Below are 144179 nucleotides of genomic sequence, written 5' to 3' on the forward strand. Positions count from 1 at the left end.
GTGGGAGAAGGGGGCTGCACGGCCAGCTCGGCGTCTGTTTCCCCGTTTGGATCTAACATCAACGTCTCCGCCTCTCACCCCATCTTCAGGTGACGCTGGAAGTGCAGCTGAGAAACTTGGCTCTCGAGAGTCACCAAGTCTTTGAGTCTGGAAGCCACACCAAGTCTTTGAGTCTGGAAGCCACACCCAAGCTGCAGACGAGTTCCTTTCCACGCTTTCCTTCTTGGAGCCAGGATTTGGAAGCACTGCGCTCACCTAGAGAACTGCACGACGTGCTTTTCCCTTCAGACCTGACTGTAAGTAATTTCCTGGAAAATGAGGAGACAGGCTTTTGAGGAAGAGCCTGTCAGATGAGAACGGAGCGAGAACGGCCTTTCCACAGGAGTGAAGGACGCACACGCACTACGCACCTCGGGCGTGCAAGGAGGCCCCGCGCCCGGGACAGGCACGCTCCCCCTGCAGCCCCGTCCAGGCCCCGGGCACGGGGCGCACCGGTGCAGAGGCTCCGTCCACAGGGAGCTCCCCCAACTCAGAGAAGCCCGCTCGCCCCCCGACATCTCCAGGCGCTTTCGGTCCATCTTCTTGAGATCCCCATCACTCCAAGCAAAGGCCGGGTTGTAGGAAAACAGTGACTTACCCATGAAATATGGATTAAAATAGAAGAAAATGGTCTTTAATCACTAGGTACTTTAAAAACTCCATTAAATCAGATGAACTGATCTCTGTGAGACATCTCTTTCCTCTTAATCTGTGTTCCCCCAAACCAGCCTCTTTTCTCACCTTCTTCTTCCTTCCCTGAAACCTGGGCTCGTTCTCATCCACACCTTGGGGAGAACGGTGCTAAGATTCAGGCTACCTTTAGGGACAGGCCTCCTTCTGTCCTTAGTGAGGCAGGCTCGTGTAGACGCAGCCCAGGCCCAGCCTGTACAGCGCGGGGGGAGCGACGGTGTGTTTGTGTGTGGGGGGCGCTCTGGGTTTTTTTCCTCAAGCTTTTCCTTTAACAACGTTTTTTGGGGGGTGCTTTATTTTTTAAGTATTTTCCAAGAAAGACCATGAGTTATGAGCAGTTTGCAGCAACTTGGGAAGGGCCAAGGGTGCCTGGAGGGCGGGCACACAGCGAGGGTACATGGGCACATGCAGCTTCTCGTGACAGAAACAGGAAGTCAGCGGGCGATGGCAAGCGACCTTCCCCACTTTTGGTGTCATGATCACTGATTTCCTCTGAAAAATGGCTACAGATTAGTTCTGATGCTTCAGAACGTTTAAAAGGAGAATGTAAGTCTCCCACTTCCAACTAACAAAACACAGTGAGCCTGCCTGCTTGGTCAGTGTAGACTCATGAGGCCTGGACTGTGAGCAAGTCAGTCACCTTGACCTTCCATTGACTGGACACCTGATCAGGGCAAGAGTTGACCAGAGGGGGCGGGTCTGGGGGGCCTCAGGACAACCCCCGTCCACTGAGGGATGGTCCCAGTGCCTCTGCTCATGTGGGGAAGACGTGGGACGGACCGAACCCGAGTGGGAGAGGGAATAAAAGCTACGGACAAAAGCAGAAAGTGCAAGGCATTTATTAACACATCCTTCAAATTACAATACAGTTCAAAACACATTTCTTGGCAAGGAATCACATAGATGACACACACAGAATACATTTTTCCAACTATGTCACAACTGTTCTTCACACATATTCCTGATAAAGCTGTCACAGTGATTAGCGCAAAGTGGAAAACAGGGTAAAACAAGGCAACATCCCTGCCCGCAAACGTGAGAGTGGTGGGCTGGGTGGAGACATGGAGCAGATCACCCAGAAGAAAGCAACTCGCTCAGCTCTTGATTCCTCAATCCTAGTGTGCGCCCCACAAACACAGCTGCAGACGCTGCGCCGAGCCGCCCAGGCCAGCTCGCGGCACTTAGCAATACGCTTAGGAAGGTCACAGCCAGCCAGAGCGGCAACAGAGCCCGATGGGCCGTCGCCTCCCAGCGGAGGAAGAGGCGCGCTACCACTAACACTGACGCACGCAAGAGAGGCCCTGCAAAAGGAGAGGGAGGGACAGAGGGCTGGTTAGTGCCCTGGGCGCGGGCCGGCCTCCGTGGGCGCCGCCCCTGGGGAGACTGCGAACAACAGGACCCAGACGCGACTCTGCCAGCCGGAGACCTGGGGGAACAAGCCCGGAGTCAAACCTGTCAAAGCAAAGGGTGAGACGACGCCGCACAGGGGACTCGCGGCAGCAGAGTAGAGTCCTCAACGCCAACACGGGATAGAGCAGCCAGGACAGAGTCACCGGAGGCGGCGGCGGGAGGAGAGAACGGTCAGCCGGCAACACAAGTGAGAGAAGGGCATGCTTGTGGGGACAGTGGGGGTGGGCTTGGCAGGGAGCCCCGAGGAGAGGAAGGGGTGTGTGGGAGACCTGGCCGACGGGGCCCAGACTCTCAGCAGCAGGAGTGAGACCAGACAGGGAGCCCAGCAAAGAGAACCAGCTCAAAAATGAAAAGGAAAAAAAAAACAAATCAGATTTCAGGCTGCGTTGCTGGTGAACCTGAAAATTAAACAGCAGAATTAAAGTCTTAGAGTTAAAATCCTCACAGAGGAAAAAACAATCCTGGATCCCACACCTGTGAAAAGCAAAGCCGAGTTATCAAAACAAGTGGTTATTTGCTCTTCGGTCAATAGTTATAAATGTGTGTCGTATAAATGTTGCTTTAAAAACATAAATTATATATCCTGAGACAACACTGCAGAGAGCACAGAACTTAAACGGTCCTTTAAAAATCAGGTTCCATTACGTGCCCTTAAAATGAAAAATAGTTTAAAAGAAAATCATGCTAGAAGAATGTCAAAAGGTCTACTTTCTAGAATATATTAAATTACTAAATACAAAATATATTAAAACAGTACATCTGTTTGTCCACTCTGCGGAAAGTATTAAAATTCAAAGACTACAATCATGTTTCTTTTTAAAGGCCTGTACTTTTCTACATACCTTTCAAAATTAGTAAAATAAAGCACCAACATGAAGGTCTTTTTACATTTTAGTTGGTTAGAAATGAAAGCAAGAAGCAACTTCTCACTAAAAATGCCTCTTCTGCCTCCTCATCTTAATTAAAAGACTTGCTACCAAAATACAGCACAGAAAAGAGTTAAGATTTTCTGCACATTTCCTAAAAAGACCAGGTTTTTTACACATGTAAAACCAAAGACCCTTCCCCATCAAACACTACCAGCAGGTATACCGGGGATCCAATATGAATCAGGGAGTTGCTTGGTTCCAGGACACAGAACCATGGACCCTTTAAATGAGGAAAATTAAACAGGTTGCAAAAAAACCTTACACAAAATCCTTAGGATTTAATAGTAAGTCAAGGCTCACTGCCTTTGCAGAGTTCATATTTACTGATGTCCAAAACAACACATCATTCACATGATTTAAAAAGAGGTGAAAAGGCTAAGTTAACTGCTCATTAAGCACAGTAGAGCATCTACATTCTCCCTGTAACGGATGTGATTCCTATGGCTTCCTCCAAGGGGACAGGGGTGTCTCCTGGTTCCATTTCGTATCGTCCACCCCTTTGGTTAGTTAATTCCCTTTCAGAATACCGTCACTTAGAAAAATCTGTAAAAAAATCAATCATGCCTTTCAAGCACCCCACGCCCCCTCAGAGACAAAGGAGCTGGGCTGGGGTGGGGGGCTGGGGTGGGGGGCCGGGACGGGATGCAGGTGGGAGCGTGGTCTGTTTGACCACGGGCGGATATAAGCAGGGCTCCCGGTGGGGTGCAGCCGGGGGGCACGCTGCCACTCCAGGGACTGGGGGCAAGAAGCTAGGGGGCTCAAGGGCTCCACACCCCATGCGTGGCTCTAGGTGCTCTGCACACAGACCTCAACCAAAACCTGACTGTCCTCATCAGGGTCCCTGGCAGTCAATGGTCCATAAGCACACTGAGCTTACCTTCAATTTAACAACAGAGAAATTAAAAGATAAAAAGCAAAAAACAAACAACAAAAACTACAAAAGATTTAAAAAAAAAAAAAAAAGGAAGGAAGTGACAGGTTCTCGGAACAGCCTGGCCCTAAGTCTCATCTACCAGCCAGCCAGCCGGGCCTCCTCTCATCCGCCAGCTTGGCGGTCCACTTCGTGCAGAGTGCGCAGCCCTGGCGTGGCCGCCCCAGCTGACTCCTCCTCGGCACGGGCTCAGGACCGGGCTCCCGGCCAGCTCTGCATGCTCTAACTCCCTGCGCTCCACCCTGTCCTCTTCACCCAGCTCGCCTCCCCAGCCTCCCTCCAGCAACAGCGTCTGCTTGCATCATTAGCAAAACGCCCTTAAAAAAAAAGACCCGAGTGCAGGATCCAAAGCTCCGCCACAATTCAGAAACTCTACGGAACTGAGCACAAACAATTGTTCATCCAGGACCTTTTACAAATCATGAGAAGATCCCAGTCAGAAACAGTTACGATGAAGCCCCTCGCCCCCCCCGCCCCGCCCCACCCCCCACCCCTGGTGCAGAGAGGGCACAGGCCCCTGCTGAGGGTGCTGCCCGGCCAGAAAGGGCGGAACCCTCAACATTGCTTTCGGAAAAAAGAGCTAGTACTTCTCCCTTAGAATGATATCATGTAAGACTTAACAGATGTGGCCAGACCAAGGGAAATGCAAGATTACCTCAGTAAGTAGCTAAGTGAACTTATATTACAGCATTAAAATCAAAACAAGATAATATGAAAAGAAAGGGTACCTGAGCTCCACATAATCACTGAAGTCTTTACCTTATGAGATATAATGATATTCACTGGCTTCTTGAATTTGTGAACAAATAATACACAGATCAGGATAAATGTATTGACTTACTACCATCTTTATAAAAATCGAATATACACACAAACACATCAACATTATGGAACTGTATCCATTAAACTTCGATAAGACAACACAAAAGAACTAACAAACAGCTGCGATGTTGCTGAACTGAAAGCATCTCTCTTAAGGATTTAATTTTAAAAGGTCCATATTTACATAGTGTGTTAACTGCTTCTGCGTCTCACTTTAAATGCATGATAAATGAAGAACAAAGATAATGGTTGCAACAGATCTTCCCAGAGGGCTCAGCGTGCGGTAGGCTGGCTGCGCTGCGCTGCGCGGTGCGCGAGGCGGCAACACTGCTCCTTCCTAACTCTGCTCCTTCCTTTCCCAGTTTCCTCAAGGAAACCGAGGCTGCGTCCTCAGGCCTGGCCGGCACTGAAAGCCCGTGCCCACGGGCCCAGCGTGTCAGGAGGCGACCACGGGGAACCTCTCTAACCAGGCCTTGACGGAAGGCCTGGCCGACTTAGCCGATGGCCATTCAAGAATGTTCTATCCATAGAAAGCGTGTTCCGGGTGTGTGCAGACAGTTACAGACGCACACGCATCCCGGGGCACCATGTCGGGCTCAGACAACACAAAAGCAGCCCTTAGGGTAGCCATGAGGGCCGCCGTGAACAAGGTGCCCAAATAGGATTCGTTTATTATCACTAACTCGAAAAAAGGGTGCCTAGCTAGTTTATTATCGCTAACCAGAAAAAACGGTGCCTAGCTACGTCATGGAGACAACGGGCAGGTTTTTAGCTTCAAAGTCATAGCACACTCAGACCATTTCAAAAAGCGGTGAAATCGGCAGGCTCATTTTACTGCGCCATCAAGCCCTGAACAAGCCCCTTAACTGTGAGCCTCCCGCCGCCCGGGGGGGTAGGTGGCCTGGACGCCCCCGCATGGCGCCTGCAGTACCCCACTTGCCGCTTCAGCCCAGCTCTCTGTGGACTGAGCCACACTCGTGTGAACACACCTGCATCTACTTGTGAAGATGGGTTGGGGGGCGGGCACACCAGTGGCCGGGCGCTCCCAGCGAGAGGTGATCTAGCGTGTTCTACCAGTGCCTACAGCTTCCTGAACTGCAGCCTCCGAGCAGCGGCCATGAGCACCCACCTTCAGGTTGCAGGCTCCCTCCTAGCACGTGGCGCACTGTGGAGTCAGCGTTACAGAGGCTCGTGGGTCTCAACACTCCCCTGAAGTTCTGGTGACTTAATTTGAAAAACATAAAATTTCAACTGTGAAAACAAGAAGATACAAGATCACATGACCTGTGTCTCAGCTACCCACGAGAAAGCTGAGAAAGGGGTGCCCTACTGAGGGACCTCGCTGTGCTAATCAGCAACAGGCGTCTCTTTCCCTTAATTCTACTAATAAATGTGACAGGAAATTTTACGTATAAAATTCAGCTAAAAAGTCTGAGTATGCCCCAGTTATCATCTGCTCCAATAGTTCAGGCCCATGTTAGAATAAACCCAAACAGTGAGACTCCTGCATGAGCACAAATGCAGTAAGGCACTTCTGTCATCGTTTGCCCAGAACGGATTTTGCTGAAGATGACTTTACGGGGAGCGAGCGGCTCACCTGTGCGAAGCTACCCCAAGCCCCGGAGCTGCCCGCCCACACGCCAGTGCGAGCAGCCCCTGCTTCGGGCCCACTGAAGGACAGCACAGCCCCTGCTCAAAAGGCCTTCAAAAAAGAAAACGCTCATCACAGCAACGACAACCAGGCTTCCCAACAGTCACGTACGTATCCCAGAGCCGGTGCCATGACTATGCCTCCTGGGGCTGTGTCTAAAATGAAGAAGAAACCAAACAGGCCCTTTCAAGCTTCCAGCTGGCCTACCCTCCCCTAGCGGGGCCCCAAAACCTGCACTCAGCTCGGGGGCGCACGCCAGTGCCCACCAGCGTCTGCATGGTGTCTGGGCAGAGTGTAGAAAGGGGCTTTCCCTCTGGAACTGGGCTGGCGCTCTGGGAATATTTACAAGAAGCAGAATCTGCCGCACAACTGGCACCACTCCCAGCCACCCGCACGCCCTGCTTCCCAGGATATCGCCACCCGAATTTGCCTCTACGTTTCCACAAGAGCCCTGGAGGGCCTTCTGAGAAAGGAACGCGAGTGAAGCTGGGTGAGAAGACACTCGTCTAGCCTGCACTGAAGATAAGTGCAACCATTATCAAGTATTCTTTGCTGTGAAAAACACTGAGAATCTGTGACGGTGATGGTCTCTCCTGACTCTAAGTCACTGGAATCGGTCATACAGTAAGGTCACAAAGAACAAGGTCTACATGCACTGTGAGCACTTGGAGAACAACAGGAAACCAAACTGCAGTTCTTCGTGGCGGCGACAGAACGTGGACGCTCCAACAGCGACTCGAGTCTGCCACGCCCCGCAAGTCCAGCTCTTCTGGAATCTACTCTGGGCCGTCGGGCGTCTCAGACAACGGCCTGGCAGGGCTGTGGATGGAGAGACTCGGCTCGTGGGGCCTCTGCGCGCAGCTCCGGAGGAGTTCCACAGTGTGTGTTCGGCGTCCCAGTCAGCCCGTCCGCGGAGGTCACTCGACAATCAGGGCCACGTTTATGTGGGACAGGTCTATCATGTGCCTGCGGGAGGTCACACAGCACACACGTGAAGCCCCCTGCCCGCCGCGGGACCGCCCACGCCACGCTCCGCACCGCGTCCTGCAGCCAGCCCACCCTCGTCTGGCCCCAGGGACGCCATGCTACCTGTGGAACTTCTGCTGGAATGCCAACGCGTGCGCTGGCTCCTTGAACTTGGCTATGGCTTTCCGCTGCTGGGGGAGCATCTGCAAGCTCTGCAGGAAGAGAACAGAAGGGTGTCAGAGTGGGGCTGTGCACCACGCGACACCGCGGCACAGGGGGTGATGCACACGCTGGTCCATAGGGGTTAACACGAGGTTCCAGTCCAGGCGGACCACAGGTCCCTGACACAAACTAGCTACTTCAAGCTCCCTGTCGAGACAGCCCCGCGCGCCCTCCCTAAGCAGCACTCAGCACCCTCCAGGCCCAGTGTAAAGACCCTCCTTCATTTGCCCGCCAGCTGCCCCCCTTCCCTCCACCTGCTCACGCAGGTCTGGGGCAGGTGCCCAACCTCAGAGACTCCCTTCCCCTCAAGCGACGTTCCCCAGGCCCCACTCACACAGGAGGGATGAGGTTGGCCAGGGGCCCGAGGCGGAGGGGCGGCACTCCCCCGAAGACCGCTGGGGCAGACCCAGGTCCTCACACAGAACGGGGCTGCCGGGGGCGGGGCGCAGCTGGGACCGGGGCAGCCCTCGGTTCTGTCTGCTCACACTCTGCACTTTAAAATGTCGAGGAGCATGAAGCAGCATCTTAAATTATATCCTAGGATGTGAAACACCATTTCCGAGGCTACTCTCTGGAGTGAAGACCAGAGGCGTGTGTGGAGTGGACAGATCTGTCTAGCGAGGAGACCAGTGCCAGGACTGTGAACGGACAGCTGGTCCTCACACCTGCCCCAAGGATGAGGGGAACTCTGTGCTCCGACAGAGCACTCTAGGATTTGGGAGGGACGCGCCGAAGGAGGACTCGGATCTCTTAGCCAGCCCACTCTCCAGAGTCTGATCCTTCTCAAGCATTTTGGTGACTGGCCACGTGTCTGGGGCAGTGAGCCAAGTGCCCGGTGGGGTGGGGGGCGGCGGAGACCTTGCTCCCTGGAGGACCCAACCCAAGGAAGCAGCAAGGACTCGGCGGCTAAGAGCCGTCTGCTGTGTCTGGGCTTCTGTCCAGTGAAGTACAGCAGGCAGAAACACAGCCAGCAGTAACACACCACCCTTGACAAGGGTTTACACATGCGGCGGTTTCGTTCTAAAGCACTTGTTCAAAGACCTCCAACAGAACTATCTAGCCAAAACATCAATTCTCTGAAACACGTTGAGAAAGCCATGCTGTGTATCAGAACAGGCGCCCCCCACTCCCATAAACACAGCACCCCACAAGTAAGAGCAGCGAGCAGAGCACTAAGGAGACGCTTTCCCAAAAGCCGCTCTCCGGCGCTTACACAGAAACGAACGGTCTCCAGTGCCCAGCTGGCACGGCGCCGAGGTTCACACCGGCCACACGGAGGGGCAGTCGGGTCAACCGCCATGTCGCCAGGCGCCCCTGACCAGCAGCAGGCCCGGGGCGCCTGGCGCAGGGCGCCGCCAGCAAGCTTGTCTGCCTGCTCTCTTGACGCCAGCTCAGCAAATAGCAGATTCACCTCTTCTGTCAGATACAAAACCCAGAAGCACCAGAATTTTCTTGATAATTTCACTGATCACTAAGTTCACTGGACAAAGTAAAGTCGCTCAGTCGCATCTGACTCTCTGCGACCCCATGGACTATAGCCTGCCAGGCTCCTCTGTCCATGGGATTCTCCAGGCAAGAGTACTGGAGTGGATTGCCATTCCCTTCTCCAAGTAAAGCTGGACAAGTAAAGCTCAATATTAGTTTCTCTGGGACATGCCAGCAGCACACAGCTTTCAGCGCAGCAGGCACCCCGCCAGGCCCGCCTCCTGACCCCGGCCCCGACCTCCGCCACGTGGCTGCAGCGCTCGAGGGCGCCAGGCACGCAGACACAGCTTCATGCCAACTGCTGCCAGCACCACGGCAGTTCTCAACACAAGAACCACAGCTCACCTAGACTTATTCTGTTGGAAACTATAAAAATCACTCAATTAGGAACAGACAAGGAAAACTAATTTGTTATGATGGCACAAATAATTATCGGCACTCTACGATTCACAGATGGAATCTGGATTTTGAAAACACCATGCTCTTCTTCTGAGAAAAAGCATATTGAGACTGTATTTCCTCTAGGTGACTTCACAATGTGGAATGAAATATGATGCTTCCTGTTTACCACTTATCATATAAAATGGCATGAGGTATCTGTATCTTCCTGGTTTAAAGCTCTATTTGACTGAGAAAGGATCAATCAAAAGAGCGTAAACTTTCAATGAAATTCTTAAATCACAGGAGTGAGCTGCTTCTCAACAGTCAACAGAAGCAGTAAGAACATCATCTTAAAATGTTTTCCCTCCCCCTTATTGACATTTCTGCACCTTTTTTTTTTCAAAATACAGAGGCTATTTTCAGATAAAAGATTAATACACTGCCAAAACAGTCAATATTTAACCATTTCTGACCTACCAAAGTGACAAATATTAGCGATCATTCTACTGGGAAGATGGAAAAAGATACCGTGGACTATAAACTAAAGGGCATGTACTATAATCACCAATTTCCACTCCGAAAATACATCCTGCAAATCAGCAGCCCATCTCCAAATAAGCAAGCGCTTTAGTTCACCCGGAACAAATGGAGAGGCGGACTCTCCACCCCACACTCCGTGACCCTCCACCTGCTGGCCCATGGGGACAGGCTCACTGCCCACCTCACCCAGATATACTTGTCATTTTTCAGAGACAAGACACCTGCAGACAACTCCCGAGAGCACCCGTGCTACTGCAAGCAGCAGAACGCAGGCTGCGACGCCCCTCCCGAGGCGGCCTCCTGCATGTATGCTCAGCGACCCCACTCGGGACCCCGGGACTGAGCTGCCACCAGCACCGCAGGGACAGTGGACAGTCAGAGTCCAGAAAATCGTCCACACCGCTCCAGGTCTCTTTTCCCTGTTTTGGGAAAGTTCCTCCTCTTTCTAGGGAGAGCCTGTGTTCGTGCCTGTGCGCATGAATAAATGGCAATGCTGGGGGAACTCTGAAATGAACCTGCAGCCCTGAAAATCACTCACACTACTCTCGCTACTCTGGCCAACAGTTCCCAGCGCCTTCAGGAACTGACTGAAGCAAAACTGACACTGACGTTCGGTGTTCTAGACACACACGAACCTGCTCAAACAGAGCCCAGGGGTAAGCCGTTAGGTTCATAGTGACAGCGGTCCCTGGGCAGCCAGGCCGCAGGGGCAGCCCTGGGGCGTGCCGGGCAGCGGGCCTGCCACGACTCCAGCTCTCCTCCCCTGGGCCCACAGCTGGGCTGGAGTGCAGGGGCACCGCCCTCTTCATTCCGGACGCGGGTCACCCGACCCTCTCGTTGGCGACGGGGTGTTTGAAACAGCGACTCTGGCATCTCAGACCACTCCATCACACGCTGCTTCCTCTTCACGTTTACACTATATGTGGTCTTTTTTGACGCCAAGTCTGTCTTTTCCTCAATTCCAGCATCTGGGCTTCCTCTCACCCACAACATAAGCGCTGTTCCTTCTGCTCTGACACAGTTGAGAGTCACTCTGAGGCGCCCCCTTCCACTCTCATCTTGTACAAACTTACCCTACAGATCACAGCCCTCGGGTTACCACGCACTCTGCCTGGAATCCTCTTTTTTTGGGACAATTATTTACAACAGCGTTTTCAGAACTGTGTGTGGGAGCCTCTGGTCAACAATTTTCCCGTCACAGTTTCAGATCGTGTGGCCACGCCTGTTTTCTTGAAAGCTCAAAACATCCGTTTTGGGAACGTCTACATTTCTCTTGAATAGTCACTGGAAGGACTGATGCTGAGGCTGAAGCGCCAATGTTCTGGCCACCTGATGTGAAGAACTGACTCACTAGATAAGACCCTGATGCTGGGAAAGATTGAAGGCAGGAGGAGAAGGGGACGACAGAGGATGAGATGGCTGGATGGCATCACTGACTCAATGGACGTGAGTCTGAGCAGGCTCCAGGAGTTGGTGAGGGACAGGGAGGCCTGGTGTGCTGCAGTCCATGGGTCACAAAGAGTCGGACGCGACTGAGCGGCTTACCAGCAACATGTAACTACGTCTAGTGTTTTCTTCCCCAAAGGTCAACTCCAGAATAACTAAACTGCTTCCACTGAGATCCCGACTTCCTTCAGGTCACCCCAGACGCTCCTGGTCCGTCAAAACCAGACAAGGCAGGGAGGAGGGCTCCTCACAGGAGGTGAGACGCTCCAACACAACCCCGCCTCACACGATGGCTCCAAGGGGCTCCTCCTCAGCAGGTAACCCAAGATGGCCCCAGAACAAGGGTTTCCCCCGTGCCTGCGCCCCCGAACAGCAGCGCTGGCAGCCTGAAGCGACCCCAGAGACCTCGCACAAGGACGACAGGCGTCCTTCCGAGGACACACGCTTTCCCTCCGCGGCGCCCAGAGGCCCCGCGTTTCTTTCACCCCACCTCCGTGGTAACTCCAGGGGCAGGGGCAGAGGCAGAGACAACATGCGCATTACTGTCCGGGGCCTGGGGGACGTCCTCGGCTGGGAAGCTGCACCCCAAGAAGTGGCAAACTCAGGACGGAGCCCCCAACCACCACCCACCGTATTAAGTCAGCCACCGCAGTCTCACTCCGCTCCAGCCTGTCCGTCCCTTCCCTGAGAGCAGGACCCCTGACATGGTGGATGGGCGGACAGGCCCTTCTTTCCGGTTCTTCCCACACCCCTGCTAGTGGGCACCGGGCAGGGCCTTCTGGGTGCTGACACCACCTGCTCTCAGGGCACGCAGGCACCAGGTGGCGCCACAGCCCAATCCACCAGAGGCCTGACGTCTGCCTCTCCTGCAGCCAGGAGGCCTAGATCTCCTCACCACCCCCCTTAAAGTGTATTTAAAGTTAAACCACATCGCAGTCTTGTTATAAGCATATTCTCACAATTTAAACTTAACAATATTGGTCTTCAGCTATCTAATGCTGGCAAAGTTTGTTACGTTAGCACTCTGTCATCGCAGCGCTTACAGACCTGTAAACGGCCCTCAACACCATCCCTCAGGACTAAGACTGGCAAGGAGAGAGGGGTGCTGGCTCCTTGGGACCCTTGGGATGGCCCACAGGCCCTACTGGGCAGCTGCTGAATCCCTCACCCTCCGGGACTCCTTCCGGCAACATTCTGAGGGTACCTGATGTAACCCCTCTTATCTTCCTGTCTTCTTCTCTAATAAAAAGAAGCCTTTAAATACCCAGTATCAGTTTTGCTCCGCTTCAATAAAGTGCCCTTCACCCTCCGGGACTCCTTCCGGCAACATTCTGAGGGTACCTGATGTAACCCCTCTTATCTTCCTGTCTTCTTCTCTAATAAAAAGAAGCCTTTAAATACCCAGTATCAGTTTTGCTCCGCTTCAATAAAGTGCCCTCCATTAAACTTTAACACACTGATCTCTAATCCGTCTTTCCAGAACAGGAGAAGGAGAAAGGCAGATGGGAAAGCGGCCCCCGGAATGCAGCACTCAAACTGCAACTCCTGCAGGCCAGTCGCGCAGCGCTGTGAGCAGCAGCTGCCATCACGCGCTGACCCCAAGCACAGGTTCACGCTCAAGGACGCACGGCAGACTCATCGGGACCGCGGGGCAGGAGCGCGGCCCAGACCGACCAGAGGCCACACGTGGAGAGCAAGAGCGCCACCACCTCCCACCCTGACACGGGCCGGGAGCCAGCCAGGAGCAGGGGCCCCGGGCACAGCCTGGACTCGCCATCCACCCCGCCCCATTCCTACCCAGGGTCCCAGGCTCACTACTCAACTGTGATCTGATCCCAGGTTTTCAACTACCATTTGTTGGAGAATCTCCACTCAGGAGACCTGTATTTTTAAAAGCATCATAAGCTCTCTGACGCCAGCTGTGTTCCTGCAGATTAACCAGTTCTATGACAGACTGTCCAAGAAGAGCTCTCTGTGGACACAAGCTTAACGTGTCTGATGACGGACAAGCCGCTCCTCAATAATTCAAGGATAATTTCAGGATTTCAAAGGATAATTTGTTCAGCTGGAATAAATAGTTCATGAAGTTTCTGAGCACCTGAAAAACTACAAACACTCTAACCCTCAGGCAAAAAGTTCTGACACCAAGTGTGCACAATGGTAAAACATTCAGCTTTCTTCTCAGGGGCTTTAAGGAACTGAGTCTTGGGAGGGCAAGATGGAGGCACAGACCGAAAGCGCAGGGTGGCCCACCTGGATGGGCCCCACCGACGTCAACAGGCTCTTCAGCTGGGCGTCGGTGGTAGATGAGGAGAGGCCCTCCACAGACACGACGCAGGGCTGAGGCTTGCACTCCACCACCCGCAGGTTCTGCTTGTTGGGCATCAGGCGGCCCCGGCCCATGGCTCCCACCAGGCCCCGGCCTCTGCCATGCACGAGCACCTGGTAAAGACAGAAGAACCGTTCAGGGTCAGGCTGCGCGTCTGCTCACAGCTGCCAAGACACAGAGCGAGCGTCTGAGCGTCACTCAGAGTTCACCAAAATGTACCACGAGCTGCAGGACCCTCTGCAGCTGTTCCTGAGTGTCTAAACAGGACCGCAACACCCAGCACACCCATGAAGAGGAGGAGAGGAGGCGGTGCAGTCTCGGTCAGCCTGCGCATCAAGCACGGTGCTAGGTGGGCACTTTGTGTACCCGTCGACCTGCTCACACGGTCATGCTGTGCACGAAGCAGCAGGACCACAGGCTCCAGAAAGGCGATCGACTGACACAAAGGTGTGGGTCCAGTGGGTCCTTACAGGCCCCAGAGCCCGAACTTCCCCACTGTGGTTCAGGCTAGTGGGGGCGGCGGGGGGGTGGGGGGGAGGGCGTCAGTTAACTTGCGCAGCACTGCCCCCAGCCAGCTCCCCATCACTGCAGGCCACGGCAGTATCCCTCCTGAAAGGCAGATTCTGCAGCAGGGGCCCCCTACCCTCCGCACACAACACTCCTCGGCAGGGCTTTCAAAGCAAAACCGAAACCCCAACTACAGTGACTGAAGGCCCTCGAGTGCACTATCTGTGCATACAGCTACGGTGAGGGAGGGCGGGGGAGGCCTCCTTAAGGTCTTTCCCGTCATACATCCAGGGACAACACCCGACTTGAGGAAACTCAGACTGGAACATTCTTTAAAGCTCTGACCCGAAGGTATGACGAATGTGACTGCGCGGGTGCCTCTCACAGCACAAACGGACTGTCTGTTTCTGCATCAGAAGGTGATTATGAGACAACACACATGAAGTGATTTAAACATTTCAAAGACCTAGGTTGGTCTTCACACTAACACTCCTCCTCAGTATCAGCAGCAAGACCAGCAGAGGAGGGACTGGCAGGGTCCAGCTGCTTCCAGGAGAACTCAAGAGCAGTCTGAGTCCTCGCACGTGTGCGGCTGTGGGGCAGAGCGCGGGGCTTGGGAGGGCTATGAAGACGCCCCTCACTAGAAGCTGCGGGGAGGGGTGCCCCACGGGACATGACAGGACGTGGCGCATACTCCTCTCCTGGGAAGATGGCCGCGGCCCTCATCTCACACACGGAGCTCGGACAAGGCATCCCTCGGTGCAGAAAGAGCCGGGGCCAGGGGCACCTTCTCAGGCAGGAGACTTCACCCCAAAGGCTTCCCATCTGTGAACGAGGTATTGAGAAGAAACATCGGAGGGGCCTCTGGAGGAGCAGCTGGGAGGGCAGGGGCCATGCAGAGCCGCGCCCACCGTGCACGCCGAGCTGCAGGAGACACCCACACCCTGGGCGCCAGGTGAGCTCCCAGAATCGTACCGTGAAGCCAAGGGAGGGAAGCGCGCCTGTGAGCACATCACCTTTCAAACCCAGGGACGGGGGCGTTCCAGCTCCTCTACCCAGAGCGCTCCCGGGGATGGGGCTGGGCCGCACCTTCTTGGCCGGGTGGATCCCCTGGATGCTCTTGATGCCTGGCGGGCCGGCCGCGTGCATGTGGGCCCCCGGCGCAGGGTGCTGCGGCTGCTGGAGCGCCCCCTTGGTCAGCGTCACCTTGCGGGTGGGCTGCTGCCTCGCCTCTGGGGGCTGAGGGAGCCGCTGAGGCTGGCCCTCCGGGTGAAAAAAGCCGTCGCTCTCTCCTCCCTGCTGAAACAGACAAGGCAGCGTGCTGGTCAGTGTCTGCACAGGCAAGCCTCCCTGCCCAGCACCGGGGTCCACCTCGATTAGTGCTCAACCAAGGGGCAGCACCACCCACCTGCCATCTCATGAGGGCCACTGAGGAAAGGACACGCTCACCTGACAGGCGTTAGGGTGAAAGAGCCTTTATCAAATTTAAATCTAAGACCTTTAATTACTGTATCCACTCAAGAGGTCTGTAATTATTAAAGTGGGTTCTCTTTAGTTCAATGAAATATTGCTTAACTTTAAAAATAGTTCACACCTGGCATGCCTTTTCCATTGTCAGAAGCACCCTTATGAAAATCTGACAGTATGCATCAGCAGTTGCTTTAAACTTTTAACTCCCCTTCAAACCTCATGAAAGTGGGTCATCTTCCTGACCACCCCCAGGCACAGCCCAGCACGTCCTTCCTGCAGATACAACCCTCAACAGTGGTGCTCCCCACAGCAACCACAGGCCGACAGCACCCAGTCACCCCTCCCCTCTGAGTCACAAGTCTCCACGTGCATGCTGGCCTCCAGCCTCAGTCCTATTTGGGATGAAAACAGACCAGCTGGGAATCCACAGACAGAAATCAGTTACTGGAGGCCTAAACAAGCCCCCAGGGCAGACAGGGAACCACGGGGGACAGCAGGGAGAAGAGCTGAGCAGAGCAGGGCCGAGGCCAGGCACTGGGCAGTGCTGCCTCCTGAGCTCTGCCCGGCCGGAGGGCAGGGCGCCACGGCGGCCGGCCAGGAGACCGGGCTCGGAGGTGGAAAGGAGCACAGACACCGAGCAGAAGGCATTCTGAGTGAAAATAAGAATACAACACATCAGAATCGAGGGGCTGCACCTAAAGCAGTGGCATCAGGAAGGAAAACAGATCTAAACTCAAGAACCTGACCCGTTATCACAAGAAACTAGGGAAAAAACAAGAAACCAAATCCAAAGCTGGAGAGAAGGACATAAGATCAGAGAGAGAAGCATGGACACGGCACACAGAGACGGCAGGAAAAGTCCAGCACCGAGACTCTCCTGGGGCCAATATGGAGAGAAGGACGTAAGATCAGAGAGAAGCACGGACACGGCACACAGAGAGACGGCAGAGAAAGTCCAGCACCGCGACTCTCCTGGGGCCAATAAAGCTGATGACCGTTTAACTAACTAAGGAACAAAGCTGGAGAGGACGTAAGATCAGAGAGAAGCACGGACACGGCACACAGAGAGACGGCAGAGAAAGTCCAGCACCGCGACTCTCCTGGGGCCAATAAAGCCGATAGCCCTTTAATTAACTAAGGAAAGGAAAAGACAGACACAAATTACCAAAATCAGAAATAAAAGAGAGATTATCAAAAGTGGCACTTGCCGAAATATAAAAGAATATTTTGAACAACTTTATGCCAACAGAATCAGGGAACTCAGATGAAATGGACAAATTCCATAAGGGATGTGCTGCACGCTCCATCACTCAGCCGCACCCAACTATTTGAGACCCCGTGAACTGCAGTCCGCCAGGCTCCTCTGTCCATGGGATTCTCCAGGCAAGATGCAAGATACCAAAACTGATTCAAGAAGAAAGAGAAAATCTGGAAATCTAAGAAGACACTGAATCGATCATTAAAAACCTTTCACAAAGAAAAACCGGGGCCCAAATTGATTCTCTAGTGAATTCTATCAAATATTTAAGACAGACAGACTATCCATTCTACAGAGTCTCATTCAGAAGGCAGAAGGGGAGGAACAACTTTCCAACTCATTTTTTGAACCCTGTTTTTCTGAAATACAAAAATAAAAGACAAAAAAGAAACAAAAGCCACAGAAGAATATCCCTCATAAATAAATAAATATGTGTATATATGTATGAAAAAAATCCTCACTAAAATATCAGCAAGCTAAATTCAGTGGATCATACACCATACTCAAGTAAGATTTATCCCAGGAATGCAAGGTTGGTGTAACACTCAAAAATCAATTTACAGACCACATCAGTGGAGGAAAAGACCATATGACCATCTGCACTGATACAGGAAGGGCATCCATCATGAAAATTCTCCATGAACTAGGAACAGAAGGGTCTTTCATCAACCTGATAAAGGACATCTGCCAAAGCCGAGAGCTCACGTCACACTTGGCCTGAGACTAGCCAAGGGCCTCGACCTGCGTGTCAGTCACCTGGGCACCTTTCAGATGTTACTACTCCTGGGCTTTAGTCCAGAGCCACGCAGTCAGACTGTCCTGAGCTGGAGCCCAGACGCGAGCGTATCTTAAGGCTCTTCCAGTGACGTCCAGCCTGGGCTGAGGACAGCTGAAGCGGAGGGCATCCCTACATTGTGTCAGCAGGAACTGCCTAAAATGTGATCCTACGGTGAGTGGATCCACTCCAGCCTGATGGAGAAGCACGCGCAAAGGAAGACGGAAGCCCCACAGAAAGGCAGGCCAGGCCGTTCTGTGGGACCACAATCCACATAAAGTTACTGAGAAGTCAGAAAAAGCTGTGTGAACTCTCTCCAGTTCTTTATATGCTTGAAATCTTTCTATACTAAAAAGCTGAAAATTTTTAGGATATACACACATACTCCTAATCGTTAAGAGCCAGTAATCCATTACTTATTAATCTCCCTAAAATCCCATTGAAATTATGTTAGTATATGGTTCATAAATTCACTCTGCAAGGGTTAAGTTTTGCTGTTCTTTAAAACATCTTTTTTTTTTTTTTACACGGGGTGGACACATCACACTAGCCCCAGGTCCCACCAGAGGCTGCGTCACACACGCAGGAGGCACTGGGCCACTAAACCTCCCCACAGCTCAGCTCCCCAGTCTACTGACCGATTCTCCTCTAACGTCTACCTTTCTCACAAATGTGGGTCGATGAGCTGGCTGTGTGTGGCTGCCTCTATGGGAAAGTCCTCCATTCATGGGCTCCCTGGAAACTCCCGAGAGGAGGCTGAACGAAGTCTGTGGACAACTAAAGCATATGCCATTTTTAAGTGTCTAGAGCAACCAGTGATTTGCACTTTGGTGAGTCTGTTTTTGTTCACCAAGCCAAAATTTCTGGTGCATGCAGATGGCACTGAGCTATTTACTGAATAAAACAATAAACAGTAGACCAGGCATCTAAAAACTAAGTCGTTCTGAAAGTGCTGTGAAGAAAGCCTGCACTATCAGGATACTAGGGTAGAGCCACTGTCAGTCAGTGCAGGGATGTGGGCATCCCAAAACACTCTGTCAGGCTGCAGAAATCAGCAGTGAGCTAATACAAGTGCCCTAAGAGGAATGATGTCCCTACAGACGACGGACAATGAGGAGCGCTGTCATAAAATTCTTCTTTAGCAGCCCAAAACTGAAAACGCAGACGATCTAGACAGTAACTTTTATTTAAAACGAAGAGCTTGTACCAAAAGCAGGGTGTGCCTGTTCTGAGGTATACACTGTATATGTATCTGGGGGATAAATATACAATACTGTAGAGATCCGATGACTTTTAAACTAGGAATTGAGAACATAAACACTGAGTCAACAAACGCTGGCAAGTAATAAAAATTCTCTTTACTGCCATTTTGAGTCAGAGACTGATAATTCACGCCTGACAATATTCAGTCACATAAAAACCCTGAAAGCCCAAGTTCTACACTTTTACTGTCCTTTCAAGAAAGAGTTTAAAGCAGGCTTGTTCTCCATCTACAGCTCAGAAGCACAGGCAGCAAGTGTCACAAGCGCCTCTCTGTCTAGGGCTCTCTGAGGCTGCCTGCGATGACACAGGAGCCGGGCGCTGCTTCCTCCACGCAGGCCCCCCCACCGTGCCTGCCTCTCCCCGGCGCAGTGAGCGCCCCGACCCCGCCCTCGTGGGGAGCCACGGCGGCGCCTCCAGCCCTCAGGCTGCCTGGGCCATGGGACTGCACTCTGTCTTCAGGGTTAGTCCGCACTCACGGTCCTGCAGTGCTCACGAGAAGGGGAGCCCCACAGGGACACCGGTCACCAAGAAGCCTCAGGACCAAAGAGAGATCGAAGACAATCGGCACAGAGCAGGCAGATACGAGCAGAGGAGCAACACACAGGGATGTTTCAGGCAGGGATTATGACAAAAGCCCAACTTTTAGGAAAAACGGCTGTCATCTGCTCACACGAGTAGGGGGAAGGCCTGAGCAAGCTCTAGAGTCACTAGTTCACAACAGGACAGTGTTTTATACCCCCAATAGCTGCCTATGGAGTCACTTCCCTGGTGGCTCAGAGCGTAAAGTGTCTGCCTGCAATGCGGGAGACCAGGGTTCAATCCCTGGGTTGGGAAGATCCCCTGGAGAAGGATTCCAGCACTCTTGCCTGGAAAATCCCACGTACGGAGGAGCCTGGGAGGCTACAGTCCATGGGGTCGCAAAGAGTCGGACACGACTGAGCGAATTCACTTCACTTCACTTCATAGCTACATATGATGGAAGAAACTTCAAAACAGCAACGTCCAAGGCACTCTAGGTTCTTAATCACCAGAGTCTTGGTATCATTCACCATGCCCTACCCAGGGAGGATGGACAGAGCTGTTTTTTGAATGTCTCCCAGTTGACAAGAAGTACACTTGGGTCTGTTTCCCTCCATCTCCTTCAAAATAAACATTACTGTTCTCACTGGTCCCACACTGAGTGCTACCAGGACTTCCTATCCTGATGGATCCAAAGCATGGACTTCACACGACCTCGTAGGCAGGAGCTTACTCTTAACATCCAACATAACGCTTTTTAGCAGGGCTGGAAACAAAGGGGCTGACCATCACTCAGTCACATCATTTTAAGTAAATGAAGGGTTACTGTAACACGCTGCTTTGACTTTTTTCTGAAAATCACTGCTGAGGACTCAAGCCTTATACATAAGGATCGAGGTTTTATTTTGTAAGAAAGACAGTGCTGCTTTTCTTTCGATTGAGAGAACAATTATTTTCTTTCAAAACAGCACTATGAAAAGCCAGTTCTCAGGGGAAATTCTAAATCCCAGAGTTACTCCAGTTAACACTAGCAAACAGTCAACCTACGAATTTCTAGGCTGCGGCCAGAAACATATTTTCACACCTACTCTCACACAGAGACACAGAAGAAAAACAGTGACTGTTCAGAACCAACCCAAACGGAACCCACCCATTTACTTACAAGTCTTCTACAACCCACACATCATAGTTAACAGCACTGAAAAGACACCCCACAATTGTTAGTACTCAGTTATGTAAATTTAAAAATACTGTCAATTCAAACGAGGACTTTTAGAAACAATGCTGTCTTAATGTAAGGAAATTACTAGTCATCTGTGCATGGCAGATTCCATCCACTCAAAGAAAGGAAATCCATCTTGCAAATGAATTTCTCTAGGGCAGCACGGTTCCCTTTTAAATTCCTTACACACTAGTGTGTTTAGACATGATCTTAAACTTCTTTTACTTCCTCCAGAACAGATTAGGAGAAAAGAAGTTTGGCCCGTCTTAGACCAAACTGGAAATATTTTGTTGGCTTTTTCCCACAAATGATTTATCTTTTAATGACTACTGTAAAAAGTGCCTTTTGAGAGTAGTTTTTCTTAAATATAAGAGGCACTTCCTGCATTAAGCGTAAGGAATACTTTTTATCAGCTTCATCGTTATCCAAAAATGAGGCTTGCAGCCACCAACATTAGCAGGACAAATTTACTTATAACAAATGGCTTAAATGTATAGATAAAAATGCCGACTGATACTGTCAGGGCGTCCTGCAGTTTGACAGATCAAATCTTATTTTCATTCTTAAATCCCCATGAAGAAGTGATATCACTGACTTGCATTCACTGGTGAGCAAATTGATTAATCCCTCTCTATAGAAATCTCAACTCTTGATTACACCTATCAGACGCTAAGCAGCATTATTCTAGAGTGACAACACTTGACAAATTCCCCAACCGTTTTTCTCAGCCTTTGTGGCCCTGCTAGCTTGTATTAACCCTGATGAAAAATTAATTTTCCTTATCTTCTTCTAAACCCCAAAATCCAAATCCGCCAAACTGGCAACTCTTTCTGTAAAGGTATTATGAAAACCTCTAAAAGATTAATTGCATGTCTTCAGGTGACATTAAATTAATTTCTGTGCTCATGACAGACATGTGATACTCCGCGCTGAGAGGACAGATAACATTGTCGGGACACACAGAAGGACAGTGGTTGGGGTCCCAGGGCAGCCTCTTATGCATTCTCCTGCCGATAAGGCCTACTTCACTGTCATCGCAGCGCTGCTGATCTGCAGCCCACAGACCTCACAGAACAGGTTCCTATTAACTGCAACAATGCTGGGTCTAGCCTGCGATCTTTAGAGAGCTCACTCGGAATCTGGGCAATAAATGATCTGCATGCTACGCAAAGTTTCTCAACACCAGTGCATTTAAGGCTCTATTTTGTCTTTGAGACTACTGTTTAAAGGAGGAGAGAATGGAAATGACGTTGTTCTCCAGGCTCCGGGGTCAGTCCCCTAATTAAACTACCACAGTACGATGCAAGGTGAGAACAATCCAAATGTGCAGTGTTCACCTAGTCTCGGCAATAAATTATACTTACACATGGCAAGCATGCAAAACGTGTAACTAGCAACTTAAACCTAAAACGCTTCCTAATTCCACTAACAGTCTACATCCCTTGAACTGAAACAAAATCCATGGAGATTAGAGGCACCGCCCAAGGGCTCTCCTGGAGAAAGGAAAAGGGCCCAGAGGCAGGCACACGATCTCTCCGCAGGGCTCTACCACAGCACAGAGATGCAAGTGCTCTCGCTCTCAACATTCTCCTTTCTGAGACTAGGCAGGTTTGGGGAGATCGCTTAAAAGCAAAATTGACTGGCCTTTGGAGAAACAAAGCAAGGTGCTGGGCCAACAAGGCGTCTCCAGTTTCCCAGGACGGGCAGCGGAGAAGGAGCTCCTTCAGAGCGCAGGGTGACTTCCCTGTGCAGAGGGCCTGGCTCCCACTCTTGCCAGCTGCTCCTCGTGAGGACAGGGAAGGCACCCAGGTCACTGGAGGAAGCAGATTCCTTTTCTGCTGAAGAAGCTGGGTGAGCAAATCCTGATTCCTAATTACAGACGAACTATTTCTGATTTAACCACTCATCTCACCTGGAAACACCATATGCATAAAAACACCTATAAATCAATGCGCAGACTTTCTGATTCAGTAAGACTGACTTCTGTCCTCTAATGAACTATAGTCCACTTTGCCCAAATGAAGAGGTCACGTGTTTAAGAATGATTAAAAGGTCATGTCTCTAGAAGTTATCAGTTCTTCCCACTAAAGTATTCCAAAATTCTTAAAAATAAGTATTACCATACAGCGGCTTGTCCTCCAAGAAAAGTCTAGCATACACATTTTACCGAACAAGTGACTGTTCACGCCACATGACCCATTCTTCCTCGGGCCTGTGTTTCCGCCTTCCCACCATCTGTACTCACCAGCGCCTCTAACAGGGAAGTGGTCAGGAGACAGAAGACACCACTCCGCCTACCGGAGCGGAACGGACGGCAGGGAGGGGGAGCTGCGGTCAGCAAGCCGGGAGTCGGGCCGCGCCCCCGCCCCAGCTGCCCAGGCAGGGAGTCTCCTGGCTCTCCTCCCTGTGTCAGCGCGGGGCCTGCCAGAAGGGCTTCCCTGTCGCAAGCCCGCTGCAGTCCTGCCCTTGACTGCCTCGTTTCTGACTCACTTCCACCAGACCTGCTTTACCCTTGTCCTCTAGAATGTTCTCAGCTCCCAGGTACTGCGTGAAACCATGGCATCAAATCGGCTTCTGCCAGAAACCAGTGAGCTGGTCAGCTGAGCCCTTCTCCTGGTCGGGCAGCTGGCTGCGTGATGCAGCGACAGCTGCAAGGTCAGACTTGCCCTGCCTTGGCCTGGGGCTCCCTGAGAACGCGTCATCACCGCCGACTCGCCAAACAGCAGCCAGATGCGATGCGCGACACGATCCCACCTTGTAAACGGGAGTAGAGGAGTGTGGGAGCAGACCATAAATTTCAGCATGAAAAGGCAGCCAGAAGAACTAACAGGGATTCGTACTATTTCTGGCGTTACCTTTGCTTACTAGAGAGGGCTTCCTTGGCGGCTCCACCTGTCAAGCAGACTGCGTTTGATCCCTGGGTGGGAAGATCCCCTGGAGGAGGAAATGGCAACCTATTCTGGCATTCTTGCCTGAGAATCCCATGGACAGAGGAGCCTGCTACAATCCATGGGTCACAGAGAGCTGGGACTCCACTGAGCACATGTGCACACACAGAGCAACCTTGCTTACCAGTGCCATCAACAGATGCTTCTTAAATAACACATTTGAAACTGTCCTAAATTAAATTCAGAGACAAAAAATGAGCCAAGGAGGAAACCCAGCCTCAGTCAGGAGCACTGACTGGGACACAGCTCTGAGAGAGGGCAGAGGCTGTACCGGGAGCCCAGGAACGTGCGTGTGGGCCGGGCAGAGAGAGAGACGGCAAAGGGGGAGCAGCAGCCGGACCTTGGGACCACAGGACCACAGGGACCATGGGGCAGGGAGCGGGCGGGAGGCAGCGAGCGGGGCTGCTTCTACCTCTGCCAGCGACTCCGCCTCAGACCAGAGTCCCCAAATCGTAGACCGACACTGCTCTCTCTAGTAAATCTGGTAAATCTTGTACTATTTTTGCAGCGCCTCAAATTGAGATTGTATTTTATCCAAAAATGCCTCTATTCCACAAAAGAGGGTCAGGATTGTACACATTTTACCTCTTCTACCACCTCTAAAGAAAACCTGACAATAACTTTCGAGGAAGAAGAAATCTACAAACTCAGGGCAAGCCCCTGAAGCAAGAGCCCCACAAAAGCTGGGGGCGCCTGTGTGGAGCACTCCGAGCCTCCCGCCCGGACAGCGGGCTCTCCTGCTCAGGCGCTCGGTGCGCCTCTCCTCCTCCTGAGTGGTCGGCACAACAAAGGGCTCCTCACTTAATCTGCTGGCCAACTCTTAAATGTTTCATTACCTCAATCAGAATAAAGCAGCAGAATTCCAAATTTGCTTTCACTTTCTTAAAGAACAGCCATGTCCGACTCTTTGCAATCCCGTGGACTGTAGCCCGCCAGGCTCCTCTGTCCTTGGGATTTCCCAGGCAAGAAGATGGAGCGGGTCGCCATTTCCCCCTCCAGTAAAGAACAGTGGAAGAACACATTCTTCCTGCCCTTAACTAAAGGAAAGGTAGTAATACTGAGCAGTCATGAGTAACACAGGTGAGTACCTCAGTACCGGTTACACTGAGACCCTGGGTCACACTGGTGCTCACGCAGGCCGGGTGACCGGATACACACGCCTCACAGGTTCCGTTTCCCCTGAACTGAAAGACAGAGCTGCAGGCTCAATTAAACTCCTGAATCTCGCCCGGCACACGCTTCGTCTTTCTTTTTTCCGGTGTTTCATCACAAGTCATGGCTGGGGTGACTACATAAAGTTGCACTGACCAGTCTGCATTTCCCGTGCGCTCGGTCAGTAGCCGAGGAGCTGTACGGGACTACGTGCTGGTCGTGAGCAGTTATGGCGGGAGGAGCGGCGTGCCACGGGGCTTACAGGGTCTTAGTTCCCCGACCAGGGCCTGAAGCTGGGAGCTCAGCAGCAAGGGTGGAGTCCTCACCACTGGTCCACAAGGGGACATCTGCAGCCATGATTTAACACGATTGCTCTCTTTTGGTTTATGAGAATTAAATACTTAAAAGTAGCTTTCTGAGAAGTAAGCAAATGTAGAATATTCCTATGTTTTAAGTAATAAAAATAGAACCATTTCATCAAATGAAATCCTTTAAGTCGATTACAATATTCGGGGAGGCACACTAAATTCTAGAAGCAATAGTTGACGATATGTAATACTCTTTAAAAGCAGTGTGAATGTGTTCCTTTTTAAGTCTCACCTAACAAATCCAGACAATAAAATATAAGTGGGGGAAAATGAAAATTTAGAGAGATTCCATGTGCCTCATAACACAAGGTCTCTTTAAATTTCAAGTTCCCTTCATGATTTCAACCCAAAGTTTTAAATAAAAATTTAACCCACTGATTTATACAGAAATGTTCTAAGACACATTTATAGCACAAAGCAAGTCACAGCCACCCTCCACCGGGGTATACCGTCACCCACTTCAATTCACTATACCAGGCTAGTGGCCAGGTGGTTACCCACATGTACCAGGCCACTCCATACTCACCCTCCAGCCCTGACACCACTCACCACTCACCACTCAAGGTACTCTGTTGTACCTTCAAACACCTCCCAAAATTCTCAGGACTGGGCGCCACCAACCAGGGCTGGCAAGCGACATGAAACATGGCCACTCCCTTACTCTCGAAAGCCCCTAGAGATGTTCTGAACCAGCCCTGATTGCCATATCCTCACTGGAGACAGTAGACTATGCTCCCTTCGGACTCAGCAACACCTGGGGAGAAGGTGCAGCAAAGCAACTATTACAGATGACAGGAAGCGCACAAGACCCAGAGGCCTCACTCTGCCAGTCAGTCAGTAGCTGAGTGGCCCTGGGCAGCTAACATGACCTCCTCGACATGCAACTTACTTAACTGTAAAAGGGAAATGACAGAGCTAACCTGTAAGGCTGCTGCGAATACATGCTAAGCAGCAACTCTGCTTGATAAGCAGTAGCTACCACTTATTATACGGCATAAAATCATGGAATGTGTTTCTAGACGGGGCCTTAGGAGCATTCTGAAAAGAAAATGGGCATTTATAAAGTACCTTCTCTGTGTTAGAAAGGTCCCAAAGAAATAAAGAAGAGACCAGCACCCAGCCACGGGTCTCTCATCCACAGCCCTGTCATTTTCACCTTGCCCCGCCCTCGAGTACACACGTGTGCACTCTGCCCTGGTGACAAGGGCCTCAATCTCCACGCTCCACACACACAACCTCAGGATGGCCAACAGCACACATAATGCCGAGACCGCCCTCGAAGAAAGTGAAGGACGGCTCTGCGAGCTTTCAACCCAGACCATGACCCTGCCCACCTGACTGCGAGAGCCAACATCAAGAAAGACTCTTTGTTACATCCTTCCTGAAAACGCTTCCCATGTCCATAATACATTAACTCTAACAAAGAGGAACAATACAGAAAGACCAGAGAGTCTCCTTGGATGATCAGTATGAATTAAAATCACTTTAAAGACAATATGATTAATTAAAGGACAGACTGAAAAAGCTAGTCTTAAGACTCAGGCTCTTTCACCTTTCAAAAAACTCAATTTAATAAAATCCAAAGACAAATTACTTAATTAGAGATGATGAAATACAGAAAATGACAAAAAGAGAAGTTCTTGTTGATTCACCATTGCCTCACAGGTAAAAGCTCACCTAGAGAACCCTAATGTAAATTGTGATATACTTTCAATTTGTATATCAGAATAAGACTGCCAAGAAAATTCTGTTTTCCTAACAATTCTGTAGATGCATATTTTGACTCTGATCACATAATCACTGGCATAATTTCTAAACAGCTTTATGTACCATGATAGTTCAGTGTCCTGTACGGAGACCAATGAATGCAAAGAATAATTTAACTAATACATTAGATGCCAGTTTAGGTTAAAAAAGTGAAGGAAATGAAACTCTCTGAAGAGTAAATTTCTCTAGGAAATCTTATGAACAAAACATATATTTTAGTACTGAGAAGGTGAAGAAGGCCTGGAATCATAGCAAAATACAAGAACATGGGCTGACTGACAATGAGATGTTTTTATTAAACAAGTAATTATAAACCTGAAATGCATAAATAACATTCTCCACAGATGCAGCACACAAGTCAATCCTCCCAGAGAGGAAGCCCCCGTCAGACCCTCACGGGGGCGGCCAGTTCAGCACAGTCCTGGGCGTCAACACCTCAGCCCCTGCAAGGGGACAGAGACCAGCAGGGGAAGGAGGAAGAGGGGAAATGAGAGCACACTTACTTTAGCACTTAAACGGTCTCCTTTTTGCGCAATGGGTATGTTCTCTTATAAACAGTTCCTACCCACCAAAATATACACATACACACACAACAACAACAAAAACCCAGGACATGAGGGAAACACAGTTCCACTCCAGAGAGATACAAGCAAGCGACCACTATCCTCTGAAAAGGCGGCCTTGCCAATATGGAGGCATTACTGGAATAAAAACAGTCTTAGTTCACAGATTTACACATGTTGGGCAGTTAACTTAAAACCTAAGGATTAAGAAGAGCTGAAAAACCACTGCAACGTTTGGCAGATAAGTACTTTCATGTAAAATTCTTGTTATTTTCCTGTGTATTGTAAAATCATATAACATGATTTTAGAATATGATCTCTGTTTTCCATCAGAGCAAAAGAGCAAAAATTGAAGCAGATAAATTCTCCTGAAGACAAGGTGTTCATCGGTTGAATGCCGGTAATAGCAGAGCCACGCCCTGCCCCTCCTAGTCCCCCAGAGCCCAGAGTGCACGGGCCTGCAGGGCGCCACCTGACTGCACAGGCAAAAGGCCTACTCCCAGCCAGGCCCCAGGGCCCGTCCTCTGCGTTTACAGCTCCAGTAAAAGCATGGGACACTGACAAAGACCATGATTAAAACAAGGCCAGAAGCAGGAGCCACAGAGGCGCTGGGAACTGATGAGCACTTGGGTTTTCACCTAGAGATAGAACAATCTGATACAACACAGGCCAGTTACTTATCAACATTCTGAATCACAATGAATGGAGGAGAAAAAAAACAGATTTGGTCTATCAAGAACTTTCTTACGGCATTTGAAACACTTCACATCTTCAGCGTACAACTGAGCAACAAAAGCAACAGAAACGCATCTAACGAAAGGGCTAAGAACGAGCTGCCCTTAATTCAGCACAGCAAATGACTCCACACTCCTTCCAGTTTCTAATGGTGCTGCCTTCCCCGGAGGGACTGAGAATTTGAGGCCCTTTTTGCAAAGAGTCGGACATGACTGAGCGACTGAACTGAACTGACTTTTCCTACAGGATTCCCAGGCGGCACTAGAGGTAAAGAGCTCGCCTGCCAATGCAGGAGACATAAGAGACAGGGGTTTGATGCCTGGGTTGGAAAGATCCCCTAGAGGAGGGCATGGCAATCCACTCCAGTATTCTTGTTTGGAGAGTATCATGGACAGCGGAGCCTGGCGGGCTACAGTCCATGGGGTCACAGAGTCGGACACGACTGAAGCAACTTAGCATACACGCACTTTCCCTACTGTAAATATTTTGTGGTTAATTGATGAAAATTAAAGCAAGAGGTTGGGCGTACCTTCTATAGTAAGTAGAGACTGCACGGCAGGGTTAAGAAAGCACTAGGTGGCTCAGTGGTAAAGAACCCGCCTGCAATGAAGAAGACGCAGGTTCGATCCCTGGGTCAGGAAGATCCCCTGGAGAAGGAAATGACAACCCACTCCAGTACTCTTGCCTGGGAAATTTCATGGACAAAAGAGACTGGCCAGCTATACAGGCCATGGGGTCGCAGAGTCGGACATGACTGAGTGGCCGGGCAGCAGCGCTCTACACGGGCTGACAGGAGGGTCTCCTGCAGCAGGGCCTATCTGCAGCCAGCCTGCTCGGTTTCAGCGCTGGGCTTACCCAGACTTCAAAGGCAGGCTGCTTTGCCACAGACGCTCTAAGGCAGGCTCCGAGCTAAGGTGAGGAAAGGAGTGACGTGCATCCCACTTCTGAAGGATACCGCAGGAAGACCCCCTTTCTCCTCAAACAGGGATGGGGGAGTGGAGCAACCAGCCTGAACTGGAAGACAGGAAATGGTGTCTGGGACAAAGGTGCTTAAAAGCAACACACACTGTTCCCTCCCCACCCATAGGCACTCACTGAATCTAAAGCTACACGCAACAGATTATCTTTTTTGTGGTAAAGGAAATTTTTTAAAACAAATTTGAGGATTCTATTATAAATTATCTACAAAAAGAAGTTAAAAATTCTACAAAACTCCTAAATCAGGACTTTAGGAATTGTCACACTGGTTTTCCACTAAGACTCAAAGAGACCTGAAGCAGGGGTCCCAGCGGGCAGCAGCATGTCAAGGACCCTCCCACAGCACTTTGGGGGACAGGGGCTACCCACGGGACTGCAGAGGGTGACCTGACCCCACCTTCACAGACTCTCTGGGAGCTGGGACACACTCAGAGAAACACAGAGTCCAAGAGGCCCTGGTGACCTCGTCAACTTACCCCGCCTGACAACTTAATCACCCTGACCTTGGAGCCGACGTGCGGCCCGTCTCCACCGCCGCTGTTGGCCCGGTGCATGACAGTCCTCTTGGCGCCGGGCTTGGCCTCCGGGGGCCGGCCTTGGAGGGATGCGGCCCGAGCGGTCTGCGAGGGGGGCGGCGGCCCCTCCCCACCGGCGGGCTTCACCTGCAGGACTCTGTGCTGAGCTGGGCTCTGAGGTATGGCTCTGGCCTGTCTCAAGTGTTTCAGTGGCTTCATCTGTTGTCCTGGATACTGTGTGTGAGCACCAGACGGCACAAAGCCCGACGTTTTGGGTGGAACGTTTGCAACGGCCGCATCCTGGTTTTTGACAAGGAGTCTGTTTTTCACGTTGGGTCTGACCGGAGGAGGCCCCGGGAAGGGGAGCAGCGGGTTGCCGTTGGCAGGTGGCGGGGCAGGCGTCTGCTCGCCGGGAGCGGCGGGGGTGGGCGGGGCACAGAGCTGCGGCGGCGGCTGCGGCTGCTGCTGCGCCAGCCTCTCGAGCAGCTCCTTCTTCCGGGCGCCCGCCTGCTGCTGCCGCCGCAGCTCCTTCTGCTTCAGGATCTCTTCTCGCAGGCGCTTCTGCTCCTCTATCTTCAGACGGTACAACCTCGTTTCTTCATCTTCATCAGGAAACTGAAACCAGAAACACAAGTGCTTCACTCTGGAGTACGAGGCGAGCTACAGTTCCAGTCTGTTTCAACAAACTTAAGAAAAGGCACTTTCTAAAAACCCTTTAATTCAGGGTCTGAAACAAACCATTCAAATCTGCCTGTACACTTTAAGTGGAACTCCTTCCCCAGGGGAGGGAAAAAAAATTTACACAGCTAAAGCTAATTTGGAAAATCTTATCAGAATATTAACAATGAAATAATGTAAATTTCCACTCATTTACAACTTTAAATCAATTAAACTATTCATTTACGATATCAAAGTATGTTTGAAATGGAAACTGCAACAGCAGGGAGGCCCTGCTGTCACACAGGTTTTATCTGGCTCTTCTCTGACGAACCAACAAAAGGTGGGGTGTAAATGACCTGAAAGGGCCTGATTAGAACTATTGATTTTTCGTACAGAATTTTCAGTCTGATCTCAAACTCATTTGTCACAGAATAATTGCTTATAATGAACAGCCAAGTCAATCTCTCTGACCTTGAACTCATGTACTCTCCTCAGAATCAAAATGCTGCCAACTGCAGTATTGGAATATTAATGGTATACAAGGGATGCCTTTAATACGCCAGCCTCAAACCACTCCAAGTCTATCAAAAGAATCTTTATAAACTCCAGTAATTTTCAAAAAAAAGCATTCAGAGAGGAAACTTTATTAGAAGTTAAGCATGCTTAAAATCATAATAATTTTCTTTCAAAAAAATCATAGATATCATCACTCACAGAACCTTTACAAGAGAATGTAATAGGGTTTAATCTACCCAGAATTCACTGTTAACAAACAACCCTTACAAGCTTGGAATTAAAAGACCAAAGCCTCCCTCACAGCTCACTCGGTGAAGGATGTGCCTGCAGTGCAGGAGACCCGGGTTCGATCCCTGGGTCGGGAAGATCCCCTGAAAAAGGGAATAGAACCCACTCCAGTATTCTTGCTTGGAGAATCTCATGGACAGAGGAGCCTGGCGAGCTACAGTTCCATGGGGCTGCAAGAATCGGACACGACTGAGCGACTAAACCACCACCGTAAGACTAAAACACCGCTGAGGTTGCTGGTGCCCCCAGGGCCCATGCACCGGACCCACAAGACACAGAGCCGAGGCCTCGCTACCTGCATCTCAGAAGCAATTCTGACCAACTTGGTCATCTAACTTCAAACAGCAAATCTGAAGCTGGAAGGGACATTAGGGGAAGACAGGAAAACAGACGTTCAAAAAGCCCAAGAGCCAGGTCATCCTGGGGCAACAGTAACAGGTCCAGAGGGCCCACTGTTTCAAAGGCAGGACAGTTAACACCCACTCGGATTTTTCCCCAAGGAGTCAAAAACAGTTACAGTATGTCCAAGAATATAGGTAGAAATATTTTGAAATAGACTTGTCCTTTATTTTATCAACTGGGTGAATATAAGAGAAATCACATTTCACATTTACCTAAGCAAAACAAATAGAAGACTTTAAAAAGCAAAAAAAAAAATAAAAAAAGCCCACACCAAAAACTGTACTCCTGGTTACACTCCATGTACACTGTGGCCACCTGCAAGTTCCACTTCATGTACAAAGTGCCCATTTTCCTCTAGAGAAGACGTCTTCAGAAGCCTGCTTAAACCGACTACTATGGAAGGGACGGGCAGATGTGCCCAACAGTGTGCCTAAAAAGCCACTTTCCTCATTTTATTTAGCCACTGTCATCATACAAGTGTATGTGACCTCACTTTCCTGAGCCAAATCCATTTATACGTGAGTTAGGAACTACCTACATAAACTAAAAGCAAGATAAAACTGCTAGCAAAGATTTCTAAATTATCCCAGTCCACTTTGTAAATCTATATTATTTTTTCATATATTGATTTTAAAACCGTAATGTCACCCTTCTTCTAATAATATGTTTTTACATGTTAGCTCAATATTTTTACTTTATATTTATACTTCTGATTTGGAAGCATTACCGTAACAACTGCTACAATAATTTATTAGAAGACAATCTAACAGAAAACACAACTTGCTTATATTCTTACCTGAGGAAAGTCTTTGTGCCATTACTCTTTTATATGTTAAGTCGATTAGCATTAAGTTAATCCACAATACTTCTTACGTTCTACACAGCACTATAAAATTAGCGTAACTTTCACATACAGGTCTTCCACCACGTCTGACACACACACCCAGTAGCATGGGATACGTGGAGTCACAGGCCCAGAGCCGCTCTGCTAGCGATGGCAGTGGGCTGTGCAGGGGTGTGCCCTGGCCTGCACTACACTGGACACCCAGGCTTTGTGAAAGCTGCATCACATGAGCCACTGCCCAGCCTCCGTGTCTGTAATTCTAGGGGGAGCCCAGAGGGAACTCCAGGGGTCCCAGAGGGAAGCTGCAGGGAAGCACTCGATAAGCGCACTCACTACTTGGACAGGAGGCCAATGGACGGAAGAGGCTTGTCCCAGGAGTAAGCTAATAAATTTTACTAATGGAAAGAAATATTCTAAAAATTTTAAGCTGCATGACTAAGCAATCAAAACTATATCAAATAACATCTCAATTGGAAATCACGTAGAACGCTGATGTGCATTTTTATTTATTCTTACCTATTTATACCTAGTTAGAAATCAGCAATAATATACACAATTCAAAACAAAACACGCCCACCCCCCATTTTATTTAAAGGTCCATAGTAAAACTGGTCCTACCTCCTGGTAGTCCACAGGATAAAAGCAGAGCAAGTCGCAGGAACGTGACAGTATATGTCAGGGGTCGGCTAACTAAGGCCCATGGGCCAAATTCAGCCCAGCACCGACTCTTCACGCAAAGTGCTCACAGCACACAGCCGTGCCCACCCATGCAGGAGCCGTCTATAACTGCTTCTGTGCTAACCCTAAAGAGCCAAGTCATTCTGAGAGACCATCCGGACTATAAAGCCTGAGGTATTTATCATCTGGGCCTTTTAGAGAAGCCGTCTGTTAAGATTCCTGATACACACAGACTGTGCAACATGTAACTGCAACTGTATAAATACATAAAACAATCTAATACAGGGCCAGGGAGAATGAAACTACCTTCTATGAATATGGGGGTTAGGCTACAAGGAGGAACCGGTGAAAAGAAAGTGGGAAGATTCTGGGAAGAACACACTGGATGCTAAGTGTGTTCTAAGCAGGTAACAAGTACTTACCTCTTACCTAAGAGGCACAGGTTGATTATAAGATCTCCCTGTTTGAGTCCAAGTATTATTTTTTAATTAAAAAGAAAAAAAGAGCCCCACCTCTGGTTCGGTCTTTGCTTCCTCTTTCGGCTGACCCACAGGGCTAAGCGGCTTGACTCTCCCTTCGGCCTTCCCCTGCGCGTTCCTGGGCCCCAGCCCGGGCCTCGAGGGGGGAGACGTGCTCATGATGGGCTTCACTTGGGCCGCAGGCGTGGAGGAGCAGCGGCTGGTGCTCATCTCGATGACATGAGGCGGCGCGATCGGCAACTCGCGCAGATTGCTATTCCTCGGAGCCGTGGGCTGCATCTGCTGCATTGGCCGCTTGGTGACGTTCTGGGAAGCCGTGCTCTGTCGCAGGAAGCAAGAGATCCTCATCACACCTGGAGACTCAGGGGAAGAAGCTGGGCACACGGGCTCAATCTGACTGGGTGACTGCTCTTCTGGGAGGCGGACACTGTCCCGCTGGGAAGCCTTTTCTTGCTATATAAATGCCTCTTGCTCTCTGTAGCAGCATACCCTAGAGCTAAGCCCTGGGGCTGGGAAAGGCACCAAACCGGCCTGCGGACAGCCTCCTCTGTAAGGATATTACACCAGTTGACTGCAGTAGGTGCCTTACAGGACGGGGACATTTTTAACAGAATCAACAGAGCAATCAACTCCTGCATGAGCAGTCAGCTGGGTTACTGGCGCCCCCACGGTCAACGGGCCCCTAAATTCCAGGTAGAACAAAGAATGAAGCATTAAGTTAGTGCTCTAAAAAAACTACACTCTGGAGGAGAAAGATGCCCGAAGGGTTTCATCGGAGAGGACACTTGTCAGTCATGTTCGTTCTCAGGATTCTCAACAGACCTCACAGCTGGAGGAGCATGCAGATCTGTGAGAGGCCAGCTAGGGAGTACCCAAGGCGGCTCAGCTCAAGGCTGGGGGCATCGTCTGCCGCTCTGCTTATAAGATGAAGTCCAGGTTACAAAGCACCCTCTTTCCAGATCTAGAAATTCTTTCCAATTTTTTATATCATTTTAGTCTCTATGTCACTTAAAGAAAAACACAGGTTTGCTTCCTGGTGGTTCAGATAAGAAAGAATTCACCTGCAATGGAAATGACTTGGGTTCAATCCCTGGGCGGAGAAGGAAATGGCAACCCACTCCAGTACTCTCGCCCGGAAAATCTCAGGAACAGAGGAGCCTGGTGGGCTATAGTCCATGGGGTCACAAAGAGTCAGACACCACTGAGCTGACTTAGCATGCGTGCATCTAATGGGGGACAAGACAGTAATGATGACTAATCTTTAACTTTCAAAGCAACAGGCTAGTCTCTTTCGATGCCTGACAAGCCACACATCTGCTGACAGGGTTTGAATTGATGCGGCTCTCCCCCATGATTAAGCTCTAGGAAGGCAGGAAATGCGTCTCTCTTGTGCAATGAATGCTCTATTGCCAGGAACTAGAGTAGCACCTGACAACAATGGATGTTCAATGAATTCTTCCTGAATTCACTGACATGCATTAGTTGCCAAGGAGTTAGGGATAACCTCAGGACCGAGTGATAAACCGCTGGAGTCAGGGAGGGCCTCAGGACCGAGTGATAAACCGCTGGAGTCAGGGAGGCCCTCGGGACCGAGTGATAAACCGCTGGAGTCAGGGAGGGCCTCGGGAACGAGTGATAAACCGCTGGAGTCAGGGAGGCCCTCGGGACCGAGTGATAAACCGCTGGCAAAGGTAGGATGACTATCACCCAAAAATCTTTCCTAAAGTTATGCGTCAATCAATAACCTCATCTATCACTACAGAAATAGGCAGATACACCAAAGTCCTGTGCCAGAACAGGCGTCCCCGGAGCCGGCTGAGGACACGGGACACTCACGTGCCGCAGCCCCGGGCGCTGGGGGCACTGCATCCGGCTGCTGCTGGGCTGAGGCTGGGTCGCCGGCATGTGAGGCCTGAACTGGGGCTGAGCCACGGGCATCAGCGGCGGGGGTGGCACGGAGAGGTGGTGGTGGTGCTGCTGCGGCTGGTGCGGAGGCTGGTGCGGTGGGGGCGGCTGCAGCGGGGGCTGCAGCGGGGGCTGGAGCGGGGGCTGCTGCTGCGGCTGCGGTTGCGGCTGGTGTGGCGGGGGCAGCGGGGGATGCAGCGGCCCCTTTCAGGCCAAAAGAGAGACAGAAGACAGTTTACCACGTGTGAACTAGTCACACTCCAGTGCAGCCACTTCCCTAAAGACCCCAACACCAGAAGGAACTTCAAGCGGCACTAAATTTCATTTCAGATTGGTTGGTGAAGGTGAGTAATACCTTAAAGGCAGTAATAAGCCAAAAGCTACTATCTGGCATTTTCCATCTGCTCTAAACCCTCAATTCTGAACTTCCAGGAACGTATCCTGAGGAAATAACTAAGGAGGAAGGAAGCACAGCCTCAGGGACGCTCTCTGCAGCACTGTGTCTAATACCCAAGCACTGAAAGAACCAACACGTGCCTGCGCTGGGGACAGCCAGATAATGCCAACTGCTGCAGCAGCGAAAGATACTCACCACCATGAAAAGATGGCAGTAAGAAGCTAACTGGGCAAAGAGAGCATCGTGAGGATGCCAGCACTGAGGAGAATGAGAGGTGTGTCACCCCGGCATCTGGGGTGACTGTTTCCAGATGGTGGAACCAGAGTGAACCCATGCCTATGGCAGCGAAATAGAGGAGTCCTAATCACTCGTCCACCAGGGAATTCCCAAATTATATTTTTTTAATAAAATAATTTAGGAAGACAATTTTTATCTTACTTTAACATCTTAAGAAAGAACCGTTTATCTGTTTTTATTTTAGGTCCATATTCTATGTGGTTTCTGAACAATTGGTTCAAGCATATCATCATTACACACCTTAAGAGGAAACTTAAAAATATAAGATGAAAGCTTCTGGCTAAGAGCACACTCCAGCAGCTGATGAAAAAACCCACCAGCAGAGGGCACTCAAATCTCTCAAATAATAAGGCAGCAGCAACCCGGTTTTCCCCACTACACACTGAAGGAACGTGACCTGATAGAGAAGCTGACTTCCTGTTAACCTCCTGAGAGTCTTGCAGTGATAGTGAAGGTATTATCAAAACATGTCCTAATTTCATTAGTAATATATAGGGACATCCTTTACAAAATCTTAATACTCAATTATTTATTTCCCCCCAAAATGACAATCACTATCTCCATTTTTCCTATGGTTAAGAAAAGAAGCAATATTAAGAAAGTTGTCTTTAATCAAGAGTACATGAAGTTTAACCTCTGTTCTCTAAACACTCTCCATGTCTCAGTAGACTAGAATGAAAAGGTGGAGCTTGTCCTTCAGATTCTGAACCACAAGCCACTCACCTGCAGACTGGGCTGCGTGTGGGTGGGCAGGAAGGGCTGTCCCGGGCCCGGCAGGAAGGGTTGGCGAGGAGGGATGAAGGGCCTCGTGGCCGCAGACCCCGGCTGGCTGAAGTGCAGGAGCCCCACAGGCCCTGGCGGCTGGAGGGTTGGCCTCACGGGCCTCTCTCTGGGGAACACAGGCTGCTGCCCCTGCTGACTGAACGCTGGGCCGGGCTGGGTGAACGGCAAGGGGCTGGGCGTGGGCACAGGGTGACCGCTGCTGAGGAGCGTGGGAGGAGGAGGCGGTGGGGGGGGACTTCGTTGCTCCAGGAAGAGATGGCTCGGGAACCTTGGCTCTCCTGAAACTGAGGGGATTTGCAACGTTAATTGCCTCTAGTTACACAGAGCACTCTGTAGAAATTCGCTTTATGGACTGTGCTGCTAAGGATAGAAGTTACACGTGGTGGCTGGAGGTGAGTATCTAAAAAGAACGCTAGATTTTGCCTCTGTGTTTCCAGATCGCTTCCTTAGTTATTCTCCATAGATGATGGCCTCTTTCATGGGAGGTCTTCCCATTTCAGATGCCACTAGTGTCCGATTACAGCCTCTGAAATGACAGGCAGGGCTATGGCACAGAAAGCTGACTCTTCAGAGAATCTCTGGCTAGGGGCTGAGCATGGATAAAGCATGGACATGGCCAGGCACATGGCCTCACACAGCTCTGCTCCCATCCTCCGCACCCTCCTTTACCTCCTAAGAAGAAAGGGTCTCGCTCCTGGGGCGGGGGCGGGGCCCTCCACTGGTCCTGAAGAGGAAGCCGAGGGGGCTGGCTGAAGCTGTTGGGGACGGGGCCAGGTGTGTGCTGCGGGAACTCTGGAGGGCCCTAAAGAACAGTAGGAAAACAGGATGGAAGGCAGGAAAATAAGCGGTAATGTTCAGAAAGGTGCATCTGTGTTAAGTTTTCCTCTGAAAACATCAAGTAACTGATCTCCTGCAGCTCCACGCCCATCTACATACAACCTCATGTTACAAAACAGGTGTATTTTATATGTCTCTCCCAGAATTAAACAGTCAACCATCAAAATGCAACACCTAAAAAGTAACTGAATGTTTGCACAGTACTACAGAACCAGCAGAATATTATTTTTAAGCTTACTGAAATCCACGCAATTACTGACCTTCTTGCCCATTAATCTGAAAGACCAAATGTATACTTCCACCGTTCCTGACATTTATCTTCTCAAACATGCTACTCTTTGCTACCTTTCTGACAGGACCATAAGCCACAGCTATGAAGTTGCTTTACTTCAAAAGAAGAAAAAGAAATTGAATGTGTACTGTAACAAAGTCAGCCATGTCTGATGAAATAGGAAAATGTGAAAATGTTTAAGAAACCACATTACTACAAAAGAAATACTACAGTCAGATTCCACTGGCTAAAAAATTCTGAACTCTTACAGATTACCATTTTTCAAGAACTACATGTTATTAGGAAAAATTTACAAAAAAAAAAAAAACCCTAAAATTACTTACTTCTTTTTCAGCCAGTATTTTATAACTTTAAGTGAAATATCATCTAAAAAATTTTGAATCACTATATTATACACCCAGAACTAATATTGTAAATCAACTATATCTTGATTCTTAAAAAGTCATTTTTTTCAAGTATTTATGGAGAATTTTTAAAAATACATTTACTTAAGAAAGCCCCACATTTTATTTTTCCAGAAATTCATTAATTATATATACTATCATTCAATAACACTTTATTAAGTATTTCTCAACTTAAAAATCACTTTGCCATAAACTTGAAACTCTAATGATTTTCCTGTCCTTTTATTACTAATACAACTAGCTAGTCTCTCTAAATGTGGCATTCCATTGCAATGCTGAAAACACTTTTGCAAACTGCATGTGCTTTCCTTCTCTCTTTAGACAGCTGCTCTCTCCACAGCGTTTTAAGGACGATGCAAAATGAACACCAGAATAAACATCACAGCCCTGTAAGACCACTGGCTGTATGACATCAACAAAACTGTATTTAGACACAAACATTACTCTTCATAAAAAGACACAGAGACATGTGGTCAGAAAGCCGCAAAGATGACATTCTTGTAGTCTTTGTCTATGTGGGTGAAATCCAGGACATTCTCACCTCACAATGTTTGGCAGCTGACATAAAGGAACATCACTCCTCACTCTAGATAAAGGCATCAATTAAGATACAACTGAAGCAATAAATATCGGGAACTGACAAATGTCGGATTTATAACTGAGAATACATAACCGTATACTCTCAGACTAAACCATTACATTTTTGTACCCCTAATAAATGTATATGTTCTTATCACGATGTTAATTGGAAACTTCTAATATGATGCTGTGATATGGATGATCTTCCATATTCACTCTTCTGCACTGACGCAATACTATGCTGGAAAAGCCTATTTCCACCAGCATCAGCTGCCCTACACTGATACTGACTGGTCAAATCGCTCTAGGAATCCCGACGGACTTGCCTTCTGTCTTCCACTGCCACCTTCCCCCCATTTTAAAACGACTCGTATTTTTGTGTGCAGTCAATGAAATACGTAGTGTGCATTTACGTGGGTATTTTGTCAAGTAACTTAAAAAGAACAACTGTTAATAAAGTATGAAATACAGCATTAGTATCCTGTCTGCAGTCTTACAGACCTTCTTCCTCACATGTAAATGTATTTCAAAACTTTCTGTATGATAACATATAGGCAATCAAGGTCAAATCATTTTTTTTTAATGCTTAAATCATTTTTCTTGGAGTGGCCCAGAAAATAAAATTTAAAATTGTCTGCCCTGTTTTATGACAAGGTTTGACTTGTCACACTGCCTCCCATCTGTGCAACGTGATACACAAATTAGCAACGCTCACCTAAGTAAAACAGGGGCTCAACTATATGGCTTGCTGCCTCGAGCTATCATGGAGTGTACCTGCCTGTCCCCCCTCTAGAGGAGGGGACACCAAGAGACAGTTTCAGAAAGACCAGCACAGAAGGGGCACGTAAGAGGCATTAACCACACCACAGCCTCAAACAAGGTACTGGGTGTAAAAGGTCAAAGAAGTCACTAAATTTAAAGCCTTATAAAAATGAAACACATGCACTTTTCATGCGGTTTTAGCTTACAAAAAGTGAAGCATTAGCACATATCTGAAGACAAGTAAAAAACATTTTCAGCTTCACGGCATCCTAAGAAATGGTAGCTCCCTTCAGATAACTGCACAGGGATCACGTGTAAGCCGGTGTATGTGGCCTGCGTCAGGCCACCAGGGCAGGGTCTGCCTGGATGCAGGTTTGGCGGGGCAGACAGCACCCCGAGAGGCCTCAGGAAAGCCACGTGGATGTGGAAGTCGTCGTTGGCAGGACGGCTGTGCCAGGAAAGACCCTCACTCTGGCTGACCCCCCCATGTGCTGAGAAGTGGGCGTGAGACGCCGGGCTGGACCCGGGGGGCTTACTGGCGCTGTCACCGGGACTTGGGGTTGATGCCCTGCCTCCCTGGCTAGTCTGACAGCCCCAAGCGCGCATGGTGGGACCCAGTGAGGCCCAGCCAGAGTTGGCACCGAGGCTCGTGCCTGGGCACCATCACAAGAGGGAGAGAGAGCCCTCCCTGCTTCCCAGCACTCGCTCTCCGCACGAGAGCCCCTGCTTCCAGTGCACTCCCGCGGGGCAGCAGCAGCAGCGGCTGCAGCCATCGGCATGGGAGTCAAGTCACTCTGAGCAGCCTGCCCAAGCACTTGCTTCGCAGGCAGGATGGGCGGGGACCGGACTTGACGGCCACGGCCTCCACCGCCCCGGCTCCCGCCCCGCCCGCCTGAGCTCCCCAATGCACAGTGAGGGCAGAGGGACGTGCCCAGCTTCACAGCCAAGGAAATCCAATCACGTGACACTATTATATTTTACTTCTTAATCGTAGATTTCAGTACCCAAGAAAAACAAGTTAAAATACAGTAGGGGAAGTTTCAATGCATATAAGTCATCAAAATGACTAAATCTGGGGATTCTAAAAATGATACTTTCCCGACTCAGACATGAAAATCAGTTTATAACTATTATGCAAAACATGAGTTCTGGAAACCATTGCATTCTGTACAAACGTCCACATCCTGACTTCTTCAGGAAAATGTTCACTCTGTGCTTCTGTTTCAACCAAAATGTGAGCCCTCTCATAAGCCCCTGGTTCAGACACTTCCTCTTCCCTGTCCCTCCTTCATTCTCCTGCCAGTGGTCTGTCCTGGGGCCGCGCTGCTCCAGGAGACACTGTGTGCGCCCAGGCCAAGGTGGGCCCCTGAGCCCACGCCCCCACAGAACCCCAGGCACTCCTGGGTGGAGCGCTACACGCCACGTCACACCCCCGCCGAGCTGCCACTTCCTCTCGACAGGCCCAGCAGCATCCCTCGCGGCTCCCTGGCTGCCCGGGACACTCTCCCACGCTCCCGCCCCTCGGGCTTCCTCCCCAGCTGCACCTCCATCCACAGACAACTTTTTGCCATGAATCATGTGCTCCAGGCTAATGTTAGCAGTACTCTAGAAATTTTTATTCGCATTCTGATACTGCATTTGGCCAGCTTTCACGTAAAAAACAGGAACAAGATGCTGAATTACAACAGCAGTTGGAACTATTACACTACTGATTTGCTGACAAGCTTTCAATCTGAACTACAGTTAGCACACTTCAGGACTCGCAACTCATTAGCTGTATCAGTCATTGCTATGCTAGCGAGTTGACCAAAGAGGACGGACATAGAGAGATGGTATCAGAAAGAAGGGTGGGAAGACTAAAAAGCGTTTTCTGAGAGAGAGAGAGAGTCCTATAAATAAGGCTGTTCCGGACGACTCACTGGAGAGCAGCATCACTCAGGGGACCTCACTAACTTTATAAGACCCCCACTGGTCCCCCTAGGAAGTGAGACAAAGTTTAACTTCTGTTGTTCAGAAGCACTGTTCTCAGAGCCCCTCGTCCAGGGCTTCCAGCACCCCACCCAGCCCAGCCCACTTCCGCTTCGGTCCCAAGCGGCCACTGAAGGACACACGAGGTCTGCAGTGTTGCCGGCTGCACCGTCAACGCCTGGAAGGCGGAAGAGCTGCACGTGTGGAAGAATCACTCCAGAGCTGCCGCTTCCGCTCAGCTCCCCAGAAGCCAGCAGTGGCGGATTCTCTGTCTTGCTTCCCTGATTCTGCTCACAGTTTAAAGAAGCTTGAAGAACTTCCTAACTTTTCTGTCCTGCCAACAAACACGGCTTTCTTCGTTACTTAACATGTGAAGTCACAATACTTCACAGCATTTCACCTATCAGGCTCACATCACGCTGGGAAAACCCTCAGCGTGTTCCTCTGACATCTGCGGTTATTTATAAACTCTGCCTTTTGTTTATAAACGCACCTTAGAGCCACAAGTCTCACCCCCGCAGATGAAGCTCTGGTCATGTGGCTGCTGCAACGGAGCTCTTTACAAGCTCTCTCTCCTTCCGTCACACAGGAGATTTCAAGTCCACCCAAACACAGGTTCTCTTATGACAGACTGGGCAAAGTGTCGGTGGAGAAACACACTGGCTTTCCCCACTGTAAGTTAGTAGGAAGCTTGCTACTTTTTGACTTTTACTATGCAGAGGCGGAAAGCAGGGCACACATCCTCTCCTTAACCCCTTCAGCCTTTCCTAAAAGGAAGCAGTTACAGAGTTACAAGAATGACCTCAAAGGAGACTGATGTAGCTAGCTTTCAGAAAAAATTCCAAGCTGCCTGAGTGTCTCTAAACACTTTCAGATTTCCTGGGAGATTATTTTGAATATTTCTAACTTCTAAGGACAATTTTTGATATTAAACTGAACATATATGGGATTATGAATCTTGCCCTCCTTGGAATCTTCAGATTGTGATTTTTAGCTCCCTCCCAAACCTTCCCTTTTACTAATCATCCCTGTGCTAACAGCATGTACACAAGCATTCAGGTGTTCTTTAGCAATATACAACAAAGCTGCAGAATTCTTTCTGCATCAGCAATACTTCGGAGAAGGCAATGGCACCCCACTCCAGGACTCTTGCCTAGAAAATCCTATGGACAGAGGAGCCTGGTAGGCTGTAGTCCATGGGGTCGCTAAGAGTCGGATTCGACTGAGCGACTTCACTTTCACTTTTCACTTTCATGCATTGGAGAAAGAAATGGCAACCCACTCCAGTGTTCTTGCCTGGAGAATCCCAGGGACGGGGGAGCCTGGTGGGCTGCCGTCTATGGGGTCGTACAGAGTCGGACACGACTGAAGTGACTTAGCAGCAATACTTCGGAAGGAATGATGCTAAAGCTGAAACTCCAGCACTTTGGCCACCTCATGCGAAGAGTTGACTCTTGGCCTGGAACTGTAACTTCCAAATGATCCTCCAGCCTAAAGCATCAGTGACTGAGAAAGTGGACTCCAGGGCTGGACTGACAGTCTCGGCCCGTGTCTCCCAGCCCTCCCGTTACAATCTCACTCACAGCCCAGCACACACCATCAAATCACTCTGGGCCTCGGCTCCCTCATCTATAGGACAGGGGAGACGGGTAGGACCCACCTCACGGGGGAAAACGAAGCGCACGCAAGCACTTAGAGTACCCAGCAGACGGCAGAGGCGCATCATGCTGTCGCTACCACCCTTCCTGGCACTCCTACAGGCAGCACTCCACCATAAACAAACACGTTACAGCTGTCTTAGCTTATCATTAGCATAATTAACGATTACATTGGGCTTGTGCTTAGTCGCTCAGTCGTGTCACACTCTTTGTGACCCCATGGACTGTAGCCCACCTGGTCCTCTGTCTATGGGATTTCCCAGCCAAGAAAGAATACTGGACTGGGTTGCCATTTCCTCCTCCAGGGAATCTTTCCAACCCAGGGATCGAACCTCCATCTCCTGCACTGACTGAGAGCCTCCGGGAGGAGAGAAAGGGAGGCAGGCCATGCTGGCCGAGGAGCCGGCGACCGGCCCCAGGTTCCTGAGCCTGGTAGATTCGGAGCACAGACAGGGCAGTCAGAACAGAGAGCAGCATGACCGACAGCCCCTGCTCCCCCCAACCTAACTTCAGGAAAGCAGCGTGCTATGACCTGCACATAATGATATCATACGGTCAGAGAGAAGGTAACACGAACCTGGAGACGCGCGTCCTCACCCTGCAACCACGTCCCTATGGTTAGAGAAGAGGGACCTTCCCTGCAGAATAGACGGAGGTGGGTGGGTACCCTCCAACACGGCTGTGAAGGAGCACACCCCAGGCCAGTGTCCTCCTCCTGGCTGCAGAGCCAACTGGAGAACCATGCCCCTGGAAAACGCATGACGATCCTAAAGCCACATGGCCCCGCGACCACTTTCAGGCAGACGGCACATGAGCACAGGTGATGGGGGCGAGCTGCCGGCCCGCTTCCAAGACAACTTCTCATGGATAGCCCTCCCTCTCTCCCCACCTGCCAGAGCTGGAGAGAGACCCGGGGTCCAGAGAAAGATGCCCAGAGCAGGGCGTAAGTGAGAAATAAGCTTCCCGAGGTGAGCCACCGAGGGCTCAGGGCTGTGGAGTCAGTCCACTCCGGCTGACACTCCCGCGCTGGGCACTCCGGGGCCGTCGCCACGCCGCCTTCACTGGCCAGGGCCAGATACCCCAGAAACGCACGTGCCACCCTGGCAGATGGCGGCGGGTTCACCGAGAACTCCCTGCCATAGCCACACACTCTGCCCAGGAAGGACAACTCAGGTCGGACTAACACTGCAGAGCCCTGCCCCCAACCCTGGAGGTCAGGCCAGGGCAGGGGCCTCTGACCAGAAACTCTATGTCAGCCCGGCTTCACCGCCCCTGTGCTACGCCCCCGTGCCCTTCCTAGCCCCTGCACCCAACCCCCCAGGCTCTGCTGCCCACACTACAGAGAGCTCCACTCAGGCAGCTCCTGCTCATGACACCTCTGAGCGCCCACCCGCCCTGCACAGAGCACGAGGCGGGAACGCACCGGAGCCGGGCCTCACCCCAGGGACAGACACGGGCACCCAGCCATGACGCTGCCGACTGCGGGCTATGCACAGCAAGGGCAGGGGCTTCCATTCACATCCCCTTTTCTGTCTCAATGTCTCACAGTCACCTCTGGGTATATAAGCGAGGGAGAGCATGTGCATGCTCTGAGGTCAGGAAAAACAGTAAATTCTAAAGGCAAAAGTCAGACGGCCATGGAGATTCCACAGCTGGCCTGAACGGGGAAAACAAATTAGGGGTGCTTATCTGATCAACCTGAGGCACTGATAAAAGGAGGGAAGGCCACAGATGCGATCTACAGCTTAGAAAGAAACAGCTGACTCAAGCTGAGTAAACAAGGAAATCTCTGCCTTTGGAAGAGGCTCAACAGAGTAACAATGGGGACGGGTTTTGTGGGCTTAACCTTGAAACTAAGGGACACTGGCAAGGTGCGGGAGCCTAGGACAGCCAGGTGGGGGCAGCAGGTGCCAGGGAAGGTCGTGGCAGGTCACACACAGGCCCCAAAGGACAGGAAAGCCACCCTGAGGAGGACAAACGAGAGAGACCAACACCAGGACAGAGCCAGCTTAACGATAAACGAATCCTGCCCAACCGGGAAGAAGCCCATTTCCAGGACGACAAACGCCTGCAGGAGAGCCAGGTGGAAGCAGAATGAGGAAGAGGGCAGGTAAAACAACAGATGGTTCAGACAGACAGACAGCGGCTGATGCCCCACATGCACAAGGACAAGGGCGCCGTCTCTGGCGGTGTCCGCCAGTGCTGGACACGAGGGAGACCATCTGGGAAGACACACAGGCCCCTGACTGCCTCCATTCGCCTCAACGGGCGACAGAAGTGGAGTCCGGATATCTAAACAGAAAAATTTTCAGCTCGAAGGTCCCAAAAGCTGCTGACTGTTACCAGTAAGTATCGGCTGTATAAAATACTTTAACAAATAGGTATCATTAAGCTCACAATACCATTTTTCCCTCACCATTTTCTGTTCTGTCTTGAATACCCATGTCACTTTCTTTTTCTCTACTTATACAACTTAAAACTCTGAACATGTATTTTATCTGTGTGGAAAAGCCTGTGAGTTGCGTCCCGAGTATGAACTCTCACCTCTCGCTCGGTAATGCAGGGACAACAGGGTGCCCAGCTGCGAGATCAGCAGGCCCGCCTTGAGACAAGACGAGCTGGCTGCTGGACGGGGCGGCCTCAGTGGGCACATGCGTCTGCCGCCTGCCCTTCTCCTCTTTCAGCCCGAAACTTGGGTAGGGGAAAACTGACAACACAGAACTGATTAACAACAGAGGTAACAATACAGAACTGCTACACCAACCAGGAAGAACTTTCTCTTTTATGCAAAAACTATGACACCAGGTTTGCTAAGTCACTGCTAACTGAACTGTCTGTTACATGCAGCCTCATTCACATCCTGGCTGATAACCCTAGTACGAACTGTATTTTTCATAAATACAGCAGAACCAATCACTTTTCCTTTAAGGGATGAAGAAGCTCAGGTTTACAGGGTTAAACTGAATTAGCCAGTTACACTGTCAATGGCAGAAAGCGAAGAGGAACTAAAAGAACATCCTGATGAAGGTGAAAGAGGAGAGTGAAAAAGCTGGTTTAAAACTCAGCATTCATGGAGATCATGGTCATGGCATCCGGTCCCATCACTTCATGACAAACAGACGGGGAAACAATGGAAGCAGTGACAGACTTCCATTTTCTTGGGCTCCAAAATCACTGTGGACAGTGACTGCAGCCACGAAAGTAAAAAGATGCTTACTCCTTGGAAGAAAAGCTATGACCAACCTAGACAGCATATTAAAAAGCAGAGACATTACTTTGCCAACAAAGGTCTGTATAGCCAAAGCTGTGGTTTTTCCAGTAGTCCTGTACAGATGTGAGAGTTGAACTATAAAGAAAGCTGAGTGCCGGAGAACTGATGCCTTTGAACTGTGGTGCTGGAGAAAATTCTTGAGAGTCCCCTGGACAGCAAGGAGATCAAACTAGTCCATCCTAAAGGAAATCAACCCTGAATATGCACTGGAAGGACTAATACTGAAGCTGAAGCTCCAATACTTTGGCCACCTGATGCCAAGAGCCGGCTCACTAGAAAAGACCCTGATGCTGGCAAAGATTGAGAGAAAGAGAAAGGGACGACAGGATGAGATGATTGGATGACATCACCAACTCGACGGACATGAGTTTGAGCAAGCTCCAGGAGATGGTGAAGGACAGGGAAGCCTGGCGTGCTGCAGTCCATGGGGTCACAAAGAGTTGGACACAAATGAGCAAATGAGTAACACCACCACTGTCAATAAATACAACATGAACCCACACTGTCAGACTCCTGGCTTAAAAGAGCTTTCTCCTCTCACACACTGCTTCTCCTGGGCCCAATCTATCCTCAGGTACCAAGGTTCCCAAGTCGGGCGTTCTCTTGATGTGAATATTCATTCAATAATGTCTATCATTTCACAAGTAAAAAGGATAATAAATTTTCTCCAGCAAATGCAGAATTATTTTAAGACTATTAGGGAGTTGTAAATACCTCACTTAACAGAATTTCTAGTACTACTGTCATTCAACCATTTGAAAGAAAAAGCTACCTTAATCTTTTCAAATAACTGCTCTGTTTTGCTTTCCTTTATATCCCTTTAAAAGTCCAAGGTAAGAAATTATCATCCTCCTCATATAATTCTTATACAAATTGTACTTCCTTTTTGCATCTCTTGTTAATTATATGATGTTATCTATGTTAATCCTATTCAGGAAGAACTGATAACTTTGGTTACAAAAAAAAAAAAAGATGAAAACTTTGCATAAATTGCTTAGCACAAAGTTAATCGTATAATGCAAAGAATAAAGAGGTTCTAACAGCTATTATGTGACTTATCAGCTTCCCTGAAAGGGTCAGTTGGTATATTTTAGTAAGACTAATTGAATACCTTAACAATGTCATTGAAACTTCATGAATCTTTCAATAAATTACAGCCTGCTGCTTCAACGTGTTTTCATTTATTAATCTCACTTAAAATGCAAAGAACTATATAAGAAACCAACAGATACTAAATAATGCCTCTCTCAGTTAATTCTGATTAAATGGGTTAAATGCAAGGAATACAGACCACTGGTGACCCCCAACACAATTAAAATTAGAGCCCACTGTCACAATGTTAATCCTCTTATTTCAGTGTTTTCCATAGATTTCTTTTTTCTTTCAGGTTATGCCTTGTTTCAATGTCTACATTCATTTTCCTAGAAGGTACTCGCTTATTTGCAGATGCATTCTAAACATTCTGAAGCACCACATCCCTAGTAGCCAGCCCTAGCTTTCTGAATGGGGCGGGGGGCCACCACAGGAACTTACATGTGCCATGGGAACATTATTGGTTCAAGGAGGAGCAGGCACCACAAGTTGTAACACTTCAGTACAAAATACTGCTTCTGAGGAACCTACTAAAGACTATTTGCTACTTTTTTTCATAAAATGAAAAACTCTTTATCCCTGCATCTCACCCCTCCAAGCTCACCCAATGACAGGCCCTACCATACAAAGTACATGCTCCACTGCAGCACTCCTGAGAAGCACAATCTTATATATTATGGTTATGATTCAACTTACCAGATGCAATTATCTTTCTCTGGTTTACTGAGGTGGGTTTTAATATTTTCAGAGAAAAGGAGAAGGTTCAGCACGATCAAGAGCCTCAGACTGACCTGGTTCCACTCCCACCTCCTGTACCAGTTATGTGAACGTGAACCTTTTACCCTTTCCAAGACTCAGTTTCTCTATCTGTAAAGTGGAGAAAATGATACCCTCTTAAGGTTGTGGAATGCAAGCTTTGCACAAAATCTGGACTACTATAATTACTCAGTGATACTCTTCATTTTCCACTGACCAACCGGTCACTAGTACGTGCTCCAGGAAGATGGTACTTCCTCACTGAATCAAGGACTGAGCACAACAGCAGGACCAACTCCACGGACTGAAAGCACGCAGTCTGTTTCAAAATTCTCATCTGAACGTATCTGCCGTATAGCTCACAACCCGCCCTCCTAACCCCCACTATGACCACAGAGAATTCAAATGGCCAAAGAGCAACTGGGTAGACTAACGGGGGTACACCTGCCCAAGGGAATATTGCTGGTCCATATGAAAGGAAAGCCCCTGGCTGTTGTGACCGAAGGGTAAACGAGTCTCAAACGCACTGCGCTGCGTGCAGGAAGCAAGACCCACAATGAAGCCAGGCGTGCGATTCCATTCATCCACATTTTCAGGAGAAGAAGCCAGATGAGGGTCTGCCAGGGGCTGGGCTGGGAGAGGGCTGCCTACAAGGGGCAGCACACGATGCCGTCTGGGCAGACGGAACTGCTGTCAATGGCAGTGATGACGCCCCTGTGTGCAGCTGTGCAAGGTCAGGCTGTGCATCAAAAGGACGACATTTTTACCAGTTAACAAAACAAAACCTCTAGTCTTTTGCAAGAAGCACTTTCAGGCACTTTAAAATAAGGTCACTTTCGAAATTTATCTGAAAAGAACTATGGCTCTTCAAGGACTCCAGGAAAAATAACATTAATTTTAAAAATGGTATGCTTTGAAGGACAAATCAGTAAAAATAGGACAGAGATTTTCTTTGCACAGAAGTCGTTCTAAGACTTTGAAAGTCTGTGCTGTTGTATTTCACTGGCTGAATTATTAAATTACAGCTGGGCAAGTCATACTCAAAGTTTAAGTCTACTCTACAATGGAACTATGTATCTCGGGATTTATGAAAGGTACTCAATTCAATGTGACGTTCTTACTTAGCTCAAAATTAAATAAAATAGTATACCACACTAAAACAGTGCAGTTTTTACACTGAGACTTCATGGCTTGACTTGGTGATCTCTTGAGTATTCCTGTGGGATCCCAGGTTGTACAGTGTAAAGAATCCACTTGCCAATGCAGGAGGTGCAAGAGACTCCCTGGAGAAGGAAACGGCAACCCACTGCGGTACTCTTGCCTGGGAAATCCCATGGACAGAGGAGCCTGGTGGGCTGCAGTCCATGGGGTCACAGGGAGTTCAGACTGAGCACAGCTGAGCATTCCTGCCTCTGAGTTATGGGCGTGGACTCCCACCACCGTCTCTCCACCCAACACACACAATACACACCGACGGGACACGCGAGTCTAGTCAACAGGGCGCTCGGCTTTATAGCCACCATATTTAACAGCTGTACCACAGTGCTAAGCTGCTCCTGTTACTGCTGCAGATGGGAATTCACTGATATGATTAAATTTGATGGTATGATAATGTATGGTAATCATGATTAATCAGAAACCCACTAGCAAATGGAGGATGTTGGGTATTATGTCACCTGCATTTTAAAATGCATTCTTGCGCTGCAAGCCTGACAATGTCTGACAGCAGGAAGAGTCTCCTCCCACAGCTGCCTGCTACTACTCACAGATCTGATCAGAGAAAATGCCCATCATGACTTCCCCATCTTAAAAGCTAATAACTACAGGGCATTGAAGACAAGTTGTAAAAACAGAGAGGGTTCAAAAGAAAGGCTTCTTTTTCCTAGCTGGAATGAAGTCTGGACTCACATCTGCAAGGGCCGTAATCAAAAAGAAACGCAATTCGCTGCAGCAGTCTCATCAAACATGGTTCGCATGAAATGCCATGTAAAATGCATCCAGAAGTGTCAGTCACCACCACCTGACACCAGGCCCCCTGCTCCATGGAGGCACAGCGCAGTCAGACCTACCTATGAGGTGCTGTAATCAGACGGGAGACACAAATCGCAACCTCAGGTATCGGGGTCTACCTCACAAAGGAATCACTAAGAAGCCTAATTCAAACTCCGCATGCTAGTCCTTTCCGAACATAACTTAATTTTAACTGAAACAAAGGTCACTAGGAAATTATTCAGCAGCCAGATTACTCAGTATTTAACTAGCTACCCTGAAATACCAGCACTGAGAATGCAAGCGTGAAGAAGCAAGCAAGCATGAAAATGACTCCGTAACTAGCCACCCTGAAACACCAGCCCTGACAGAGACACCAATGCAAAACGAATGAATAGGTTTTAAAATACCCTAAGTCAAGAATCTTCACAATGTGAGCTACTTAAAATTTATCCATATGCTTTACCTGACACTGAAACTACATTAGCAAAATCTCAAAGCAACACTTTTGAAAATATTATTAATCAACACTCCAGTGTTACTTTTTTAAGTGGACAAACTTTTAAAAACAACAAATCTTTCTGAGGACAAATACATAAATGACTAGCCATACTTATGGATAAGGAAAGGACAAAAACATCAGAGACGGCTTCTGTGGAAAGAGAAATCTTTGAAACTAATGTGTAAAACAAAGACAGTGGAACTCAGAACAGACTTCTAACAGACACAAAGACAGAAGCCTACTTGCAGAAAGGTGAACAGTCTCCCCAGCCCCACTCCCCTGCAAAAACAAAACAAGAGAGAAAACCACTACTGTCCTGCGAAATTCCACTCAAAGGTCCTGGCAGGAACGCAAATGCTTCAGGAGCAGACTAGGGGATGGTAGGTGGCTAGATGGCAGGACTGGACAGGACAGAAGGAGCTGAAAGGGAGGAGGGACCGACAGGCACTCTGCACTCCTGAGCACACGCTCTCTTCCTGTGTCTGTCCACGTTTGTAAGCAGTCACTACTTCTAAGGTACATTTTACATTCAGCAGATTAATATTCTGATACGAAAGTAAGCATGAAAACGATTCATTCTCTGATATGTGTGCTATCAACTGAGACATATTATAGTTTAAAAAAAGATTCACAATTCCGATCTGAAAAAATAAAATAGTCCTGGGAATAAAAGCTTAAGAGAGAAAAAAGCACTAATGGCTATATCTGTAACTAAAATTAAATACGTGAATCTAATTTTTAGACAGAAACTTAAATTACACAGCACTTCACTAAATTCCATAAACGAAGGAATGAAGGAAAAATCCCATCTGGACACAGAGACTAGCATGACAGAAGAAGCGCCAGCTCACTGCTGAGAGCTTAAGTAGCAGCTTCTAAAATGATCAAAAGTAAGGAATCCTTTTCTTATGATATTACTTTGACATTCAAATCTTTGTTTTTAGAAAATGTTTATTCAATTCTATAAATAAAATTCATTAATAGGAAATTAAAATATTAGTATTGCTACATTAAGCATAGCTTGTGTGTGCTCACTCACTCAGGCATGTCCAACTCCTTGACCTCACGGGCTGTAGCCCTTCAGGCCCCTAGAGTTCTAATTGTTGAATTCTAAGACTGGAGGTATTATCACTTGGTACAGTTTCTAGGCACACTAGTGCTAAATTGAGAATTCTCAAGTTTTTACAAAACTGTCCAACAAAATAGACTATTAAGAAAGTAAAGTTGAGGGCTTCCCCGGTGAGCCACCGTTCATTTGCACTTGTGCACATGAGGCCCAGGGCCAGGCTGGCTCCACTGAGCGCAGGATGCCTGGGACTCCGTAGAGACATGAATCCGCTTCTCATACAATGCGAGCAAGCGTACGAAGCTGTCCAGGAGCAGAGCAATGGAAACTCACTAAAGGGGTTTAGGCGGGGGAAAGGCCCGATCAAAATGCACTTTGCTCCACTTGACACATTCTGTAATTCCAATCTTTCCTGTGTACCAGGAAAGCACACTGATCCAAACAGACCCTATGACGAAACTGAAGCCAGCTTTCCTAAGACATATTTTATCAATTGGTGTGTGTGTAGTCACTTTACAAAGCAGAATTCAGTTTAAAATTAAAATAAAGACTAAACTTCTCTATCGAAAAGAACCAAGAAAGAGCCCGCAGGGTACACTGCCATCAGTACGAAATCGCCAAGGGGCTTTCTCAAGCCCCAACAGCACTCTCTCTTCAGGAGGAAACCAGGCTTCATGGGCCTGTGCTCGTACGTTTTACGGTTTAAGGACTAGCACTATACAGAATATTCAGCACGGGAGAAACTGAGTGGTCATGAAACCACATCTACACTGATTAAAACGCAAAGTAGAACCGATCAGTAGAAAAGGGAAAAAATAATGTTACTCAAAAAAGATAAATGCACCCCGATGTTCATAGCAGCAGTATTTACAATTGCCAAGACTGGAAGCAACCTAAATGTCCATCAACAGATGAATGGATAAGGAAGATGTATATACATATACACACACAATGGAATAGTACTTTGCCATAAAAAAGGACATTTTACCATCTGCAGCAATATAGGTGGATGTGGAGGATATTAAGCTAAGTGAAATAAATCAGACAGAGAAAGACAAATACTGTATGGAATCACATATATGTGGAATCTAAAAAATACAACTAGTGAATATAACAAAAAGGCAGCAGACTCACAATATGGAGAATAAGCCAGTGCTTACAAGGCAGAGGGCGGCGGGGATTAAGGGTGGGAGAGTGGGGGATACAAACCGCTGGGTGTAACATAGGTTCAAGGATGTACTGCACAACATGGGGAATATAGCCAAAATTTTGTAATAACTGTGAAAGAAAAATAACCTTTAAAATTATATACAAATTAATACTCATTAAGATATTAAAAAAATTTTTTTTTAAATCTGGTGTACGTAAAACAACAGGAGACAGCCTAGAGTTAGCCTCCTTCCCAATAATATTTTGATGAACTTAAGAAAAAAAAAACCCTCTATTGTAACTTAATCTGCCTGCCAATGCAGGAGATGCAAGTTCGATCCCTGAATTGGGATGACCCCCTGGAGAAGGGAATTGCTACCCATTCAAGAATTCTGGCCTGGATAATTCCTTGGACAGAGGGGCCTGGCCGGCTACAGTCCATGGGGTGCAAAGAGTCAGACACAACTGAGCGACTGAGCACACAGTTTAAGAACCAGCACTGGGGCTTAAAGATACATGTTAAACGGCAGTAACTATTTCTCAAATTATATCACACACATGACTAATCTCTAGCCTGTTTCCCATCATCTGTACACATAATCCACCTTAAAAATAAGAACAAAACATTACACCTTGCAAGAATTGCTCCAAGAGCAGTTCAGTAATATTTACCACCCTCAGAGTATTATATAACTTTTAGTTTAATTTCTCACAAACAAATTATTTTATTATCCTCTTTGTAATGACCTCAAGTAATACAAGGTTTCTTTTAGTATCAGATACAAATGTTTGCACAAGTGAAATTATAAGTAGCTGAAAACTGCAAATGATTATTCTAATTTTATATTTACACACAACCTTTCTTTATAATTTTAAACTACATTTGCTTTCATCAAATTTTATCTCTGCATTCCTAATAAAATATATACACAAAATCAATTGTGATTCTAATGCAAAAGCTCACAACCCTGAAAATAAGGAAAAGTACATTTTAAAAAATGTTAGTGCTTTATAATAACTATCAGTTAAATTATTTACCAAAAGAAATACATCTAATGACTAAAATCACACATATTTATCCTTGAGTAATGCAATTAATAAATCTTAACTATTTAGGTACCTGTTTCAAGTAAGGATCTGTACTCAATAAATGTCACCTAATTTTTAAAATAACTAGTTTTTAGAACTTGATCAGTTAATTTAAAAAAATTAGCTAATAAAGCATCTGAAACCAGTAGGAATCAGTTCTAGAAACAATATGATGTCATAAAAGATTAACTACAAATCAAGAAAGTTCCTAAAAAATACTCTGAACCTTTAAATCCAATACTGTCTTTTTGAATAATCATCTGACTACACATTCCTTTATGACCCACATAAACATGGTAGCTACTGAGGATCAAAGCTAGGGTCAAACAGGTCATTTAGGTATTTCCAGGAAATCAGATTATTTAGCATCAACAAAACTATATCTGTTTTAAATACAAACTAAAATGTTATGGTGTGGTCCTTTTTTTCCCTCAAATTGTTCTTAGAACACATTCTCACTGATATAATAAAACTATGAACTAACTACAAATCAAACCAAAAAGTCAAATAAAATGAAATTTATTTATTTAAATGGATAACTATTTAATGGACATTTTTCTTCTAATTAAAACATTATTAGAAGAATGGATAAAATTATGGGAACAACAGGAAAGTGGGGCGAGGGATGTCTTAAAGATACTCTAAAAAGAAAACCTGCATTTTTAAAATATAAAACCAGTGGCTCATGAAGACCTTTGAGCTTGTTTTTTTAAACAAGTAGACATCTTATTATTACTCCCTAAAACTGCATACACACACTCACACTTACCCAAGTGCACACATGGCTCTACACACACGATAACAAAGGCCCTTCCTCACCTAACATGAGGCAATAATAAAATCAAAATCCATATTCTTTAAGACAAAAGGCATTCTACTGATGATCCTGATTCAACAATTTTACAGTTAAACAAAATTAATTCCATTCTCAAAAATCCATTGACCTTAAGCTTTTAACAAACATTTTCTACTGCAAAAATTATTGTCAATATTTACAAATCCTTAAACTTATATTTGGCTGGAACCACTTGTATTTGCCATATTAATATTTCCTGGTGAATGTGTGCTCTTCCCTACGAGAGCAGAAGGAGCAGCTGCTACTCACTGGGAATCTCTGGGGTCCCACCGCAGGTCTCGGCTGGCTCGGGACTGGCAGCAAGGGCACTGTGAGGAAAACAGCACTCGTTACACGTGACTTCACCCCGAACCCGCCCGGAGAGGAGCACAACACACCAAGCGCCACACGGAACACAGCCTGTGTGCACAACACACACAACACATCACATTCACACTTCCGCAAAGGCTGCATGTTTGTACTGACACAGTCCCATTAAGGGGCGGGGAGAGAGCTTCTGTCTTCAGTGTACAATAATAGCACAAGCAGAAGCTTCCACTTCAACAGTGAACTCTTAGAGTTAAAATACTTCGCACCAGGAAGACATTATTCCTTTACAGTAAGAAATCTTTGTTTTCGGCATCCATATGCAGGTGATCCAGGGTATCTAACCCGAGCTACATTTTCCGACGCCCATCGAACACAAATTTATATCCAAATCCTCCAGGCTCACGAGGGAGGGAGGCGGGAGATGAAGTGAAGCGGGCAGAGAATAGAAAGTGTGCACACACTGTGTGGCTATCTGTGTTGGTTGCTGTAGCACAGAGCACCCTACTCGACAACCTGCCATGCCGAGACCTGTCGTCCGTCTTTGTGTTTCAAGAGGCACAATTCCATCAACTTGCCAGAACAGTGGTCAAATAGTTTCAAAAACAGGGAAAAAGCCAAATGCTAGTTCCACACCCTGCATGTTTAAGCTGTTTCATACATGAACCTTATACTGATTTTGATTTGGGAGGTAAAAAAATCCCCTCGCAAGAGGTGCCCACTCTATGGTAGCATGCTAACCCTCCATTAAAATGTCCTGCCAGATGCGTCCAGGAAGGTCTCAGCCGGCCAGTGCAAGGGCTGACCTGCAGCCCCCTCTCAGCTTCACACTCCAGAGTCCTCAGCACAAGGACTCCGGAAGGTTATATGGAAATGCACCTTTAAAGAAGTGACGGAGGGAAAATGAGGTCACAGGGGTGGGCGGGGGGACCCTGATCCAATATGACCAATGTGCTTATAAGAGAAGATCAAACACAGACAGACACAAAGGGATACCATGGAGAACTCAGCAAGAACAATATAACAGCATTTAGTTTTAATTTTAAAAAGTTCTGGTAAATCAGCACCACAGAAGCAACATAATCAAAACTATTTTTAAAATAGAGCAGTAAGACAAACTATTTTTTACTTATTATGATTAAGCAAAGAATTCGGTACATTAGACTTCTGATTACGATCACACTTCTACTTACCTGCTTCCTCCCCCACTGTGAACAGGAGACAGTTTACAACCTGTGATGCTAAGAAACCATTTCAGCTGAACCGTGAACTCTTTATATCTGACATTCAATATTTATATCCCACACTGTCCCATGAATTAATGGACCAAGTTTTCAACTTTAATAGTGAAAATCTGGAAAACAAGTTAAATTTCCAACAAAACTGGCTGATTACAGTATGATAAAACACTCTTCATCCTTGAAAAGAAAGTAGGTGCTATCAGACAAAGGTGCGCATACATCTCTTTAGTTTTTTAAAGCACCTTTTGGCTGTGTGAGGCTGAGAGTCACGGGGTTACTCTATCTTTTGCGTACAGAAGACAACTAGACAACCAGCCTTTCTCAAGTACAACAGCGGCTTTCTATTTAACTAAGTGCAGTCAAGCTGCTGTTTCCAGAGCTGCCCCAGCCCCTAAGACCTGCTCTCCATGACCTTAGGCTATCTCAACCTTCCCGCGTCACTCCCTCCATGACCCTAACCTCCCAACTGCAGGACCCCACAAGCATCTCCTGGCCCCTTATCATCCTGCACTCCATGGCCTTCACTGTGAGCAAGACGCCTCCTCTACTGCTTCGTCAACACCCTAACTCCAGCAACTCCAATGCTGTCTAGGCTACCCCTGACGCAGAGAGGGGAGTGGGTTGGAGAGAACCATGCAGGCGGCCAGGTCTCTCCAAGCTCATGGCCGACAGCCCCAGGGATGCTGGGGCTGCCCAGCACTCGCACTCTCCTGCTCCGCAACGGCCATCTTGGCAAGACACTCTTCATCCCTGTCGATGCACTCGTCTCCCACGCCTGCACCCCATTCCCGCTCAAGCCCACGTCAGTGTACCGCCTCCACGTCACCAAAAGCACCCTGTCCGAACCCCACAGACCTGGCAACTGCAGGTCCAGCACCCAGCCTGCAGCCCACGGCCAGCCACCGGAGCACTGGGCTCCACCAGCCCCCGTCCTCCACAGTCTCCCGGCTTCCCCCTCCCTACAGACCCCCAGCTGGCATGTCACGAGCCTCAGGCTCCAGGCCCCAGGTCCATCGAGATGCCAACAGAGCCCCACTTCAGCTTCGCACCCAGATCTCGTCTGCACGCTCCCTAGCAACCTCACCCTAGACACGTGCGCCCGCGTGTCTAGGCGCACCTCCAGCACAGGACTTGCCGACTTCCCCTGAAAGCCTGCCGGGCTTGAGCACTCCGTGACAGCAACCCCGCCCTCCAGCGCTCGAGCTCCTTCTGCGTAGCTGCATCCTCTCTCCCGCCCACACCCGGCCCATCCATCAGTCCCGCCCTGAGGCATGCCTGGCTCCTGACCCAATCACTGCCACCCCCTGAGCTGGGCCACTGCACTCACCTCCCCGCTGGTTTCCACCCCTGCCGCCCTCACGAGCCCCCTCTCAACACAGCAGCAAGAACAACCCTTGTCAAACACAGAGCGAGGATGCTATTCCTGTGCTCAGACTCCTCTAGTCACAGCCCACTTCATTTGGAACAGAAGCACAGCTCTCAGGACGGCTCCCAGGCCTCACATGACAAGCTTCCACATTTCTCTCCACCACCGCACTCCACCACGTGTCACCTGGCCTCTCTTCAGTTACCTGAGCACAAAAGGCACAGCCGCATCAGCAAGAGGCGCCCCTGCACCAACCGGCCCCTCTGCCTGGAAGACCCCTCCGCTGGCAGGCACGCCCGCAGCCCCGCCCCTTCGGGTCTTCCCTTCTCAGCGCAGTCGGGCCCGCCACCACGGGATCCCCGTGCTCTCCTCAGCACTGCGCTTCCCTCCAACGCGCCACACAGGGCCCTCGTGTACCATCCTCACAGCTCACTGTCGCTGCTAAGGCGCTAGACGACACCCACAGCAAGCGCTGACCGCTGTGTTCACCGACAGATCTCCAACACCACGGAGAGCAGCATCTCCATCAACGCTGCGCTGAGCAGGTGCGTGAAGATATGCTCTGTATTCACTGCTTAGCACTAGTCTCCTCGCTCCAGGAACGTGCGTCTGTGATCATGCCACCAGAACTGACCATGAACAGACGGATGTGTACCTCTGGAACTCAAAGGAAGCAGCACGAGTGGCACCTGAGGGGAGAGGCCCTTCGCACTCAGCCCCGCCGGAAGTGACAAGGAAGGCCCCCCAGAGCCCTCCACAGTGGCCTCTAAGGCCCTGCACTGTTGCCGCACGCTGGCAGTGCCCTCCCCGGGGCGCCGTGACAGAAGACACACAAGCTGAGAGGGGCCTGACCCACCAGCCAGCGCGCATCAGAGCAGCGGGAAGGAGTCGGGGAGCCCCCGGCGTCCTTATGGGCCTGGAAGTGATGACGGACCAGCCAGTCACCTGGAGCGTGGCCACAGCAAAGAAGGCACGTACCTTGGACGGGTGTCACCACGGCCCCTTTGAAGTGGGGGTTGATGTGTATGTTCTTGGGCTGCTGCGGGGTCACGGGAGGAGGGGTCATCATCACGCGGGGGGCCTCGATCTGGGGCGGCATGTGCATCCCCTGCGGAGGCGAGGGGTGGTGCGGGTGCTGCAGGGGCAGCAGGGGCTGGAGCTGCTGCTGCTGGAACAGACTGCGGATCGGCTGCTGCGGCGGCGGCGGCGGCGGCGGCGGCGGCGGCTGAGGCTGTGGAGGAGGAATTAGTCTTGGAGAGTACGTCTAAAACCACCAAAAGAGACAAAGTCACAGCAATCAACGCTTACAAGGAAAAATGCCAGTGCCTTACAGTCTTCACACTGACTGCACTGTAAGAGTTGACTCAGAAATAAATTTATTAGTAACAACTTGTATAGAACAGCAGAATAAATGAGCTGCTCCGCCTGCTCACGGTTATGGCTACTGTCTGACGACGAGAGCCAACATCAGGACAGGGAGGGAAGACTGCAGCCCCCAAACACGACGAACGGATTCCAAAAGGGAAAAACTGCAACTCAACCATCAGAATTGCCTGCCAGGAGCCATGCGCTGTGGACGGAGCACAAGCTGCCTGGGCGGCCCGCTCCTCCAGAAAGCCTATGAGACGGCGGGCAGTGCAGGGGCAGCCCCGTTAGAGAGCAGGCTGCAGAGAGGCCCAAGGGCTCCCAGAGGGGAGGAGGCGGTTCCTGAGAAAGTGGCCTCTGAACCAGGAAGGAGGGGAAGGAGCCAGGCGAGGGGTGGAATGGCATCCCCTGAGAGCGGCAGAGGGGAACACACGCCTGGAGGCGCACTCGCAGACCAGCGTGGCTGCAGCAGCACTCCAAGATCGGAGGGCGCGAGAGTGGGAACACACCCCCCCTCCACGCGGTCAGGGATCTCGGGGTTACTTAGTGTAACAGTCTGGAGAGAGGAGGAGACCCCCACCACAGCAGCAGCCTCAAGAGCACTGGGCCTCCTCCCCTCCGCCGGTGTCTTAAGCACACGCTGAAAGGTCTGTATGTGGAGTAATTCACCCCCAACAAGTCTATGAAGCCAGCCCTTGTCGTGACCCTCCTCCTCCAAGATCGAGCGGCCGGTGAGCAGAGGAGCAGAGAACCTGGTTCCACAAGCCCTGCCTGTGAGCACTCATCCAACCGGCCACTCACGGCGAAAGAGGCGACAGGCCGCCACCGGCCAGGGCACCCTGCACACTGGCCGCCCGGGAGGACGCCAGCCTTCAGCGGCTTCTCAGTTCCATTCCGGAGCCTCTACAGTGTCTGACGACGATGACTAACAGTGTGTGACAGACGAGGGGAAAGGCGACAGAAGAAGACGGACCATTTAACAGGCCACAGACACCAAGAGCTAAAGGAGAGAAACAGCCGTGGTCTGGGAATTCTGAAACCCAAGTGTACACGACCTTGCCGAACCCACCCTTCCTCGGGGAGGGCTTTCCTGAAGATGCAGAGCTAGCATGAATCCCTGGACACACATGCGCTCCTCTGACGCACGGTATCTGTAGCGTGCACAGCTGTGCGTGAGCAATCTCTTCTATCCCGCTCAGCACTGAATCCGCACGGGCAGCGAGTTGACAGAGGGACAGCTAAACTGAACCTCAGCTCAGCTGGGAAAGCACGCAGGGCGGGCCCCTCACTCGGCCACGCGAGGGACTTTTAAGGAGATCACAGGTTCTAAACAAGGGGAATTTAGGGCCTGGGCAACAGCCATGCAGAGAAGCCCAGGGCAGCTAGGAAATGAAGAAACTGAGCTGGCAAGAGGTGCAGGCTAGAGACGCAGACTCATGCGGAGAGAGCAGATGGCAGGAAGGACAATGTTGCCGAGCAAGAGCTCTGATCAGAAACTGGCCTGAGAACAATGCAGCCAAAGAAACAGGAGAGAGAGAAGGGGTCCCGCTGGAAGAGAAGAGACTACACCCCAATCTCAAGACACGCAAAATAAAAGAGCCTCAAGAAAGAGGAGCTCACAGGTGATGCCCAAGGGTCCAGAGAGCAGTCCACTAGGACAGACTGCAAAGGTGAGGAGGCGATTCTCAGAGCACACTCAGGACTGGCAGGAACAAAGTGCCAGCACCAACAGATGGACCAAGGAGAAACCAGACACAAGCAAAGCCACGGCAGAAAAGGAAGCGGAGACACGGACCGCTCTGGGGTGGGGCACGGCCGGGACCAAGGTGGGCACAAGCGGAGCAAGGCTGAGGCCATGTTGGAGAGCTGTGACTGCTTCAGCAGCCTGCAGCTCCAAAACACCACTGCTGGCCAAGACGCACGCACAGCTCACTGGCCACGGCTCCAGCAGGCTGAGTCAGGCCGGCAGCAGGTTGGGCCTGCTGGCACCTAGAAAAGCCCTGGCACTAGCGAATTCCAGACACGATGCTGCTGTCAGGAGGGACTTGGGTCAACTGACACTTGGGCAACACTTCTAGAGCACTGAGGGCCCCCAGTCGAGCCTCTCTCTATGGGTAAGAAAGCAGGGAGTTCGGTTACTTTTCCAGGATCCTGGAGGAACAGCTATGTGAAAACTGGTCCTCAGCTGGCTGTTTCCCCCTTCAGAGGCCAAAATCATGGAGCTGGCAGGTCAACACACACAATGGAAGCTGGGGGCGAGGACCCAAGATGGGGAAGAAAAGGAAAAAACTGAAGCGCCCACCTTCCTGCTATCAGAGAAGCTTAAAAACAAATGGCTGTATGAGCAGAGAGCAGCTATCCATATCATCAATCTCTTTATGCTGTGATCAACCCACCTGCCTTTCTTCCCTGTTCACTGAAATTAGAATTCTCATGCAAAAGTAGTATATCACCTTCTCTACTTTGTTATTTCACAAATGAATGCCTAGTAAAACACAGTTTTCTACACCGAGGTCAGGTGTGATTTTCCCCTACACTCACCTAATAATGTAGGAGGACAGACAGTGTGAACACATATTTACATTAAATAAATCTGTCCTTAAAGACTAACTTCTGAAGGAAAAACTATAAAATACCACAGTTAACTGGAAGAACAACCACCAAAAAAAAACCACTACACTTCCTGTCTTTGTTCCTGAGATGTCTCACCTCTGAAACACAGAGAAATTCAAACGAAGCTGAAATGACAATTACATGATTTAGTCCTAAATTATGAAAATTTTTTTATGGATATGACAATCTCTGTTTCTATGGAGAGGAGATGACAGTTATTTGTAAGAGAAACTGCTACATTTAAGGAAAAACCTATGGTAAGCAGTATGTAAGAAAAAATATTTTATAAAATACACCATTATGGTTATATTCTCAATGTAACAGAGTCTGTGTTTTCAGAATGGTGCTCACAGGAGCAGTGCCTGTCCACCAGCAGAAGAGATGAGCAAGGTTCCTGTGTGGTTCGACCCCTGGAAGACATCAGCTCTCTCACTGCTTCTTTCTTCGTCCGTACTGGCAAAGAATCAGTCTTCACTACCTCAATACTAGAAGACTGGATTTTTAAGACCATATACTGGATGAGTTACAGGCTGGAATCAAGACTGCCAGAAGAAACATCAACAACCTCAGATATGCAGATGACACCACTTTAACTGAAGAAAGTGAAGTAGAACTAAAGAGTCTCTTGATGAGAATGAAGGAGGAGAGTGAAAAAAAGCTGACTCAATACTCAATATTAAAAAACTGGGATTTTTTGGCATCTGCTCCCATCGCTCCATGGCAAACAGAAAGGGAAAAAGTGGAAGCGGTGACAGATTTCCTTTGCTTGGGCCCTAAAATCACTGCGGATGGTGACTACAGCCATGACATTAGAGGACAGCTGCTTCTTGGCAGGAAAGCTTCGGCAAACCCAGACAGAGTGTTAGGAGCAAAGACTACCTTGCTGACAAAGGTCTGCATAGCCAAGGCTATGGTCTTTCCAGTAGTCATGAACAGACGTTGAGAGCTGGACAATAAAGAAGGCTGAGTGCCAAAGAACAGGTGCTTTTGAACTATGGTGCTGGAGAAGACTCTTAAAGAGTCCCTTCGACTGTAAGGAGATCAAACCAGTCAACCTGAAAGGAAACCAACCCTAAATACTCACTGGAGAGATGGATGCTGACGCTCCAATACACTGGCCACGTGATACAAAGAGGAGACTCCGTGGAAAAGACCCTGATGCTGGGAAAGACTGAAGGCAGGAGAAAGGGACCACAGAGGAGGAGATGGTGGATGGCATCAGCGACTCGATGGACATGAACATGGGTGAACTGCGTGAGACGGTGAGGGGCAGGGAAGCCTGGAGCGCTGCGGTCAATGGGGTCGCAAAGCCTCAGGCACGGCTTGGCAACTGAACAACAACGAAATCATACCACAGGCTATAAAGAAACTTTAGCCATGACGTCTTTTACTAAATTTTCATCTCAGACTAAGGCAAATACAAATACAAAACCCACACCAGAGAGAACTGTCACTTGCTCTCAGCGTGCAGGCTCCCAGGACGGAGCTGAGCGACTCACCGCCACGGGGGGCTGCGTGGGCAGCAGAGCGGGCCTGTGGTCCTTGGCGCGGCCCCTCTCGCTGCTCTCCCTCCTCTGGTCTCCCACGCCGCGGCACAGGGACGAGCCTCCTCTCCTTCCTCCCCGCCTGGAGCCGTAGCGGCCCTGCTTGTGCTGCCGCTCCCTCTCTTCAAATTCAAGCAGCGCGGCTTTGGCTTCTGCTGAAAGCTCTATTTGAAAAGATGCATATGCGTTAGATACCTTCAAAGAGGCGGAATCAGATCTATAGGGAGAAACAAAAAAAAAAAAACAAGTATGTGACAAGGAAACTCAGGATCAGCACGTGCCTCTCCAACAACCACCAACTCCACCTCAGCAGTAAGCATCCGGGGGCAGGATACAGAGACACCAGGACCCCGTGAGTGAGGCCTGTGACACGGAGACACGCTTCTTCCTTCAGATACAAGGACCTCCTGCAAATCTGAATTTTCGTTTGAGACCACTAAAATGTGCTGAGGAAAGCTAAAAAGGAGGAGCTGACCAAGTTCAACCCAATCACCACTCCTCATCTGCTAGGCATCACATTCTTTCACTGATGGCAGATGATGCTGGTCAAGACCTGGCTACCCCAGTCCTAAACCAGGACACTCGCCTATGCAGATCCAGTGTAAGTATTGATTAATTCACAGTGGCACAGAGACTCAAAAATTACAAATTACTGATTGTTCTGCTTTAAAAGCAAACCTACTAATAAAATCACTCTCAAGCCAAATACTTAAGTTTCATAAAGAACGGAAACTCATTTAGGACTACACCAAGTCAGATTTTCCGATTTATTTAAAAACAACAACTTTACTCTGTGCAGGCAAACCTACATCCACACCACCTGCAGGGAAGCTACAGCAAATGAGAGCAAAGCCACAAAGTGGTGCCCTCCTCTCTGACCAATGCTGTGGGGCAACAACCAAAACTTCTGGCCCTACTCACTAGGCACATTATTCTGAATTCTTAGAAGAAAAAGGCTAACTCATTCAAATACAGTTCTAAGTTATGATAATATATGCTCTATTAGTAAACACCTTTCAAGATTTCACTGAATCCTACTAAGAAGCATTCCCATGCCTTCTTCCACAGCAAAGGGTACATTTTAAATATTACCAGTTTTTCTCCTACCTTGGATTTAATAATCATCTCCAAACTCTTCCAAAATCTCTAAGCCACATTTCATTTTCTTGAGATTGTTTCTAAGGTATCCCCCTTCCCTTCAAACGGATCTAGACTCCATTCTAAAGAAAATTTAATCTCCTCTTAACAAGCACAGACTTTTATTCTAATCTTGACTACATGATAGGTTCACATACACATTTTATGTGGTGAATCAGCAATTATTTTTCTAGTGGTTCTAAGTGTCAAGATTAATTTCACTATCCCCAGTAATAAAATGGTTTCAAATGACATCTTTAATCAGCAAGTAAAAATGCATTCCTCCAATTGAGACAAGCTGTCACAAAAGGTCACCAAAATATGACAGGATGGAAATTACATTTGTTAACTTCACCTGAAATGTTAATTTCCGCGTAAGTGTTTTCTGAACTAGGTCTATATTCCAAAGCAAAGAGATAGTGTAATGTAACAAAGTTTTGCATTGTGCTGTCCCTTTCTAAAATGTGCTTAAGAAAAACATATGTATATAAAAATACTTTAACTTATACGTAAAGAATATCTACAAAATACAGTTTATTTGGCAAAACAGAAACAACAAATGACAGTCTGAGGTTTTTATTTTTGGTTGTGGATCTTTTTTTTTAATAAACAAGATAATTGAATCAAGAAATTTTTAAAACCTTGCAAATGCAAGGACTACTGTGTAAACTGAAGGTAGTCATCTTACTGCTGGCACTACTGATCTTAAATTGCTTATTAACAGATGAAAGAAATGTGTTATTGCAGATGTTTAGTTCTGTTCTCTACTGGAGTATATTCTACTGTATAAATACATAATTTGTATATCAATTTAAAAATACTGTTTTCCCCAAAGATCATTTGCCTTAAGCAAAATTAACCAAGGATACTATTTCAAGAGAACATTATGTGGGCCTAACAACAATGTTCTTCAGGCTAAAGCAATGGAACGTAATTTAATGTATTACCTGTGCCCAATGAAACTTAGAATATGGCAAAACCCAGCAGCTTACTCACAGATTATAAATTATAAAAGCCTAACTAAAATAAGCACAGTCTTTCATTTTCCACTGGTACTGCTTCCAGAGAGAATCTGAGGTCCATCTCCTAGGGCAAAAGACGTGGCCCCTCTGAACCTCTGTGCTGACACTTCAGGGTAACTGGTCAGTGACACCCATGTTTTAGAGATGGCTTTTGACGTTGCCATTCAAAATAAATCTTTCTCTTACACGTGCATGTTCTAGAAACCCTTGTTAACTGCATTCTGTGAGAGAATTAAGCCCTCATATCCTATGGGATCCTTTTTACATAATGAAAAATTTTTCTCTTAAGTATACAGTTTTGTATCCTTGGGAAAACTGATGATGTCACATTTTGTCTAAGGTATTTAATTCCCAGAATCCTGGCTGAGGGCAAAAGCTCAGTACTTAAGATCATAACTTAGGTAACAGCCCAAAATTCTATGCCTAATCCAATATAAACTGAAAATACGCATCAACATCTGTGTCTCAGGCTCCATAATGGTCAGGACGATTACAAATATGAATTACTTAAGGATGACATCATACATTTGAATACGAATAAGACTAAAAGTGACTGAATACCCTTTCAGATTCTGAAGAAAACTCACTATTCCCAGGCCAGAGCATTATTTCATTCTTCTTTGTCGAGTGCAATGTTCTCAAAAGTAATCAACGGTATCACAAAATAACTGCCTTTATTTGTATTCAGAATGTTAAAAGGTATCAATTGTCAAGAAAAATCCATCACAGGAGATGATATACATACTCCAGTAGCAAGATATTTTAATCCCATTACAAAGAGTATGTGAGCAGCTTTATACAGTCAAATCAATGCAAGCGCCTGTATGCAAAACCTGAAACTGATATTTCTATCACCAGGAGTACACAGTGATGAGTAAAAATTCATGAGAATTTCTAGTATACCAAATACTATAGGATCTTCTCTTTCTCAATGAATATTTTTCTTCTGTATAAAATTAATTTTTTGTTGGTGTGAGGGGTGTTAAGGAAACAAGGGAGCTCCCTGTTTTAGGAAATCAAACTCTAAAATAAACAGAAAAATCCTTCCTATACTGGGAATAATCCTAATTTTTCTAGAAAAATGAAAACCTGTTTTTAAACACTGAGCTCTCCTAGTGTAGCTTTCCTACACTGGCTGACAATAGGGAACAGAGAAAGACACTTCTTAGCATCAATTTTATTTGCCCTATTATCTAGCCAAAGAACCACATTCGGCACAAATACATTTAAAGGCTTTTTTCCTAACGTTTAAAAGAACGGTAAACGGTAGAACGGTTAATGCTTCAGCCACTCTTGCCTCTCCGCCCATATTTAAAGGGCCAACCTGCCTATCACTAACCCTTTCCAGCCTCCTGTCCCAGGATGACATGACTACAGAACTAAGAAACGACTTTAAAAAAAAAAGGCAACACAAACTCTTTAACAAAAGAAGTACAAATGACCCTGTGAAGAACCAAACAAGGCAAAGATCCTGAAAAGAAAGGGACGTGGGGATAAAACAAGTACAAATTATGAACACAGGCAAGTCGGACACTTCAGAACTTGTCAGTGCTTGGGTCAAGTTCAAGTGAACAGAGGCGAGATAACCGTAGCTGAGGAGCAGGGGACAGGAGGAGCAGGGGCTCTGGGGGTGCAGAGAGGGTGATCTAGAAAGTGCACCAGAGCCCATAAGCAGCTGGCTGCAGACAGCCAAGGCCGCCATTCCTAACGGTGTCTGAGAGCTGACTTCACACACTTAGAACATGCAGCTAACGCTGTTCTTAAGACATAATGTACGGCTCCCAGACTTATGTAATAAAGCCACAGCCCAGCTACACAGAAGCAGAAGGGATGCTCACCACACCCCGCCCCGCGACGGCACTCTCCTTCCCTAACAAGCCAGGCCCATCGCTGTCTGTGAGCAGCGAGGGGCGCCATCTTTCCCTTGTCCACCTTACCCCAGCCCAAGACTCAGATGCCTATTCCAATGTGCTTACTGTGTAATGCGGCCAATCACTCCTGCTGACGATACTTTTCATTTTTTCCCATACCCCCATTTTAAGACCTAAGCTTGCTCCATCTCCTTTTACCCAAGGCCAACTTCTCAGCTCTTTTTTAGAAGCCTATGCTGTACTGGTTCACACCAACAAGCAACTTAATACCATAACCTGAGCAAAGTCCAGGGAAGAGCCTGGGCCAAAAGCTAGAAGCAGGAAACCAGAAGGAAAAGACATAGAGAACACTAAGACTCCAGGTCAATCTCTCCACAAACCTCACCTGGGGATGTCACATGGCAAGACGCGCTCACTACCATTATGGTGGGCACCTTGAGAGCGTGGTGTTCTCACAGAGAAGTCATTTCTGCCACTGCAAGACACATGCTCAGGCTTCCAATGGCAAGTGGCTACAAATAACAGTTTTACGAAGTAATGAAGGTAGTAACTGATTTTACTTTGACCAAGACCAGAGAACAGGTATAACTCTGTTCTTCCACCCTCCCACCCTACTCCTTGGAATACAGGACAGTACCCCAGTGGTTCTGAAAGTATGGACTTCGGAGCAACAGGAACAACACTACCTACAAACTCATCAGAAAGTCAACTTTCTTGAGCCCTACCCTAAACCTACTGAATCAGAGCAGCTGAGAGGGCATCCAGAAGTATGTGTTTTAACAAGTCTTCTAGGGGGATTCTTTGCTCAAATTTGAGAACCACTGCTTTATTCCTTGCAGTGGGCACTGGAAAGAACTCCAGAAGAGTGTGGGCAGGGTCACCACTGGGAAAGGCTCTGTTCATCAGCAACAGCCTGCTGTGGGTCTGCAACAAGGACGACGTGCAACTGACGACGCGACAGACAAGCCCCCTCGTCTCCCTGAGCGCGGAGCAGGGCAGCACAGAGGGAAACCCACACCGGAGACATGGCTGTCACGACACTAAAAGGCTCAAAAGGAAGCCAGTCTGGCCCAAAAGGAGCCCTGGCAACCTGGGAAAGGCGAGACGCCCCTGGACCACCCGGACGCCATGTTCTCAGAGCCAGCAGAACCACACGGCATGCAGGAGAGCAAGCCTAAGTCACAGACTACAAAAGGAAAACTATGTCAAAAAACAGATATTTTATTCAAGCATTTTTTAATCCAGAAGACAAGTCATTTTATAGAATGACTTTTACAGCACCATTAACTCAGCTCTCACCTCATACAGACCATCCAGCTTCTGGACACCACGCTAACAGTCTATAAAGTCAGCTGTTCTTTATCTACTTCGTTAATCGTAACAGTGTCATAGAGGAAGTTGAAATGGGAGTGGAAGAGGATGTGAGACAGGTGAAAAACGTTACCCAGCGTTTCTGGAATGTTCCTTCTCTCTCTAGTTACATCTGAGAGCCTAATGATTGTTCCTTCTTTCCTTTCAGTTTTGAAACGCAATCGTCCAGATTCTTCATCGTCCTCATCCTCTTCATCCGACTCTTCTTTGATGTCCTTCTGCAGCTCCAAAGTCTCCATGCCTCCCTACATGGCAGACAGACAAAAGAGCAAGGAGGGAAAGTGAGCCCATACTCTTCTGAATTAGATGCTGAACACAGTTACGCATACACGTATGTGTACACACACATAAAAGCTCTTTATAATTAAGATGTAAAAATACAGCACAATGTCCCACTTATAAAGCCATGAGAAACATTAAACTGATGCTACGAGAAAAAACCTCTAATATTAAAAATTAACAATGTTAGAAAAAATCCAAACTCCTACTCCTAGTTAATACACACAGTCTTATACACTGTAACTGCTTATACTTCTAAGAGAACAAACATGATTTCCAAACACCCATGCTGGCCTAGCTTCTAACTCAGATCTAAACAAAGTTCAGTATGTTAACTAAACTAACCCTAGAGTCCCTGAGCCTGATTTCAGCACAGAAGCCACCCTGTGGCTCCCATTAGATGGCAGCACACTCCTTCCCACTAAAGAGGCCCCACATTTCCCGGCACTCCTGACCCCATCTACTCTGACTTTCAAAGCAGCCAAGTGCTCCAAATCCACTGTTGGGTTACTTGGCTTCTCTGGTTCTCTCAGCCTGTACAATCTTTCCTGCATCGTTTCTCACCCCTTTCTACTTCATCCCACTGTCCAGGTTTGTGAGTTACTACCTCTGGTTCAGACTATCAACCACTATCAACCAGAAGACTATTTTTTTTCATTCGCTTCACACTAAAACCAGTTTTGGGTTTGTTTGTTTTCTATTCATTTATTTATGGCTGTGAGGGGTCATCGTTGCCGTGCACAGGCCTTCTCTAGCTGTGGTGAGCAGGGGCTGTCCGTCTGCTGCAGTATACACACCCGTCCTGTTATGGAGCGGGGGCTCTACGGCACATGGGCTTCGCCACTTGCGGCTCACAGGTCCCGCAGCACAGGCTCAGCAGTTGTGGTGCCTGGGCTTAACTGACCAGCAGCAAGTGGTTTGCAATTTCTGTGCCCTGCATTGGCAGGCGGGTTCTTATTCACTGTGCCACCAGCCGAGTCCCTAAAACCAGTTTTTATCTTGTATTTCATTATATCAGGATTCCTACAAAAATTTTATTTAATCTAGTCCCAAACTAAACTAATTCATTTATCAACAATTCTTACTGTATTAACTCATGTCCCTTCTGACACTAATCACTTTCATCTCGTGTTAGGTCTCAGTGACCTACTGTCAGGTAATAAGATAGGCACCTATGCCTGCTAGATTAATCTATGCTTGTTGCAACTTAAAAACTGCTCCTTCAGTCTCATCACTCATAATTCTTACATGTCCTTCACTCTGAACAGAAACAAAAATGAACCACTTTACTAGAAAATGTGCAAGGGAAAGAAAATGATACAATCGTTTTGGACTCTTTCCCCAACATTTTCTGTGTAAAAAATGCACACATTCGTTGCTATAAACCCTATGGTAGAGAATCAATGCCTGAAAATAAAATACTGAATATAAACTATAACTTTTAGCCTAATGATCACAAAACCACCTTTCAGTATTCTGATACTCAGTATACTGTAGAATTTTAAAGCACCAGAACGTTGGCATTTTGTTGTTTTGCTGGTTTGATACCATTACTTCTGTCTGACTGAACATCGGAGACCACACAGGAATGACGCGTGAGATGGGCCCAGCTACGTTTGTGCTGCACTACACTCACGCCGAGCAAAAAGTCAGCTCTTTTACAAAAGACTCTTCTCCACCTCTTAATCTCCAGAGCAGTGCTTCTCAAATTGAAGGTTTATATTCATCACTGGGAATCCTGCCAAAATGCAGATTCTGATTCTGCAGGTGGGGGTCTAACATTCTGCATTTCCAACAAGCTCCAGGTGAAGCCAACATGCAGGTCCACAGACCACACTTTAAGCAGCAAGGCCAGAGGAGGAAAAGAAATCGTTACCAAGAAAGCAAAGATTTTATTACCGTAGTCATTTCTAATTCAACCATTAACAATAATTACAGTTCAAACACTTTACAAGCAAGTTTAATGTGAAACATGACAGTACTGAAACGAATACAGTTTATTCTAAACACACTCTCCATCTAAGAAATCCAAATATAACAAAGACAAGCTGAGAACTGTTTCTCTGAAACAGATATTACAGGCTACCAGAGACAAATCGAGGAACAGTACCAGTCTACGGCCCAGCGCCACCACTGCCGGACATTCACTCAGGGAAAATGAACACTTACGCTCATGTGAACACCGGCAGGGAAACTGTTCCAGTTCTATTTTGGATGACCAAAAATAGAGACACCGGTGAATGGATACACAACTGTCATACATCCAAACTATGGACCGCTCTTTCAGCAATAGAAGAGGAAGGAGCTATACAAAAACCGGGATGGAATCACAAAGGCATCATGCCGCACGGCACAAGTCAAAAGGCACAATGAGTCACTCAAAAGGGGACACACTGCGACAATGCCACACATATGACACTCTCCAAGAGACAAAGCCGCACGGGTTACCGAGGGTTAGGAATGGAGGGAGGGCCTGACTACAAAAAGGATGGCACAAGGTCAACTTTTGGAGAGACGGAATATCCTAGGATGCAAACTTCTGGTTCACACTCAGGGTCAACTTCCACGTGAACTTCATCAAGGATTACACAAGCCCTGAGCTGAAACTGAAAAATCGCTGGCATCAGCTGCCTCAAGTATAGGTCGCCTGGCAACACTGACCAAGTTAGACTCACTCTTTCAGCCACTGGTCACTACCTCTTCCTCTAAATACTAGGCTCAAAAAAAGGGCATCTTCTCTGGCCGTGGACATAGAATTAACTTACCTATCTGCCATAATGTTGACTTTCTCTGCAGAGAAATACTTATGAATGGAATAGTCACAATATCCCATTCACAAGTAAAATTCCACTGAAGGGCAGTGCTGGATAACAATATAAAAATCAAGTTACCCTGATTATATTTTGTAAGAATTTAAATTGTATGTAAATATCTGACTTCATTATATAGACACTGCCAAAAATATTCAAAGGTGTGATTTTTAGCTATTTAATTATCTTAAAAACCTGAAAGATGTATTTGTAATGCTTAACAGAGGATGCATATGAAAATCATCATGAAAGTTCTTTATAAAACAGACAAGTCCACCGGTCTTAACATCCATCCATACATACATACATAACTAGAAACTCTAAGAGGCAGCAAGCCCCAGACTTATATATTTTGTTACATTCACTAGCTAACTCTGAAATGAACTTGTGATCTCAGTTTCTGAAAGAAACTTCAATATTCCATCCCACATCTAAGGGGGTGGGGCAGGGAACTGGGCAGCTCTCTGGAATAGAAGGCTCTGGAGACCACTGCTTCTGAGAGCTTCCCACAAGTGTTTAGTGCTTACAAAATATTTGATAGAGAATAATTCTATACTATCATATCTATATCATAAATAAAAATCGATTCTAATTCCACCAAGAGTTAAAACTTACAAACTGAAAAGACTAGCAGTTATTAATAAATTGTGCAAAAATTACAAGAGAAGAAAATTAGAGACCAATCTCCTTTGTGAACACAGACACAAAATTGCTTAATAAAATAAAAGTATATATTGTTCCATCACTAAGCAGTAGCCGACTGTTTGCGACCCGTGAACTCTAGCACCCCAGGCTTCTCTGTCCACATGGAATCCCACAAAAAAGGAAAATATGTCATGACCAAGTGAAGGTTTAGCCAGAAGCATACGGTTGATTTAACATTCAAAAACCAGTCAATTTAACAAATCTCCCTTCAAGAATTCCAAATATATGTACACACACTCTCCTTTTCCAGAGGTGGCGCTTAAGTCCCTCTCGCTCACCGTGGGTGAGGACTAGACTTAGTAACTTGCTCCTAGAGAATAGAAAACAGACAAGAAAGACAGAACTTCACGGAATGACAATCTTCACTGGCCAAGGCCACCTCAGCACTTGCCCACGGCTGACACTGCCGGGGAGGCCCTGCACACAGCTGCAGGATGGGATGAGGACACCTAACCTCCACGGCATTCTTTCCAAAACTCCCACCGCCCAGTCTAACTGTGAGAAGAGCACCAGACAAGGCCAGATTAGAGGACATTCCATGGGACACCCGGGCAGGACGCTTCTTTAGACTGTCATGGTTGTGGACCTCAAGGCAAGACCCACAAATTGCCGCGGGCCAGAGGAGACAGGACAGCAACATGGTGCCCTGGACTGGGCCCCAGAATAGAAAGAGGACATTAATGGGAAGATCTGCAAAACAGAGGCTCAGTCCGGAATATAGGTCATAGTTTCTAAAGTCAATTTAATGCACATTAAACAAACAAGGGATGACACAAGATTATCTCAATAGGAACTGAAAAAGCACTGACAAAATTCAACACTCATTTCTGATTTAAAAAAAAAAAAAAAACCTCAGCAAACTAGACATAGAAAAGAACTTCTTCAATCTGACTGAAAAACCTCTGGTAGCTTATATTACTTACTTGATAAAATACTGAGTAGTTCACCCCTACCATGAACTGAACTGAACCATGAAGAATGAAGCAAAAACAAATGCCTTCAATGTTTCTATTCTACACAGTACTGGAGGTCAACAAGGCAAAACCAATGAAATAAGAAGACAAGTGAGAACCATTAGACTGTGGTTATTAACTTTCCTATCCTAGACTAGGAAAGACTAAACAGAACTAAGGACACCGCCCGCCTCTGAGAGGAGTCAGGACTGACCATGAAGAAACAAGGGGGGAGCTCTGGGGATAACAAGGGTAACTGGGATGTACACATGTACCAGATCCGTGAACTGTATTAACTGGTTGTAACTCTTCCAGAAAAGGGAACTAAGGCAATGGAGTAGTAAGTGGCCTGCCCAATGCCAAGAATCAGTAAGCGACTGAAAGGGAAAGTCGCTCAGTCAGGCCTCTCTGTGACCCCATGGCCTACACAGTCCATGGAATTCTCCAGGCCAGAATACTGGAGTGGGCAGCCTTTCCCTTCCCCAGGGGATCTTCCCAACCCAGGAATCAAACCCACGTCTCCCTCACTGCAGGCGGATTCTTTATCAGCTGAGCCACGAGGGAAGCCTGTGGTTATTAACAGCCAATGTGATTATCAAGATGCTAGTTTCCCCCCAACTGGACTAAAAATACAATGCAATGTTCAAAAACAAGGCCAACCAGACTTTTAACAGACACTGACAAGTCAATTACAGAATTTATATACAGAATTCAGAGGACTTAGATTGACAAAACAACCCTGAAAGGGCACCACAACTGGCAGATCGCACTGCCCGATCTGACGCCACGGTGACCGAGACAGCGCAGCGCTGGCGATGGGGCACAGGGGGCTCCAGAGAGAGACTCGGACGCCGCCGGCAACCGAGCCTCACACAGCACTAAGGGACTCGATGCGGAGGGGAAGCCTTTAGGCAAAAAAGGATACAAACACTAGAGAGACAAGGGGAGAATTGAGACTCTCATACATGACTGGTGGCAGTATAAATGGTACAAACACAAGAAAATCATTTGGCTGTTTCTTACACCATCAAACATACTTCTACCCTGTTTCAGGAGTACCACTTCTACCTAATGCTACAGGGAAAAAAAGATATATCCACAAAAAAATAAGTAAAATAAGCTCTTTTAATTATTCATGATAACAGAAAAACTGAAAACCACCCAAACATTACCTATTATCAAGAGAAAACAAACAAGGTATGTCCATCAAACGGAATGAACTGTTGACTATGGGCATAAATGACTATTTGCATGAACCTCAAAAACCATTATGGTGGCCAAAAGAAGCTAGACACACAGCAGTGCTGCCCTGCGCGGCTGCTAGGCCCTGCCTGGCCCGTGGCGACCCCGGGGCTGCGCTGCACCAGGCCCCTGCGCCCTCCACCACCTCCTGACGTCTGCTCACATTCACACCTGCCGAGTCGCCAACGCTAGTTCTAGACCAGGAAAGACTGAATACACAGAGCTACGGACATGGCTCACCTCTGAGAGGAGTCAGCACTGACGAAAGAGACAAGGGGGGATCTTCAGGGATGAGGGTAACCTGGGTGCACACATCTATCAACTTACTGAACTGTATCAGTTAGTTCAGGTCAGTCGCTCAGTCGTGTCCGACTCTTTGCGACCCCATGCACTGCAGCACACCAGGCCTCCCTGTCCGTGAGCAGCTCCCGCAGTTCACTCAGACTCAGGTCCATTGAGTTGGTGACGCCATCCAATCATCTCATCCTCTGTCGCCCCCTTCTCCTCCCGCCTTAAATCTTTCCCAGCATCAGGGTCTTTTCCAATGAGTCAGTTCTTTGCACAGGTGGCCAAAGGATTGGAGTTTCAGCTTCAGCATCAGTCCTTCCAATGAATATTCAGGACTGATCTCCTTTAGGATGGACCGGTTGGATCTCCCTGCTATACAAGGGACTCACAAGAGTCTTCTCCAGCACCACAGTTCAAAAGCACCAATTCTTCAGTGATCAGCTTTCTAGTCCAACTCTTACATCCATACATGACCACAGGAAAAACCATAGTTTTGACTAGACGGACCTTTGTTGGCAAAGTAATGGCTCCACTTTTGAATATGCTGTCTAGGTTGGTCATAACTTTTCTTCCAAGGAGTAAGCGTCTTTTGATTTCATGGCTGCAGTAACCATCTGCAGTGATTTTGGAGCCCAAAAAACTAAAGTCTGTCACTATTTCCACTGTTTCCCCATCTATTTGCCATGAAGTAATGGGACCAGATGTCATGATCTTAGTTTTCTGAATGTTGAGCCTTAAACCAACTTTTTCACTCTCCTCTTTCACTCTCATCAAGAGGCTCTTTAGTTCTTCTTCACTTTCTGCCATAAGGGTGGTGTTGTCTGCATATCTGAGGTTATTGATATTTCTCCTGGCAATCTTGATTCCAGCTTGTGCTTCATCCAGCCCAGCGTTTCTCATGATGTACTCTGCATATAAGTTAAATAAGCAGGGTGACAATAGACAGCCTTGATGTACTCCTTTCCCAATTTGGAACCAGCCTGTTCTTCCATGTCCAGTTCTAACTGTTGCTTCCTGACCTGCATACAAATTTCTCTAGAGGCAGGTCAGGTGGTCTGGTATTCCCACCTCTTAAAAGAATTTTCCACAGTTTGTTGTGGTCCACAACAGTCAAAGGCTTTGGTGTAGTCAATAAAGCAGAAGTAGACATTTTTCTGGAACTCTTTTGCTTTTTCAATGATCCAACAGATGTTGGCAATTTGATCTCTGGTTCCCCTGCCTTTTCTAAATCCAGCCTGAACATCTAGAAGTTCTCGGTTCACATACTGTTGAAGCCTGGCTTGGAGAATTTTGAGCATTACTTTACTAGCATGTGAGATGAGTGCAATTGTGTGGTAGTTTGAGCATTCTTTGGCATTGCCTTTCTTTGGGATTGGAATGAAAACTGACCTTTTCCAGTCCTGTGGCCACTGCTGAGTTTTCCAAATTTGTTGGCTTCTGAGTGCAGCACTTTCACAGCATCATCTTTTAGGATTTGAAACAGCTCAACTGGAATTCCATCACCTCCACTAGCTTTGTTTGTAGTGATGCTTCCTAAGGCCCACTTGACTTCACATTCCAGGATGTCTGGCTCAAGGTTGGTGATCACACCATCGTGATTATCTGGGTCATGAAGATCTTTTTTGATCTTCAAGTATACACTGAACTGTATACCTCAGATGTAAATACCACTGAATGTAAATGTTACCACAATTTTTAAAGTATTTCAAATTTAAGTGGTACAACGATGTTATTCACACTTCTCACCTGTTCCTCTATACAAGCCCAAACTATCAAACAGCAAACCTTTGTCCCCACACTTGAGGACAGAAGCATCACTGGCACTGACAAGACTGCACAATTAGAAAGGCTCAAGAGTCAGTTTCATGATTCGATCTTTCTAACTTGTTCCAAATAGAGTGATTCTTTTTGTATTAACCAAGAAGGAACATTAGTTAAATAAAAGGAGTCATCGAAAATAGACTTTTCAACAGAAATTTCTTTTTAGTTCCACAATTCAGATTCTAATGTGTACTTATACATAACTGTGAGAAAGAAGTTATCTGAAAAATTGCAATACGCTTTCCACTCCATTTAAAGCAACCAGAGCATGCACACTACAACACAGGGTGGAGTGCAAAGGTTTGGTTCCTCAGCACCCTACAGTTTATCCCAAGAACATGAGTCAGAAGACTAGAAAGACACCAGAACACAGGTATACATGGCAAAATAAAACTGCTGCTCTCCCACAAGGACTATGTAATTTATTTATATGACTGAAAAAGGTGGGAGGACAGCCCTCCAAAAGTGAAGCCTACCAAAAGGTCCCGAAATAATATGTAACACTCACTCCCATCACCTACAAAAATACCACGCATACAAGTTCTCAACAATGATCTATCTGAGGGACGTTCAGTGATACCAGTATGAGGAAGAAAACACCACCAAGATGTCTGTTGCCAGGACAAAGTCCAGCATATTACCTGCCTCCAAGAAGGACGATTAAGACCTGAGAGCAAAGGGCAAGACAAAGAAGCTTCCATCAGCACAAAACCAAGCAACACATACCAGGTAAACACACCAGCAATCAAGGACAGAGCATAAGCGAAATGCGTGACTTTTTAAAAATACTTTGAAATATTTTGTTTAAAACTATGGGACATACATCTTAGAAGAAAAAGCAAACAATATACCTCTTAAGAGACAGTATAAAAAAGATAAACTATGTAATCTGGCTGAGAGTTTACTCTCTTCTCTATAAAAATGTACATACAGAAAACCACCACTAAGATGTTTCAAGTTAGCATTAATATCAACTAGAAATCACAGGAGGAATTAAACAAATGCACCCCAGTTCTTTGCCTTCCAAATTACCAAGGGTCAAATTTTAACCGCTCTGTATTTCCCTGTTAACAAAAGTTATCTTATTCACAGCAAAATATTTTACAGTATTTGATGTACAAAATATATGATAATCCCACCATCCAGAGGTGACCACTCTCACCATTTGTCCTGATCCTCCCAGACACGTGTTGAGAGAGAGACACACACACACACGTTTATACATGCACAGCTATGGAGGACCTAGGGGAGGAACCCCACTAGCTTGCTCTTTTCGTGTCACACATCACACGTCTCTTTCCATGTCCAAGAGGGCAAGGGCATCCTTTAGGAGCGTGTAGCCCCCGGGCCAACATTCATCTAACCCTGCAGGAAACAAGTGGGCCCACTTGCTTTCAAGGCTGCAGACACACAGCTGGTGCACGTGTCCTTGAGCACATCTTAGGCTAGCTCCTGGATAACTTCATTAACCTGGAATTACTGAGCCAAAGCACTTTCAGGCTTTTGATACTGTCACAGTGAAGGGTCTGCAATTTTACCCTTCTTGCAGGCTAATAAGGTAAGCCTGCCACTGTTTCACGTAGGCTGTGAATAAACCACACCTGACCAGTATTTTTATTTCTGCCAATATTAAGATAGGTTAGAATTCACAACTCGCTTAATTTTATTAAATATATTTTATACACTTAGCAATCATCTGTCTTATTTTTGTATTACCTTCTTACATTTTTTGCCCTTCTTTTTACAAGAGTGTTAGTCTGTATATACAGAACACACTGAATATGTTAACTTTACTAAATACATTAATTCTTAGTCTTATATGTATATTCTTTCCCCATACTGCCATTTCTCCAAACTTGTTTGTACTGTTTCGGGGTATTTGTGTATGATCAAATCATTCTTTTCCTTTATGGCTTAACAAGGCGTAATACCAAGAACAGGAGAGTAAAACCAAAACAACTTGGCGGGCATCTGTTCCCCATTCCCTCAGTTCAGTTCAGTCGCTCAGTCGTGTCCGACTCTCTGCGACCCCATGAATCCCAGGATGCCAGGCCTCCCTGTCCATCACCAACTCCCGGAGTTCACTCAGACTCACGTCCATCGAGTCCGTGATGCCATCCAGCCATCCCATCCTCTGTCGTCCCCTTCTCCTCCTGCCCCCAATCCCTCCCAGCATCAGAGTCTTTTCCAATGAGTCAACTCTTCGCATGAGGTGGCCAAAGTACTGGAGTTTCAGCTTTAGCATCATTCCTTCCAAAGAAATCCCAGGGTTGATCTCCTTCAGAATGGACTGGTTGGATCTCCTTGAAGTCCAAGGGACTCTCAAGAGTCTTCTCCAACACCACAGTTCAAAAGCATCAATTCTTCGGCGCTCAGCCTTCTTCACAGTCCAACTCTCACATCCAAACATGACCACAGGAAAAACCAGAGCCTTGACTAGACGGACCTTAGTCGGCAAAGTAATGTCTCTGCTTTTCAATATACTATCTAGATTGGTCATAGCTTTTCTTCCAAGGAGTAAGCGTCTTTTAATTTCATGGCTGCAGTCACCATTTGCAGTGATTTTGGAGCCCCCCAAAATAAAGTCTGACACTGTTTCCACTGTTTCCCCGTCTATTTCCCATGAAGTAATGGGACCGGATGCCATGATCTTTGTTTTCTGAATGTTGAGCTTTAAGCCAACTTTTTCGCTCTCCTCTTTCACTTTCATCAAGAGGCTTTTTAGCTCCTCTTCACTTTCTGCCAGAAGGGTGGTGTCATCTGCATATCTGAGGTTATTGCTATTTCTCCCGGCAATCTTGATTCCAGCTTGTGTTTCTTCCAGTCCAGCGTTTCTCATGATGGACTCTGCATGTAAGTTAAATAAGCAGGGTGACAATATACAGTCTTGAGGTACTCCTTTTCCTATTTGGAACCAGTCTGTTGTTCCATGTCCAGTTCTAACAGTTGCTTCCTGACCTGCATACAGATTTCTCAAGAGGCAGGTCAGGTGGTCTGGTATTCCCATCCCTTTCAGAATTTTCCACAGTTTATTGTGATCCACACAGTCTAAGGCTTTGGCACAGTCAATAAAGCAGAAACAGATGTTTTTCTGGAACTCTCTTGCTTTTTCCATGATCCAGCAGATGTTGGCAATTTGATCTCTGGTTCCTCTGCCTTTTCTAAAACCAGCTTGAACATCAGGGAGTTCACGGTTCACATACTGCTGAAGTCTGGCTTGGGGAATTTTGAGCATTACTTTACTAGCATGTGAGATGAGTGCAATTGTGCGGTAGTTTGAGCATTCTTTGGCGTTGCCTTTCTTTGGGATTGGAATGAAAACTGACCTTTTCCAGTCCTGTGGCCACTGCTGAGTTTTCCAAACTTGCTGGCATATTGAGTGCAGCACCTTCACAGCATCATCATCGTCCCCCGTTCCCTAGGACGTCCTTACCCATGAAACTCCCAACTTTAGCTGAACATGCTGTCACCTACTAAAACACTATACTCGCCAGCCTCCTCTGCTGTGAGGTACAGCCATGTGACTAATGCATAATTAATGAGACGTTTCTGTAGTGCTGTTCGAGAACTCTGGGATGTCCCTCCAACGGTGGGCACGGGCCTGTTCAGCCTCGCTGCAATCCACTGCCTGGATGTGGACCATGGCAAGCACAGAGCCCTGGGACTGCATGGAAGTCTGGAAGAAGCCTGGGCACCTGGCTGCCTAGTGAGGCCACACCAGATCTGAAACACTTTGGGGAATTTTTTTACATTAGTGAGAAATAAACTTGTACTATTTGGTGAGCTTTTTGTCTCATAGGTCAGCCTAAAGCTAGCACACTATTATTAAAACATTTTATTTGAATACATATAAAATCTAGCATTAATTAATCTCAGATCAATACTGGCATAAGGCTCAAGTAAGGGGTCTAACTTCTGTCCCAGTTATTAAGCGTTCCTAAGTATTAATATATCTGAGATATTATCATATTAATTCATACATGTCATGAGTTCATTTACTTTAAGGGCTGGGACTGATCATTAATGTTCCTCCAAAGACACCTCTCTCTCTCCCTCAATCTCTCTGTTCAGAAGACACTGAAAATGGAAGGAGCGATTACCATTTTTAAATAATAACCCACTTTTGCTTCAATGTTTTAATGAATACAGCTCAGGAACGAAAGTTTGAAATATCTAAATCTACAAGTCATACCCTCTATCAGTTCCAGAATGCATTCAAGCTAAAGTGTAACGCCGATTAGAATTCTTATTATTTAACTGCTTTACAATAAAATAGTTTATATTTCCAGAGATCATCTAAAGATTAAAACCTACAAAACCTTTTCTCACTCTAAAATTGACTACAAAGACAATATGCTATCACAGTAAGGAGAAGTACTACCTAGAATACTAAAAGAGTAAGTTACAGGAAAAAAAAAATCAATGGAATTAATTTTCCAACTACAAAGTATTACAAATTAATGAAGAGGACATGAACTGACTAACGGGCACTAGACTCCTCAGCTTCCCTCTCAACTACTCACCCCGAATGACCCCAACAGCCACCTCCGTCAGCCCCCAACCCACACACCACCCTTTAACGACTTTTTAGCTCGCTCTCTCTCAGACATCTTTTGCCAAAACCACCCTTTCACAAGCCTGACCTAATCGAGGCTCATACTGGCCTTGCACTGGGCAAAGAGCACGTAGGATACGGTGCTAAGCGTGGCCCGCGTAAACCAGTCTCCCTGGACCTCTCGGCAGGGGCTCAGGTCTCAGAACAGAGCAGCTGTCAGTAGGAGCGCCACTTCTTCCCATTTCCTTTAGCTTTGCCTCGGTCCCTTTGGCTGAACGCATCTGAAACTGAAGAATCTGGGCAAAGCGGCCCTTCTGCTGCTCTGCTGCCTCTCCTCTACGTTCCTGATGTTTCAAAGAGCAGATGAGAGAGAGCACAAAAATCAAATCTAGCCTACTGGCGAAGAGCAAGGATGTGTCCCAGAAAGTGTCTGTACATGTCCACACACTGTCGCCCCACTGTATTAGGGAAAACAAAGGGTAATGCTTTGTATACTGAGTTCATAAAGCACTGCTGTAAGACCTAATGTAAATGACCTAAGCCAGTGAAATACCACTTTTCATGATCTCTTAGGGAGAAGAGAGGGGAAGTATTAAGAAAAATAACTGAGAAAAAACATTAAGAAGAAAAAAAAATCTTAAACCAACAAATTCTAAGACTACAGAATGGCTCTATGGCTTACACACTTGGCCCATGAGACAAGTTCTAAGGTTGGAAACAGAACTCACTGGCCTCCACCTCACAGCACACCCCAATCTGTCCCGAAAGCACAGAGTCCTCCGGACGTGCTTCACAGGTCACCTCTTCCATAAAGCCTCAACACCCCAACCCACCCTCAAGACACACGCCCAACCAGGGAGGCCCCAGCGCAGGCCCCGGAGCCTCCCTCCGGCAGGTCTTCTGCCTTTCCCTCACTGGAATGGGCGCTCGTCTTCTCTCCCCTATTTTAGCCTGCAAGTTCCGTGAGCACCAGAACCAAGCTTCTCAATCGTCCGCTTCTCCAACACCTAACACTGCGCCTAAATCCAGGGGAGTCTGCGGTATTTTCTGAATGACGGTCAAATTTAACTGATGCTAATTAACTTCAGATAATCCCAGTACTTCTTTCAAAGCACTAACATATAGTACGCATTTCAAAAGATTCCTACCTACACCCCATAAAACAGCGAAGACATTCTAACACCCAAAAGGCAGACATCTATCTGGAGACCACCAGAAGTCACTGTCCAAAGATTCTTGCAAGCTCAGGGATTTTGGTTTCTGCTTTCTTAACTACACTCATACTTCAAAGAGGAGATGTATTCACTTTTCACCAACATTAAAAAGATGCTCATTTTAAATATGGAAGAGAAAAAAAAAACCGGGAAACTTTTGGACTCTTTTTAAAAAGATGAACAAATACCTCTTCGGTTTCAGGATCAACCTGGGAATCAGTAATCTCATCTAATTCCTCTTCAGCAACACAGTCTTCCTGCTCTTTCATCCCTTGTTGCCCACAAGCCTGCAAGTATTCTTCATCCTAACAGCCATTAAACAGAAAATAAGTTTTTCTCTTATTGCTTTGGGGCTTTTAAGCACTTTTCACCTTCATGACTCATGCTTAGCTATGTTAGCACACTTTTCTATGACAATTACCAGACTGAGCAGAAAAGCACGAAGCACAAAACTAGAATGGGACCTCCCCTGAGTGTTAATGACAGCAAAGTGCAGTATGCCAACCTGGTCGATACGGGCAATGACACGGACTCCGCCTTCACCTCCAAGGACCCCGACACACAGCTCTTCTCAAAATCAACAACAAGGAGATGTAATCTTAAAAAAGAAAGCGTGCATGTGCTTCCACAGAGCAGCTCAGCAGCAGTACTGGGGCTGGAATCATGCCCAACCGGAACTATTTTCATAGCAGCAGAAGACAACAAAAGTAGGGCCAATTCAGCTCAACAAGGAGCTGTGTGAAAACTGCATGTTAGGGCTGGTTTCTCCATCAGCCGTTCCTTTCAATTAGAAGGACGGTCTCAGCTTCACATGGAATATAAGGAGCATGGCAGCAGGCAGGCAGCTCTTAAAAGCACAGGGAAGGAAACAGGCAAACTGGCTAGAAACAGCAACTGCAGGCATTACTACGTGCAACCGCTCCCCTCCAGGGGAGCTGGACTTCCCAGCGTCCCTGGCCATCAGCTGAAGTGAGCCATCAGCAGCAGCTGCAAGGCAGGGGGAGAGCAGGCAAGCTGCGGGGCCTGCGCAGCTCACCGCTCAGGGCCCAGCAGTCTCGCCGCAAAGCACAGCAGCAGCACACACGCGTGGACTGCCTGAGGCCCCTCAACCGTCTCTCAAGACGGCCCCTGCATACCGCAGCTGCTTCCCCAAGGAAACTGCGGGCATCCCACCCAAAGGAGCAGCCATCGCTGCCCAAGACTCACTGAGAGCAGAGCTGTCAGAGTTCAGAGAGAGCCGCAAGAGGCGGGCAGCATTTTCAGCAAACACACAGGGAGAACAGTCCACACCACGGGGCTCTCACCAGGAAACGAAAATCCGCTGTTACACAAGTTACCAATCTAAAGCCGTTTTTACAGAACACTGCTTTACAAAAGCTCAATCTACGTTAACTTTAAAGGCACTAAGTAAACCCAGTTATGCTCAGAAGTACAAATCACCCAACAATGTTCAAGCACCCTGCTGAACAATAAAGAATTTACATCCCTCCCTAACATAAGAATACAAGTTTACATCAAATCTCAATTCACTCTCAAGATTAGGACAGCAAAAGTCAAAAAACTGCTTTTGAGTACAACAGGAAAGAACACTACAGTTTACTATCAACTTTTTAGGTAAGCGTCCCTGCTGGCTGTAACATTCTGCAATATTATAATTCTACTCCCAGTTACAGAATCCTCCGTCTGGCCTGCGTGAACTCAAACAGAACATACTCAGGATCAGTAGAGAGCTCAATTCCAGCTCCAGTGTATGAGTCAACACGGCCTAACCAGGACACGAATCACAGTTAAATAAACCATTTAATAAACTAAAATACCTCTGGGACATACAGGGACACAATCGACTCATATGTCCGTTAGCCTAATAATGAATAATTAATTAATCTGTGCACCAGTGACAGCCTAAGAAAACAGGAAGAGGCCCTCACTGCAGAGCTGGAGAAGTATTTCACAGCTTAAGTGCGTTTTTCTCTCCCCATGCAAAGAAGTGGCAGTGCCCATGTCTACTACTATGATAACTATAAAGAAGAAACCGGTAATCTTAAACAGGGAAGAAAGAGCATGATGATAAACCTGGATATCCTGAGGGTGGCTGACACTGCTCCAGAAAGATACTGACCTTCACCTCACCTTTAAACTTAATAACTCTCTATAAAAATATTGATACTTTCAGAATTCTTAAGTAAACTTCAAGATATTTTTAATTCTGAAAAAATTAATTTTAATGTAGAAAAATACTGTGACTGTATTGAATTTGCACATTTTTTTCCCAATACCTGAATCTTAGGCACAAGATGTCAGATGGTTTAAGTTGGATTTTATACAATAAGGAGCCTAAATGTAACCTCAAGTTTGGAAAACGAGAGAAATTCCTCACTTGCTAGAAATCCTCTTTACAACAAACTCTGCGAGAAAACCAGAGAGGGGGGCCTCTTCCATGACCATGTGTAGGTACTACCAAGCACTTCCCAGAGGGTGACTGTTTCGCAAAATTCTAAGCTCTAAGAAGGCATGGGCCATGCTTCATGTTTCAACAATTCTCATGGCCCCACTGCTTCCACACTGATAAAGATCTGTTGAAATGCTGAACTTACAAGGGATATGACTGACTAACCACCTCATCTTAGGGATGAGTAGTAGAAATAACACAATACTAACCCGCAGATACTTGGGCACAATTTTAAAAGATTTTGGCCTAATTTTTAAGGAGCATTTTAAACTACAGTGTCTCACTTTAACACGGTATACGAACACACTGTAAACCAGAGATCACCAGTCCACATTACCAAAACAAACCATTACAGAGTTATCCAAAGAACAAAGACTCACAATGCCTTTTATACGATTCTGTTTACCAAAACTACACACATCTTTTCGTGCTTATGTCTACTAAACAGAAACCATTCAAAAAGAATCAAACCTTAAAAATAACTATTGAGATACGAAACACAACTGTGTCTGGAACTAAATATTCTAAGGCTCCATATAAACAATCTCTTTCAAAACTACACACACACACAAATTTTCTTCTCAAATGAAAAATCATTTACTCTGAATGAAAACATAAAGGCAGAATTCTTGCCCTAAATCTGTTGACCTCCACCCCATCCCAGCACCCCCCAACATGGCACCACAGGAGCCCAATATGCTGAAAACCTTAAGATTCCACTGCATCATCTATGGAGATCTCGCCCTTCCAACAGAAATTTCACTAAGTGCTTATTTCATAAACAAATCTCTCCCGATAATGAATCATTAAGACAGATGATCTTTCACTAATACCTTTTTGACTGTTCAACCTTAAAAAAAAAACCTACCTACTAAAACCACCTTTCTGAAATAAAAATCAGCACCATCTCTGCTTCCTGATTACAGATAACAAATTGTGTGTGACATTTCCTAAACTAACCTCCAATCTCTTTATTCATGTTTAGACAGTTCTCAGTTAGAAAAAAGGATGAATGAGCAGGACATCAATCACTCGGGAATATTAGCACCTTAAAGATGTCTTTAGCAGGTCAATAATCTTTTCACCTTAGAAGGACTTTATCAGATCTTGTCTAAAGCCTGGATAAAAGCTCTGCATTAAGTACTTCCAACAATTGACAGTGTATCTCCACCACACAAAGCTGTTTTCTTCCTTAGGGTGCAATCTCAAGGTCACAATTCTGTGCAGCCTTCCAGAATGACAAAGGAGCATTAGCTCCGGCCAAACAAGCTGTCAACACAAACTTTGTCATAGCTCAGATAAAGAAACTGGCAGACAGTGATAATAAGGTCTAATTTCCCTCCCTCCCAGGGGAGGGAAATAGATTTCAAATCAGTCTAGAAACCTATGCCCAGGCAGCCATGTTATCTTCAGCCATACAAAGGAGAAAGACTCACTGTGAATTCATCTAAAGGCTCATTGATCTCGATGTCTAGGACCTCGTCATTGTACAGCTGCTCCTCCTCGGGCTCCTCCACGTACTCAATGTGGTCTTCTGGGAGCTCAGCGTCGTGGCCTTCATACTGCCCTTCTTCTGGGTACTCATGAGCATACAGTTCAGACCCATCCGATTTGTGATAAACGAGTTCGTCCTCTCCTTGCTCATACTCGGATTCCTGTTCTGCAGACTGGTCGTTAGTGTCAGACATCTCAAATGATGTGACCATGTCTGATGTGGCAGTCAGACTGATCGTGACATCCTGAGTACTACAAAGGACAAAAACACACAGAAAGGCAGGCAACTGGAGTGGAGCTCAAAACTCAATCATCACGTAAGTTAACTACTATCAGAGACCAGTGAAACGCTAATCCAGTGACTGATCAATGCACACTGACTACAAGAGTGACTACAAGTGAAACGCATGTGCTACACACTCAGCCAGGACCAGACTCCTGCCGCACTGAGCGCCCGCTCTGTCATCACTCCAGGGGCCCAGCAGGACCATCAGACCAACTGTGAGAAACAGGTCTACCTGGCAAAGTCCAGGACTGAAAATAGACCACTTTTCATTCTATCTTTCAGAATGAGGGTGGTATCCATCTTCTAAGACATCCAAGTAAAACCAGGAGTGAAGCAAAGTGAAGTCGCTCAGTCGTGTCCGACTCTTTGCGACCCCATGGACTGTAGCCTACCAGGCTTCTCTGTCCATGGGATTGTCCAGGCAAGGATACTGGAGTGGGCTGCCATTTCCTTCTCCAAAACTAGGAGTACTACTCTATAAATAGAAATTCATATATTGAACTTTTTTTAATTGGGAGGATAACTGCTTTACAATGTTGTGTTGGTTTCTGCCATACAGCATGAATCAGCCCGAAGTCTACATATATCCTCCCCACACCGATGGAATTTTAAAAGCTTTTCTAAATCTATGATGCACACTATAAACTCGTATTTTAAAAATTCAAAACATTAAAAGTCAGCATGTAAATACATTTCAATGTTTAACTAAATCAAGTTTATACTAGCCTCAAATTTTTTAAAAACTGGCTAATTTCTGAGTGAAATAAACAAAGGCAATTTTAAAACTGAAAAAAAAAATCATATTCCACCTGTTAAATCACAACAGCCAAATGTCAAACAATTAAGATCCATAATAACAACATTTAAAGGGCAAGGTTTTAGGACTAAATCTAAGTTTGGACCCATTAAGTATACAATCCTAACAAAAAAACTCAACATTCCACATACACATAAAGATACTACATGGCTAAAAACTCCTAAAAAGTAAACTTCAAGGGCAACGTAATTCAAAAGATCAAAATCTAATAATGATACCAGAGAATAAAATTGGGAAACAAATAACTGGTAGAATAAATAATTTAAAACTTACTGTCACCCACAAAAACTACTTTATGTTAAAAACCATCCATTACACGTCTACAGCGCAATAATAAAGAGCATGGATTTGTTAATTACGTTTATACACAAGAAGTCTTTATTTTCACAAAAAATGTTTCTTCATAAAATTTTAAAAAATTACTTCACTTAACAAGAGTATAGTAAATACCTCTTCCTCTTTTTATAACAGAGCTTACTACTATAAGCTCTTAGTCAAGTGAAAGATATTCTCTACTGCCATGCACTGAATATTTGTATCCCCCACAAAATTCACGTGTTGAGTTCTAACACCCAGTGTGATGGTGTCTGGAGGTGCGGCCTTTGGAAGATGCCGAGTCCACAAGGGTGGAAGCTCATGAATGGGATCAGTGCCCTATAAAAGGGACCCCAGAGGGCTCCCGCACACCCACCAGCCACGTGAGAACACAGTGAGAGGGCCGGGGGCCTCACTGACACCCAACTAGGCTGGCACCTTGACCCTGGAACTGTGAGAAGGAAGTGTCTGCTGCTCACAAGCCACCGGTTTATGATATCGTGTTATGGCAGCCCAAACTGACTACATCAGTTATATCCAGATAGTCAGCCATGAAAAAGCACAGTCCAAAGGAATTTCCAAAATGACAATTTAGCCAATTGATATGCATAATTAAAAAATGTCTACAATGAAAACAAAAGCAGCAACATCAAACTGCAACCAACATTACTGAGTCAGAGGCCACTGCCCCATCCAAATACAGGAATTCTCTAAGAGAGCAGTACAAATCTATCTGGAACTTCTGTAGCCTGCACTCAACACAGTTAACAGGTTATTAAATGTAGGACCAGCCATGATGTTAAACAGTTGATCTATTTGTAGTAAAAGACATACGGCTTCCACATCACTTATATTAATACAGTGATATAGTTTATTAATATAGGTATATTAGAATATAATCATATGGTAAAGATACAGTACATTATCATTTATATCCCACTATAATTATAAAGCAGTTACTAGAAATTTAAACAAAGAACATTTTTAATGAGATAATATTCAGTACCAGAAATTTTCTTCGTCTTCATTATCACTCTGTAGGAGATCATCATTTAGCTCTTCATCTGACAAATCCGATTGATTCTGATTAAAGCAAGAAATCTAATTAATGCATGTCACTTCCATAAGAAAACTTGTTATAAAAGTGCAAAATTACGTTGACTGGATTATTTCTGACCTTGTTATTAAAACATTTACCATTCACAAAGTTTTCTCAGTTTGACATAACCAGTGACAGTCAAGGTTCTACATATGGCATACTAGCTAACTACCCAGACTAATTTTTAGATGCTCAGTCACGTAAATATGGAAGGAACAGGCATAAGGATCGTATTATAACTCTAACAAAGGAGAAAAAAAGGACAAGTCCTTTGGTAGTATGATATAAACAATTTTTTCTTATACCAAAAAAATGGTATCCTTAAGACTTGATTAAATTTAATGTAAACAAAAGAAAAAAATAGTGGAATTTTAGAAAAAAGCAGATTTTAAATAACTAGATTGCCCAACTGAAATGATAAGAGACTAAAATAAAACTCTGGTTAGTCCTGTAGACGGATACATGAAAATAAGTACAACTTGGATTCTCTCTCCTGTTCCTGACAGGTTTGTCTACTCATATTATGAGTAAGCAGAGGCAGTCGACTGAGTGTGCCAACTGGTAAAATTTCTAAAGTTACACATTTTGTTAAGCTAAATACATACCAGTATCTTAGATTTAAGATGGGGAACTTCACACTTTCCTACCTTATTAAAATTATTTCTGTGGTATATATAAATTACTACTCCTCCACAACATGCACGCAAGGGGGGAAAAAAAGACTTGATTTTCTACCTAAGGATGAAAGAAATAAACCAGCAATCTTTTCCTGCCATTTTATAGATTATAAACTTAGGCTTCTCAACCATACCTCTATTTACTCTTCCTTAAGGTAATTTTGATATAAGCCAAAAAATATCCATCTTATTTGTAGTTTTTATTAGTCTCCCACAGAACCTGTCATCCATTAACGGGATGAGCCCGGCCTGCTCTGCACGTGTGCATGCCGAGTCACTTCAGTCATGTCTGACTCTTTGCAACCCCCCAGACTGTAGCCTGTCAGGCTCCTCTGTCCATGGGACTCTCCAGGTAAGAATACGGGAGTGGGTCGCCACGTCCTCCTCCAGTGGTCTTCCCAACCCAAGAACCGAACTCCAGTCTCTTACGTCTCCTACACTGGCAGGTGGGTTCTTTGCCACTAGCGCCACCTGGGAAGCCCGGGCCTGCTATGGGAGAACTCAAATTTAGCTGCCCAGGACCACTAAATAAAAGCACAAGAAATCTTTAAAAAATAACAATTCAATAAAGCAAAATTTCATTCAATAACAGGCTGTTCCCTTCAGGTTTTTAGTAAAACTTCTAAATATTGGTCGAAATCAATTAACTCACACACCAAACAAAGAGGAGTGTATGTTGCAGTAGGCTCTGATGGTGATCAAATCTCACTTTTTTGAGTTCTGAGGATTCAACTTTCTATGTTGGTTCTGAACTTAATGAGTAATAGACACAGGAGGCACAAAATAATGATCAAAATGACCGAAACACTGACATTACTTGAAAAGCTGGAATGGAGGGCCACACTAAGCCCTGAGGCCACAACTGGTTCCTAACTACTCTGTCCCGATGACCTGGAGTGGCGTCTCCTCAGGCAGGAGGGGAACAGCTAGGGAGGATTCTGCTCAGGGTGGCCGGCAGGAAAGTGGGGCAAGAAGAGTGAGAAACTGGCCGTGAACACTTGCGAAATCATTAGGGCCAGGTGGGCTCCCTGACAGAAACACAGGGCAAACTACATCAGGCTTGCCCAAGAGTAGCACTCCAACCACATGTAAAATTATTTTACTATATTTAGACATTTTCGCATCTAACTGGTATCCCTCACAAACGCATTTTAAATACTTACAAAGGAAAACATGTGTTTACCTTAAGGGATGTGAACTCCCAAATACAGGGAGTACACGTTAAGGCAGTGCAAACTAAGCCAGAGGCAGACAACAGTCCCCTCTCCCTCTGTGACCACCCCATGGGAGGACTGGCCCCGGGTCTGCCCCCGCCCAATCACACCACGCACGGGCATCCGAGGCCAGCCCGAGCTCACAAACGGGCAGGCTGAGGGGCATGCTCACAGGTTCTTCCCTTGCAGTCATTCTGACCATGCAGGTTTACAGGTAACAGAAGGAATTCTTCTTCAGAGTTACAGGGGATGACAAAGGAAAGGCTGGGGGAAGCCAAAGCCAGGACGCATGCAGGCCTTGGGGGCAGGCCAGGAAAGGAGAGCAGCTACAGCAGCTCGTGTGTCAGAGAAGATGCAGGCGCAGTGGAGTGAGAGACAGGAAAGGGGCGGGGCTGGCACTCCTGCCAGGACTGGACCTTCATCAACCGAATTATGAATGAGACAAAAAGGAAAATCTCATCAGATCTGACAATCAGACAACTGATCTGACCCAGTCGCCTAAGAGAACAATGAGCTTGAGTGTAACCGCTGACGGTAAGGAGCCATCACAGTCTGAAGACTTTAAAAAAACTAAGCATACAAACACCCTCTTCCAACAACACAAGAGAAGATGCTACACATGGACATCACCAGACGGTCAACACCAAAATCAGACTGATTATATTCTTTGCAGCCAAAGATGGAGAAGCTCTATACAGTCAACAAAAACAGGACCGGGAGCTGACTGTGGCTCAGATCATGAACTCCTTATTGCCAAATCTAGACTTAAATTGAAGAAAGTAGGGAAAACCGCTACACCATTCAGGTATGACCTAAATCAAATCCCTTATGATTATACAGTGGAAGTGAGAAACAGATTTAAGGGTCTAGATCTGATAGATCTAGTGTGATAGAGTGCCTGATGAACTATGGAATGAGGTTCGTGACATTGTACAGGAGACAGGGATCAAGACCATCCCCATGGAAAAGAAATGCAAAAGAGCAAAATGGCTGTCTGGGGAGGCCTTACAAATAGCTGTGAAAAGGAGAGAGGCGAAAAGCAAAGGAGAAAAGGAAAGATATAAGCATCTGAATGCAGAGCTCCAAAGAATAGCAAGAAGAGATAAGAAAGCCTTCTTTAGCGATCAATGCAAAGAAATAAGAGGACAACAACAGAATGGGAAAGACTAGAGATCTCTTCAAGAAAATTAGAGATACCAAGGGAACATTTCATGCAAAGATGGGCTCGATAAAGGACAGAAATGGTATGGACCTAACAGAAGCAGAAGATGTTAAGAAGAGGTGGCAAGAATACATGGAAGACCTGTACAAAAAAGATCTTCACGACCCAGATAATCATGATGATGTGATCACTAATCTAGAGCCAGACATCTTGGAATGTGAAGTCAAGTGGGCCTTAGAAAGCATCACTATGAACAAAGCTAGTGGAGGTGATGGAATTCCAGTTGAGCTATTTCAAATCCTGAAAGATGATGCTGTGAAAGTGCTGCACTCAATATGCCAGCAAGTTTGGAAAACTCAGCAGTGGCCACAGGACTGGAAAAGGTCAGTTTTCATTCCAATCCCAAAGAAAGGCAACACCAAAGAATGCTCAAACTACCACACAATTGTACTCATCTCACATGCTAGTAAAGTAATGCTCAAAATTCTCCAAGCCAGACTTCAGCAGTACGTGAACCGTGAACTCCCTGATGTTCAAGCTGGTTTTAGAAAAGGCAGAGGAACCAGAGATCAAATTGCCAACATCTGCTGGATCATGGAAAAAGCAAGAGAGTTCCAGAAAAACATCTATTTCTGCTTTATTGACTATGCCAAAGCCTTTGACTGTGTGGATCACAATAAACTGTGGAAAATTCTGAAAGGGATGGGAATACCAGACCACCTAACCTGCCTCTTGAGAAATCTGTATGCAGGTCAGGAAGCAACTGTTAGAACTGGACATGGAACAACAGACTGGTTCCAAATAGGAAAAGGAGTACCTCAAGGCTGTATATTGTCACCCTGCTTATTTAACTTACATGCAGAGTACATCATGAGAAACGCTGGACTGGAAGAAACACAAGCTGGAATCAAGATTACCGGGAGAAATAGCAATAACCTCAGATATGCAGATGACACCACCCTTCTGGCAGAAAGTGAAGAGGAGCTAAAAAGCCTCTTGATGAAAGTGAAAGAGGAGAGCGAAAAAGTTGGCTTAAAGCTCAACATTCAGAAAACTAAGATCATGGCATCTGGTCCCACCACTTCATGGGAAATAGATGGGGAAACAGTAGAAACAGTGTCAGACTTTATTTTGGGGGGCTCCAAAATCACTGCAAATGGTGACTGCAGCCATGAAATTAAAAGACGCTTACTCCTTGGAAGAAAAGCTATGACCAACCTAGATAGTATACTCAAAAGCAGAGACATTACTTTGCCAACTAAGGTCCGTCTAGTCAAGGCTATGGTTTTTCCTGTGGTCATGCATGGATGTGAGAGTTGGACTGTGAAGAAGGCTGAGCGCCGAAGAATTGATGCTTTTGAACTGTGGTGTTGGAGAAGACTCTTGAGAGTCCCTTGGACTGCAAGGAGATCCAACCAGTCCATTCTGAAGGAGATCAACCCTGGGATTTCTTTGGAAGGAATGATGCTAAAGCTGAAACTCCAGTACTTTGGCCACATCATGCAAAGAGTTGACTCATGGGAAGACTCTGATGCTGGGAGGGATTGGGGGCAGGAGAAGGGGACGACAGAGGGTGAGATGGCTGGATGGCATCACGGACTCGATGGATGTGAGTCTGGGTGTACTCCGGGAGTTGCTGATGGACAGGGAGGCCTGGCGTGCTGCAATTCATGGGGTCGCAGAGAGTCGGACACGACTGAGCGACTGAACTGAACTGAAGCATACAAGGCTAGCTTGATATTTAGTGAGAATAACAAGTGTCTTTAAATTGTTAATATTAAAAAAATTAGTATTTCACTTCAATATTTGGCTCTCTATTTCTATTTTTAATGTATGTTTCATAATGTTCAAAATATACTGGTAGAGATACGTTATACGTATAAACCCATGATACCTAAATATACACACTGGAGATGACAGCTTCCCAGTTTTTACTTGATCAAAGAAGTTCGTATTTGAGGATACTTTTACCCTTTACTCTGAATCTCAAAAAGTAAATTTCAGATTCAACATTCAAAATATTAACCACCAGATGTTAAGTTCCTTCAAGGCAAGTGGTAGTTCTGTCACAACTTTCATACACTCAATACCTGCTAAAACGCCTTGACATGCCAGAAACTAAAGCATTTGCTTCAAAGGATTTACTGCCTGAATTACAAGTTATCAGAGAATTTACGGATACACAGTCAACTCTTTGTGTATATAAAAAGTAATCAATTCACAAAATTTTAATCTACACCCAACTTTCCAGTAACCCTAACTGGTTATTCTTTAAGTGCAATTAAATAACACTTAATTTCAAGAAGTCCTGTATTGTTACCTTTTTGCCAGACAGCAAATCTTCTCCAAGTAAGTCATCATCAAGTTCACTGTGGGGGGAAAAAAAAAGACAGGACAATGTTTTATTCCTACTAAACACTGGAAAGTTTGCAGACCACTGGGGAAATTTACCCAGGACTTTAGGGTTAGGGTACTTTCACATTAAGTTTGCTATCTTTTCCTTTATCTTTATTAATAATGAAAACACATTTTCAAATACACAGGGAACATCTGATCCTTTAAGTGTGGGAGTCTTTGCTGTAACTAGTGGCTCTCACTAGACTTCTAATCTTAGTTTCTCACCTCAATACGAGATCTTCATTTCTTTGGACTTGTCCATCAATGAGCAAAATAAGAAACCATACATAATATCTATGTTTTCTCTTACCTTTCAAAACCTATGATGAAACAGGAACAGACAGATGCCCCAGTATCATTAACTAGGAAAATTAAAACCAAAACTACTGGGAGACCATTTAACACTCATCAACTGCAAAAACTTTAAAAATGAAAAATCAATGCTTATGAGAACATTCAAGTGTATCATAATAACTAAAGGAATTATTTTTCTATAACATCGAAGTCACGTCAGCTGTTTGCAATTTATGGTCAGCATGCTCATGTTTTGAAGTGATCAAAAGCAGGTTTTCTCATAATTAAAATAGAAACCCTTAGCAGATGAGAAACCTGGAGACATTTCCCACTGTTTCCTTTTTTTTAATTTTTAAACTGACAGAAGAGAGCGACCACTAATTTACGTCCTTTTTTTCTTACTTTTGTATTTATTCTTATTAAGTTATGTCCCTTTAAAGCAAATGTCTAAGCACTAACATCTAGAAAGAGAAAGCACAATTAGACTATGATTCTAGGTACAAATGCCAATGGAGACTCAACTGCACCAATGTTATTGCAATTGTGACTTTGTTCCTAAGGGTTCTGGTTACAACTTTCTACAGGTTCTCTAGGTTTTGAGCACTACGTTACCCAAAACGCATGCTTACTTCTAGTGCGCTCCTCTGCAGAATGGCAGAATATCCTGGAATGCACATATGAAGTTACAACAGAAGTTCAATATACTCTCTCTTAGAACTAGAAACAACAAACTATTTCATTCATGCACTGAGTATCTCTTTTATTAAGTTACCTTACATAAATCCTATACCATCATTTTATAAATAAAGAAAATAGGGACAACAGATTAAGTGATTTGCCCAAGGTCACACAGCAGAGACAAATCCGGGACAAGAACTTTGCCCATGGAAAAAATCTTTCATGGACCTGCATAAATACAACAGTTATCAGAGAACAATGTATGACTTCTTTCAACATTTTCAATCCTCAAACCATCTAATCATCTTTCAGATACAATTTCTGTATCTTCATTGTTACATTCACTCCCCAATGGTGAGGAAATAAACGCTTGCTAGTCACAATATTTACAAAAACTGCTTTTGAGAATTTGACTCTAGATGACCCCAAAAATAGAAGCACCTCTTTGAGGATAAGCACCCCTCTGGAGCATCACTCAAATAACTGAAAACAGAAGGTAATATCATTTGCCCAGGGGACACTAACTGGGAAGAACTCTTTAAAACCATAGTATGAACAGGTGCTGGTAATCACATAAGCAAAAATCTAGAAAGTGTTGGTGTCTTTTGCTGACAAATATATGGAAATAGGCAATCAGTGACTTTGATGACTATTTTTCCTAAACAAGAGCATTTTTTAAAAGATAAACGAAAATTATATCAGCTACAAATGAACAGAGTGTACAGAGATGAAGAGCTGTTTCCCTGACTAACAAAGGTAGTAAGAAAGAGCGTTAAATAAGAAAGCAAGAGGAGAAATTAACCGCACAAATAACAATACGCATCAACTGCCGCTCAAGCAGTCACTAACGTCCATTCCATATACTACACGGCAAGAATCACTCTAGGTGTTGGACACATACTCGCTCTTTTGCTGACACACTGAAACCAAGCAGGACCGCATGGCCCTCGTCCCCTACCATGCCCTCTGCCCGCCTTTTGCCTGTGCAAAACTTTAGTCAAAGAGTAAGTTTAATCAGAGAAGTGAGAAATGCTGAAACAAAGGAAAGCAGTCAGAGGAGACTGAACGATAACAATGCAGTCACTAAGCACAGTCGGGACCTTTAGCTCTTCCTCACGTGAAGTGAAATCACTCAGTCCTGTCTCTTTGTGACCCCATGGACTATAGCCTGCCAGGCTCCTCCATCCACGGGATTTTGCAGGCAAGCATACTGGAGGGGGTTGCCAATTCCTTCTTCAGGGGAATCTTCCCAATCCAGGGATTGAACCCAGGTCTCCTGCATTGCAGGCAGACTCTTTACAGTCTGAGCCACCGGGGAATCTTTCTCAAGGGTTATAGGTAATATTCTGAGCCATATCTTGTAAGCTGTCTTATAGATACTAAAAGCCCAGGTGGAGAAGTTAACTACACAATGACCAGACTGTACCCAGGACTTGAGCTGCCATAATTCTGAGAATTGATTGCAAAGAAATGGGAACGAAAGATTGAGGGCAGGAGGAGAAGGGGACGACAGAGGATAAGATGGCTGGATGGCATCACCAACTCAATGGACATGGGGTTTGGGTGGACTCCAGGAGTTGGTGATGGACAGGGAGGCCTGGCGTGCTGCGGTCCACGGTGTTGCAAAGAGTCGGACACAACTGAGCAACTGAACTGACACCCAGAACTGAAAATTAAGTGTACCTAAAAAAACCAAGATGATGCTACTCAGACCACTGATGACCAGCTGAAGATGACTGTTAGAGAGGACTGTGCTGTTTCTGCGTGCAACCCCCCTCACCACCCTGTCTATAAATGCTTTCCTTCGCTGCTTCTTGGGCGGGGGGAGGAGTCGGCCTTTGCACAGATGTCCGCCACCCTCCCCACCCCAGCTGCCGGCACCTGAAGTAAAGCAAACTTGCCTTTCCACCAGCCTGGCTTGTTTACTGACTTCTGAGTGGTGAGCAGCCCGACCCCCCACACATACATCTCTGTAACCAGAACACAACCCCATCAAGCAGATACGTCATTCTCCACTTTTTACACGTGAAAACAAGGATTCAAGATGTTAAATAACTGGCCCAAGATCACCCTGCTACCAAGTCAGAAACAAGATGAGTTGAGACAGTCTAGCGCTAGAGTCCAAATCCTACCTACTACGCACACACCACACAAAAATTAAATGTCCTTCTCCACTGTTATCATAAAGCAGGATCCTTATAAAGAGGCGCACAGAAGGGAAGAAATTTGTAAAATATGAAACACTACCAAAATGACACCAATGGGTCACCAAAAGCAACGAGTTAATGGGAGTGAGTGGCCCAAACCGCCTCTTTCCAAGAGGGTGAGCAGTAATGCTCACAGACAACAGCGGTACTTAGAAAGTGACAGGAGTACCGAACGGATGAGGCGGCTTTCTGCGTCCCACTGCACAGCACCTGAGAGGCTTTGCCAGCGACCACTAGTTGAAGAAGACAATCAGACCTTTGGGAGCAGGTACATGTTTATTAACCAACAGAATTACACGGGAAACTTTTCAGGAAACAGGTATTCTGCAGGCAGTCGTGGCTCAGATGGTAAAAATCGGCCTGCAGTACAGGAGACCAGGGCTTGATCCCTGGGTCAGCACTCTTGCCTGGAGAATCCCAGGCACAGAGAAGCCTGGTGGCTACAGTCCATGGGGTGGCAAAGAGCCAGGCATGACTGAGTGACTAACACTTTCACATTTTTTCACCTGGCTGCAGCCTTTCAAAATCAGAGATGTGAGTGACAACACTGCACTGGAGCAGTCTCCACGCTCCTCCCCACTCCAGGCCGCCGCAGCTGTTCCCTCCCTGCCAGCTCCCAGCCCTGGAGGGGCTCCCAGCTCTGGCCCTTCTTCCGACAGGCCTGGCCCATGGAGGTCCCAACAGAGTGTCCCAAGGCGGAGGAGACGGCCGCTCCCTCCCACCTGCACTGCTCCAGCACCAGCCACGCTGGCCAGCGGCTCCAGCTGGATCCGGGGACACCACTGCTCCCCGGTGAGACCGGCTGCTATATTCTGGACACCTCATCGACTCTCCCTGCTTATTTAACACCACCCCGTTAAAAAAAACAGTCATCAAATGACCTTCAGTGGAAACCTTTTGAACACGCTTTTCCTATGTGAATATACAGCCTGCTATATATCCTGACTCTTTCTTCTCCCTAACTTTCAAAATTCACCCTCTATCACCCAGTACATGGAAGAGGTTATTTTATGCTTTAGCAAAATCAAATAAAGAAATACACATGGTACTGAGCCTCCATATGCAAACACGCACTCAAGACGAGTAAAGGAAAGGAGACTGCTCATCAACAACACTGGAGCAAGAGCTCGCCACACTGGGAAGGGCAAGGGAGCCCCGTCTCACTGCAAACAAAACCCAGTTCCATCGCAGCAGAGAGCCAACTGACGTCACGACAGCCAAAATGAATCCCCACTGAACAAACGTCGGGGCAATTCCAGCATTAGTAAGATAACAGTCATAATGGGCTATAAAACCGCACATGCAGTACTTAGATCTAGGAATTCAAAATGGTTCAAAAACAAAACACCTCTGGAAGATGCTCAGGAACTGACCCATCATTTTGAAAACTGGTAAATAAAAGCAAAGAATCAAGCACTTACTCTATACCTCAAAAGAACCAAGTATAGTTAGAGCTGTCACAACTAACAGGAACAGGAGGAGTGACAGGACGAGAGCATCATCACTTGGACCGCGTAACGGCTGACAGCAGGGCAACAAGCAGTCAACAAGACTCTGTGAAGCTCCTGCTGCAGAAACAAGCGGCCAACGGCAGCACTGCAGAGCCCCGCACTCACGGGATATGGATCTTTTGCACTCCAAACCAAACCGTGAGAGAGAACACAGAACCATATCCACACTGCACATGTGTATATATTTGTAATATACATGAAAGCGTAAAAGTGTTCGTCACTCAGTCGTGTCTGACTCTTTTCAACCTTATGGCCTATAACCCACCAGGCTCCTCTGTCAATGGGATTCTCCAGGCAAGAATATTGAAGTGGGCTGCCATGCCCTCCTCCAGGGGATCTTCCTGACCCAGAGACTGAACCCGGGTCTCCTGCATGGCAGGCAGTTTCTTTACTGTCTGAGCCACCAGGAAACTATATATACGTGAGACAGACAGCGAAGTGTGAACGTTAATAAGACACTCAGATTGAGCGACTGAAGACATGACCTGTCATGGCTACACTTGTAAATTGACTACTTTCAGAGAGCCACACTCTGGCATGTTTCCGGGTGGAATTACGCCTGAGGTCTGAGAAGGACTGCAGAGGCCCACGATGGGCTGCGCTGCATGCTGACACCGCTGGAGCGGGAGGGCGGCGCACTGCCTACCCTGCACTGCCCTATTTCATATACACTCCAATTCTAAGCTTAAAAAAAGTCAATCTCAGGTAGATTATATATGGAACTATTAAAAACATACACACACTTCAAAACTTCCCTGGGACCATAGAGAATACAGAGTAGGGAAGAATTTCTTACCGACGTAAGGCAGAGAGCAGCTAGATGACTTCATGCACCTCCTGAAGAGGTGCCCTCAGGAAGGCCACAGTGTCACCAAAAAGTGCTCCTGACCAAAAGCACATCCTGAGTCTGGTCCTGAGGAGACACCAGCAAACCCACACTGAGGGCCAGCCCACAGCGAAATGGTGCGCCCTCCTCAAAGAAGTCAGAAGTCACTAAACACAAAGGCTTTACAGAGCTTTTACAGAAGCCTTTAAAGACAGAATTCTTCCAGATGAAGAAACAAGGAGAAGAAAAAGAAACTCATTTTTGCTAAAAGGGACATTATTTGGACAACTGACAAAACCTGGGTAACCACTGCAGATTTAGAAGTGGCATGATACCTGCCAATTCCTGTCAAATGGTGCAGGAAAAGAAAAAAGTGGGGAGGGGGGGGTGTGGGTGGGTGAGTGTGTGTGTGTGACACAAAGCAACTCTAAGTCTGATCGAGGAGGCCTTGCAAGAATTTGTGTTACTTTTACATCTTCCTGTGAGTTTGAAAATGATTTCCAAATACACTTTTCCATCTTTACTAGTCATCAGAAATATATAAAACTAAATTACAAGATGCCCAGCTTCCCTGGTGGCTCAGTGGTAAAGAACCCACCTAACAGAGGGGAACAGGCTCAATCCCTGGTCCAGGAAGATCCCAAAAGCGGCAGAACGGCCAAGCCCAACCACAACTACTGAGCCTGTGCCCTGGGCCCAGGCGCAGCAACCACAAGCCCGGGCGACACAGTTACTGAAGTCCACACACCGAAAGCCCGTGCTCGGCAGCAGAAGCCGCCACGACAGGAAACCACACACGGCAACTGGAGAGCGGTCCTCGCAGCAACGCAGCACGTGGAGGAGCTCTGCTGCTGTTGTTGCGGGCACAGAATTACTCCAAATAGCTCCAAGTGCCCACCAACTCAACACCATCACTGTATAAACACAGACAGCTCCACTGGCAGCTGGAGGCAGCGCCAGCCGGGGGGGAGCTCCGCACAACGCCTTCTGCCTGAAATGCCCACCCCTGCCCTTCTTTAGCCCAGTCAGGACAGACCTAATGAGGAAAGAGCATCGGCAGCTAACAGTGTTCTCAGGAAAGAGCCCTGCTTGGCCCAGAGGCAGAAGGAGGTGAGTCAGCAAGGGCCCTGCCTGTGCCCGGGGGGCCGCACCTGTCCCAGTCCTCGTCCGCAGCTCTCCTCCTCCAGGACCGCTCCGCACCCGGCTTATCAAACTGGTCAAAGTCATCATCTGTGAGAGAGAGGCCACGAGTCAGTCTTACTCAATTTAAACAGACACATTCAAATATTGAAACAATTTGTTTCTTTTAAGGATTCCCAAAAGGATATTTTAAACTACTAAACTTTCATATATAGAACAATTACAAATGTTGTTTGTTTGTTGTTTAGTCACTAAGCCAGGTCCATGGACTATAACCCACCAGGCTCCCCTGTCCATGTGATTTCCCGGCAATAATAATGGAGTGAGTTGCCATTTCCTTCTCCAGGGGATCTTACCAACCCAGAAATCAAACCCACATCTCCTGCATTGGCAGGCAGATTCTTTACCACTGAACCAACAGGGAAGCCCATAAATGCTTTAGCCATTTTTAATAATTAAAATATTTTAAACTACACACCTACCTAAAGAAAATTAATTTATTGAACATTCTTAGGCATGAAAGCTCGCTGATAGAACAGTTAGAGGGGTGCAACTGACCCCTGCATTGCTCAAGGGTCAACTATAATAATAAAGCTAAAAATCAATCCTAGAAAGAAAACTGAAAATTCACAAGTACATGGAAATTAAACAACACACTTCACCAACCAATAAGTCAAAGAAGAAATAAGAACCAGGTAAATAAGAATATACTTTGAGGAAAGTGAACACAAAAATACAACATAACGGAGTTTACGGGATGCAGCAAAGGCAATATATGGAAGGAACTTTATTGCCTACGCAAACAAAGAAGAACTCAAATCAACAGTCTTACTTTAAATCCTGAGGAACTAGGCAAAAAGAGGAAATCAAACCAAAAGACTGCAAAAGAAAATAAAGATTAGAGCAGAGGCACATGAACCAGACTAGAAAAACAAAACATATATGAAAATTATTTTTTAAAAATTCGCATATAGAACCCAGCAATATATTAAAAGGATACCCTACATCACAACCACATGGATTTATCCCAGGAATGAAGGGTTCATTTAACATTCAAAAATCAGTACTTTAAAAAAATCAATGTAACAGATCATATTACAAAGTAGAAAAATACATTATCATCTCAACATAAGGAGGAAACTCAATTTAAAAGTTAATCAAAACCGAATAGCCACATTCCTAAAAACTCTGAACAAATTAACTATAGAAGGGACTTTGCCCAACCTGATCAAAGAGCATCCGTATGGAAAAACTACAGCAACCACCGCAAGTAAAGAGTCAGTGCTTTCCTCTAGAATCAGGAACAAGACTGGGGCTGTGAGTCCTGACACTGCAGTTCAGCACTGTAATCCAAGTTCTACCTAGTGCAACCAGACACGGAAAAACAAAAGGAACTCAAAAAAACCACCTTCTTCACAGCAAACATCATCAGCTATGTAGAAAACCACATGGAATCTATGGAAAAAAAGTACGAAGACTAGTAAGTGAACTGAATTAGGTTGCACAATATGAGATCAGTTTTAAAAAGTCAACAATTTTTTCTTTTACGTACAAGGAATGAGCAATTGGAAATTAGAAAACAAATCCTTGCAATAACATAAAAATATGAAATACATACTAGGGATAACCATAATAAAAAATTGAGAAAGACCTGTTAATTAAGGACTATGAAACACTGCTGAGAGAAACTAAATACCTAAAGTGCAAAATCACCATAATTCCCCAAAGGAGACAAGAATGATCGCAAATGTGGGTAACCTTGTGCTTGGACAAAAGCACAATAAGCAAAGGGAAAACACACACACACACACACACACACACACACACACACACACACACACACACACACACACACCCCCCTGATAAAGCAGAAAACAAAAACATACTTTCTTTCCACTTGGAGTATGGAATGCAAAAACAGATAAAAAAGAACCCTAACGCAAAACCCTAAGAAACAAACTGACCTTGAACTCTGTGCGCCTGTTTTTATTCTTACATTTTCTGCATCATTCTCCTTCGGTTCTTAGTTAGAATGTAAACAAGTCCTTTTAAGTTTCTATTTGTCATACTGAGTAGAACCAAGAAAACACAATGTGTCCACACTAGTCCAAAGCTTTAAAGGAGGAAAGCACGACCCTGGATTCCAAGGGCAAGAGTGATCCGTGTCTTGAAATCTAGAAACCCCAAGGCCAAACGTTGCACTAGACATACATGCTATTAAGGGAATCAGTGTTCCCTATCAGCAAGACTAAAACCAGTTATTGGAATTTTTACAATTTTCAATTACACAGCAATTAGGTCTCTATGATGAATACAAGTCCTCTACTTGGCATTCTTATTACTTCCTAATCTTTTCCAGGAACCTGGAATTGAAGATTAGAAACTTTATACAATACTAGTCTGGAACAGGGGTCTACCAACTGTCTAATCCAAGAATCAGCAAACTACAGTCCCCCTGACAGGTAGGTTCTGACACCTGTTTTAGTCCAAATTTAGCTACTGCCCGATTTATGTAAATAAGCTTTTACTGGAACACTATATGCTAATTCAATTACACACTGTCTACAGCTCTCAGGCTACAAGCACAGAGCAGAGAATTGCAACAGAAGCCCTATGACCTGCAAAATCTAAAATATTTACCATTTGGCCCTTTACAAAGTGTTCCTATCTTTGCTCTAGTCCAAAGGTTCTCAACCTTCCTTATTTTGCCTCGACACCATTCTCATGTACCTCATATTCTGAATCACTGACTCAAAATTCCGTATTTTATAGGTCAGGAAATCCACACCCTTTATTTAAACAGTATTTACTTAAACTTTATAGTAACGAGAAAAAAGAATCAAACTAACTTTCAAAGTAAGCGTATTTGTCTACAAAATAACTTAAATTCTGAGTAACCACCAGGGAAATTTTCAGAAAGAGTCCATACATCATGTTGCTTGAAAAATAATTTGTAGTCTTGTTTTAAAAGTCTCTTATTTGCATGGGACCCTGGACAGGTTTCCCTAAAATAAACTCTGTACTTTGCTTCTGAAGTGTGGTACACACAGACCATTTGTTTGCCTGTCTTACAACTCAATGTCTCTTCCTGTGTTTGGGAATCAATCAGAGTGAGTCCTGAAAGAAGACAGCTGCCTTCTGATATGCAAGCCATAAAAGCTAGACTCTCAGGTCCTCTGTTAGCCTGAGGAACCTGGGAAAGGAAAATGGTCTGAGCTCAGTCAACTGAACGTTCCCATCATGACTTAGAATCTAGAAGAAACAATGCCCCATTTCTTTTCCCAAAAATCTAGACCCTCTTTCTAAAAGTGAGACCTTCTAAAATGCTGATGGTTAGTTGCTAACTTAGTGGAGTGTAAGAAAGAAATGTCACAGAAAGGGAGAAAGTCCTTCCAGCAGCTGCTGCTCTTCCTTCCACGGAGAGAACCACAGCTATGCTGAGACCGTGGTCCCCATCCCTCTACATAACAGGGCAGGCAATGCAAGAAACACACTTCCCAGAGCCTCCTTCCCTGTGCGCTTCTGAGTGAGACAGCGCGAGGCAAGGCAGTCACAGAAGTCTGAGTCACAATTATCTCAGTTACTCTCATGAGACAGGCACAGGACAGACAGACACACACCCCCTCACAGATACGAGGTTCACAGAGGCCAGAACGGGCTCCTGAAAACCATGCGTGGCTCTGGGCTGGAGGGGCTCTTGAGACTCAACACCTTCAGAAGGCAGCACCCAGTGCTGCAGACTGAGGCTGGCCACTGGCACTCCCACAGGAGCCTTCAGTTCCAGCAGCCGCCAGACGGACTCTGAACCGTCAGGCTCTGGTCCTCAGACTAAGCACTCCTGACCACCAAGGAGTGATGCTGCTGCTCAGCCGCCCACTCACGCCAGACTCTGCGACCCCAAGGCCTCCCCTGCCAGGAGTCCATGAGCACCCCAGGCTCCCCTGTCCCTCACCTCCAAGAGTGTGCTCTAACTCACAGCCATTGAGCCGGTGATGCTATCCAAGGGCTGTAGAAGCCTCTAACTCTTGTATTAAAACCCTTCATACTTGGAGTGCAAAGCATGGCTTCTTTCCTAACTGAAGACTAGTAATAAAACTTCAAATAAGTCTAGCACTCCTGAAGCACTGAAGAGAAGCTTCAATGTACTTCAACAAGCTAGCTATATTCATTTTCTCATTTAATCCATCCCCATTCTCCTTTTACAGATGTGAAAACTAAGACTAACCAAAAATTAAGAAACAGCAAAATCAGATTTAAACTCAGGTCTACCAAACACTAAGTACAATGCTCTTGAGTTTATTTAGGAAGCAACTATAGTAACAATGGGGCTTCCCTAATAAGCTCAGTTGGTAAAGAATCCGTCTGTAATGCAGGAGACACCAGTTCAATTCCTGGGTTGGGAAGATTCTCTGGAGAAGGGATAGGTTACCCACTCCAGTATTCTTGGGCTTCCCTTGTGGCTCAGCTGGTAAAGAATCCACCTGCAATGTGGGAGACCTGGGTTCTATCCCTGGGTTGGGAAGATCCCCTGGAGAAGGGAAAGGCTACCCACTCCAGTATTCTGGCCTGGAGAATTCCATGGACTGTATAGTCCTACAGTCCATGGAGTTGTAAAGAGCCAGACACGATTAAGCAACTTTCACTTCACATAGTTACAAACCCTCTGATACATAAAAATATTAAAGGGTAGCTAGCCATAACTTCCTCAGTCTTTAGGTAGAAAGATCACTAATCCATGGAATCTACAAAATCATGAAGGCAGAATCAACTATTTACCTATTAACCTACAGGCTGGAATCCCGTGGCCTATAAGGATCATGCTATCTTTGAATTACGTTGTCTTTTTTTTTAATCAACTTGATTCTCAAGATTTTTAAAATGTAACTATATATAACTACCAGAGTTACAGCTTCTCTCAAAAAACAAAAGAATCTTATCAAAAGATCTGGAAAGTAGACCCACACTTTGGTGCAGCTAAATTAGTGAAGATGCTCAGCACCCGGCCAAATAGGAACAACATTCCTGCATCCGTAAGAAAAGGGACTGAGGAGGAAGTGGCAGCCAGAGCCTGCGGAGAAGCCCCGCCAGCAGCCACAAGCCTGCCGGGGCCCAGACAGCCCTGACGCCTGATGTTCCACAGCCTGAGCTGCCCATCTCTTTCTGAGTCTGTGAACTGCCAAAGTACCTACCTATCCTTCCAAGAGATTCTCAATGAACTGCTTCATCATGCTCATGCTTTGTATATAAATAAAGCATCAAAATTCAATAATAAGAATTTCAGAAAGTGAGAACAGAGAGAAAGAGAGTAAAACAGTACCACAAGATAATTTCCCAGAACCGAAGGACACACATTTCCAGACCAAAGTATCCACCAAATGCAGTACAAGAAACATAAGACGAGCTACGCTAATGAATCCTGTAACAATGAGGAGGAACTGTTAAAACCTTCCAGGAGGAAAAAAGTCACACAAATGATAGAGAATCACAATGTCTTCAGACTTCTCAAGAGCAGACCTAGAAGCCGGAAAACAACACAGCAGTACCACCAAAACTCTGAAAAGGAATCTAAGTCAAAGCTAGACTTGAAGACGCGACCATATCAATCAAGTTTGAAAATAAAATAAGAATTCATGCAGACATGCGTGGGTTTTCAAAAAATTTACCTTCAACACACCCACTCTTAGGAAGCTGAAACCTTTAACTCTATAATTTGTTATATTGAAAATATAAACATAAAGAATAATTTTACCAGAAAAAATTATCAAAATTGACCCATGGATTTAAAAAAAGTTAAACAGACCAATAATAAAAAGAAGAAACCGAAAATTAAGCAGGCAACAGACCCAAATGGCTTTGCAGACAAGAGTTCTTTCAACATTTAGCAAAGAGATTTTTACAATATCCAGAAAATTTCACAACTCATTCTAGGTAGTTAGAATCTCACAAAAACATAGAAGAGCACAAATACAGGGAAAGTATAAGCCAATCTCTCCTATGATCAGACAGTCCTGAAGTGAAAAGCTGCCAAACACCAAAAAGAACAAGACCTGAAGAACCAGAAGACTGGGAACCCAAGAACATGTGGCTGATTCAGCACTGGAAATCTATCAATGCATTACAATAAGGTATTAAAGAAGGGGCCTCACGGGCCTTCCCTGTGGTCCAGTGGCTAAGACAACCCGCTCCCAATGCACGTTTAGATCCTCAGTCAGGAAACTAGATCCCACACGTCATTGCTTGGTTGCTGAATCGTTTCCGACTCTTTCTCTTGTGATCCCACAGATTGTAGCCTGCCAGGCTCCTCTGTCCATGGATTTTCCAGGCAAGAATACTGGAGTGGGCTGCCATTTCCTTCTTCAGGGGATCTTCCCAAGCCAGGGATTGAACTTGCATCTCCTGCTTGGCAGGCGGATGGACTCTTTACCACTGGCCACCTGGGACACTAGATCCCACATGCTGCAACTAAAATTCCACATGCCATGAGGAATATCAAAAACCCCATGTGCCGCAACTAAAGCCTGGCACAGCCAGAGAACTAAATAAAAACAAAAAGAAGGGACCTCATGATCACGACGCAGAAAAAGCATTTGATAAAATCAAAACCCTAGTTCAAAATACAAACATCTTTAGCTAAACAAACAATAACTGTCAGAAACTTACAGCAAACACCCATACGCACTGGTAAAACATTAAACAAACACTCGTTAAACTCCTAACAAGATGGCAAGATAAAGATGCCTGTCATCAGCCCACTACCAAACATTATATAGAAAGACTTGACAATGAAAACTTCTAGAACAAAAAGTACAAGAAGAAGAAATGAGACATAAATACTGAAATAGAGGAGACTGCAGATACAACAGTCTGAAAATCTAAAGCATCAAATATTAAAACAAAATTCCAATAAGCCAGTTATATATAATGACCAAAAGAAGAAAACAGATCTTCTATAGCAAATCAGCAAAACATTCCAGAATACTGTATGAGAAAAAAATTGTACCATCCACAACAACAAATACAAAATATCTAGAAATAACACTAACAAGAAATATAGAAGAACTACATAAAGAAAATCTTATGAAGGTAAGTTCCATTTGTTGTTCAGTTGTTAAGTCTTGTTCGACTCTTTGCGATCCCATGGACTGCAGCACACCAGGTTCCCTGTTCTTCGCCATCTCCCGGAGTCTATGGACACTCATGTCCATTGGATCCATGATGCCATCCAGCCATCTCATCCTCTGCCACCCTCTTCTCCTCTTGCCCTCAATCTCTCCCAGCATCAGGGTCTTTTCCAATGAGTCAGCTCTTCGCATCAGGTGGCCAAAGTATTGGAGCCTCAGCATCAGTCCTTCCAATGAATATTCAGGGTTGATTTCCTTTAGGATTGACCGGTTGGATCTCCTTGCAGTTCAAGGGACTCTCAAGAGTCTTCTCCAACACCACAGTTCAAGAGCATCAATTCTTTGGCACTCAGCTTTCTTTATGGTCTAACTCTCACATCCATACATGACTTCTGAAAAAACCACAGCTTTGACTAGACGGATGGCAGAGATCCCTTCTCCTCTGGAAGTTACCTTAGTAAAACTGTTTTCGTATCTGCAATCTCTTCTATTCCAATGTTTATATATCCCAACCTCTTAGATCAGTGCTTAGCATGGAGGAAATACTCAAAAATGTGGTCGATGACTGATGGACCAAAAAGAGCTTGACAGTGAGACATTCTTATTGCTGGATGAAAAATACATACTGTAAAAATATCCATCATCCCCAAGGTGCACTGTGTGTGTGCTATCGTGTCTGATTCTTGGCAACCCCGTGTACTGCAGCCCACCAGGCTCCTCTATCCATGGAATTCTCCAGGCAAGAATACTGCAGGGGGGTGTCATTTACTCCTCCAGAGGATCTTCCTAATCCAGGGATCAAACTCACATCTTTTGCATTTCCTGCACTGGCAAGTGGATTCTTTAACATCCTGGAAACCCAAATTGCATTAATGAACTCAATGCAACCTCAAAGAATTTCAGGAGAATTCTTTATAGAATGTGACAATTCTGAAGTTTTTTTAATGCAGAGCTAATCAAGAAATTTCTGAAAAAAATCTATAATATATATATAGACACACACACACTATGAAACAGTAATTTTCTAAAATTATGAGAATTTAAATACATCACAAAATGGAAAAGAAAGAATTCAATAAAGAAAGCTATGACAAACCTAGTGTATTAAAAAGCAGAGACATCACTTCGCTGACAAAGGTCCATATAGTCAGAACTATGGTTTTCCCAGTAGTCATGTGCAGATGTGAGAGATGGACCACAAAGAAGGATGACCAACCAAAGAACTGATGCTTTTGAACCATGGGGCTAGAGGTGAGTCTTGAGACGCCTTTGGACTGCAAGAGGATCAAACCAGTCAATCCTAAAGAAAACCACCCCTGAATATTCACTGACGGACTAATACGGACGCTATAATTCTTTTGCTCTCCGACGTGAACAGCCAACTCACTGGAAAAGACCTTGATGCTGGGAAAGACTGAAGGCAGAAGGAGAAGGGGGCGCCAGAGGATGAGATGGTTGGATGGCATCAAAGACTCAATGTACGTCAATTTACGCAAACTCCAGGAGATAGTGAGGGTCAGGGGAGCCTGATGTGCTGTAGTCCATGGGATCACAAAGAGTGGGACACGGCTTGGTTACTGAACAACAAAAGAAAGAATGAGAATTTAAATGTATCATAAAATAGAAAAGAAATTCAATAAATTGTATTAAAACTGTTAGAAGCCCTAAATTTACACCACATCCAAAATAAAATTCCATATGGAATAAAAGCTAAACATAAAAAAGCACAGACATAAAATGTTAAAAGCACAGGGGAACTCTTGGCATGGGGACAACGTTAGGAAAAAAATTTTACGAAAATAAGTGACAAGAAAAAAAATCTGAACAAGCAGATACATATATAAATGAATCACTCTGCTATAAACCAGAAACTAACACAACTTTGTAAATCAACTAGATGTCCATATAAAAAAAATTTTGGCGGGAGGAGGGCAGAGGGGATCACCATTCCCTGGTGACCTAGTAGTTATGATTCTAGCCTTTCACTACCTTGACCTCAGGTTACCCCATTCAGGTAACTGAGATCACACAATCCATGAGGAGGAGCCAAAAAAAAAAAATTAAGTGACATTTTTCACAAGGTAAAATTTTAAAGCTTCCGTAATCAAAAGCTTAAAAAAACAAAAGGAATTGGCAACCCACTCCAGTATTCTTGGTGGGAAAATCCCACGGGCAGAGGAACCTGGTAGGCTACAGTCCATTAGGTCACAGAGAGTTGGACACGACTGAGGGACTTCACTTCCACTTTTCATAGGGCAAGCACAATAAAAAAAAAAGTCTATAATCATAACATAATACACAAAGAATTAAGTCAACCACTCAATAAAAAACAAATTATATAAACAATTCACAGAAAAATAAATATAATACATGAAAAGATGATTAATTTCAACAGATCTGGGAAATACAAATTACAACACTGAGGCTATTTTCCTGCCTTATATCAAAGATTCTCAAAGCATGGGACAACTGTCCTTTCATACAGTACTGTTGGAAGGATAAAGTGGTACCAATTTTTTTGAGGATAACTTGAAAATAGCTACCAAAATTTAAAATATATGCAGCTTACACCACCATATTTCCACTTCGAGGGTTATCAATCCTCCATAAATATTTGCTTCAGCACATCACGATTGTATCTGCAGATGTTTAGTGCAGAATCTTCAACAGTAGTGAAAAAGGACATATAACTGAGATGTCCATCAATATAACATGGTTAATCAATAAATGGTGGAACCACATAACTCTCACCTAGTAACACAGGAGAGATTGCCAAGACCTAACTATTAAGTGAACAAAGCAAACTGGGGAACACCACATGACTCCACTCATACCATAAAAGGCCACACAGCTGTTAACTGTGCAACTTACAAACGCACAGAAAGGGGTAGCTGCCAAGTGTTTACTGAACATATACTACATGCCAGGAACCTGGAATACACAGCAGGTAAAACAGGCAGCATTACTGTCCTCAAGGGGCTTACAGGCGACTAGGGAAGACCGATTAAAAAAAAGCAGCAGACAGGTAACCAAATACAATCACAAACTCCAACAAATGTTCCAGAAACAAGGTTGCCACAGGATAAAGAAACAAGGTTGCCACAGAATAAAGATATCTGAGGGCGGCACAAAAGCAAGAGATGGACATACTTCAGACACAAAGAAGAATGCTCAAGGAAGGCCTCCAGGGAGCCTGAGACCTAGGGGATGAGGAGCTGGCTGACAGGAGTTGGCTGAGGCTGGGGGCTGAGCCATGCACAACTCACAAACCTTGGTAAGCAGCCTGGCTTTAACAATGGGAGAACAGATGTGCACGACAAAATGGAAGGAAAAACTTCAAATCATCAAGGATAAAGCCTAATCCTCTAAAATGGCAATTCGCAAAAACTTTCTGGATTCAAACTTATTAGAGGACATCAACCAGCTTTTGTTTATGTCAACTGCATTCAATGGTATTTGCCATTTTCATAACATGAGAAATTTGAAAAAATATGCAAGCACACATCACATTAGCCATCAGCACGATAACGTCTTCACGTGCGACACATACAGCCTCTGGGAAACTGCACTAGTCAAGAGTGAGACATGCCCAGCGACATCAGTGTTATTAATGAAAACGGTTTTGACCCAGGAGTATGCAGACTACCTACCTTTCGAAAATGATACAAAACTCCAGCAAGTAACCAATAAGGAAAATAAAGCAAATATTTTCAAACTCTAACTAGAAAGCCTCGGGGTGGTGGGGGGAACCACGTGACAGAAAAAAGGCAAGCAAATCATATTGCCTGAAGTCGCATTTCAGCGCCTGTCTCTTAGGTTTTTCCATTTTGCCACAGGAACGCTGTGATACTCTGGCCAAAATTCCTAGACAGGATCGCTACAATGTAGTCTTAAATCAGCATTATCACTAAAGAGTATACAGCAGAATGGCCTAACGTTTCAATAATGAGAACTCCGCCCGAATGCGGGTGGTGTTCACCCTTTTCCACCTTAAGGGTCCCCTTTATCAGAGTTTCCGAACAATCAGAAAACTCACTTCCAAGTGTTTTACTCAAAAACAAAAACAAAAAAAACCTCAGTCAACAAAAATGTTATTTCAACCAGAAAGTGATTCTACCTGAAAAAAAAACCAGGTAAGGTGTGAGTGAGGTGCTCTGTCAAACTTACCTATGTTTGGAAGACAAGACAAAAAACGGCCCGAAGGAAACGCATCAGTATCTAAACCGTTTCTACCCCAGTTCCACCCTCTGCAAGACGCTGACAACCAAGCGCTAATGGGTCCGGATTCAGACGACTGAGGAGTTCAGGTAAACTAGAGCAGTCGCGGGAGGTTCTTTTTTCAGACTCCTTACTCTCTGAAATGCCCCGCAAACACCTTCCCTCAGGTACGTGCGCCGCAGCCAGGTCCAGTGAGGGGCTGGGAACCACGCCGAGCCCGCCCGGACGACCCCAGCGGGGCCGCGACCCTCCCCGGGAGCGCCCGGCGGCGGGCGCTGTCCCCCCGCGCAGGCCGCCCGCCGCCTCAGGTGGGCCCGACGCCTCAGCGCCGCGAGGACAAGGACACCAGAGACCCCGACCCCCCGAGCCTCCCGCGGGCACTACGACGGCTGGGAGCGGCCCGCCGCCGCCGCCTCCCGCGCGCGGCCGTTCATTTACCTCCGGCGCCCGCTCCTCCGCCCGCTCCCAGGGCGGCCGCCATGGCGCTCGCTGGGCCCGGCCTTCAGCCTCGCCCCACCAAGCCAGCTGGGGGGGGCCGCCGGGCCAGCCGGGGCCCGGGGACGGGCGGCGGGGGGCGGGGACGACTGCGGACGGGGGCGGCTGGCCGGGCCTGGGTGCGGGAGGCGGCGCGGCCGGCGGGTGGGGGCCCTCCGGCCTGCTCCTCCGCAGGAAGAAAACAACAAACTATCGCAACATGGCGGACGGCTCGGCCTGCCGCCGCGGGGCACGCCGGGATGATGGCGGCCGGGAGGCGCCGGCGCAGGACCTTCCCGCCCGCCGCGGCGGCTCCTGGCCGCCCCCAGGGAAACGAAGGCCGAACGCGGAAGGCAAACTCGCAAGCGGCCGCCTCGCCGGGCTTCCAGACAGCCCAGTGTTGAACGCGGGGGCTGGGGCGGTTGCCGGCCGTAGTGCGGCCCCGAGCTCTGTCGTGAGGCGTTTTGCAGCAGTTGGCGCCGAGCTTTACGCCCGGCGGAAGTCCCGTTGGAAGTGGGAGAGGCCCCGCGCCCCGCTACGGGGCGGCAGCAGGGCTTCTGTGTTTGGACCGTGAGGCGCGGGCTGGGGGCGGAGTCACGGCGTTAGGGGCCGACGCGGGGGGCGAGGGCCCCTGGGGCGGGCGGGACGGCGCCCGGCTGGCGCTCTGCGGCCTGCGGGGCGGCGGCAGGTTCGCTGAGCGGTGGGCCCTGAGACTGTTAGACTGCGCTGAACGCGTGCGCGAGAGTTTGCACTGGAGGAGCGGGAAGGGTTCAGAGCGAGGTGCTAACGAGTGACAGAAAGGGGACCAGGGTGCGGAGGAGGCTGAGGGCTACTGGGGAGAAGGCGTCTGAAGACGACTTCTCACTCGGCGGGTGGGTGGGGTGAATGTAACTAGGCCTTTAAGTACAGACAAGCTACAGACGTTGGTGCAAGAACAAGGAATGTGAAGAATATGGGGAAAGAAAAGGGTCATTTTAGGTAGGAAGAGAAGGCTGAACATAGGCGCAGAGATGCCAGGCCCACCTGAACTCCATCAAGCAGTACTCTTGAACGCTATTGGTAGAAAATAGTGCTTTATGGTGGAAAAGCCTAGAAAACTCCGCCTTAACTGATGATAGTAAACGTTTTCCCATAACGGAGTAAATCAGAATTTTGTGCCACTTGAAAGGATGCAACGGGAAGAAACAGTCTCACTTAAGTGGTAATCCAGTCGCAGATACGTAACTGAGTCTAATCTTGAAGAAATAAGGACCAAAAAAAAATTGAGGGACGTACCACAAAGGTCTTCCGAAGCGTTGGAAGTCACGAAAGTCAAGACAAGACTGAGGAGTTTTTTCAGACTGAAATAAAAATAGACATGACAGCTGGATGCAATGCATGATTCTGAACTGGATCCTTTCACGCTAATGAATATTATTGGAACAATTTGCAAAAATCAGAGTCTGAAAATAAGATGGGAGTTATGTAGCAGAGTTAACTTCCTTATTTTGATGATTGCAGGTACTCTGCAGGAAGAAAGTCTTTGTTGGAAATACTACTGCAAGTCCACGTTTGTATTTCCTGCTGCCTGGCAGGCCAATAAATCAAGAGGCAAGATGTCAGGGCAAAGACTACCACTTTATTTGGAAAGCCTACAGACCCCAAGAAGATGATCGACTAGTGTCCCAAAGAACCATGCGTTAGAATTCAGGTTTCTTTTATATTAAAGGGGAGGAAGTGATTATTACAAACTTACTGGGGCTAGAATCCTTTGTTCTTGCAGCTCTCTGCAAAGGTCTGGTTACAGCGTTCCTATAAACCACCCCAGCAAGACAAGTGTTACTCTGTTCTGCCACTTTTTTATCTCTGCACAAATGGAAAAGTGCTGTACTGTTAAAGGTCAGATCCTTGAGAATGGGCTGTCCTGAATATTTCAGGCTACAGGCAACTTTCTTAACTACAGCAAAAACAATAGAATACAAAGATTAAAAGAAACAGATCCGATATGGACTCAGATTTGTTCTTCCTTCTTACAAAAGTACTCGGTGGCAAATCAAGTCAGGAACTTATTCTCACGTGGTTCAGAATTAAAAGGTTTTACTTTTACTCTATATGAAACTTTTCTAGAAAATTCTCTTTGCTTCAAAACAGTATAGCACAACTAACACGACACTGTAAAGCAATTATACTCCAAGTTAATATTTAATGCGAACCAAAGAGGACATTGTGATTATGGTCTCACAGGTATATACATATATCCAAACATCAAATTGTATACATCGAGTTTATGTCATTTTTTTTGTATATCAATTATAACTCAATAAAACTGCAAAGAAAAATTCACTGTTGAAGTAAAAAATGCAAAAGAGAAGTTAAACAGAAAAGAGACTTGAGAAAAAGGCGGGAAAAGATTTCCCAGAATATGCCACCAAAAAAGTGGGGGATGGGGGTGGAGGGACAACATGAAGGAGAGGTTTGAACATTGGAAGCTTGGAATAAGAAAATCAGATTCATGAGAAATTGCATTGCAAAAAGTAGAGAAAAAAGAGAACGGAAAAGAGGCAATGTTTGAAAAGAGATGGAAGATGCAAACCCACAAATAGAGGCAGCATAACAAATACCAAGCAAGAAGAATAAAGCCACACCTAGACATATATGGTGAAACTGAACAGCATGCACAAGGCAGGTCTTAACACAGACAAAAAGAAACTGCTTCTGGTCATGATGGAGACACAGGGACAGACTCCCCTCACTCCATAACTTGAAAAGACACATTTGCAAAAACAAACTTGCTTTCCGACATTGGGCCACAGGCAGCACAGGCCTGTGGGCACTGAGAGAAAGGAAACGTTATAATCGGGCAGCTTTCTGCCTGAAAATAGTTTCTGGACCATGAGGCAGGAGAGGACACTCGAATAAAACACAACTGTCTTAAAGAATTGAGACAGACCAGAATTTAGAGGGGCTAACATGGGACATTGTGGGGGGTGGTAGCGCAGCGATACTTAGGAAGAACTCCAAGAATCCACATAGGGGACGCCTTGAATGTGCTGCTGCATGGAGAAATCCTATGAAGATCAACAAAGGACCAGAACAACCCAAAAGCTATAAACGGAACCATTCTTGGAGCTCAGGCAGAGCTGGGCAACGTTTAAACTTCAAGCACCCAGAGGGGATAACCCTGGCTGACCACCCAGGACATTCAGAAAGATCCAAGAAGGGTCAATGCATTAGAGCTAGGGCAAAGGAGCACTAGAATCTCCTAACGAAGCTTGTAAACGACTCTTGAAATGGTTTATGCTAATCAGCACATAATTTAATGGCCCACCAGAACAAACCAGTTTTCTTTAACGAAAAACCAACCTAGCCCTCAAAAAAGTAAAATTCACAGAGGCCAGCATTTAAAGAAAAATTACTAACGAAAGGAAGAAGCAGGAATATATGACCAATACCAGGAGAAAAAGTAATAAACAGAAACATACGTAACAGAGACAACAGAATCATCAGCCCAGGGATTTCTAAGACTTGATATAAAAATGCTCAAGGACTTAAGGTAAATAGGACCCTAACGAGGAAGGACAGAGAAGACATGAAGTGGAACTTCTAGAGGTGAAAATGCAATATTTGAAATTAAATACTCAGTGGAGAACAACAAAAGCAGATTAGACATTTCCAGTTTCATCTCAGATATACAGAGAGCTGGAAAGAACATCACTGCCAAGCTCATAACAAGAAAAATTACAATCAATGGCAATTTTCTCAATCCATCAGAGGACCAAAGGGTTCCAAAGCAGCCAACAGGAAATGGAGACACAGACATCTACAAGGAAGAGCAGGACCTGAGCCTTTGCTTACCTGGAGCAGACAAGTCAAGGTATCTTAAAAGCTGGAACTAAGATTCAGCTAAAAATGTTCAATGACATCTAAAGTCCACATGTGGGCTAACATGAGAGTATGAAGCCCCTCAGAGCTGCAGAGGCAGAAAGGCCTACACCATCCTGCAGCCTTCTTCTCCATGAACCCCATCAGGCATTGACCAGAAAGATGGGCAGAGCCCCGAGCACAGAGAAAGGGAACAGCCACCACATGCACAGACACACACACACAGCGCTACACACACTCACACCTACACATACACCTACACACACCTACACATGCTCATGCCTACACACACACCTACACACACACACACTCCTCCTCCTCTTCCCCCCAAAACAAACTATAATCTTCAGGGCAGAAAAGCAACAAAAGCGTGGCCTTGAGGAAACAGGGAACCCATTTTCACTGTGGGAAGGGGACAGAGAAAGAAAAAGCCCTAGCTTTTTCGGTGGTTGTTCAATCGCGCTTCAGAAACATGTTTAAAATGTCGATCTGGACAGTGCTCGTGGGCATCACAGCTGGCAGTGGCTGGCCTCCCAACCTTGTTACCGTCTTCCTTTGTTGTTTCAACAGAGAATGAAACAAAACTCCCTGGGCTGCCTCACTACCAAGCGGCCCACCCAGGAGACATTCCAGGTCTGATCCTTCCCCCAGGTTGTGGAGAGCTTTGTGCAGTTAGGGCACAGTATGAATAATGAAATTGAGATCTGTGTAAAAGCAAAAAGGAAAACAGTGCTCCGAGAAATGGGAATGTTACGTTTCTAAATTAATTCTTCTCAATTTAGCTGCTTATGAATCGAACTCAGCTTTTCCTGCTGGTCCCTGTTACACCTTAGCTTTCAGTGTAAGTTCAAGCTCCCATCTTTTTTTCTTGCTAACATTGTTTAATCTTTCCAAGTCCAACCGATTTGTGTTCTCTGAATACCCATCATCCTTACATTCACTGTCCCATTGTGCCAACTGATAAGTAGTCGCTTGGGTGTGCCCTCCTCACCTTCAGGGTTACCTTCCTGAGGGTGAAGGACTGTATTTCTGGCTTATTTGCTTCCTGCTAACTTTAGCTGCCCACCAGCCACGACGAAAGGAGGTGTGCCAGCATGGGGTGAGGCAGTGGAGGCACAAAAATGACCAGGATGCTGCCCTGCCCCAGGGGTCCCCGTCTGATGCCACCAACAGTTCTAGGTGGTTCACATAAGAACAGCCCAGTCCCAGAGCAAATCTACAAGACCAAATTATTAAAACACTTTCTTGCTGAAAGAAGTTAGACATCCATCCCCCTGTTGCAAAGCTGGCAATTAATGCTAATATCCTCAAGTACTGACTGCAGATTGGAAAAAGAAATATGGTCATTGTGTATTGCCACTAAAAATTAAATTGCTGTTTGTCATTTTGACTAGTGACAAATCTCATGGAGCCACGCCTGAGCCGTGAGAAAATGTCTAACCTGGTGGCAGGCACATGTCTGGACCTTCATTTCCTCCTTTATGCACAAAGGGCATTGAGAGCTGTATTAGGAGCACAGAAAATGTGCCACAAAGTTCCTGTAGCTTCTGAAATGGGAGGAAGGATCAGTGTCCTGCAAAGGGCTGAAAAAGGGCAGAACGCTAGGCCCGTTCCAAGGCAATGGCACCCCACTCCAGCACGCTTGCTAGAAAATCCCATGGATGGATGGTAGGCTGCAGTCCATGTGGTTGCAAAGAGTTGGACACGACTGAGTGACTTCACTTTCACTTTTCACTTTCATGCATTGGAGAAGGAAATGGCAACCCACTCCAGTGTTCTTGCCTGGAGAATCCCAGGGACTGTGGAGCCTGGTGGGCTGCCATCTATGGGGTCGCACAGAGTCCGCCGCGACTGAAGCGACTTAGCAGCTGCAGCGGCAGAAAACAGAAGCCAGTACCACTGTCTCCCACGCCCTCCTGGGTGGGGGGGGTTCATCCTTCCACACAATGAGGTTAGAACAAGGTGGCCTGAGAGATGCCAGTGACTGTGTCCTTCTAAGCCTTGGGCTCAGATGTGAAGGAAGGGGCAGGAATGAGAGTCCAAAAGTAACTACTCGCCACTTCAAAGTCAGGCTGACATAGTGTGCAACGCAAGGGAAGGAATCTTCATCAGCAGAAAATGAAAGGAATGTAGATCGCTGCTTTGTGCGCCATAGATAAACATTTACCAGCTGTATAAACCCTAAACCATCCTATCCTAATGGCGTACCCCCAATGTTTGTTCAAGTTTTCATTCACCACCTGCCATTTATAAGCTACGACACTAAGTGCTGGGAGGGAAGAGCAGTTTACGTTCCCTCTGGCCAGAAGGAGTTTTAAAGAAGGCTAAACAGACCAGGGAGAAATCAATGTGAAGCGACAGAAATCGGTGCCAGTAGCGGGAGAGGGGGAGACCTTCAGGGACTAGCAGCCTGTCTGGATCCAGGAGAACAGGTCCTGGTTTATGCTGTCACTGTATCTAAGAGCATACACTAAGCTATTGTTAATTTTGAAGCTCTCAGTATTGAATTAGGTCCCTAAGCACTTCAAAGATCTTTTTTTTTTTTTACAATAATCACTCATATATAGGATATCTTGTTTGAACTGAAACATGCTTATAAACAGGTTTTGCTGCTAGAAAGAGTGTTGACATTTAGAACATTACATGACTGACTGTGGAGACGACCGAAGTGCATCCATGGGCAAAGAGTGTAAGTGAAAGTGTCACTCGCTCAGTCGTGTCCCCCTCTTTGCGACACCATGGACTGTAGCCCGCCAGGCTCCCCTGTCCATGGAATTCTCCAGGCAGGAATGCTGGAGTGGGTTGACACTCCCTTCTCCAGGGAATCTTCCCGACCCAGGGATCAAATGCAGGCCTGCTTTGCAGGTGAATTCTTTACCATCTGAGCCACCAGGGAAGCCCTGAAAGCCACTGATACGTCTCTCTTATTGAACTCCATTGGGAATTAGAAGGAAAAAATGATGCTTTGATAAATGTTTGTCTCGTAGAATTATATTACTTCAGTGGGTAGATGATCTTAAAAAACAAAAATTGAAAAAAACAATAAAACAAAAGCAGCTAGAGATTGGTAAACTGGAGCTCATTAAAATTTGGAACTGCTTCATTATCTAAACATGTCACTTAAATGTGAAAAGACACTAGGAAAAATAAACTAGGAAAAAATACTTGCAACGTGTATGACTAACAAGGTTTTAGTACCCAGAATACATACACACTAATTGGTAATAACAATAAAAACCAATAGCCCATTAGAAAAATGGGCAAAGGCTGACCTGGGTTCAATTCCTGGGTTGGGAATATCCCCTGCAGGAGGGCATGGCAACCCACTCCAGTATTCTTGCCTGGAGACTTCCATGGACAGAGGAGCCTAGCGGGCCACAGTCCCTGGGGTTGCAAGGAGTCGGACACACCTGAGCAGCTGAGCACGTGAACACACAGATGACAGATGAGAATTCTGAAATGGGAAATGACAACGCAAGGAGCTGGGAAGCCTAACTGTGCAGGAGGTATACACGCCGAGGCAAATTCCTACCCACCAGATTGGCAGAGATTCAGAAGGTAAACAATCCCAAGCACTGATGGTGCTAATAGAGGAATACAGTAGAACAGCCGCTCTTTAGAATGATTTGACGGTATCTGGTAAAGTTATTAATTAGTGAAGGAAAGAATATGCTCTTCTACTCAGCAATATTCCTGCTGGTACACACCCTAGAGAGATGTTCACACATGTGCATTAAGGACCAGAACGTGCTTGCAGCATTGTTGATTATAGCAAAAACAAACAGAACTCCCGAACGAATGAAAACCCCAAACAAGCACAGGGTCAGATGCACATTTTTCTTAATATGTTTATTCACGTATGGTTGGCTTATCACGTGACAGGTGCGCAGCAAGGTGATTCAGTTATACATAGCCACATATGTTATTTTTGGAATTATTTTCCATTATAGGTGATTACTCGGAGAAGGCAATGGCACCCCACTCCAGCACTCTTGCCTGGAGAATCCCATGGGCAGAGGAGCCTGGTAGGCTGTAGTCCATGGGGTCGTTAAGAGTCGAACACGACTGAGCGACTTCACTTTTCACTTTCATGCATTGGAGAAGGAGATGGCAACCCACCCCAGTGTTCTTGTCTGGAGAATCCCAGGGACGGGGGAGCCTGGTGAGCTGCCGTCTATGGGGTCACACAGAGTCAGACACGACTGAAGCGACTTAGCAGCAGCAGCAGCATCGGTGGTTACAAGATACTGACTATAGTTCTCTGTGAAATGCACATTTTTAAAAAAAGAATGCATGAATAGAGTGTGATATACTCACGAACTCAGAGTGGTTAACCGGCGCTAAACGTGCCAAAGTGGAAAGACCTCAGATCAGAGAGATGGACAAAAAAAGAATAAAGATTAAAATGTGTACATAGAGAAGACTTTCCCATAAAACCAGGGTATAAAGACATGCACACAGGTGGCAAATATTCTGGGCGGGGTACGGGGGAAGGGCTGCGCGGTCACAGCGGAATCCCACGTGCTTTGCGCTGGGCATGTTGCAAGCTTCCGTCTCTAAAATGTATTGAATATCTGAAAGATCACATCATAATGAATCAGGCTTTTTCCCCACTCATATGGTAATTTAATCTTCTGAATTCTCTGACTTCTTTCTTCTTGCAATATTTTATTTTCCATTGAGCTGTTTTACTTGTAAACATTTGACATCATAAATATCAAAAGCCTCAGATTTACTAGTCTGAAATTTTTAACACTTGAAAATCAGAGTAATGTTCTATTATAAATTGTTTTTTGAATTAAATATAGAAACAGAATGAAGTCAGCTGCTGATTTTTCACCCAAATGCTGATTTTTCAGGCTAATTTGAGATGTAACTGATCAAAAAAGAGAGGTTTTATTGAATCAGAACTGCCTAAGAACATTGTCTAGGTTGGGTTGAGTTTTGTCGGATTCTTCCAGCTTATTTTTTAAACTAAAGATCTGTTCAGTGTTCTTCCAACTAAAAAGCAACCCCCAAAGAGGGCATTTAGGTTTTTCTCTGGGGAAAAATGATTTAAAAAAATTAAGGTCCAAATATTTTTCCACCAGCAGAGTGGCACCTACACACCTGCTGAGCACGTGTTTGTGTGAGTAGGTGTGGAATAGTTGCACCTGCATGGGTGTTCAGTGGGAAGTGGAGTGGAAACTTGTGTTCACGTGGAGATAGACAAATAGAAGACAGATGAGGAGATGAGGGATCAGAAGTCTGGGGGGTGTTGTGCAGAGGTCTATGGGAACAGGACACTCCAACCCAAACCGGGGCGGCCAGGGAGGCCACACGGGAACCAAGCTTTCCAGAAATCCTTGAGGATGGTGGATGAGTGGTTTCGGGGAGGGGTGGTTTTCATGCAGGGACAGATGGGGGCAATGTCCTCATTCCTTGCCTTTGTGACCCAATTGTTTTTAGTTTCCTCACTTATTTTTTTTAATTTATTATTATTATTAAACCATTTAAAAATATAGTTTACAATGTTGTGTTAGTTTCAGCCATACAGCAAAGCGATTCATTATACATACATACATATTCTTTTTCAAGTTCTTGTCATTATAGGAAATAAGAATACCGTTATAGGGTATTGCAAGATGTTGTATATAGTCCCTTGTGCTGGACAGTAGGTGTGACCCAATATTTTTTTCAATGCTTAAAAATAATGTTTTGAGAGAAGGAACTGAGGTCTTCATGATGGAGATCTGAGAGCAACCACTCCGCTTCTCGGCTGGGGTTTGTAGCAGCCCTAAGAGGAGGAGGCTGGATGGTTTTACCAACTCAGTGGAGCTGAGCCTGAGTAGATTCCATGAGTTGGTGATAGACAGGGAGGCCTGGCATGCTGTGGTCCATGGGGTCGCGTAGAGTTGGACACGACTGAGCGACTGAACTGAACTGAACTGAAGCTATTCTTCTCCCCCCAAACCCCCACCCTACCCCTTCCTACCCCTCCACATCAAGGGCTGCCTTTGCGGGTCTTTGGAATTAGGGAGGGAGTGGCTTGGAGTATATTTCTAGCCGCAAACAGTACTCTTCTTCAGCGGGATTCCAGCAAACATAACTTTTGCCCACCTCTACATTTCTAGAGGGGTTTTTTGATATGTGTGTCCCATGTAGACTGACGCCTTGGGAAACTGCCCAGCTGGTCCACCCCAGAGGCGTCCTCCAGGTTTCTCCACTAGCTCTTCCCTCTGTAGTTGATAGCTGCCTGGAGGGAGCTACTCTGGGACTATGGACATGCACTGTCTCTATTCCAACCCTGCGTGTTCATCGATTCTTCTTGGGTGAATTGATTTTGAAGACATTGGGTGCTAAAGGACGCTTCTCTAACTCCACTTTCTACATTTATCCCTTGTGACACTGCTGTAAGGAAGACCTTTCACTACTGGCTCTTCATTCATTTATTTATGTCAGGACAGACTCAAGCAGTCATAGGCTAGTCTATGGATCATAACCTATTATTATCATGACTCATCCTGCTCGAACTGTCACAGATTTGGCCATTCGAAAACCCTTCAAGTTGTACCCCGTGTCCTTTCGCCTTGAGCTTCAGAGTACCTCATGCCCACCCCCAAGTCCCTATGTTGAAACCCTACCCGGCATCGTGGGGATGTTAGGAGATGAGACTCTGAGGGCCGATCGGGTTTAGGTGAGGTCATGAGCGTGGATCCCTCAGGACAGGTCAGCATCCTCAGGAGAGGAGACACTGGAGCTCAGGCCATGTACTCTCTGCCACGTGAGCACACGGTGAGAAGGCGGCCGTCTGACCGCCAGAAGAGGGTCCTCAACAAGAACCCGTGCGGCCGGATTTTGATCTTGGACATCCAGCCTCCAGAACCTAGAGGAACAGATGTTTTCTTCAGGCCTCCCAGCTCGGTGGTACTTTATCACAGCAGTCCGCTCTGCCAAGATAGCAAGATGAGCTAGAGAACACTAGTCTTGGTTCTCTCCTTGTCCCGCCTCTTCTGTGTTGCTTTGTTATTTGTTTGTAACGTACCTTTTGGTTCTCTCAGTTCTCATGGGAGGTCTCCCTCCATTCTTACTGATTGACATGACATGAACTTGGTTCTAACCCCAAGCCTGCTAAGGGCATAATCAGCGGGGTATCACTCTCCATCCCTGACCCCTCCATATCCCCCATCTTTTGCACCCCATATTCACCATCCCCTACAATGGTCTCTGACTTCCCTTTTCTCGGTTTCTACTTTGCAACAGACAACTTGCGTGTTTCCTTATTCTTAGTTCTCAGATAAAGGGATCCCCACGTATAGACATACACACACCATTTCCCTCCTTCTCGGGGGCTGGCGCTCTGTGTTATTTAGCATCTGGGACTTGTCCGCGGTGCTGACACCTGCCCCTGGGGTAGGTGGCGGCCTGGGGTCTGCTTCTTCGGCTGTTTCCGATGGACACTCACCTCGATCATTGTCACTGTTGGGTTGTGTTGGAGCACAGAGGGTTCCCTGAGATGGGAAAGCTGCAGTGGGCAGTTTGCTGGCTGGACCATCAACATGTGGTTGCTCCAAACGGGACTAAATGCTCCAGAAGAAATCGCTTTTATCTTTGAAGTCCTCCTGTGGAATGATAGAGACAGATGGGTGCTGGTCAGTGAAGTCCTCCTGCGGAATGATAGAGACAGTGAGGTCCTCCTGCGGAATGATAGAAGCAGATGGGTGCTGGTCAGTGAAGTCCTCCTGCAGAATGATACAGACAGATGGGCGCTGGTCAGTGCCAGGGACGTCCTCACCCTCTGCCCGACCTGGACACGCAGTTTCACGATTCCATGCTGTTCACACAGCTCTCAGCCCACAGGCCACGTGCCCTACTAAAACGTGAAACCTTGAGCATGGATACGAAGTCTTCAAAGGAAGGATGAAGGGAGCCGGTTACTGCGGCTGCCCTAAGAGCTTTGAAAGTGTCCCTCAGGGAAGTCCAAGGCCCCAGGGGTGGGGTCTGGCGAGCGGAGGGAGGCGGGAAGCGCACACCGCTGCAGGGGGCGCTCCCCCATCACCCCACGTGGAGAGCTTGCCCTCGAGGAGTTTACAACAGCTGCGCCTCGGGGGTGAGCCAGTGCTGGTCTGGGCCCCAAGGTGGCCCTGAGGTGTGAAGATGGGCGGGGGTGTCCAGGTACAGTCTGCTCAGACTTGGAGCCCAGGCGCCAGCTCAGCTGGTAGCGAGAACGGAAGGGACCTGCACCTCCCAGGGCTTCCGATAGCCTGACTGGTGCAGAATCCGCCTGCAGTGCAGGAGACCCGGGTTCGATTCCTGGATGGGGAAGATCTGCTGGAGCAGGGATGGGCTACCCACTCCACTGTCTTCGGGCTTCCCTGGTGGCTCAGCTGGTAAAGAATCCGCCAAGGGCCCAGGCGGCCTGGCGGCAGGGCTGCTCCCAGGCCAGAGAGCGTGGGGGGCCGCCTTCCCGGCCGCCTGCACGTCGCAGACACGGGAGGACGGGAGACCCAGGCCACCTCTCGTGGGCTCATGGGCGTTTACAAGCACTGGCCTTCTTTGAATAATTCCTTCTTGATTTTTTTTGACCTCACTGTAGAGGTGTTTTGGGGTTTTTTTGCAAAAAATATAATTATTTGTTTTTCCCTTTTTTCCTTCTTTTTTAAAAATTAATTTTTTCATTGAAAGATAATTGCTTTACAGAATTTCGTTTTCTGTCAAACCTCAACATGAATCAACCATAGGTATACATATATCCCCTCCCTTTTGAACCTCCCTCCCATCCCCCTCCCCATCCCACCCCTCTAGTTTGATACAGAGCACCTGTTTGAGTTTCCTGAGCCAGACAGCAAATTCCCGTTGGCTGACTATTTTACATATGGTAATATAAGTTTCCATGTTACTCTTTCCATACATCTCACCCTCTCCCCCGCTCTCCATGTTATTTTTATTTTAAAGAAGTAGCAGTTGGAATCAAATTGTATGCAGTGAAATAGTACACTCAGGAAACCGATCAGTACACAGGGCTTCGCTTGGACTGGCCCATGGCCTTAAACAAACTGTCCCTGCTCTCTGCCCCCTTCCTCATTTTTAGGGCGAGTGATAACATGCTGGTCTCTGGGGCTGTGGAGAGGAGGAAATGAGTTACTGCGTTTGGTGGTGCTCGGCATTGGGTGGGTATTAGCCAGCCTGCAGCCTGATTACTCCTCTGCCAACACCAGCTTCAGCACCCCTGCCCCCCACCGTGACCCCCACTTCCGCTGCCTTCGTGACTCAGCTATTGCTAGCAGCGTGCGCACAGTCTGGGTTAGTCGGATGACGTGCTGGTAACTGCAAAGTCCAAACAGCTAGTTAGTGGGGATTGGGGCTTATTTACAATACAAACTCCTGGGCCCGGCCCTTGGACAGTCTAAGTCAGCAGGTCTGGGGTGAGTCCCGTAACCTGCCTTTGTGGTGAGCATGGTGAGTGATTCTGCTCCAGGCCCGCCCTCTGAGAAGCATCTTGTTGGCCTGAACCTGGGGGTCAGGGGCTTGGGTAAGAGCAGACCCACGTGCCCAGCTTCTCTTCACCAGACTAGATACAATGTGAAGCGTCTATCCACCCATTCTAATTTGTAGAGAATATTCAAGAAACTCCATCAGCGCCTGTTAAGTATCTTCCAGATGCTGCTTTATTCCAGGTGTTCGTGAAGAGACAGAAAGACCCCAGCCCTTCTGGAGTTGTGATCTAACTTGGACAAACAGACAATAAGCAACAGATAAATTTACTAAATAGTGAGGGTGAGGTGACTAGGCCATGAAGAGCAGGGCAAGGCTGGCTGAGGTGTGGCTGTAGCTTTCAGCCAGTGATCAGGGAGGGCCTCACTGAGGCGACACTGGAGCAGAGGCTGGAGGAGGTGAGAGCTAGTCACGGGATATCTGGGGGAAGATGCTTCAGGCAGAAGGAAGAGCCAGTGCAAAGGCCCTGAGGCAGGATGGTGCGTGGAGGGGTGAGGACCAGCGAGGTGGTCCCGGGGTTGAAGCAGCCTTGGTGCTAGTCACAGGAGTAGGGAATGAGGGTCTAACAGGTAAGGACTTTTTTTTTTTTTTTTTACAGTTTTAACTTTTAAGAAATATTCAGTTCACACACATAGTTAAAAGACCTTCAGTCTTTCCCCTACTAAAGTTGTTAATGAGACTAAACTGTGGACTTCCCAGGTGGCTCTAGTGGTAAAGAATCTGCCTGGGGAAAAAGAGAATCTGCCTGCCAATGCAGGAGACCCAAGAGATGTGGGTTTGATCTCTGGGTCAGGAAGATCCCCTGGAGGAGGGCACGGCAACTCACTCCAGAATTCTTCCCTGGAGAATCCCACGGACAAAGGAGCCTGGTGGGCTATAGTCCATGGGCTTACAAAGAGTTGGACACGACTGAAGCAACTTGGCACGCGGGCAAAGGATGTGTAGCCAAGCTCACTAGGGATGTTTTTCAAAGCATGCTCACTGCTTAGCAGTGGGTGACAAAGTCAGCTTGGTGGGTCATGAGCAGTACTTTAAGAATGTAACCGGTCCTTTAGTGTAGAACAGGATGCAAACCATCAGAGAGTGCTGAACCCAGCTAAACGGCTATCTCATGAAACTTTTGTTTTCTGTGTCCCAGAAAGTTAAGGGAACAGAGGCAGTTGATATGTGAGTTTTGAATCTTATTGACTCAAATCTCTGCTCCAGCTACTGAATAAAATTAACTAGTGACCAAACTCTCCTTCTTTCCAAAAATCCACGCATAGCTTCAGGAAATACCCTTGCTGTCCCTCAGCAAAGGAAAAGCAAGGAGCACTTCAGCTTTCTGGAGATGAACTGGCCAGATGGGGGCGGATAGCCGGGAGGGGAAGGGCGCCACCTGCAGGCAGCGTGCCTCACCTCATCAGACCGCCTACAGGACCTGTCTTCTAAGTTAAAGGGGGTCATTCCAAGACAGACCAAACCTGTCAATCCTGAAGGAAATCAACCCTGAATCGTCATTGGAAGGCCTGATGCTGAAACTGAAGCTCCAATAATTTGGCTACCTGATGCAAAGAGCCGACTCACTGGAAAAGACCCTGATGTTGGGAGAGATTGAAGGCGGGAGGAGAAGGGGATGACAGAGGGTGAGATGGTTGGATAGAATCACCCACTCAATGGACATGAGTTTGAGCAAACTCTGGGGAATAGTGAAGGACAGAGGAGCCTGGTGTGCTGCAGTTCATAGGGTCACAAAGAGTCAGACGTGGCTTAGTGACTGAACATTTGAAGCTCAGTGGGCTTTATTGGGATGGGGATCCATAAGATGACAGAGATGAAATTGGTGGTTGGGTTTAATCATGAGCCACTGCAGCTGCTGACCTTCAACACTCCTTGAAAGGAGTTCAGAGTGGAGATCAGGAATGAGGTGCTCTGTATTCTGGGAAAAATAGGCCGAACAGGTCTTCGAATATTTAGATATTTCCAGGAGGTTTTATGAATCCAATTCCTGCATCTCCTCGTGTCTAGAAAAGTGCTAAAATGCTTCATGGTGACACCTGCTGCTTGTGACTGGCAGAGGCTTGCTGCAAAGTATCTGTGCTTCATTGTGTGTGTTTTCCCTTCAGCTAAATCACGTACAGACTGACCTTCCCCCCACCTCTTCGGAGCAGTTGCTCAGAGCTTTCTGAAATGCTGTCTTCCAGGCCATAGTCCTCCTTTTGCCCCAAATAAGACTTAACTCACAGCTCTCATGCTATGCACCTTCTTCAGTGGACAGTACAGCTGCTATTGCCAAAAGGTAAAACAGGATGTTAAAAAAATAATGAAATTAGCAATGATGAAATCTTGTTTTTATAGTGGTAAAATATACAAAACATAATTTTTCACTGTAACCGTTTTCAAATGTACAGTTCAGTAACATTAAGTACATTCGTGTCCATGGATGGACACGCACCACCTGTGTCCAGAGCCTGTCATCTTCCCTCCACTGACAAAAGTTTATTCATAAGAATAAAGAGCAAAATGCACCGCTTTTAGTGTACAAGTCTCTGAGCTCTGACCGACGCATAGAATCACCTCACCACCACCTCAGCCAGATATAGAGCAGCTAAAATCTCCCCAAACTCCTTCCTGTTCCTTTCCAGTCATGCCTCGCCCAACCACAGTCCTTGGCAACAACTGATGTGCTTTTTGAATTTTATTCTGCTCTTTACAGTTGTTGTTCCATCAATAAGTTGTGTCAGGCTCTTTGCAGCCCCATGGACTGCAGCACATCAGGCGCCCCTGTCCTCCACTACTTCCCGGAGTTTGCTCAGATTCATGTCCATTAAGTTGGTGAAGCTATCCAACCATCTCATCCCCTGCTGCCCACTTCTCCTTTTGCCTTCTATCTTTCCCAGCATCGGGGTCTTTTCCAATAGATTGACTCTTCACATCAAACGGCCAAAATACTGGACCGTCATCTTCAGCATCAGTCCTTCCAATGAATATTCAGGGTTGATTTCCTTTAGGATTGATTCATTTGATCTCCTTGCAGTCTAAGGAAGTCTCAAGAGTCTTCTCCAGCACCACAGTTTGAAAGCATCGATTCTTCGGCACTCGGCCTTCTTTGTGACCCAACTCCCACATCTGTACATGACTACTGGAAAAACCATACCATAGCTTTGACTATATGGACCTTTGTTGGCAAAGGCCCCAGGTCCATAACATTCCAGAGTGGTACGTGAAAGGAGTCCCATGCATGGCATCGTGCAGTGAGCAGCCTCCTAGGTCTCACAGCACTCTGCAGGGAGAGTCTTGTGCGCTGCTGAAAGGGCCACTGTGGGGCAGGATTCCACTGGAAAGATGGACCTGGCTGCTTATGTATCCCACAGTTTATCTGAGTTGTTTTCAGTCGTGGGTCATTAGAAATAAAGCACTAGCATTCACAGACAGGGTTTTGAGTGAACATAAGCTTCACTTTCCTTGAGTAAATAGGAGTGACGTTTCTGGATACCATGAGAAATAGACATCTACCTGTAAGACACTGCCAAGCTGGCTTCCAAAGCAACTGTGCCATTCTGCATTCATATCAGCAGAGCAAACGGTTAAAGCTTGAACCATTCCAATGAATGTGCCATGCTGTTTCATTATGGTTTTGTCTGAATCCCCTACTATGACTTAGGGTACTGAACTCTTGTCCCATCCCTGTGTGCCACCAGAGTATCTTCATTCAAACTTTTTCCCTATTTTGAGTTTGGGTGGTTTGTTTCTTATTATTGAGTTTTGAGAATTCTTTTCATGACATGGAAGCACATTTCTGTCACATGTGTGTTTTGAAAATATTTCCTCCAAGTCAGTGGCTTGTTTTTTCATAATCATAGTATCTTTCAAAAAGCAGAGGTTTTAAATTCTGATGAAGTCCAGTTTGTCAGTCATTTCCCTTTCATGGTTATGGTTTTAGGGTTTCACATAATCTTTGCCTAGCCAAAGCTGCAAAGGTTTTCTTCTATGCTTTCTTCTAGATAGATGTTTTATGATTTTAGGTCTTCCATTTAAGTCTGTGATCCATTTTGAGTTCATTTTTATTATGATGCAAGTTATGAGTCAGGGTTCATATTTCTTTTTCTCTCATGAGACTTTCATTTATTTTTTACTGAGGTATAGTTATTTACAATACTTTATAAGTTTCAGATCTACAACATAGTGATTCACAATTTTTAAAGATTATATTCCATTTACCATAATTATAAAATATCCCCTGTGCTGAACAACACATCCTCATAGCTAATTTATTTTATCCACAGTAGTTTATACTTCTTATTCTGATGCTTATCACTGAAAGGATATATAGTCATTATACTATTGACTAAGTCTAGAGAGTATATTCAAAAGCAGAGACATTACTTTGCCTACTAAGGTCCGTCTAGTCAAGGCTATGGTTTTTTCTGTGGTCATGTATGGATGTGAGAGTTGGGCTGTGAATAAAGCTTAGCGCTGAAGAATTGATGCTTTTGAACTGTGGTGTTGGAGAAGACTCTTGAGAGTCCCTTGGACTGCAAGGAGATCCAACCAGTCCATTCTGAAGGAGATCAGCCCTGGGTGTTCTTTGGAAGGAATGATGCTAAAGCTGAAGCTCCAGTACTTTGGCCACCTCATGCAAAGAGTTGACTCATTGGAAAAGACTCTGATGCTGGGAGGGATTGGGGGCAGGAGGAGAAGGGGACGACCGAAGATGGGATGGCTGGATGGCATCACGGACTCGATGGACGTGAGTCTGAGTGAGCTCCGGGAGATGGTGATGGACAGGGAGGCCTGGCGTGCTGCAATTCATGGGGTCGCAAAGAGTCGGACACGACTGAGCGACTGAACTGAACTGAACTGAAGTCTAGATAATCGTAGGGCTATTTTATAACCTAGTTATTGATTCTGTTGGTGGTATTTAGAATGTGTCCTGTGTTTCTCTATTATGTACTGCTGGAATGAACAAATTCCTCTGTGTATCTTCAGATTTGAGATTCTTTCCTTCAGTTAGAATCCCCGAAAGATTGGATCTCATACAATAGTTGTGATTAATACATTTTCCTGTGGGATAATTTGGCTGGTGAATCATGACATCTGGGTTGGGCTTTCATTCATGTTTGATTGCTGTTGAGGTTAAGTGTCTCTTCCAGTGTTCACATCCCTTCATAATGATCTCTTTCATGATTTGTCTGTCAGTCTTCTTCCCTCTAAGACAGTATCTCTGTTAGTAGGCATTCAATGGCACATTCACCTTTGGATGGGAACCAGCAAAGTCTTGACAGCCTGACACCTTTCTCCATTTACTATAATGTGCCAAAGAGACAAGGAAATGTATTTCTATCAATCTTTGTGTTGTTGGTCTCTTGATTTCTTGAAAAATAGGAAAAACTAAGGAGCATTTTTGACCTTTGAATTTTCAATTACTATGCCAAGCTTTCAAGGCAATTAAGACATAAATAGTCTTTGTACAAGATCTTGTCCTTAATCCGTGATTGATACCTCGTGCTGAAATAGCACAGGTGATGTACAGAAGCATCATCTCAGAGAACACACATGTTAATAAAAGATCGATTGTCAAATACGCTTAGAAAGAAAACAACAAAAAGAGAACATAATTTGTCTTCTCAGGTGTCCTGACAAGACCACCGTAGCCGCCTCACACCACCTGGATTTCCCTCTCGGTGACTGTCATGTGTGAGCCGTGGTGCCCACACCTGCCAGTGGCTGTCCCCAAGAAAGCATGTGGACAGTTCCCCAAGAAAGCCTGTGTTTAGAACGTGGGATGAAGTTGCATTTGAAGATTTAAGCCAGTTTCATATGTCTGGGTCATATGTAAGGCATTTTATAAACACAAGGATAAAGATGGCCAGTTAAGTGAATTGACAGTTGAGTAAATTCTCCAAAGCCAACCAGATCCACCGTCTGCCTCTCTTATTTCATGTCTAAACATTGTGACCACTTTGCGGATGGTGGTGGTCACAGAGGAGGAGGAGATCTAAGGATCTTGTTGACTTCATCCAGCGGGTCCTTGAATAGCCCTTCAGAAAATGCTGAGTAATTTAGACTCCTAAAGGAGTCATCTCATTAAGTGCTGTGCACTTCCTCTTTTCTATTTACCCCAAGGGAAACACGGGTGGGGAGCAGGTGAGCTCAAACCAGGCCGTGCAGGATATTCTGCTTTAGGGAAACAGGGTTGCCCATGCGCCCAAATGCAAGAGGTGACAGTTCAAAATTTGACCTTGACTGATTGCATTACCGAGGAATTTTTCAGTTTGGAAAAGTATACTTTGTAATTTTTGTTTTGAGTGTCAACTCTTTTTGTTCATTTAAAAATAGCTGAGTTGACACATTTTCCATATCATTCATATTTTTCCAGCCCAACAGCACCAGTATCTTAAAAGGACTTAGAAACACAAAGTTGTATCAACCCTGTGTTCTCTTGTCTTCTCACATAAGCTTTGCGCTTGTGCCCTAGTGAGACAGTGGAGCAAACGCAGACACATTGTATCTGTCGATTCTGCCTGAAATGCGACTTCTCAGTTTATTTGCCTTGTAGTATTTGGTGAAAGATGCCCATTTTTCTTTTCTTCTCCAGTCAACACGATTTTATTCATTCATTTATTTATTTATTTATTTTGCTCTTGAGTTTCCTGCTGGGAGAGCATTGGGGCTGATATGCTAGAGCAAAACAAACCCATTTAGGCCACTTAAGCAATGCATTATGCTTGTCACAGGTAAAGTCTGTGAACCAGCCAATCATTTGCAATTTAGAAAGATATGCCTGTTTAGACACCTAAGTTCCCAACCTAATAGCTATTTCGTCTAGAGATATCTCTTGTTAGGAGCTCCCAGTCCATCAAATGGCTGTTAAAGGAAGACAGAAATGAGCCCTGGCAACCCAAGAGTCAACACAAGTCTTGGCATTGCAGGGTTTATGCTTTTTCAGCCCAGGAGGAGCCCTGTTCACCAGTTAAGACTGGTCGCCAGTTGTGCCAGGGACCCTGAGACACAGGTGTCCGCCCAGCTGCCCCGTGGCAATGGGCACCTGTGGGTCCACCGTTGTGGAGCTGAAGAAGCCCCGAGGCTGGATGCGTCTCTGACTGCTCTCTGGCACATCCACCTGGGCGGGGACCAAGAGACCAACATGGCACAGCTGGCCTGGAGGGAGGGCTTGGCAATGGAGGGGTGCTTCCGGCTGACGGTGAGTCTCGGGCCTCCTGCCTGCCTGGTGCAGGGAAAGAGCGTCTCCCGCCTTCTGGAGCGGAGGCACTGACTGGCGACTCGGCCAAGAGGAGCTGTGGTCTCGCCAGGGCTTTGAGGGTAGAGGACGCACCTGTGTCTACTTGCAAAACGCATCTGGGGGATTCCAGAAGAGTCTGGCCCCTCCCTCGCTTTCTGAAGCTCCTCCAGAAGGAAATGGCAACCCACTCTAGTATCCTTACCTGGAAGATTCCATGGACGGAGGAGCCATGGGGTCTCAAAGAGTCGGACACGACTGAGCAACTTCACTCTCACTTTTCCAGAAGCAGAAGGCAGTTCCTTCCCTTGCAGCCAGTTGGCTTGTTGATCTCATTGGACAAAAAGAGGAGAACTAGGAAAAAGTACTCTAACGAGCGCTGCTTTCCTCTCCAGGCAGTAAAGAGTAAAGCGGCTTTAAAATCTGATCAAAACCCTTGACGAATAAAAGCGCTTTTAGCTGAACAGGTAGTCCTGGGTGTGGGAATCCCAGCGGAACCTCTCCTCTCCACTGTTCCCCCGTGTCTGTCAATTCTGAGTCAGAAAACTGTGATTTCAGAATCTCAAGACTGACTTCCTGTGGCTGTTTCCTGCCCTGCCCTTTGGCAGTCTTGTGGGGTTTTGGCGGGTCGCTGTGCTGGGTCTCCGTTGCTGTGAGGACTTTCTCTGGTTGTGGTTTGCGGGCTTCTCAGCAGTGGTTCTCATTTCAGAGCCCAGGCTTCAGTAGCTGCACCTCACAGGCTTAGTGGCTGCACGGCTCATGGAATCTTCCCGGACCAGGGATTGAACCCATGTCCCCTGCCCTGGTAGGCGGATTCTTATCTACTGCACCACCAGGGAGGTTTGCAACCTTGCTTTAATGTATGGGGTTTCTTTCACATGACTAACTGTCTCTCTTAGGTGCTATGCAATTTGGGATCCAGGCACAGGTTGTTCCAAGGGTCCTCAGTTCAGTTCAGTTCAGTTCAGTCGCTCAGTCGTGTCCGACTCTTTGCGACCCCATGAATCACAGCACACCAGGCCTCCCTGTCCATCACCATCTCCCAGAGTTCACTCAGACTCACGTCCATTGAGTCCGTGATGCCATCCAGCCATCTCATCCTGGGTCGTCCCCTTCTCCTCTTGCCTCCAATCCCTCCCAGCATCAGAGTCTTTTCCAATGAGTCAACTCTTCGCATGAGGTGGCCAAAGTACTGGAGTTTCAGCTTTAGCATCATTCCTTCCAAAGAAATCCCAGGGTTGATCTCCTTCAAAATGGACTGGTTGGATCTCCTTGCAGTCCAAGGGACTCTCAAGAGTCTTCTCCAACAGCACAGTTCAAACGCATCAATTCTTCGGCACTCAGCTTTCTTCACAGTCCAACTCTCACATCCATACATGACCACAGGAAAAACCATAGCCTTGACTAGAAGGACCTTAGTTGGCAAAGTAATGTCTCTGCTTTTGAATATGCTATCTAGGTTGGTCATAACTTTCTTCCAAGGTGTAAGCGTCTTTTAATTTCATGGCTGCAGTCACCATCTGCAGTGATTTTGGAGCCCCCAAAAAATAAAGTCTGACACTGTTTCCACTGTTTCCCCATCTATTTCCCATGAAGTGATGGGACCGGATGCCATGATCTTCGTTTTCTGAATGTTGAGCTTTAAGCCAACCTTTTCGCTCTCCTCTTTCACTTTCATCCCTGTAATCGAGGAAAGGAGCTCAGGTCACGCGCGCGAGCAGGGCAGAGGGGCAGGAGCCAAGGGAGAGGGGAGGGCTGAGCGCAGAGGGGTCCGGGCTGAGCAGGGCCCCAGGGAAGGGGACCAGGGGCTGGTACCAAGGGTGACCAGGCCAATCCAGCCGCTCCTGCCTCTGGGTGAGTTCTGTCCCCTTTGAGGCCATCCTGCATGTTAACCAACCTGACGTGACCCAATTAGTTTGTTCTAAGGAGACTCATGCAGCCATGAAATTAAAAGACTCCTTGGAAGAAAAGTCATGACCAACCTAGACAGCATATTAAAAAGCAGAGACATTACTTTGCCAACAAAGGTCCGTCTAGTCAAGGCTATGGTTTTTCCAGTGGTCATGTACGGATGTGAGAGTTGGACTATAAAGAAAGCTGAGCACCAAAGAATGGATGCTTTTGAACTGTGGTGTTGGAGAAGACTCTTGAGAGTTCCCTGGACAGCAAGGAGATCCAACCAGTCCATCCTAAAGGAAATCAGCCCTGAATATTCATGGGAAGGACTGATGCTGAAGCTGAAACTCCAATACTTTGGCCTGATGCGAAGAACTGACTCATTTGAAAAGACCCTGATGCTGGAAAAGATTGAAGGCAGGAAGAGAAGGGGACAACATAGGATGAGATGGCTGGATGGCATCACCGACTCCATGGACGTGAGTCTGAGTGAACTCCGGGAGTTGGTGATGCACAGGGAGGCCTGGCGTGCTGTAGTCCATGGGGTCGCAAAGAGTCGGCTACGACCGTGTGACTGACACTCTTGGCACACGCATCTGTGGCCCAAGCTCTCCTCACTGTGTGGGAAGAAGGCGTGTGACGTGGTCACAGCGAGACTCCCCCAGGCTCTTGCGGAAACACAGGCACACGTACAGCTGGAGCTAGACGCTCGCCACGCCCGGCCCCCGGTGAAGGGCTGAGCAGCCCATTGTGTGGGAAAGGCCAAAGAGCTGGCCGAAGGGCCAGTCAGGCCTTCCACGTCCTACGCTTGAGGTTTACGGAGCATCAAGTGACAAGTCCTGGAGCAGGGGCACTCCCCCTCACAAATCAAGGGTGGCTCATTTCTCACAAAATTAGCACTTTTTCTCCTCAACTGTTGGGGTTTTATAGTTTTTTTTTCCCCTCCTCTGAGGTTGTTCACTGAAATATTTGGTTTTAGGCGGGGTTTGCTTTTGAACTGTGGTGCTGGAGAAGACTCTTGGGTGTCCCTTGGACTGCAAGGATATCCAACCAGTCCATCCTAAAGGAGATCAGTCCTGGGTGTTCATTGGAAGGACTGATGCTGAAGCTGAAACTCCAATACTTTGGCCACCTGATGCAAAGAGCTGACTCCCTGGAAAAGACCCTGATGCTGGGAAAGATTGAAGATAGGAGGAGACGGGGACAACAGAGGATGAGATGGTTGGATGGCATCACTGACTCAATGGACATGAGTTTAGGTAAACTCTGGGAGTTGGTGATGGACAGGGAGGCCTGGTGTGCTGTGGTCCATGGGGTCGCAGAGTCGGACACGATGGAACTGAGCTGAAGTGAACTGATTTTAGGTTTATGAATAATACTATTTTCTTAAAATGTTTTCAATGGGCTACATTGTAGACCTAGTAAATTTTTACTGCAAAAATGATGACAGGTTTCTGATTGATAGGGTGTGACCTGCATTTTTAAATTGTCATCGTGAACAGTGACTGAAAAAATATTCCAACTATCTACCACTTGTTTGAATATAAATCAAAGCTTCTACACACCTAAGGGCACCCAATCAGGACACCAAAGCACACCCTAGACATCTGAGCCTCTACGAGGGACCCAGCCACCCCTGGGGATGGGGGGATGGGTCCTTCAGCTTCGGGGAGCTCTGAGAAGTAATGTGTACACCCAGATGAGAGACGTGACCTCAGACACACACATGGATGAGTCTGGGTTTACTTGCCGTCCAGAAGTGCCAGGTTCAAAAGTAATCCTCTGAAGGTCAAGGGGTAGGTTGATTGTTTGACATGGAGATGAGTGTTTCCAAGGAGAGCAATTCCAAACGCTGGCCAGGCCCCCAGCGGCCCTGGGAGCTGGCAACCTGTGGCTAAGACCTACCTCGGAAAACCACCCATGTTCTGCTTCTGGGCGGTGAGACTCTGGGGAGAGCTTGGGGGAGGGCCCGGAGGCCAGCGGTGAGGTTCAGTCCAGTGCTGTGGGGGTCATGAAGGGCCCTGATGATCCCGTGGGGGCTGCTTCCTTGAAGCTGCCGGAGCTCCCGTGGGCCGCAGTTGGGGACAGCCTCCCCATGGGAGGGGGCCTCGGGGTGCCTCCAGGGTCTGTGGGCGCTGGGTGCTGGGGTAGGCCTGCAAGCAGGGCTCCCAAGTGACTGCCTAGGGGGATAACTTAGGCTTTCCAGAGTTGGTCCTAAATTGGAAGTGGAGGCAGCAATTAGGGAAGTGTCAGAACTGACATTCTGACCCTAACCCCGGCCACACCGGCCCAGCTGTTACCGGGCTTGCTGAGCTGGTTGCTGGGGAAAGAGGCTGGCTTCTGTGCCTGGTGGCTGTGGGGAAGGGGCTGTTTCCGGGCCTGGCTGCCGCATGTGTGTGTGTCCTGTCTCACCGCTGTGTGTGGGTGAGTGTGTGTCCCATCTCACCGCTAAGTGCTTCTCTGGCCTTTCACAAGCCACATGATGCTTTGGTATATAAAATCAGGTGTTTAGAATGCGTGGTCTCTGAGCCACTTGCCATTTCTATAATTCTATAAGAAACAAAATCGCAAGAACGGCGACTTCGTGTCCACTGAGGGCCTGCATGGCTCCTGCCGTCCGCAGGCAGACTCTCCTGGTGTGCTTGGAGCCGCCTTTGATGAATCGCAGACTGCGAGAGGTGAAGAAGGTAGCTGGGAAGACATCCACTGGGGACAGCCCCCTGCTCCTAACTTCCCACGGCAGGAGACCAAGGTCCGGGGCAGAAGGGGTTTTGGGTGCCCCGTGACGCCAGGCCCAGTGTCCCCAGGGTCCCCAGCACCCCCAGCGCCTCCGTGCACGGGCCCAGCCCTTCCTGGCCCGGCGTGTCTGTGTGGAAGCCCCTCTGGGAGGCGCTTGGTACTGCAGAGTGGGCTGCGCTCTTTAGCCAGGCGTGGGTCTCACCACCCACAACCCGCGGGGGACACAGGGTCTGCAGCTGTGAGGAGCGGGCCTGCTCTTCAGGGAGATGAATCCCCGAAGGGAACAGATCCCACTGCCCCACAGGGAAGCGCAGGGACCATCAAGTGCTGGGTGAAGACTGTAAACGCTGGGGCAATAGGCAGAACCAGGCCCTCCTGCCCGACGTGCTCAGGGCTGCTCCCACGTCCGATGACGAGGACACGCCAGGAGTAGGAGGGGAAGGCCCCGCAAGCGGGGTGGGTGACCCTCACCCCGTCCCTGCTGTGACACCCTTCCCCTGCTCCATCCCCAGGTGCCAGGGGTGGCCACGCCCCCTTTCTACCCACCCCACTAGGCATCCAGGTTTCTCAGCCCCTCAAGCTCCCTCACCCGACTAAGGTTCATCATGCGCCCAACTTTGGGGCCTTCTGCCCTGTAGGGTTCCTGCTTTACCTCTGAAATGAGTTTGCCCCCACCCCCAGGCCCGCCCCATCCAGCAGCGGCTGCGGCCAATTCTGCTCCCACGAGTTCTGCTTCACGTCCCTGGGACCCTGATGCACAGGAGCCACCCCCAAAGCGATGAAATCCGACTCCAGCAGGCAGAGTCTGTGGCCAGTACTCTTTACTTTGAAAGTGTTATTAACTCATCTGTCACAGCAGAGGTTGTTTGTAACAACAACAGCCAAATGACAGGTGGGCTGCTGAGCAGCGGCCTGGCCCTCGTGGTGCCGTGGCATCCAGGGGCGATGTGCGCACACCCTGAGCCACGGCGGACCCTGTCCCCCAGCCCTCTAGCTGTCCCCACTTGGGGGGAGGAGCCCCGGGTCTCCCCACTAGGCCAGCTGTATTCACGGGGTCGCCCTAACACTGCAGTTCCAGGATTTCCAGTAGACGGGGTTGATCGCAGGAGTTATCTTCACTCATACTCAGAGCCCCACTGGAATGTGCTGTGAGGATTTTAAGAAGATGTAGACACACGAAGACAAAGACAGGGAGCCACAGTGGCCGTGGACAGACCGACAAGGCAAGGATTTCACGGGGGAGGAGCTCCAGCTGCGGGTGGAGGAAGGGGAGGGAGGACGGGGAAGCCACGCGGCCAAGGACAGCTCCCCAGAGCCGGGGGTCCCAAGGGCAGTCTGCCATCAGAGGGGCCCGTGTCGCCCAAGGACAATCTCCGTGGTGGGAGGAGGCCCTGGGAGGCTGAGCTGCAGATACACAGTCACAGGCGTCCGAGCAGAGCCGCTGGGACCGGGTCACCTGTGTTCCCTGTGGATGCGGCGTCAGTCCCGGTGGAGGTGGGAGCGTGGGCGCTGGAGGCGTTGGGGACAGCTGAGGTCGGGGGAGGCATTCCCACGGCCTCCCAACTTTCAACAACAAAGTCGAAGGTGAAACTCAGTGGGAAAAGCCTTAGGAGGTCAGAGGGGAAAACGACTTCGCACCCTGAACCTCAATCAGATCACCAGTTGGTTATGCGGGTGGAATAAAGATACTTTATTTTTACATGGTCTCAAAAAGAGACTCTGCAGTATTCTGTCCCGGGGGCTCCTGGGGAGGGTGATACACGTAGAGTAGAGTGTCCAGGGTGCCAGGAGCCCAGGACCCCACAGACAGTGTCCCTGGTGACGGGGAGGGGGGGTCCCATGGGCAACTCTGGGTGCGAGTCCAGGTGGGTTCAGGAAGCAGAGTGACCGCCAAGCACGTCGACCACTGACGAGGCAGAAGACCCGGGCGGCAAGGGGACGCGATGTCTCACGCTGCCGCTCGGCTGCCAGAAGCCTCCCCATGCCAGGACGGAGCACCGGTCACAGACATAACAGAAATGCCGCCAACCTGCCCGTCACCCCGTGGGGGTCCCCGCTTCCCCAAGCCGGTCTGGGGAGCGTCACGCTGACACTTCAAGCGGCAGCGGGACCAGCTGTTGTGTAGTAGCGGGCCGTCACTGTGAACTCGACATGGGCTGCTTTGATCCACATTAAAAGAATATGTAATACCCCACCCCCCACACGCACACGTAAAATAACGGAGTGTGAACATGCGCACAGCCGGGTGCGGCCTGAGAGGTCAGAGCGGGCGGCAGGGAAGGTGGCCCCCGCGGGGGATGCTGTGGGCCAGCAGGGAGGAGGAGGCGCGGGGGATGCTGTGGGCCGCTTCCCGCCCCGCCCAGGCGTGGCCTCGAGTCCCAGGGAGGCTCCGATTAATGCTCCCCTTCTTCTCCCCCGTGTGCTTAGTGACCCTGTACTTCTGGAAAGGACGATCCTAACACAGGGACACAGGAAAACGTGCAAGCTGCAAACACAACATTGTTCATGACGGGCCCGCACGCTATTTCCCTAGTGTGAGGGTTTCTCACGCCCCTGGGGCCCTGGGCCAGGAGGCACATCTGGTCCCCGACTCCGGGCACAGCTGAGGTCAGAACTGAGGTCTGAGGATCAGCGCCTGCAGCAGGGGTGGGGGGCGATGGTGCCACGTGGTTCTGGAGTGCGGTCAGCTCTGTCTTGCTGGGTCACTGATCCTGCGGTCCCGGGGCACACGGATGGTGATAAATGCCGAGCGCAGCCAGCAGTCCGTGGAAAGACCTTTATGTTAAGCTTTGTGTTCATAGTTTTTAGTGTGAGGACAACTGATGGAATGTTGGAGCTGAAGATGCTCTCGGAGTCCATTTAACAGCGTCCCCTCCCTCCATGTCTTCCCTGGTGTCTCAGAGGGTACAGAGTCTGCCTACAACACGGGAGACCCAGGTTCAATCCCTGGGTTGGAAGGACCCTCTAGAGAAGGAAATGGCAACCAGTATTCCTGCCTGGAGAATCCCACAGATGGAGGAGCCTGGCAGGCTTGGCGGGTACAGTCCATGGGGTTGCAAAGAGCTGGGCACGACGGAGCAACTAAAGCTGGACACGACTTTCACTTCCCTCCCTCTGTGATGGGGAAACCAGGTCCTGTGAACTGCTTCAATTCCCAGTGATTATCTGTTTTTGTCTCTTTCCAGCGCATCTGCTCTGTGCTGGCGTTCAGAGCTGGGGCACACAGAACAGGCCAGCCTCGCCCTGGGGGCTCCACTGCCATGGCACATGGAGGGAGGGGTGCCCTGGGGGCGCCCAAGCTGGGCTCAGACCCGAGGGCAGGCGAGTGCTCAGGGAAGCCTTCCTGGAGGAGGTGACGCTTGGGTCAAGTCTCGAAGGCCCGGGCACAGTTGGGTGAATGAAGAAGTGAAGGAGGGTCAGCGTCTCGGATGGAGGGGCAGAGGTGCGCAGGGCTGAAGACGCATGATGCAGTCAGGAAACCTATGGTAGGCGCCTGGCAGAAACAGCACAGAGAGAAGCAGGAGGGTCCTCTCCTGTAGGAGACTGGGCATTATCCTCAGGGAAATTCAGACATCACCGGGGGAATCAGGGTATTTAATCTGGGAGGCACCATCAGTTTGGTGCGTCAACTGAAAAAGAAAACATCAGCCCACTCAAAGCGCAAGTCCTGAGTCTAACTTTACTTCGGGTGTCTCACTGAGGACCACAGCCCGGGAGACAGCCTCTCACAGTGCGAACTATGAGTTTAACTTTACCTGGAATGTCTCACCGAGGACCATGGCCCGGGAGACAGCCTCTCAGAGAGCTCTGAGCAAGGGCTTGAAAGGGGTGGGGGTCAGTACATGTGTGATTTTGGAGAAGGGGTCCATGCAACTCAGCACCCATCTCAGCAGAAGGTCATGGTCAGTCACAGGGAACAGAAATCTCAGTTACTGATTGCGGTCCTTTTCTAAGCGTGGGACGATGCAAGAACCTTGCTTCATAAACTTTTCTCCTGAAAACACCCAACGCTCTGAAGGCCTGCCCTGCCGGTTCTCCCGGAGCACAGAGGGCCTCGTCCTGATCTCGGCCCTGAATTCCACGCAGGGTGTTCTGTAAGTTGGCCGTCACGGTGGCTAATGACTTGACTTTTGTGGAACTGGGTAGAAGACGACAGTCTTTCTTTCTTTCTTTCTTTTTGCCGTGCGGGCTTTTCTCCCGCTTGGGGACTGGGGCCTACTCCCTAGCTGTGGTCCGCGGGCTTCTCACCGCTGTAGTTTCTCCTGTTGCAGGGCCCGGGCTCCAGGCGCGTGTGCTCAGGGCCTGCAGCCCCCGGGCTCTGGAGCTCAGGCTCAGGACTTGTGGCCCCTGGGCTTAGTTGCCCTGCAGCACGTGGGATCTTCCCGGTGAGGGAAGGATCCTGCGTCTCCTGCATCGGCAGGTGGATTCTTTACCACTGAGATACTTCACCTAGATGCTTTAACTTTACATGGTCTCAAAAAGAGACTCCACAGCATCCAGTCTTTGGGGCTCCTGGGGAGGGTGTTACACGTAAAGTAGGAATGTCCAGAGGGTGCCAGGAGCCTGGGACCCCACAGACAGGTTCCCTGGCAATGGTGTGACTGTGCCCGGGAGTGGGGTTCCATGGGGGACCCTGGGTGCCCCAGACAACGTTCTTTAGCTGGTATTCCAGGCAAGAACACTGGAGTGGGACTCCATGCCCTTCTCCAGGGGACCTCCTCGATCCAGGGCTCAAACCCACAAGGGAGACCCCTCTCTCCTGTCAAACAGTAGCGTGGGTCCCCGCTTTTCGTGGGTTTGGGCCACTTTCTCAAAGTCCTGCGCAGAAGAGCCGTCCATGTGCCCTGTCTCTGCTCTTCTGGAAGCCACCTGTAACCCCGAAGGAGGCTGGCTGTCCTTCACCCGTGTAGGAGCTGCTTAAACACATGCCACTCAAACCAGGTTGCTTTCCCTCTGGACCCCGTGCTGAGTGTGGAAGAAGCCTTCTAAAACGCAGGTCCCATAACGGGGGGACCTTGTCAGTTTCGTTCACTGCCAATTCTTCAGAACCTACAACAGTGCCTGGCATGTGGGAGGCACTCAACTGTTTTAAACTGAAAGAACATTTTAAGAGGTCAAGAAGCAACAGTTAGAACTGGACATGCAACAACAGACTGGTTCCAAATTGGGAAAGGAGTACGTCAAGGCTGTATATTGTCACCCTGCTTATTTAACTTCTATGCAGAGTACATCATGAGAAACGCTGGGCTGGCGGAAGCACAAGCTGGAATCAAGATTGCCAGGAGAAATATCAATAACCTCAGATATGCAGATGACACCACCCTTATGGCAGAAAGTGAAGAGGAGCTAAAAAGCCTCTTGATGAAAGTGAAAGAGGAGAGTGAAAAAGTTGGCTTAAAGCTCAACATTCAGAAAACGAAGATCATGGCATCCGGTCCCATCACTTCATGGGAAATAGATGGGGAAACAGTGGAAACAGTGAGAGACTTCATTTTTGGGGGTCCAAAG

At 47.0% G+C, this 144179-nt stretch overlaps 1 protein-coding gene across 6 annotated transcripts; it reads right to left on the bottom strand.

Moving 5' to 3' along the window:
• Positions 4828–113922, bottom strand: RBM33 (RNA binding motif protein 33). Of its 6 annotated transcripts, XM_018046652.1 has the most exons (19): positions 113447–113918; positions 101681–101759; positions 94937–94985; positions 89471–89547; positions 86989–87298; positions 83292–83408; positions 69310–69481; positions 63791–63999; positions 59292–59577; positions 55650–55708; positions 37800–37932; positions 37071–37414; positions 35585–35857; positions 33782–34069; positions 29843–30496; positions 15438–15647; positions 13766–13954; positions 7562–7650; positions 4828–7438 (listed from the first exon to the last, which is right to left on the bottom strand). In XM_018046652.1, the coding sequence occupies exons 1-19, from the start codon at positions 113487–113489 to the stop codon at positions 7390–7392; spliced, it is 3630 nt and encodes a 1209-aa protein (XP_017902141.1). In that variant the 5' UTR covers positions 113490–113918; the 3' UTR covers positions 4828–7389. The 6 variants fall into 6 exon arrangements, with proteins under 6 accessions (XP_017902141.1, XP_017902142.1, XP_017902136.1 ...); XM_018046653.1 differs by lacking the exon at positions 83292–83408 and having other exon boundaries at positions 15438–15644; positions 59292–59544; positions 113447–113915; XM_018046647.1 differs by lacking the exons at positions 4828–7438; positions 7562–7650; positions 13766–13954 and having other exon boundaries at positions 14409–15647; positions 113447–113922.

This window comes from Capra hircus, chromosome 4 (assembly GCF_001704415.2).
Source record: "Capra hircus breed San Clemente chromosome 4, ASM170441v1, whole genome shotgun sequence".
Taxonomy (NCBI): domain Eukaryota; kingdom Metazoa; phylum Chordata; class Mammalia; order Artiodactyla; family Bovidae; genus Capra; species Capra hircus.

Bases quoted from the DNA above. Each gene is read 5' to 3' on its own strand.
- RBM33 (XM_018046647.1), bottom strand. From the start codon at position 113,489: ATGGCGGCCGCCCTGGGAGCGGGCGGAGGAGCGGGCGCCGGAG. The intron at 69,482-83,291 runs GTATTTGTTCAT...TCTGCCATGTAG, and splicing joins TTGATCCTGAAACCGAAGAG to GGAGGCATGGAGACTTTGGA. The intron at 35,858-37,070 runs GTGAGTGGCTTG...TTGGCCTGAAAG, and splicing joins ACACGCAGCCCAGTCTGCAG to GGGCCGCTGCATCCCCCGCT.